At 50.6% G+C, this 136000-nt stretch overlaps 11 protein-coding genes and 3 long non-coding RNA genes across 30 annotated transcripts; 6 read left to right on the top strand and 8 right to left on the bottom strand.

The window, feature by feature from the left end:
- Positions 1-8588: 8588 nt before the first annotated feature.
- Positions 8589-9629, top strand: LOC133065501 (interferon-induced transmembrane protein 3-like). The gene is made up of 2 exons (XM_061156245.1): positions 8589-8916; positions 9345-9629. Exons 1-2 carry the CDS (start codon positions 8668-8670, stop codon positions 9534-9536), a joined length of 441 nt encoding a protein of 146 aa, XP_061012228.1. The 5' UTR covers positions 8589-8667; the 3' UTR covers positions 9537-9629.
- A 2624-nt stretch (positions 9630-12253) lies between these two features.
- LOC133069041 (interferon-induced transmembrane protein 3-like) lies at positions 12254-13434 on the bottom strand. The gene is made up of 2 exons (XM_061160101.1): positions 13189-13434; positions 12254-12593 (listed from the first exon to the last, which is right to left on the bottom strand). Exons 1-2 carry the CDS (start codon positions 13372-13374, stop codon positions 12405-12407), a joined length of 375 nt encoding a protein of 124 aa, XP_061016084.1. The 5' UTR covers positions 13375-13434; the 3' UTR covers positions 12254-12404.
- Positions 13435-16901: 3467 nt separating this feature from the next.
- On the bottom strand, positions 16902-20074 carry LOC133069039 (uncharacterized). Its single transcript, XR_009695760.1, has 3 exons — positions 19935-20074; positions 19503-19674; positions 16902-18332 (listed from the first exon to the last, which is right to left on the bottom strand). It is a non-coding gene; the product is annotated as an uncharacterized LOC133069039 (long non-coding RNA).
- On the top strand, positions 18228-20606 carry IFITM5 (interferon induced transmembrane protein 5). The gene is made up of 3 exons (XM_061160065.1): positions 18228-18874; positions 18988-19276; positions 19958-20606. The coding sequence occupies exons 2-3, from the start codon at positions 19085-19087 to the stop codon at positions 20168-20170; spliced, it is 405 nt and encodes a 134-aa protein (XP_061016048.1). The 5' UTR covers positions 18228-18874; positions 18988-19084; the 3' UTR covers positions 20171-20606.
- Positions 20607-22615: 2009 nt separating this feature from the next.
- PGGHG (protein-glucosylgalactosylhydroxylysine glucosidase) lies at positions 22616-28536 on the bottom strand. 5 transcript variants are annotated; one of them, XM_061160030.1, is made up of 14 exons: positions 28276-28536; positions 27737-28020; positions 27148-27358; positions 26637-27072; positions 25938-26057; positions 25429-25560; positions 25118-25229; positions 24868-24940; positions 24533-24669; positions 24262-24395; positions 24048-24143; positions 23877-23974; positions 23592-23803; positions 22616-23520 (listed from the first exon to the last, which is right to left on the bottom strand). In XM_061160030.1, exons 2-14 carry the CDS (start codon positions 27993-27995, stop codon positions 23465-23467), a joined length of 2076 nt encoding a protein of 691 aa, XP_061016013.1. In that variant the 5' UTR covers positions 27996-28020; positions 28276-28536; the 3' UTR covers positions 22616-23464. The 5 variants fall into 5 exon arrangements, with proteins under 5 accessions (XP_061016013.1, XP_061016020.1, XP_061016005.1 ...); XM_061160037.1 differs by having other exon boundaries at positions 28322-28536; XM_061160022.1 differs by having other exon boundaries at positions 28266-28535.
- A 1747-nt stretch (positions 28537-30283) lies between these two features.
- On the bottom strand, positions 30284-38005 carry NLRP6 (NLR family pyrin domain containing 6). Its single transcript, XM_061160011.1, has 8 exons — positions 37098-38005; positions 36079-36359; positions 35854-35892; positions 33885-35598; positions 32948-33040; positions 31741-31911; positions 31497-31664; positions 30284-31034 (listed from the first exon to the last, which is right to left on the bottom strand). The coding sequence occupies exons 2-8, from the start codon at positions 36356-36358 to the stop codon at positions 30896-30898; spliced, it is 2604 nt and encodes an 867-aa protein (XP_061015994.1). The 5' UTR covers position 36359; positions 37098-38005; the 3' UTR covers positions 30284-30895.
- On the top strand, positions 36607-40971 carry LOC133069034 (uncharacterized). 2 transcript variants are annotated; one of them, XR_009695758.1, is made up of 3 exons: positions 36607-36964; positions 38005-38199; positions 38481-40971. It is a non-coding gene; the product is annotated as an uncharacterized LOC133069034 (long non-coding RNA). The 2 variants fall into 2 exon arrangements; XR_009695759.1 differs by having other exon boundaries at positions 38005-38209.
- Positions 40972-52096: 11125 nt separating this feature from the next.
- Positions 52097-53698, top strand: LOC133068989 (uncharacterized). Its single transcript, XR_009695744.1, has 2 exons — positions 52097-52233; positions 53472-53698. It is a non-coding gene; the product is annotated as an uncharacterized LOC133068989 (long non-coding RNA).
- Positions 53699-54095: 397 nt separating this feature from the next.
- PSMD13 (proteasome 26S subunit, non-ATPase 13) lies at positions 54096-64829 on the bottom strand. Of its 2 annotated transcripts, XM_061159930.1 has the most exons (13): positions 64665-64828; positions 63204-63282; positions 59090-59124; positions 58953-59008; positions 58683-58726; positions 58412-58498; positions 57896-58067; positions 56844-56923; positions 56641-56766; positions 56138-56200; positions 55463-55543; positions 55147-55263; positions 54096-54584 (listed from the first exon to the last, which is right to left on the bottom strand). In XM_061159930.1, exons 1-13 carry the CDS (start codon positions 64757-64759, stop codon positions 54489-54491), a joined length of 1131 nt encoding a protein of 376 aa, XP_061015913.1. In that variant the 5' UTR covers positions 64760-64828; the 3' UTR covers positions 54096-54488. The 2 variants fall into 2 exon arrangements, with proteins under 2 accessions (XP_061015913.1, XP_061015923.1); XM_061159940.1 differs by lacking the exon at positions 55463-55543 and having other exon boundaries at positions 64665-64829.
- Positions 64830-65448: 619 nt separating this feature from the next.
- On the top strand, positions 65449-90792 carry SIRT3 (sirtuin 3). Of its 6 annotated transcripts, none has more exons than XM_061159952.1 (7): positions 65449-65605; positions 75649-75837; positions 75927-76159; positions 78795-78895; positions 87251-87412; positions 88579-88788; positions 90282-90792. In XM_061159952.1, exons 1-7 carry the CDS (start codon positions 65523-65525, stop codon positions 90303-90305), a joined length of 1002 nt encoding a protein of 333 aa, XP_061015935.1. In that variant the 5' UTR covers positions 65449-65522; the 3' UTR covers positions 90306-90792. The 6 variants fall into 6 exon arrangements, with proteins under 6 accessions (XP_061015935.1, XP_061015961.1, XP_061015944.1 ...); XM_061159961.1 differs by having other exon boundaries at positions 65473-65560; XM_061159996.1 differs by having other exon boundaries at positions 65495-65577.
- Positions 90793-91348: 556 nt separating this feature from the next.
- On the bottom strand, positions 91349-97107 carry RIC8A (RIC8 guanine nucleotide exchange factor A). Its single transcript, XM_061159923.1, has 10 exons — positions 96926-97107; positions 96584-96631; positions 95909-96499; positions 95134-95225; positions 94508-94658; positions 93596-93691; positions 93366-93510; positions 93143-93287; positions 92625-92744; positions 91349-92204 (listed from the first exon to the last, which is right to left on the bottom strand). The coding sequence occupies exons 1-10, from the start codon at positions 97007-97009 to the stop codon at positions 92084-92086; spliced, it is 1593 nt and encodes a 530-aa protein (XP_061015906.1). The 5' UTR covers positions 97010-97107; the 3' UTR covers positions 91349-92083.
- A 133-nt stretch (positions 97108-97240) lies between these two features.
- Positions 97241-103106, top strand: BET1L (Bet1 golgi vesicular membrane trafficking protein like). 5 transcript variants are annotated; one of them, XM_061159893.1, is made up of 4 exons: positions 97241-97822; positions 99977-100068; positions 100309-100365; positions 100496-103106. In XM_061159893.1, exons 1-4 carry the CDS (start codon positions 97816-97818, stop codon positions 100661-100663), a joined length of 324 nt encoding a protein of 107 aa, XP_061015876.1. In that variant the 5' UTR covers positions 97241-97815; the 3' UTR covers positions 100664-103106. The 5 variants fall into 5 exon arrangements, with proteins under 5 accessions (XP_061015876.1, XP_061015886.1, XP_061015858.1 ...); XM_061159875.1 differs by lacking the exon at positions 97241-97822 and adding an exon at positions 97887-98090; XM_061159884.1 differs by lacking the exon at positions 97241-97822 and adding an exon at positions 98123-98787.
- A 1355-nt stretch (positions 103107-104461) lies between these two features.
- On the bottom strand, positions 104462-107251 carry CIMAP1A (ciliary microtubule associated protein 1A). 2 transcript variants are annotated; one of them, XM_061156229.1, is made up of 6 exons: positions 107091-107251; positions 106711-106911; positions 106161-106262; positions 105862-105983; positions 104935-105075; positions 104462-104551 (listed from the first exon to the last, which is right to left on the bottom strand). In XM_061156229.1, the coding sequence occupies exons 1-6, from the start codon at positions 107197-107199 to the stop codon at positions 104462-104464; spliced, it is 765 nt and encodes a 254-aa protein (XP_061012212.1). In that variant the 5' UTR covers positions 107200-107251. The 2 variants fall into 2 exon arrangements, with proteins under 2 accessions (XP_061012212.1, XP_061012220.1); XM_061156237.1 differs by lacking the exon at positions 104935-105075.
- A 1454-nt stretch (positions 107252-108705) lies between these two features.
- On the bottom strand, positions 108706-110316 carry SCGB1C1 (secretoglobin family 1C member 1). Its single transcript, XM_061156222.1, has 3 exons — positions 110135-110316; positions 109301-109500; positions 108706-108855 (listed from the first exon to the last, which is right to left on the bottom strand). The coding sequence occupies exons 1-3, from the start codon at positions 110187-110189 to the stop codon at positions 108823-108825; spliced, it is 288 nt and encodes a 95-aa protein (XP_061012205.1). The 5' UTR covers positions 110190-110316; the 3' UTR covers positions 108706-108822.
- Positions 110317-136000: the final 25684 nt, after the last annotated feature.

Here is a 136000-nt window from a genome sequence, read left to right as displayed (position 1 = left end):
TAAAAACTCTTAGAGGAAAACATAGACAGAATATTCTGATATAAATCACAGCAAGCTTCTCCTTGAGCCACCTCCTAGAGTAACGGAAATAAAAGCAAAAAGCAACAAACAAATGGGACCAACAGTTAGAACTAGACATGAAACAACAGACTGGTTCAAAATTGGGTAAGGAGTACAATAAGGATGCATATTGTCACCCTCTTTATTTAACTCATATCCAGAGTACATCATGCAAAATGCTGAACTGCATAAATCACAAGCTGGAATCAAGATTGCCAGGAGAAATATCAACAACCTCAGATATGCGAGTGATACAACTCTAATGGCAGAAAGTGAAGAGGAACTGAGGAGCCTCTGGATGAAGGTGAAAGAGGAGAGTGAAAAAGCTAGCTTAAAACTCAGCAATAAAAAAACTAAGATCATGGCACCCAATCACATCACTTCATGGCAAATAGAAGGGGGAAAATTGGAAGCAGTGACAGATTTATTTTTCAGTTCAGTTCAGTTCAGTCGCTCAGTCATGTCTGACTCTTTTCAACCCCATGAACTGTAGCACGCCAGGCCCCCCTTTCCATCACCAACTCCCGGAGTTTACTCAAACTCATGCCCATCGAGTCGGTGATGCCATCCAGCCATCTCATCCTCTGTCATCCCCTTCTCCCCCTACCCCCAATCCCTCCCAGCATCAGGGTCTTTTCCAACGAGTCCTCTTCGCATGAGGTGGCCAAAGTATTGGAGTTTCAGCTTCAGCATCAGTCCTTCCAATGAACACCCAGGATTTATCTCCTTCAGGATGGACTGGTTGGATCTCCTTGCAGTCCAAGGGACTCTCAAGAGTCTTCTCCAACACTGTAGTTCAAAAGCATCAGTTTCTCGGCGCTCAGCTTTCTTCACAGTCCAACTCTCACATCCATACATGACCACTGGAAAAACCATAGCCTTGACCAGATGAACCTTTGTTTGCAAAGTAATGTCTCTGCTTTTTAATATGCTGTCTAGGTTGGTCATAACTTTCATTCCAAGGAGTAAGCATCTTTTAATTTCATGGCTGCAGTCACCATCTGCAGTGATTTTGGAGCCCCCCAAAATAAAGCCTGACACTGTTTCCACTGTCTCCCCATCTATTTCCCATGAGGTGATGGGACCAGATGCCATGATCTTAGTTTTCTGAATGTTGAGCTTTAAGCCAACTTTTTCACTCTCCCCTTTCACTTTCATCAAGAGGCTTTTTAGTTCCTCTTCACTTTCTGCCATAAGGGTGGTGTCATCTGCATATCTGAGGTTATTGATATTTCTCCCGGCAACCTTGATTCCAGCTTGTGCTTCTTCCAGCCCAGCGTTTCTCATGATGTACTCTGCATATAAGTTAAATAAGCAGGGTGACGATATACAGCCTTGATGTACGCCTTTTCCTATTTTGAACCAGTCTGTTGTTCCATGTCCAGTTCTAACTGTTGCTTCCTGACCTGCATACAGGTTTCTCAAGAGGCAGGTCAGGTGGTTTGGTATTCCTATCTCTTGAAGAATTTTCCACAGTTTATTGTGATCCACACAGTCAAAGGCTTTGGCATAGTCAATAAAGCAGAAGTAGATGTTTTTCTGGAACTCTCTTGCTTTTTCGATGATCCAGCAGATACTGGCAATTTGATCTCTGGTTCCTCTGTCTTTTCTAAAACCAGCTTGAACATCTGGAAGTTCTCAGTTCACGTATTGCTGAAGCCTGGCTTGGAGAATTTTGAGCATTACTTTACTAGCGTGTGAGATGAGTGCAATTGTGCGGTAGTTTGAGCATTCTTTGGGATTGCCTTTCTTAGGGATTGGAATGACAACTGACCTTTTCCAGTCCTGTGGCCACTGCTGAGTTTTCCAAATTTGCTGGCATATTGAGTGCAGCACTTTCACAGCATCATCTTTCAGGATTTGAAATAGCTCAACTGGAATTCCATCACCTCCACTAGCTTTGTTCGTAGTGATGCTTTCTAAGGCCCACTTGACTTCACATTCCAGGATGTCTAGCTCTAGGTGAGTGATCATACCACTGTGATTATCTGGGTTGTGAAGATCTTTTTTGTACAGTTCTTCTGTGTATTCTTGCCACCTCTTCTTAATATCTTCTGCTTCTGTTAGGTCCATACCATTTCTGTCCTTTATTGAGCCCAGTTTTGCATGAAATGTTCCCTTGGTATCTCTAATTTTCTTGAAGAGATCGCTAGTCTTTCCCATTCTGTTGCTTTCCTCTATTTCTTTGCATTGATTGCTGAGGAAGGCTTTCTTATCTCTCCTTGCTATTCTTTGGAACTCTGCATTCAAATGGGAATATCTTTCCTTTTCTCCTTTGCTTTTTGCTTCTGTTCATTTCACAGCTATTTGTAAGGCCTCCTCAGACAACCATTTTGCCTTTTTACATTTCTTTTCCATGGGGATGGTCTTGATCCCTGTCTCCTGTACAATGTCGCGAACTTCCATCCATAGTTCATCAGGCTCTCTGTCTATCAGATCTAGTCCCTTAAATCTATTTCTCACTTCCACTGTAGAGTCATAAGGGATTTGATGTAGGTCATACCTGAATGGTCTAGTGGTTATCCCTACTTTCTTCAGTTTAAGTCTGAATTTGGCCATAAGGAGTTCATGATCTGAGCCACAGTCAGCTCCCGGTCTTGTTTTTGCTGACTGTATAGAGCTTTTCCATCTTTGGCTGCAAAGAATATAATCAATCTGATTTCAGTGTTGACCATCTGGTGATGTCCATGTGTAGAGTCTTCTCTTGTAGATTTATTTTTAGGGGGCTCCAAAATCATTGCAGATGGGGACTGCAGCCATGAAATTAAAAGACACTTGCTCCTTGGAAAGAAAGTTATGACCAAACTAGACAGCATATTAAAAAGTAAAGACATTACTTTGCCAACAAAGGTCCATCTAGTCAAGGCTATGGTTTTTCCCGTAGTCATGTATGGATGTGAGAGTTGGACTATAAAGAAAGCTGAGCACTAAAGAATTGATTATTTTGAACTGTCATGTTGGGAGAAGACTCTTGAGAACCCCTTGGACTGCAAGGAGATCAACCAGTCAATCCTAGAGGAAATCAGTCCTGAATCTTCATTGGAATGACTGATGTTGAAGCTGAAACTCCAATATTTTGGCCACCTGATGCAAAGAGCTGACTCATTTGAGAAGACCATGATGCTGGGAAAGATTGAAGGCGAGAGGAGAAGGGGACAACAGAGGATGAGATGGTTGGATGGCATCACCGACTCAATGGACATGAGTTTGAGTAAACTCCAGGAGTTGGTGATGGACAGGGAAGCCTGGCGTGCTGCTGTCCATGGGGTCGCAAAGAGTCGGACACAACTGAGCAACTGAACTGAACCTTCTAACTAATCTTGTTATCTTGAAACTTGTATACTGTGGGAGCAGGTCTGGTAAGACCTTTCTGTTGTTAGTTCTAAACTTGTTAATTTAAGATGCATGTTGTGGGAATGGGTCTGATAAGAGTATATAAGGCCTTGCTAAGACTAGCAGGGGCACACTCTCCGCCCTCTTCTGATTATATGTCGGAAGGTTTCTCTGTCCCTTTTCAGGGCTTCCCTGGTGGCTCTGATGGTAAAGAATCTGCCTGCAATGCAGGAGACCCAGGTTCGATCCCTGGGTCAGGAAGATCCCTTAGAGAAGGAAACGGCAAACCATTCCAATATTCTGGCCTGGAAAATTCCATGGATGGAGGAGCCTGGTAGGCTACAGTCCATGGGGTTGCAAAGAGCTGGACATGACTGAGCGACTTCACTTTCGTTCACTTTCATAGTTTAATAAAACTCTGATACACAAAAGTTCTTGAGTTATCAAGCCTGGCCCCTGGTCCCGAAGCTAAATCAAGAATCCGACACCATTCACTACAAGCTATCACTACCACATGCAAAACAGGTAGCTAGTAAGAAATTGCTACATAACACAGGGAGCTCAGCCTGGTGCTCTGAGATGACCTAGAGCAGTGGGACGAGGGGGTGGGGGAGGTCCAAGAGGGAGGAGATACATGCGTACTGACAGCTGATTCACGTTGTTGTACAGTAGAAACCAATGTGACATTGTAAAGCAATTGTCCTCCAGTTAAAAATAGTAATAATAAAAAAGACTGAAAGCTTCCCCTGAGATCAGAAACAAGATGAAGCTGTCTGCTTAAATCCAACATCATTCTGAAGGTTCTATTCTTAGAACTGTCTTTCTAGACAGTGAGATGGAAAATGAAAAGGGAGTGGGGGCATACAGTTCAGAAATGAAGTGCCTTGGAAATATCTCTACATGCAGATGACATGATTTTGTGTGTAGAAAATCCTATGGAAACCACAAAAATCTATTAAAGAGATTAGCAAAGTTGCAGGTGACAAAATCAACATGCAAAAATCACTAGCAATGATTAACCCAATGATATAATTAAGAAAACAATTCCATTTGTAACAGTATTTTTAAACTACTTAGTAAAAAGTTTACCCAAGTAGATGTATGACTTGTATGCCAAAAACTACGGATCATCGCTGAAAGGAATTTAAAAAGTCAAAATAAATGAAAAGACATCTATGCTCACAGACCTGAGCTCTTAGGCAACACTCCACAAATGACCTTCAGTTTTAACACAATCAATATCAAAATTCCCACAGTTTTTACTCTTTTTTTCCATAAATGGATAGGCTGATCCTAAAATCCACATGGAATTGTCAGGCCAAAACAATCTTGAAAAAGAATAACAGAGTTAGGGGCTCATGGTTCCTGATTGAAAATTCACTACAAAGCTGCAGTCATTGAGGCATTGTGTTCCTGGCGTAAGATACACACATGGACTGTGGGACAGAAATTAGAGTCCATGATAAACTTACACGTGGATGGTCAAGTGAGGCAACCAGGTTGCCAGGACTGTTCACAGCTGGTGCAGATGTGATGTCCATATGGAGAGGGAAGAAGCTGGACCCTTGCCTCACAGTTCATACAAAATTAACTCAAAATGGATGCAGTGAGACAGGCCGTGACCTGGGGCCTTTTGCCACAGGGCTTATATCTGGATCAACATCTCCTAGAGCAACAAAGAAACTACAAGGGACTAATAGAAACTGCATGCATGGGCGGTTGGGGGCAAGGTATGGACAGCAAGACACAAAAAGGCCAAAACACAGCTGCCGACGCAAAAGTGAGCCCTGCCCACCGTCCCTGCACACAGCACCAGCAGCGGGTGGGCGGGCCATCGAAGCCGCCCTGCAGGCCAAGCCACCCGTCTGCCCACACCCTCACCCCGTTTAAGGGACCAGCTCGCCCCATTTGGGAGCGAACATGGGCCCCTGTTGCTTGTTTTTGTTCCCTCCTTCTGAAGCAGGGGCCCCAGTAAAGCTGTGCCTCAGTTCTTCATTTGGCCTCTTATCGATTTCTACAATTAAACAGTCCAGGAGCCTGGGTTGGTAACAGTAGGACCTAGTATAAAAGCTGAACTGCAAAACGGTTAGAAAGAAACACAGTGTGACTTTGGATCAGGCAATGGTTTCTTAACTACATTACAAGCAACTAAAGAAAACACAGATAAATTGTAGTTTGCCAAATTAAAAATGTTTGTGCCTCAAAGGACACTCCAGAAAGTGAAAAGACAATCTAAAGAATGGGAGAGAATTTGGAATTTGTGTATCTGACAAGGGACTAGTATTCAGAATATAAAAGAAGAACTGCAATTCAACAACAGCAAGACCCACAGACCAAGGAGTCAGTGGACAAAGGCCCGAGCAGACATTTTCCAAAGACACGTGAACAGCTGGTGAGCAGAAGCCATGCTTGGCACCATTGGTGGGCAAGGAAGTGCCCATAAACCACCACCAAGGGGACAGCTGCTGTGGTCTGTGAGGTGAAGACACCTATTGGTGAGGATACGGAATGGTTAATCTCTCCTCCGAAGCTGGCAGCAAGGGAAAATGATGCACTCACTATGGAAAACAGTTGTGGGGGGGGGGGGGGGGGGGCCTCAAACAGGTGAACATTGAGTTAGGTTATAAGACCCAATAGTTCCTCTCCAAGATGCATACCGAAGAGAGCTGAAAATGTATAGTTACAGAGAACCTTGACCACAAATGTTTCTAAGCATTGTTCATATAGCCAAAAACTGGAAACAGTCAAATGTCCATAGGTTGACGAAGAAAGAAAAAAATATGGTATCCTCTTACAGTACAACATTAACTGGCCATAAAGGAATGGAGTCTGACGCAGCCTACAGCATGGACGAACCTTCAGAACGTCATGCTCAGTGAAATACTACAGAAACAAAAGGCACATAATTCATACAAAATACCCCGAAAAGAAAAACCCATGCTGAGAGAGGAGACTGGTGTTTGAAGGAATGTGATGAGTTGAGGGGAAGGGATTAGGGAGGACCCCTGAATGGGAACGGGGTTCCCTTACCCTAAGGCGGGCGGGGAGAGTGGCTGTTGGAGCTGGACTGTGGCGGCTGTAACATCACACCAAAAATGTCCTAGAGAAGCTCACTTGTACACTTTCTGCGGGTAAAACAAAAAATGTTCTGCTCTGCAAATTTCAGGTGATTAAAAATCAAACCATATAACCAACAAATAAAAGCAGACTGAACCAAAGGCGTGACTGTCAGCTGGCAGCGACCTCCTACGTGTCACCGTCAGCGCTGCACAGCGGGTCACCCTGTCTACAGACCAGCCCCTGGGGAGAAGCTGTGGAGGCTGAGATGGGGGCCCCTCTCCGGCCAGGAGCAGGGGGCCTGCAGGGGGCCCCGAGGCCGCGGGGGAGCCTCACCCCGTGCAGGCGAGGACGCGAGCCTGCGCAGGCACGGCCACCGGCCTGTGGGTGTCCGTCCGCCCACGCCGACCCTGCCCTCTGATGGCCCGCTGTGCCCGTCAGCTCTGGCCAAAGGACGGCCTGCTGCGTCAGTGCCACCCAGCAGGAACGCAGAGCGCACGAGACACTCAACAAGGAGGGCTTCACAGGAGGGCTGGGGTACAGAGCACAGCTGTCCAAGGGAGACAGGAGGAGGCAGGTGCAGGCAGCAACTGACCCCCTCTGAGGGGAACCAGGGAGGAGGTGGAAATGGCCACAACCTGGAGACCTGGAGGAGGCCCAGGGTCAGAGAGCCAGGCCTCTGGGGGCACCCGGAGGCTGGCCTGGGAGCCTTGACCCAACAGGACCCAACTAGTGGGATGGCCTTGCTCCTAACAGGATGGTCCAGGCCATCACCGCCCACAGCCTCACGCACAGGTGAGGACAGAGACAGGAGAGCACGTGGCCCTGTGGTCTGAAGAGAGCGGAGGCCTGGCCAGAGGGCCGACCCGCCCTGTCCCTGAGCAGGGGGCACAGCCCTACGCCCAGAGCCGTCCTGCCGGCACGCCCGCTCCCCTGGAGCCACCCCAGGTCCCATGAGAAATGAGGGGGGCGGGGGAGGCAGGAAGGCCAGGCTGCACGGACACACAGGCCCAGGGCTCCCAGGGGCTGCCAGATGCCCGGCAGGCATCCTGCCTCCACACAGCCCGCCCGGGTCCAGCTCTTCCAGCCCGTGGGGGACCGCGGGCATCTCCTTCGGGGCAGGCCACACGGGCTGCTGGGTGCTGCCCTGCACCTGGGAAGGACTCAAACCCTGCCTGGAGCGGGGACTCAGGACTAGGGGGCCAGTGCCCCTCAGAGCGGGGTGGGGGGGCTGGCGGTGGGGGTGGGGCTCCTCTGGGCCTGGGGGTGAGGCTGAGTGGGGCCTGGCAGGGGCCCCAACTGGGGACAGTGGGCACTGCAGCAGGCTTGGGCCTGAGATCCCCGGGCTGGGGAAGGGTCCCAGCCCCAACCAACCCCTATATAGGGAGCAGCTGTTGCTCAGACAGAGCCTCACTCTGGTGAGACCCCTATGTGCCTCTTTGGCACATTGATTATTTTAAGCTGTGTGGATGAAAAGTGTCATCTGCCCCATCAGGAAGCAGAGGGCGCTGCGGACCTGCAGGCCTCACACTACAGCCCCCAGTGTGCATCCCGAGGGGACTCAGGGTGAAGGCAGGCTGCTGCCCCCAAACAGCTGAGAGGCTCATCAGAGGAGTGATTTCACAGGGCCCAGAATCTTGCATCTTATGGATGGAGGAGGCAAGGATTGACCTCTGCAGGAAATCACCTTTATTTCTATGCTTTTTGGGGTCATCTCCCAAAAGGGGCCTCTCCTACCCACCCCAGCACCTTTTGTCTCTAGCTCACAGTGGCATTTAAGGGGGTGGATTCAGCATTTCTGGGAAAAATTACTCAAAATTTTCTCATTAACAGACAACTGATTACTCAGTTTTCCTGAGTCTCTCCCATATACAGGAGGTATACATATTCTTAAACTGTTATTTGTATTTCTTCTATTAAAGTGTCTTTATTACAAAAGGAGGGGAGGGGTGCTCTCAGCCAAGAACTCGGGACAGGGGAAGGAAACTGGCCCATTCCAGGCTCGGGGACAGGAAATACCTCCAGCCCCTCAGCCTTCCTCCCACCCACCCTACCGTAACCTGACACTCAGTAGTTCTTCCCGCCTCCTAGGACCAACCCATCCCCAATACCCCCAAAGCCAGGAAACGGAAATTCAAGAGAAATCGAAACTCCTGGGTAAAGGAGGTCCACCCGAGCGTGTGCTGGCATCAAGACCGCAGTTGCTCCGTCCCCGCCATGAACCGCACATCCCAGCCCTTCTTCACTGGGGCCCACGGGGCGGTGCCCCCAGCCTACGAGGTGCTGAAGGAGGAGCACGAGGTGGCCGTGCTGGGGGCGCCCCAGAGCCAGGCGCCCGTGACGACCACGGTGATCAACATCCGCAGCGAGACCGCCGTGCCCGACCACATCGTGTGGTCTCTGTTCAACACCATCTTCATGAACTGCTGCTGCCTGGGCTTCGTGGCATTCGCCTACTCTGTGAAGGTGGGGGGGGGGGCACCTGGGGGCGTCTCCAAGGAAGTGTCTGGGAGCCTGGAGAGGGCCCTGCCCAGATGCCATGTTCTGTGTGTGTGTGTGTGTAAACATGTGCAGGTCATGATGAGGCTGCAGGGGGTGCGTGGGGATGACCAGGGTCAGCCTTTTGTCCCCTGGTGGGTGAGTGGCCGGTAAAGGGGCCTGAGAGGAAGGATGGGTGAGCCCCGGGCCTCCTGGAGAGGCCGACTACCTGTGGGAAAGCAGCTGGAGATCCCAGGAGGGTAGGAGGGCTCACCAGCTGCTGTCGTGCTCAGACTCCAGGGGACGCGCAGGCGTGGGTCCCCGCTGGGAAGAACGGGCACTGGGGGACCAGCAGGGGAGGGCCTGAGTCACAGGCCCGGCGGTCACCTGGACCCTCACCACCTCTCCCCCTGCAGTCTAGGGACCGGAAGATGGTCGGCGACATCACTGGGGCCCAGAGCTACGCCTCCACCGCCAAGTGCCTGAACATCTGCGCCCTGGTCCTGGGCCTCCTTCTGATTATCATCCTCATCATCATTGTGTCCACCGGCTCCCTGATGATTCTTCAAGCACTCTCGGAGCTCATACAGAACCATGGAGGCCACTAGTCCCTGCCCACAGCCCGAGGCAGTCACCCCTTTTTCCTGCAGCTTATACAGGCATCTGTCCACCATGAAATAAAAGGAAGCATTTGTACGTGAGGGCACTGTGTTTTGACCTGGGGAGGGGGCAATTGAGAGTCCCAGCCTGGACGTGAGCCCGAGCCCACCTCCTCCCACCCCGCACTCTCCCACGTGCTCTGCTGCTCTAGGCAGGGCCCGGCCTCTCTGGGGCCTTGGGCTGGGTCTGCAGTAACTGGTCAGGGGGTTGGGGTGTGGGTTCCTCAAGGGAAGGGCCACGCTGGGCACAGAACACCCTCGGCTCTGTCGACAAAACAGAGAACAAAACCGACAGAAAATACAAACAAAACCCTCAGAAGCCAGCAAAAAAAAAAAAAAAAAAGATTGGCGCGTTAGGATTTGCAATCGGAGAAATGCAGATTCGGGTGGCAAGTCAACTGTGCTCCAGGAAAGTCCAGATGGCGGGGTCACAACACAGCGAGGATGGTCCAGAGCAGTCTCGGGAGGTCCCACAAAGGGGGCGGCGCTAGCAGGCCAGGGTCCCGGCCGGCAGCTGGCTGGTGGCTAAACAGTTTCCAGGGAGCGAAGAGCAGGAGTTCGGGGGGTCCGAGGGCGGTCAGGCCAGGACGCTGGTCAGTTCCGGCTCTCCCGGCTCCCAGCTCCCTCTCACACCCTGTGGCACGTCCCTCTCGTCACTGTCCTTCACGGGGCCCCTCAGGCTCCTCCTGCCCGCAAGGTGACAGGAGCACAGCGTCCACCACTGCAGAGAGAGCCCCGTGCTGCTCAGATGGAGGAGTGGCCCCTGCCCTGCCCTGCCCTCGACCTCAGCCCCATCCCTGCTTCTGCCATGGCCTCCAGACGCGGGGGCGCTCGAGGGGCAGGGCAGACCCGCCCACCGCCAGCTGGGCTGGGGGTGTAGAGGGGCAGCAGAGCCACCCCCTCGTCCCCTGACTCCACACGCCGGTCCTCTCCCCCCAAATCTGTCCCTACCCCAGCCCCCTGACTTGGAGAGGCTGCGGGGAGGCTGGGATCCCAGGGTGGGCCAGGAGGGAGCCCCTCTCCCTGTGGGTCTGACACCCGTGAGCAGGGAGGGGCAGCACCAAGGAAGCCCTGGAGGAGGGACGGCTGGCAGGCACACCCCCAGGGTCGGGGAGGACTGCCTCTGAGGTGGGGAGGAGCCAGCAGCCCGCAATGCCCTGGAGTCGGCAGGGACGCTGCCCAGCGGCGCAGACCCTGCCAGGTGGGCTGCGGAGGCAGAATCTTCCCACACCAGCAGTGACAGGAAGAGAGCCAGGGGCGAGGCCGGGGCACCTCTGCCCACCCCCACCCGGGACTCATCTGCCCTGCTCTGCCCTCCCCCAGCTGGGACCAAACCTGGCGTCTTAACGAGCCCTGTCTTCTGAATTCCTCCGAGGCCCAGTCCAGGCAAAGCAGAGGCAGAGTCTTCTCCCCACGGGCTACTTGGAAAAGGGACCAGTGGCGCCTCCTGGCCGCGCTGCCGGCCCCCCCATCACCCTGGCCCAGGGCTCCAACCTTCCTGCTCTGTCCTGCCGCTCCCCCAACTCTTCCAGCCCCGTCCACGCACTGCTGACAGAGGACACGCGACCGTCCACTGGGAACCAGGCCGGGCTGTGACTCCAAGGACCACAGCTGCTCACGGCCCAGCAGTCAGCACCCAGGACCGTCGAGGGAAGGTCCCTCAGTTTCCCCTGCCTGATGCCTCGGGCCTCCTGTGAATTCTCAGAAGGTCCAGAACATGGGGCTTTGCGGCCTGCACCAAGGGGTCTCCCGCCTAGCAGGACCCTCACCCCAAATCGGTGAGGCTCAGGCGGGTTACACTCAGTGCCACCACCCCTCATGACTGCTGCCTGCCTGACAGAGGATGTGGGGACCCCTAGTCGGCCTGCCGGGGTTGGGGGTTCAGAGGTTGGGGTCAGGGTCACACGTCTGTCCCCCCGTCCCTGCCTGGGTGACAGTTCTTCCTGGACTCAGAGGCAGTCTGCCAGCCTCTCCTCCTGCAGGACTCAGCATCCCTGAGGTTGAGCCCCTGTGCTCACGCGTGGGACCCAAGAGAGAGTGGGCAACCTCATCTGAGTCACCGTCCTCCAGGGAGGATCCAGACCAGCCTGGCTCCCAGGTAGGGCCCAGTGGGGGTTGGGCGTCCATCCCCTCTGGGTGCCAGGAGGAGGGAAGCCCACCCTGAAGAGCTGCTGAATTCAGCGAGAGCTGGACAGGACTGGCCCTGCACTCCCTGAGTGAGCCCAGAAGAGCCTGGGTCCCCAGAGGGCGTGTGGAGCGGGGTCACTCCCCAGCAGCAGCCTGTGGCTGCCTGGACTCCTTCAGCCTCTCTGGGGTGACACCCAGGACACCCCGTGCAGGGCACAGTGGCTCCGCAGGTGGGGTGCGGCCCCCCACCCGCTCCCCTGGGGAGCGGTGTCCGGGTGTTTGTCCCCGCACTGGGCTAGGAGGGGCCCCATCTCCCTGTCTGCATCCCAGGCTCACAACAGTGTCTGCGAGACCCTTCCACCCAGCAGGGCCCGCCGGGTTTGAGGGCAGGAAGGGGTCTTTCCTCTGGGGGTTCCTGTTGACCCGGGTGGGGTCACCAGCTCTGCTCTGGCCCTCTCCGTCAGCCTGCAGCTGACTGCTCTGGGCTCCCCAGAGGCCGCCGGGGTCACAGCTCCCTCCTCAGGAGACATCACAGCAGCTTCACAGACAAGGGCGCTTTATTGATTCAGTGGTTGACAATCTGGGTCTATAAACTGCTGCATTTGTGTTAGGGGGGGGGTTGGGCCCGTGCCTCAGGTGCAAAACCATCCAAGGACAGTGGAGGCCCTGGACTGCCTCCAAGGACAGCGGCTAGTATCCTCTATTTTTCATCATCTCCAAACTCATCTGGTAGGCTCCCCGGTAGACAAAAACGAGAAGAACGATCGATCCAATGGTCAGAAAGATGCCCAGGACCAGGGCCCAGGTGTTCAGGCACTTGGCGGTGGAGGCGTAGCTCTGGGCCCCAGTGATGTCACCGACCATCTTCCGGTCCCTAGACTGGAGGAGGAGAGGTGGTGAGGGTCCAGGTGAGCGCTGGGCCTGTGACTCAGGCCCTCCCCTGCTGGTCCCAATCACCCCGATGGGTCCTCACACTCCCGTTCCCTGGAGTCTGAGCAGGACAGTGGCCGGTGAGATCCTCCCCTCTTGGCACCTTTGTCTGCGTCCTCGCACAGAGTCAGCCTCCCCAGGAGCCCCAGGGCTCACCCTCCCTTCCTCTCAGGCCCCTTCACCGGCCACTCACCCTCCAGGGGTCAGTGTCCTTTCAGCACCTCTCTCGTTTCTGAACCAGACTCGAGTTCTGAGGCTGAGTATGAAGGATGTGCCTTCCCTGATGAGGCTGGGAAGGAGGCCGTCTTGGGGAGCGAGAGACACAGACTCCCACCTCCACCCCATGTGCACCCAGGCAACCTCACCATGAGTCTCACTGGGAATGATCCCCCAAGCCACACTCACACACACACACCACACACACGCAAAGAACATGCACATAGACCCTTACATACAGAGGCTCCCCAGTGCATGCGCCATCCGGGCAGGGCCCCCTCCAGGCTCCCAGACACTTCCTTGGAGATGCCCCCAGGTGCCCACCCACCTTCACAGAGTAGGCGAATGCCACGAAGCCCAGGCAGCACGAGTTCATGAAGATGGTGTTGAACAGGGACCACACGATGTGGTCCGGCACAGTGGTCTCCCTGGGGATGCTGATCACCGTGGTTGTCACAGGCGCCTGGCTCTGGGGTGCCCCCAGCATGGCCACCTCGTGCTCCTCCTTGATCATGGCTTGTGCAGGGGGATAGATGTGCTGATGGTAAAGGGAAAGTTTGAGAAATGAATTTCCTGTTATATAGTCTGAGATGCCCGTGGATTTTTAGTGGGCGGTCCCATTCTGGGGTAGTTTCTATTTTTCAGTACTTTCTATTTCCTGTTATTGCTGAATTGGTTGGTTGTCTGGGACCTTGTTGGGTGCCTGAGGCCTCAATGTGATTTTATGGTCCCAATTCTCCCCGGGTGGCACTGATAGTCCCAAGGTCCTGCCAGCAGCCCTTCTGGCTAAACAGAGGCCTGGTTTCCAACCTGGGAAGAACACTTGAGCTAATCATTAATCAGATTATTGACACGAGACTTCGCCTTTTTCTTAATTTTGGTAAAACACACATCAAATTACCGTCTTAGCCATGTCTAAGAGTGCAGCTCACGGGCATTAAGCATATTCACACCGTGGTGCAACCACCAGCACCATCCCCCTCCAGGACTTGCCCGCCCTCCCAAAAGGACACTCCATCCCCAGAAACACTCACTCCCCTCCCCTGACCTCCTGCAGCCCCTGCCCCACCGTCTACTTCCTGTGTCAGTGAATCTGACCCCTCCAGGGTCCTTGTGTGAGTGGAGTCAGACAGGATATGCTGTTTGGTGACTGGCTTATTCCACTGAGCATCATGTCCTCAAAGTCCAGCCACACTGTAGCATGAATTCCCTTCCTTCCGTAGGGTGAATACTACTCATTTATCTTATTTTAAAGATCCCTGTAGGTAAGTTTGGTAACAGTTGATTTTTACACTGTTCCTTCTCATTCAGAATAAACAGTATTTTAGGCAGCTTTTGGTGTTTAATATGTTTTATAGCTATTACTCCAATTTCATTTGATGTGAAGAATTCTTTAGTCTGAATGTCAGCCCAAGGGTGTGTGGCCAATGAGGGAAGCTACATTTTGCCATAACTAAAGACTCACTTTCATCTTTCTGGCAGGGATGAAGCAAGAAAAAACATACTGCACACCATAATTCCATGTTTACAGTACTCTTTACAGACAGTGTTTTCCAGTTTTGTGTAGGTGCAGTTAATACATTACTTCACGGTTACATCCAGAATGAGATGGCATCGCTATGCCTAGACCCATTAGAGAAAATGTGGCAGAACAGTAAAACTTTCTTCTAGGACTTCAGAAAAGAGATTCTGACTATATCTAGATATTCTGTTATTTTCCGTCTCTTTGATACGATTTCATTGTCATTTTACTGTCTCCCATCTGTCTTTCAGTAGAGTTGACAAGTGTGCCAATTCCAACGCTGGATAGGATTAATTTGTGTTTGGAATATGAATATGATACATGGGAATAGGTTTAAATGTTTTGGGTCTTATAGTTAGCCATCAAAGCCAAAGTCTCAGTCACTCAGTCACGTCCGACTCTTTGTGACACCATGGGCTGTAGCCCACCAGGCTTCTCTGTCCATGGAATTCTCCAGGCAAGAATACTGCAGTGGGTTGCCATTATCTTCTTCAGGTGATCTTCCTGACCCAGGGATCGAACCCGGGTCTCCTTGAGCCATCTTGAGCCACCAGGGAAGCCCTATAATTAGCCATGTTGTGTATGAAAAATCCGATCCCTTTTGATAAGGTAGAGTTTTCAAAACAAATTTCAGATTTGCTACCATTCTGGGGCTTCCTCTGTGGCTTGGTGGTAAAGAATCTGCCTGCCAATGCAGGAGACGCGAGTTTGATCCCAGTCGGGAAGACTCCCTGGAGGATAAAATGGCAACCCACTTCAGTACTTTTGCCTGGAGCATCCCATGGACAGAGGAGCCTGGTGGGCTACAGTCCACGCAGTCATAGAGAGTTGGACACGACTGAGCCACTGAGCATAAAAGCCTTTCTCTCCTTGGCTGCTCTGCCAGCCCTCTGCACAGCTGAGGTTCCCAAGGGTGGAGCATTTGGCCAGCAGGATCCTGGGGGAAGGAGCCTCCTGTCTGCTCTAGGTAAAAAGAGAGCATTCCCAGGTGGTGCTCGGTCCATAGGGTTGCACAGAGTCAGACACAACTAAAGTGACTTAGCACGCGTGTTGAATTCAATTGTTGACAGGTATTTTTGTTTAGTTCCCAAGTCATGTCCACCTCTCTGGGACCCCATGAACTGCAGCATGCCAGACTTCCCTGTCCTTCACTATCTCCCTCAAACTCATGGCTATTGAGTCAGTGATGCCATCCAACCATCTCATCCTCTATTGCCCCCTTCTCCTCCTGCGCTCAATCTTTCACAGCATCTGGGTCTTTTTCAATGAATTGGCTCTTCACATTAGGTGGCCAAAGTATTAGAGCTTCAGCTTCAGCATCAGTCCTTCCAACGAATATTCAGGTATAAACTGATTTTTAAAAGGGTGGGGACAGGGGCAGGGCCATCGCCCCAGGTGCAGGACCAGCAGTGGACAAGGGAGCTCGTGGGGTGCCCACCATGGGCAATAGCCTCTGCTATCCTGCATAAACTATAAAGTCATCTGGTGGCGGTCAGGTCTGCACACACAAGAACAATCAGCCCGATGGTCAGAAGGAGGCCCAGGCCCAGGCCCAGACGTCCAGGCTTGGCAGTGGAGTGTGGCCCTGGCCCCATTGATGCTGCCCACCGTCTTCCAGTCCCTGGACTAAGGGAGAAGAGGTGGTGAGGGTCCAGGTGACATCCAGGGCCTGTGACTCTAGGGCCCCCCTGCTAGACCCCAGTGCCCATCCTTCCTGATGGTGACCCACCCCTGCCCATTCCCTGGGGCGTGAGCAGGCCAGTGCCTGGTTGGCCTCCCCGTCCTGGGGCCTCCCAGACTCTTCCTCCCAGACTCTCAGCCTCCCCAGGAGCCCTGGGGCTTACCCTCCCTCAGCTCTGGCCCCTTCGCTGGCCACTCACCCACCAGGGGGCAGTGTCCTTCCAGCACCTTTCTCTTTTCTGGACCAGACTCGAGATCTGAATTTATCTGAGTGTGAAGGATGTACCTTTTCTAATGACGCTGGGAAGGAGGACGTCTTGGGACAATGGAGACATAGACCCCCCCATGCCCACCCCTTGGGCACCCACAGCCTTGCCTTGATCTCTCACTGGGAGGGTCCCTCAAGCCGCAGTTTTCACAGTTCCCTATTTTGGATGTAAAACCCCAGTCCCCCAAATCTGTCTCAGCACCTATGTGGGAACTGTGAGTTCCCAATGCGCAGTTTCCAGTCGGTGTGGAGCCCCCGGCTGCACTCTTCATGTGTGGAGTTCTGCTGGTCCAATCCTCTCCCAGCCCTCAGACTCCACGTTAGGAACTGTTGGTGTTTACCATCCGGAGTCGGGCTGGGTCTCATTTAAAAACTGAACTGGATCTCAAAATGAGCTACTTCCAGCTTAAGCTGGATTGGGTCTAGTGCAAATCCTACTGGGAATGCAGAACTTGCAAGTTAGAAAAACAAGCAGCAAAAACTGGTAGTGCAGATTAAGCATTTAAGAACTGTTACACCACTTGCCTCCTGACCTAAGGACTCACACGTTAAGATAGGTTGATCATGGAATTGGTTGTATTGACTCCAGATTGCTCATCAAACCCAAGAAAATTGAGCAGCAAGGTACACCACGAATCACGCACAATCTGCATCGCAGAGGCAAGTCCCTTTGAGGTATTAGTTTGTCTCAGAGAGAACCCAAGGGTTAGATATAAGAAAGGAGCTCGCCACCTGCTGGCACAACTGTTCATTTTATATCTAAGAACCGCTGTCCCAGAAGCTGTATATATCACAAAAATGGCAAAGTCTTACTAAAACAATCTAGAATAGAATGGCCATTTATGAGGGATATTCCAAATAGATAAGATCACACAAGAGGTGGACCTGAAAGCAAAATTTCCTGAATCAAAGAAGTTGAATGGAACATGTGCTTTCTGCTGTAACAGGACCACTCTGGCTGCTGTAGAGAGAATGCAGAGGGGCTGCACTAATCCAGGAGAAGGAAGTTTGACTTGGTCTCAGTGGTGCTGAGAGTCTGCCCATTCTGGAATTGGGACCAAGTGGATTCGGTGTGAGGGGCAGAAGGGGCACGGGAATGGGTGGAGCTGGATGGATGGAGTGGCCAGTGGCCACCTCCTGTGCCGGGGGCGGGGACTGAGCAGAGGGTACAGTGGACTGAATGCTTGTGTTCCCCCAAATTCCTACTGAAATCCTAAAGTGATGGTATTAGGAGGTTAGTAGGTCATGAGGGTGGATCCCTACCCCAGCTCCTTCCACCAGTGAGGAGCAGGGAGAAATAGGCTGTCTTCAACGAGGGCCCATCCATTCTGGCACCCTCATCTCGGACCTTCAAGCCTTTAGAGAAGTGAGAGATACATTTCTATTATTTATGAGTCACTGGTCTGAGCACTAGCTATAGCAGTCCTAACTCAGACAGGAGGTTTGGGAGCCTGAGGTCTCCCTTAGAGGAGCAGGCTGGAGAGCCCAGGAGCCCTCTTCCACGGAGCGGGCACTCGGTTATTCGAATCTCAGTCAGTCAGTTTAGTCGCTCAGCCGTGTCCGACTCTGTGACCCCATGGACTGCATCACGCCAGGCTTTCCTGTCCATCATCAACTCCTGGAGCTTGCTCAAACTCACGTCCATCGAGTTGGTGATGCCATCCACCATCTCATCCTCTGTCGCCCCCTTCTCCTCCTGCCTTCAATCTTTCCCAGCATCGGGGTCTTTTCCAATGAGTCAGTTCCTCGCATCAGGTGGCCAAAGTATTGGAGTTTCAGCTTCAGCATCAGTCCTTCCAATGAATATTCAGGGATGATTTCCTTTAGGATGGACTGGCTGGATCTCCTTGCAGTGCAAGGGACTCTCAAGAGTCTTCTCCAACATCACAGTTCAAAAGTATCAATTCGCTGGTACTCAGCTTTCTTTATAGTCCAACTTTCACATCCAATCTGGCTCTTGACATACATGTGCTTCGCCGGCACACAGATGCTGCTGGGCCCTCTGGAGGGAGATGAGACCAGGCTTAAGACATAAAAAGCTCGGCACCACAAACAGCTCTGGACTGGGGAAGAAGCAGCAGCCCGCCTGAGCGGCAGCTGCCATCCATGAGAGAGGAGGGCTCACTGCAGCCTCCAACAGCAGGGCCTGGTCATGGCCAGTCCCCCACCGTGCGCACCCCCGGCTTTCTCTCTCCATACTGAGTTTTCTCCTTAGCACCCTCAAGTTCCACCTGGACATGGCCTGCTTCCTCCCCCTGGCACTCACGGGAACTGTCATACCCCTAAGGCTGGACACGGGTGATCAGACGGTGATCTGGGCAGTGCTGAGGACAGCAGAAGCCAAGGCAGCCACCCAGCCACAGCGGCCCTGACCCGGCGCCTCCACCTCCTTTGTCCGCGGGGGAGGGGGCTCTGGAGGGCAGACCGCAGCCACCGTGTGCCTCGGCCAGCCGCCTTGGATGGGGGCTTCCTAGCTGGACCCCAGGATAGGGGGGGCCCTGGCTGCTCCCCACCGCCCGCCAGCCTGTGGGGTAGCGTTTCCCGGTGAGGGGGTAGCTCTCTAAGGGGCGGGGCTCCCTGCGGGGCGGGCGGTGGGCTCGCGCGGGGGAGGCGGGCGGGGCGGCGCTCGGCGGGCTGTCATTTGTCGTTATATTTAGCGGCGGGCCGGTCAGCCGGGCGGCGGCGGGGGCTATTAAGCGGCGGGGCGCCCACCCTTGAAGCAGGAGTCCGAGCGAGGAGACGGCGCTGGAACCCATGGACACGTCGTACCCCCGCGAGGACCCCCGGGCCCCGACGCCCCGCAAGGCCGACGGCAACACCCACACGGCCCTGACGCTGGGGGCGCCCCGACCCCCACCTCGAGACCACTTGATCTGGTCTGTGTTCAGCACCCTCTACCTGAACCTGTGCTGCCTTGGCTTCCTGGCGCTGGCCTACTCCATCAAGGTGGGCCTGGGGAGCTTCGTGGGGCCCAGGAGCATCTCATGGGGGCTGCTTATCAAGAGGGGGGGTGCAGGAGGACTCTGCTGGTTGCCCTCCAGCCTGACAGTGACGCGGGGGGGGGGGGGGGGGGTGCCGCCTCCCAGAGGGCCTCTGAGTCTGACTGCTGTTCATAAAAATGAAGGGGGGTGTCTAATCTTTCCCAAAGGACCCAGGGTAGATGGGGCCTTACCCAAGAAGGTCTCTTCTTTCAAATGGGGCTTTTCACACGCGGGGGCTCCTGTTAGCACAGCTCCCTAGCTTCAGCTCCTGTGGTGACAGCCTCCCAGCACCAATGAGGACTCCCTACCCTCGGGGGTCCTGGAAGGTAGATGCTGGCTTGGGATGGCCACTGGGTCCATTAACTGGAGTGTTAGGGTGCAGAGGCTGCCTTCAGCCCCACCTTAGGCTGAACCTTTTACCACCCAAGACCCCCCAGGGAAGGTCAAGCCCATGTGTCCAGCTGGGGACAGTGAAGGGAGTGAGTCCAGCCCAGACAGTATCCCCTCAGGCCTCACCCCTCCATCCAGGGTTTGGGTCCAGCATGGGTCCCCCAAGGTGTGGACCCAGTGGCTGCCTGGGGTGGGAGTAGCGGGGCCCCCAGTCCCTGTGAACGTGTAGCGACCTGGCCCTGCTGCTGGTCCACAGGCCCGAGACCAGAAGGTGGCTGGAGATCTGGAGGCAGCCCGGCGTCTCGGCTCCAAAGCCAAGTGCTACAACATCCTGGCCACGATGTGGGCGCTGGTGCTGCCACTGCTGCTGCTGGCGCTGGTGGTGACCGGCGCCCTGCACCTGTCTCGGCTGGCCAAGGGCTCCGCCGCCTTCTTCAGCACCAAGTTCGATGACTCCGACTATGACTGACGGGCTGGGCCCTGTCCCTGTCCTGATCAGGGATCCCAACCCCGGGGCTCTACCCCAGCCCCCTGGAACCCTGACCATCTACAGGCTGAGGCCCACCCCCGCCCTAGCCCGGGCACCTAACACTGACTCTGAAGGTCTTCTGCTCGGGCCTCAGGGGCTTCCCCTCAGCTTGATGCCCCCAGTTCCCTAACCCCCGGCCCTCAGGCCAGCTCCTCCCTTCCCACTCACCAGGCTCAGCTATTCAATTAAAAGGACCTGGTTCCAGAAAGTGCCTTCTGGGACTGTTCCTGGCTGGGGCTGGGGAGGGTGTCTTCCTGAGGGGAGCTCCCCTGGGGACCACCACAGCCAAGTCCCCCTGGACTCCCCCAGCATCTGTGGTGGGCCACCCTGGCCCGCTGGCTTGGCCCTGCCCTGACTGTCCCCTTTGCTCAGGCACCAGGCAGCCTGCGGCTTCTGGGTGGAGGCGCCTGAGTATTTTAGAATGAAGTTGGGGAACTTGGGCTTTTGATCTCTGCCATGCTGTGGTTTAGTGGCCTCTCTTCCAGAACATGTGTGGTGAGTCCCGTGTCCACGTGTGTGCCCATCCCTGAGTCAGCGCATGTGCACGCGTGTTAAATGAGATCTCACTGGCCAGTGAGATCCGTCCTTGTCCTGCACATTCCTGTCTGTGGCTGGGCCTTTGCTGACCTCCTTCTTTGTGTCACTCTGTCCTCCTGACCTCACAGTCCTTTAATTCTGATTGATCTCCGTCCCAGCAGTGGGTTCCCTCCCTCCTGGATCAAGGGGGCTGGACACACAAGCAGACAGGCACGGTCACACCACCATCTCTGCACATGCCCGTCACACACATGCACAGGAGCACCCCCCCACACACACGATTGTACAGAGAGGGAGACACTTGGGGTGAGGACATTTCTAAGTGTCTTTGGCACATGTGCATGTTCTTGTATCATTTTACCTCCCCATGCAGCCCCCTACCAGACCCAGAGAAGGGGGCTGCTAAACACACATGCACACTCTGCGGCTGGGGCGAGGCCCTGGGGGCCGTGCTGTGGCCAGGCCAATGACAGGGCGGGCTAATTGCAGGGGCCTTAACCACAAGGCGGCTCAGGGCTTTGAGCACCCCACCCACGGTCCCCTCCCACCCGGCCTGGGCTGGGGGTGGAGGTCTCTGTGGAGCCGCTGGAGTGGCCGCCCTCCTGTGACAGCCGACAGTTGGCCGAGCTGTCTCCACCACGTGCCATCAGGGATGAGTCCCAGCTGCAGGCCGGCAGTGCCCCAGGCCTGTGCCGAGTGTGTGCTGCTCTGAGCCAGCCCGAGACAGAGGCTGTGCTGAGGGTCCTGGGGTGGAGGCGGAGTTCTGACCCTTCCTGGGCGCTGGTCCTACACTGGACCAAGAACAAGGCCAGTGCTCAGACTAGCACGGAGGCAGTGTTTCAACACTAAGCTCCAGGTCTGGCCCAGGAAGGGAACAGCCCATGCTGGACACAGGCTGGGAGCTGGGGTTACCCTATGTGTGGTCGAATACATATCTCTAAGCAGGGGGTGGTCTGCTGGTCCCATTTGGCGAGGGAAGCAGAGTGTCCAGCCCATACCCAGGTGTGAGGACAGAGAATGTGCAGTCAAGCCAGGCACAGATGAAGGTCACCAGCAATGCTTCCTGCCCCAGGAAGGGACCTGGTCAAGTTTAGACAGTGGGCTGCCACAGACTGGATCAGCCAGGCAGCATACACGTGTTGCCACCCTGTTAAGGCCCCTCAAAGGGTTGCCCCTTCCCCTGCACAGGTGGGTGTGCACGCGCGCACACACACGTATGGCACACACGCCTGGGGAAATGTCAGGTTATGTCAGTCCTGTGGACAAAGGGCCATCTACTACCCCCACCTAATGCCTGTGCCCACATCTGGGTCCAGGGCTGCAAAGGAAAGTGTCTGCTTCATGGGGACCATCTGTGGCCTAAATCCTTGGCTTCAGCAGACCTCCTGGGCCTTTGCTGCACTGCCAGCAGCTGGATGAGAGCCTGTGGGCACCTGGGGGAGCCCCATCAAGCGCTGACTCCATTCTGAGGCCACGTGCACTCAGGAAGCTGTTCTGCAGCTCGGCCATGCTCCCTGCAGCCGCACGCAGGCAGGCCCTGGTGACCCCAGCTCCTCTGCCCACCCCCGTCCTCTCTTCCTCAGGAGCTTCAGTCTATCACAGTTTACCTGCTGGTATCTGCTTTTGGGAGAACTCAGGCTAATTCTCCACTGAGAACGGAGAGCAGTAGTTTGCCAGACGAAGGTGGCGGGGGGTGGGGGGGGTGGGGGGGGAGTGGGGAGGGAGGCAGGTGCAGACGTGATGGGACCCACTTACTTGCTCCACATGAGCAAGGGAAGGGAAACCTGACCGTTGATGAGAGCCTCCCTTTCAGGAGGGTGCCCGTCGGCTCCTCAGCACAGACACAGCTTGCCCGGCACCAAGCTTTACTTCCCCAGCAGACACCGTCCCACCCTGGAAGACCCTAGAGCCCAAGTCAGCTGTGCCAGCTGGGGGGCTCAGGCCCAGAGCAGACAGCGGGCGGGGCCTTGGCCAAGGCTCTGTGCCCAGGCTGGGCAGGCCCAGCGCCACGGCCCCGTCCTTCCAGCTGGTTGGGGGGAGAGGGCCCTGCTCCACACCCCACACCCCTTCCTTCCTCGAGGAAGGCATGTGACAGAGACCATCAGATGTGACCAAAGTGGCCCAGCGGCAAGAGAAGCCAAGGACTGAGGGTGCTGGGCCCTCCAGAGAGTCCAGGAGCAGCTGGGCCCGCCGCACCTGGGCTCAGGCGTGTGACACACAGCTCTTTGTGGTGAAGCTGCGACCCAGGTCCTAAGTCCTCCCCACGCCCTGCACCCCGTGGTCCTCCCCAGCGAGGCCCACACCTGCCTCAGTCTTCTCTGCAGAACTGGCCCCTTGGGAAGGGCATGAAGGGGCTGAGCAGCAGGGAAGCAGCCTCTCCACGGGGGTCACTGGGGGCTCGGCTGGAGGCAGAGGCTTGAACTCAGGCCAGAGGGAGCCTGGCTGCCACATGGAGGCGGATGGGGGTCCAGGAGGGCATTGAGAAGGGACAGGTACAGCCACTTGGGGGCACCCACGGGGGGGCGTGGCTGGGGGGCAGCCCTGGCTGTCTGCGGGGAGGGGGCCTGGGGAGGGGCTCATGGAGCTTCAGGGCCCAAGGGTGTCTGACAGCAGGGCCTGTGGGCTCAGAGCAGCTGTTCAACATCTTCAGAAAGCCTCCCAGGAAGCTTGTGGGGCAGCGCTTGCGGCCTGTGCGGCCTACAGGCCTGACCTTTGTATCCGGCCCGCTGAGCAGGGAAAGCAGACTCTGTGTCCTGCAGAGAGAGGAGCATTGTGGGGCGAGGCACACACTGGGGCCACCTTGGGGGGGTCTGGGGGGGCCTACCTGGAGGCAGGGGCAGCCGAGTCCGCGACGGCCACAACTCGGCTTCCAGAGAGGGGGCCCAGCGCCCTGCCCGGGCCGTGACCTCGACTGTCACGAAGCCCGCAGAGAGGGAGAAGTTAAGCCTGCTCCCCTGGTAGGAGATGCCAGAGACACACACTCCAGAGACCCCCACCGGACACGTGGGGTCAAAGGTCAGACCAGCCGCGGTGATCCTTGGGGAAGGGAAGGCTCTGTGAGGAGGGCAGGGGGCAGCAGGCGATCACCCTCTGCTGCTGCTGCACTCACCTGAACCCTGTGACCCCAAAGAGCACTGCCTGCAGGAAGCCCCCCATGCCTGTCAGGAAGTTCACAGCACCTGATCCGTCTGCATTCTCCGTCCACACCTGCAGGGGGCAAGGTGGTCAGGGCAGGGCTGGGCGTGGTGAACATGGAGGTCCAGGCTGGGGCCAGGCTGACCTTGAAGGGCTCCGTGACGTTGGCGAAGCTCTTCTCCAGGAGGGCCCATGCCCGCCCTGGGTCCTTCAGCTCCATCCAGCCCACCGCAAACATGCTCTGGGGTTAGAGGACATGCTGGCATGAGGCCCACAGCAGGGGGAGGGGACACTGAGGCCAGTGGGACAGTGCCAAGGTGCTGTGAGGACCACCACCCCACGCCCCGAAGTCTCCTTACCCAGGTCATGGCGGGACCGTGGGGGGATGTCACAGCTTCATAAATCTCCAGGTTTTGCCTGCGAACGTGGGGACTCAGGGGGAAGGGGACAGGGTACCCTAGGAGCACAACATCTGCCTGCTTCACTTCCTCTCCTGGAGGGGAGAACGAGGTGCTGCTGAAGGGGTGGGGGCAGGGTGGGGACTGCTCTGTTGGGAAGGGGGCATCCAGGGTGGACACAAGGTCCTGCGGGAGGAGAGAAGGGCCTTGAAGGAGCTGCAAGTCCACTCACCAGGTTTGTACCCATCAAACTCAGGGTGAAAGTTCAGTTTCGAGTCAAAGGGCACCTTGATCTTATCAGCCACCACCAACCACTGGTTGGGGACAGGATGCCCCAGATCCTGGGCCAGAGCAGCAGCAAAGCGCAGGCTAGGAGCAGAGATGGCAGGGCAGGGGTGAGGCGGGGGAGGGGGCAGGGGTGAGGTGGGGGAGGGGGCGGGGTGAGGCGGGGGAGGGGGCAGGGGTGGGGGAGGGAGCAGGGGGAGGCTCGGGGGAGGGGGCAGGGGGAAGTGGGCTGCAGCCGCCACACTCCTTCTCCTTCGCGGTGGAGGCGGGGTGGGGTCTGACCTGTTCTGGACTAAGACGTTGGTGTACACAGAGTTGTTGACCCCTGGGTGGTACTCATCGGGTGGCATGACTCCTGGGCACAGAAGGGCAAGACAGTACTTCATGGACGGGCTTAGGGACCTGCCCTGGCCCAGTCACCACTGTGGGGCTGGCAGTCACACGCGTCTGCCTGCCCCTCCACTCATGACCGTCCACGATCCACGTCCCTTCCCCGTCACCCACACTCCTTCTGCAACGGCCATGCTCTCACCGTTCAGGTGGTACTTCTCCTCCTCAGGGCTCCACTCTACACGGCTGCACCAAAACTCAGCCACGGCCCTGACCACGTCCCAGCCACCAGCCTCTCGGAAGAGCTCCAAGTCCTGAGGGGCAGGAGGGGGTATGTCAGAGGCCACGGCACCTGTGATTCTAGCTCCCACTGGTCACTGCATTTCTCGTCAAGGCCCACCCTTCTGAGCGCCCAGCAATGAAGGCCGGGCTCCGAGATGCTCCACAGGACTGGCCCAGACAGGCAGTCATGCAGTGAGGAGGGTCGCCCCGGTGGGCACAGGGACTCCTCACCTGGGTGGTGTGGTAGTACTGCTGGAAGGCCAGCACCACGGCCCCGTTGACGTGGATCTCCTGGGTCCCGTAGATGGCTTCAGGGCAGACCTCCAGGCCAGAGCCCGCGCTCTCCCAGGCAAACTTGGCTCCCTGGGGGTTGGGGGATGGAGCAGATGACTCTGCTCCTGGGGGCCAGGGGGAGCCCGCCCCTTTCCCCTCGCTGCCAGCCTTCAGCCATGGAGGGCAGACAGAGGCAGGGGCCCTCGTGGGGCCCTGCTGGCTCTCAATGCCCACTGGGTCCCTGCGGTGGGCCAGCTTGCTTCTGCCCGGCATCTACTGTGTTCCTGCCCTGGGGCAGGGCAGCGAGGGGAGCCCTGCCGGGCCCATCGGGCTGTTGTTCCCACTTGCGCAGTACAGGCTGGGGGAGGAATCCAGGACGGCCGGGTCCCACCCACAGCGGGGGCCTGGGGTGAGGGGTGAAGGCCTGAGAGGGGTGTGAGGACTCAGGCCCTTTGGGGGCCCCTTACCTGGTAGCCCAGGCTCCGGGCGTTGTCCAGGGCCCCGCTGAGCGTCCGGATGCGGTACTGCAGGAGAGCCTTGGCGGCCTCCGGGTGGAGCAGCAGGAGACCGGGGAGCACCCAGAGGTCCTGGAGCGCAGCCACGGGAGAGCCCCTGGTCTCTCCCTGAAGCCACATCCAGCTTCCTCCTACAGTGTGCCCTCGGGTCTGTTCCCGACGATGCTCTGCCCGCCAACCCCACGGCCCCATCCCCCAAACCGAGACACTTCTCAGACCCAGTGGGCACTGCGTCTTCTGGGCTCAGGCTAGAGTCTGGGTGTGGGGAGTGGGTGGACAGCCCACAGTCACGGTCCTGGCTGCCTCACCTTCCTCCACCCTCCCTCTCCTCAGCAGCCCCAGGGGTCTTTCCAGACCACACTGCTGGCCATGTCCTTCCCCAGGTAGAGTCTCTGTGGCCTCCTCGGCCCTCTACAGTGACTCCTTCCCCAGAGGGGAGGGCAACCTTCGCCCCAGCCAGGAGTCCTGCAGTTGCATAGTTCTGGGCCTCTGCTCCTTCTGGTCTGATCCCTCCTCCTTCAGCTGCAACTCTGCTGCTCCCAGTAGGCCTCCCCGGCTGCGTCCCTGTGCCTCCCCAGCCGCAGACCCACCCCGGGCAGAGCAGAGGCCCACAGAGGCCTGCAGAGCTCGAGGACTGGGGATGGCACACACCTGGTCCCAGAAGACATGGCCCCAGTAGCATTCCCCACGGCTTCCATTGGAGAGGCCCCCGGGGCTGAGGCCATGGCAGACGTATCCTGGGGCCCCGGGCTGGGGCATGGCGCTGAGCAAGTAGTAGAGGGCACCACGCAGGGCCTGGCGCAGGGCCAGCGGCCCTTCCACATCCAGGCCACAGTCCGCCCAGAGCTGGGCCCAGGCCTGGGCGTGGGCCGTGTAGAGAGCGTTCCTGGCCTGCAGCTGCAGGGCCTCTGCGAGGCAGACCTGGGCCTCAGCCTGGCTGCCACCCACCACCGTCAGGAACTCCCATGTCGCATCCTCCTGCCCTCCTCCAAGGGTCAAGGCAGGGGGCACTGGGGTCCACAGCACATGCACCTCCTGCTGTGCGCCCCCCGGCTGCTCAGGGGTGAGTGTGCGCCCATACAGGTACCTGCAAGAGGGCAGCTGTGTCTCAGGGACCAGCCTCTCCTCCGGCCCACCCAGCTGGCCACCTGCCCCTCCTCACCGGGCTCCCTGGAAGTCAGGACCCAGATGCAGGTCCAGGTCCGGACTTTCTGGGGAGAAGGCTGACTGCAGCCGCACTGTGATGGGCCAGCTCCCCTTGGCCAGGCGGGTGATGGACACACTGAAGGCCAGGACATGAGGCAGTGTGCGGTGGGCATAGATGCGCTGGGAGGCGCGGAAGCTGGGGCCCTCCAGGGTGTGCAGGAAGGAGCCTGAGAAAGGGTGGAGAGGAAGATGGGGCAATTCTCATACCCGCCCTGGGGCCGCCCAGGACAGTTCCAAACCGCCGGCCTTTCTGGGCTGGGAATGAAGACCCCTCTCCCCTCAGTGAGGGAGCTACCTCCAAGCCCCAGCTGTCCTGTTAGGGAAGCAACAGCTACATGGGGGCCGCCGGGCTCCTGCTCGTTCAGGAGGCCCGGCCGGCTGAAGCCTCACAAAGCAGCCTCTCAGAGCCTCCTTTTACCAGGCGCCGGCATCCTGAGTGAGGAGGTGCCAGGATGGGACCTCTGTCTGGTCTTCTGCTTGCTTGGAACAATGGCAGGGGGGTGGGGGCTGGGGTAAGGGGTGGGCGGAGGGCAGGCAGTGGCTACCTGTGTTAGTGTCCAGAACATAGGTCTTGGTTAACTGCTTTCCTGTCCCTGCAGGGGCCTCCAGATGGACATTGAGGGGACTGGGCAGAATGGCCCGGTGGGTATCCCCCAAAGCCCCATTGTACACACCGCTCACATGCAGTGTCTCATGATACACGCGTGTGCCCAAGTATGCATTGGTCACGGTGGCCAAAAGCCGGGGGTCACTGGGCAGAGAATGGGCAGTGAATCTGGTGGCGTCCTTGCCAGCATCCTCCATGGAAAGGGTGACTCCGCGGAGGGGCCTGCAAAAGCGGGGGTCAGAGGTCCCACAATTGGCTGGGCCTCTGTTTTCTGTAACTCCCAAAGCTCTCCTTGGAACTTGACTGATGCCCCCAGAGGTGTAAGGAGGGGCCTGTGCCCACCTGGGTGGCCCCGATTTTCTCAGGACGTCCCAGGAAACGCCCTCCGCCTGAAGATGCTCACCCCCACCCCCCACTATTGATCCAGGGACCCAACGGAGGCTCCAGCTCCCACCTCAGGGCCGTACCCTCACAAACCGGTCCTGTAGGCAGGAAGGGCGGAGTCTCAGCCCGCGGGCCTCACCCTCTTGGAGGCCAGTCGGTACAGGGCGGGGTGCGGCCAGCAGCTGGGGAAGGGGACGGGCAGGCGGGCCAGAGGCCCCGTCTTTGGGTCCGCAGCCCTGCCGTGTTCCTCGGCTCCGGTGGGCGCTGCCCCTCAGGGGCCGGAGGAGAAACAGCCAGCGGCAACCCTGCCGCCGGAAGGCCCCGCGGTCCCCGCCCCAGGGCCGCGCGGGGCGGGCCGGACGCGCGTCCCCACCCCTGGGCGTGCGCGAGGAGGGGGCGAAGGACGGGCCGGGCCGCTTCCGGCTGCCCAGCCTGTGAGGCCGAGCGGAGAGAAGCCCAGCTCCAACTTTGCCCTGAGGCTTCTCCAGGGTGGATCTGCTGGGCTTTCGGCTTTCACCGGTCCCCTCTCCGGCCGGTTCCTTCCTCTCTCCCTGACCGCCCTCCCCCAGGAGAGGTGGGTCGGGTCGGGGTTCTCCTCTGGAGCCCCGCCCTCCTTTGTCCCCGCCCCACTTGCTGGCTCTGCACCCCCCTCCTCAGTCTCCATCTTCCGCTCCCCTGCCCACGGAAGCTCTGGGCCCTGGGCCTGTCTAGACCTTGTCTCTCTAACCCTGGCCTCACCCAAATGACTGTGCTGGGATCACTGGCCCAACCAGACACTCAGATTTAGCCTGTGCCTGAAACTTGGCCTTCCTACCCCTCCCCAGCACAAGCAATGGTGACCTCACTATCCCCCACCCAGGCCCCTCCATCCCCGCTCCCAGGGCCCCCACCATGCCTGCTCTGGCCTCACAGCTCTTGTGAACAGAGCCACAGCCACCCTGAGAGTGGTTAGGGTCTGCTCAAAGCCTGCAGCAGTGCCCACCTTACTGGCAGGAGGAGACACCCAGGCTCCTCCCCACTCAGCCCCAGCCCCCAGCTGCTACCTGACTTCCCTGCTGCTTCTGCACCATCCCAAGCATGCTCCCTATTATGGACTCAGTGTGTCCCCCCCACATCCATCGGTTGACTTCTGATCCCCACTGTGATGGTGTTTGTAGGTGGGGCCTTTGGTACATAGTAAGGTCAAGAGCAGTCAAGAGTAGGATTAGTTCCTTTATAAAGAAGAGATTTTGAGTAAACACCGGAAGTTGGCAATGGACAGGGAGGCCTGGCGTGTTGCAGTCCATGGGGTCTCAAAGAGTCGAACACAACTGAGCGCATGCACTGAACTGAAGAAGAGGCCTTAGAGCTCACTCCTTTTACCCTGGAGGACACTGCTGGAAGACAGCCATCTGCACCAAGAGGGTCCTCATCAGACACTGAATTGACTGGCACCTTGACCTTGGACATCCCAGCCTCCAGAACTGTGAGAAATACACTTCTGTTGTAGATCAGCTACCTGCTCTACAGTACTTTGTTAATAGCAGGCCGAGCCGCTGTGTGGCCTTTACACTTGCTGTCCCACTGCCTTTTCCTCAAGACATCCTTAGGTTGACCCCTCACTTCCTTCCATTTTCAAGTGCCGTGTCTTCCCTAGATTGTCCCAGACTCCTTACAGGTAAGAGAAAACCCTTGGCTCCATCCCCCGACCCACTTCTTTTCCTTCCTCCTCAGCATTTATCAGTTGCTTAGAATGCCAGCTCCAGGAGGGCAGGGATATTTTGTCTGCTTTGTGGAATGAATAACTGGATTTGAAAATGGGTTATAGAAGGAAGTTTGGGGGACATGAAGGGACCCAGAAGGCCCTTCTGACTAGGGCTGCAGAAGCTGGCGGAGTCCAGCTGTGTTGAGCAGAGAAGACGGAAGGATTCGGGCTGTCTGCTGCTGGCCCTGCCCGTCAAGGTCAAGCCTCGCATCAGAACTTCCTGAATCCAGCTGTTCCCACGAGCTCACTCAGGAAATGGGGGCTGCAGCTCTGCCCCATTCAGATGGGCTGGGGAGCAAAGGCAAGGGCATGAGCACCCGTGAGGATGCCCGGCTGTGCAGCAGAGAATGACAGACCTGAATCCCAAGGAGAATTTATTATCAGCACATGGGGCTCATACCACCTGTGCCATCACAGCCCTGCTCAGAGCTCCACCTCCACTCCCCTTGGTCACTTAAGTCCTCAGAGAGCAACTGGACACCTCTGGGCGCCTTGGCCCCTGCTTGATCCCCTGTGGCCAGAGCAGCGTGGTTGGGCTCTGGGTGCCTGTACTGAGTGGGGCAGGGTCCACAAATGGGTCATCTCACGCTGAGCTCAGCAGGTAGAGGCAACACATGGTCGGTGCTCAGTTCCTGGCGCTCTCAGCTTCACCCTGCAGTGGGAGGGCTGGAGGGTCCCAGGAGAGAAACCTGGGTGGGGCAGCGGTGAGGGTTAGGGGAGGGGGCCCTCTTCCCTGTAGGGAGGACAGAGACATAAGCTGTCCCCAGGGTGTGGGGGAAGGGACATGTCCTGGGCCTGCCCCCGGGGCAGGCGAGGGCCGTGTCTGTCTGAGTTTCCCACCTGCCTGTCCCGGGCCCCTCAGGCTCAAGGGTTGCCCAGAGCAGAGAGCACCATTCTCTCGTCCTTGAAATGGGGAGGTCTACTCTGTAGGGCTGACCAAATTCCTCCCTAGTTCTGGCCTTCAGGACCTCAAAGGGCACTAATGAACACTTTGGGGGGCTTGGGATGGATGTCCAGTGCTGAGTGTGTGATGAGTAGTCTCGGGTTTGCTGTCTCCACAGCTCGAAGCTCCTGCAGGGACTGCTCGTTCAGTTCCACAGAGGTCAGCCTGTAGCCGTGTGCAGAGAATGGCAGTGGGCTTGGTGAGGGAGGGGGCCTGAGGGTGCAGTGACCGGGGAGCAGTGGCGGGGCGGTGCTGGGGCTGCTGACCTGGGTTGTGCCAAAGGCACACAGTGACAGGAGGTGGCCAGTCGGGGATTGTCAGAGGGTGGGGAATGGGGCAGGGACTAGGGTCCAGAGCCTTCAGGGGACTAAAGGGGATTTGGGGTCACTGGTCCATATTCTGGGCATGGGCACCTGACAACGGACAATTGGTCTAGCGGATGGTCCAGGCCCAGGGCCGGGGCCAGGGATTTAGAGGGTGGGGCTCCAGGGCCCGAGTTACAGCGGGGTTGCCTCAGGAGGGCCCTGGGAGAGATTCCTCTTTAAGGTTCGGGGGAAGCCCCGGCACCCACCCCAGCCCAGGGCTGAGAGACTGCGTTCCCAGCACTGTTCCCAGCCCTGTCTCCACCTGAGGGTTTGCAGGCGGCATCCTGGGCACTTTAGGGTGGTGCACAAGCAGGTCACTGTAGGTCCTGACAGCTGGCAGCCGCTGAGATCCAGGGTGGTCAGTGCTGGGATCTGCTGGAGCTTGCCAACCATGTACTGGAGTGCTTCCTGCAGGCCAGGCTGCTGAACCCTAGGGGAGGGCTGACCTCAGGAGCTGCTGTGGGAGCCCCAGTCCCTCCCTTGGTCCCTCCCAGGCTGCTCCTCACCTGAGTGTCTGCACCCGGCACTGGGGCGAGGCCAGGCCCTCGCTCAGCACACGCAGGCCGGCCTCGCTGAGCCCGTTGTGGAAGAGGCCCAGCTCTGCCAGGGCCAGGGCCTCCCTCAGGGCCTCAGAGAGATCTCTGCAGACCGAGTCGGGGAGTTTGCAGTGGGACAACCTGTGGTCAAGAAGCACATGAGTCCCCAGTGTGCGAGCTGCCTGCTCCCAGGGGGCTGAGGTTCAGTCTGCAGACTTGTTGGCTCCACACCTGCCTCCCTGGGCCCCACGGAGCTTCTGCTGCATGTCACCACCTGTGTCCACACCTCGTGTGCACCCGCTGGACTACACTCCCCTTGTCTCTTAGGACATTCTCCACGAGCTTACTCTCAATGTGCCTAACTCCATATAACTATCCACCAAGTATAGGAGGACTGAGCTTATTTAGTTAGCTAGTCCTAACAGTTGGGCAATGCGTCACTTCTGCTTTTTTGCCATTATAAATAATGCTGTGATGAACATCTTTATGTAGTTAGTTTGGCAGCAGAATTGATGGGCTCCTGATGTTTATGCCAAGTTAAGTTACCATGTCGACATTGACACATGACTGTATCTAATTCACCATACCTAATCAGTACTAATTCCTATGTTTCTTACTCTCTGCTTACTTGGTGGTAGTGAAGAGTAATTGGAAAAGATTACATACTAAGTACTGCCTCAGTAATTCTCACATCAACCTTCTGAGGTAGAAGCTACAGGCTCCATTCCCCGGGAGAAGACTGAAGCTGAGACAGACTGGCCTGCCAAGGGCAAAGAGGCAGGCAGACTGGCCTCAGAGCCTGCGCCCTGAACACCTTCCACAACTACTTCTGAGACTCCAGAAGGACCACCCAGCAGTGCCCAGTAGCCCTTGGCAGCCTTCCTGGGGAAGGGAAATGACAATCTGGCCTTTATCCCTCTTCCAGAAGCTCAGCTGTACTCTGCTGCCCGCTCACACAGGGGCCAAAGCCTCTGTTCTAAGTAGCACCCAAGTGCTTCCCTCCTCTGTCCTGTGTGGGCAGAGCTGTTGATCCTGCCAAGGGACACCAGGGCCATAGGTTCTCAGCCTGTCTCAGCGCCCCCTCGGTCAGCCATCCCGACAGGGCTACACCTCTGCCCCTGCCCAGGGCATTCTGCTGTGTCCTTTCCAGGGGAAGGGCTGGGATTTGTTAACTCACGTCAGGCTGTTCAGACCACACTGTTTGTCGGTCATGGCCTCACAGAGTGGGCGCAGGGGGGAGCCTGGGGGTTTTCTCGTGGTGGCTCGAGAGCTACGAAGAGAGAAAGGAAGGTGAAGGTCCCTGCCCTTTCCAGTCCCTCACTCCTGAGAAGGACTCCTTCCTACGGTTCCGAGACATTGGAGCTGCTTCTGCCCTTACCCTCAAGCTGGGCCAGGACCCTCTCCCTCTTCATCCCAAACCCAGAGTGAAACCACTTATCTGTGACCTCATCCACGCCCCACTGAAGCTGTCTGTGTGAGTCCCATGGGACAGGTGGGCCTGTCTTGCACCTGCACTGGGTGTCCCCAGTCCCAGCCCGTCAGCACCCTGACACTCGTTCTCCCAACAGAAGCTGAGCAGCTGAGTCAGGTGCTGGGTTGGACTCAAGTGCACAGAAACAACTGCACGACCTTTGCCCAGGAGATGAAAGTCTGGTGGAGGAGATGGGTATGGGTAGATGTCATGGCCTACAGTAGTCAGTGGGGCACTTCTGAGGCCAAGATGGCTTCAGACTAGAGAGGAGAGTTTGGAGGGGCTTTGAGGACAGGCAGTGTTCTGGGCAGAAGGAGCAGCAGGAGCAAAGGCTCAGAGCACAGTGTGCATGGTTATTCCAGAAATCATTATGAGAAAGCCTCGTGTTGGTGGTGAGAAAGGGAGGTTTGCCTTGGACGTGGATGCTAGGGTGGGGAACATGGTGAAGGCACCTGGGGAAGATGGACATTGGGAACTGCCTTGAGGAGGTAAGAAAGACCAGCCATGAAGTCGTGCCTCTCCTCTGGGGAGCAGGTGTCAGGTCTGGACACGCTCCCCAGGCCCAGATGGACATAAGATGCTCTGGCACACATGCCTACACAGAGGGCCCACAGAAGAGGGCAGCCCTGCCCTGGAGACTCACGAGTTGCCACCCAGGCTGCCCTGTAGACGCTTCATCAGGCTCTTCTTTTTCTTCTCCTGTGCAGCGGCCAGTCTGCAGCTGACCAGCCGCAGCGCCTGCCCTTCTGGGCAGCACCGCACACAGTAGCTCAGGACGGCCAGGTCCATTCTGCTGAAGTGCACGCGCTCTAGCACCAGCTCAGGGAGGCCGCGGAGGGCCTGGTGCACAAATGTGTCCTCCTGCGTCTCGTACAGGCAGTAGAGCAGCTCCAGCGGGTAGTTGAGCTCCTCGCCCTCCTCCTCCTCTGACTCCTCAGTGCCCTGGGGCGCCAGGATCTCCTCTGTCCCCTCTGGCACCGCCCTAGGGCGGCCCTGTCCCTGTTCCTGCACCCACCTCAGGACATGCTGCTTGACGCGCTCTGAAACAGAGCAGCCGAAGTGGCGCTCGATCTCGCACATCCTCTCTGCGTTCAGTAGTCCAAAGAGGAAGCGTGTAGTGAGCTTGAGGTGGCTGCGCAGCTCCGGGTCCCCCTGCAGAAGTGCCTCTACACCGCCAGCAGCTGCCCTGGGAGCCCCTTCGTCCTCCAGCAGGTACGACAGAGCAGCTAAGAATTCCTGGAAGCTCTGGTCGATGAACTGGTAGGTGACCTCTGTTTCCAGCACGCCTGGCATCTCCTTCTTACTGAGAAACTGCGTCTGGACCTTGGAGCCGCAGAGCTGCAGCCGTTCCAGGTCCTCCTCTGAGAACTGCGCCCTGCCCCCAAGGACGCCGTCACAGGCCAGGCGGCACAGCTTGCGCAGCTCTCTCTGCAGCTGGGCCCCATCGGCCGCGGGCGCCGATCTCAGGACGCTGGCCACGAAGAGCAAGTACACGGACGTGGTGGTCTTGGAAGTGCGCCACAGGTCCTGGCCGTGCTGGAGCTGCTGGCGCAGAACGGTGCACACGATCCAGCACACGGCAGGCACGAAGCACAGGGAGAAGAGCATCTCGTTCTCCTTCACAGAGCGGTAGGCGTGCTCCGCCTTCCACTCGTCCTGGAAAAACTTGTAGAAGTACTTCTTCCTGTCCTTGTCTGAGAAGCCACACACCTCGGCGCATTGCGGTGAGCACAGGCGGGCCTGCAGCCTCCCGGGGGCGGCGGCTCGCCTGGTCACGAGCAGGCGTGCTGTGGGCAGCAGCTCCTTGCTCAGCAGGCTCCCCAGCACCCGCGCACCGCTCGTGGCCTCATGGGGGTCTGTGCAGGGCATGGCCTCGGCCGGCTCCGGCGCCAGCATTTCGTCCACGCCGTCCAGGATGAACAGCAGCCTCTCGGACTGCTCCAGCATCTGCTGCACCGGTGCCTTGCGGTCGGGGCACTGGTCTAGGATCAGGTCGGCCAGGCTGCACATGCTCGGTCGCTCCAGCAGCTCGCGGCAAGACAGGAAGAAGGCAAAGTCCACCTGACTGTGGTACAGCTTGCCCGCTGCCCAGTCATACAGGATTTTCCTGGCCGCCATGGTCTTGCCGATGCCCGCAGGGCCCTGCAGCGCCACGGTCAGCCGTCTCTCGCCGTCCTCGTCGCGGCCGAACAGGCGGTTGAAGGTGTGGGTGTCTGAGCGCCGGGCGCATTCGGCCTCCGGCTCCTCGGCGATGAGCAGCTTGGTGAAGCGCTTGTTGATCTTCACTGAGCGAGCGTCCCGCTCCTTCACCTTAGCGTGCTGCCGCAGCACGTGCTCCCGGTACTTCTTCTTGTACTCTGCGGGTCAGGGGGGCGCCGGACAGAGGGTAGGGGAACAGGGTTCGAGGAGCGCTATGTCAGTGCCGCTCTGGGGCCCGTTGCCCTCCCCGGGGGGGGGGGGGGGGTTTCCAGCCTCAGTTTCCCCTGTTGCCTCACAACCCCCTCTCTGCGCTCCTCCCCAGGGCCAGCTGTGCGGAACTTCTGAGTGACTCTGAGGACACCCGAAGTGTCCGGACAGCTCGGAGCCTGCGCTTCCCGCCGAGAGAGACCTACCTGAGACGGAGAGCAGCGCCGGGGAGCTGGGGCCGAGACCTGGAAGGGAGAGCTGCGCTGGGTCCCGCGGACTGGGCGGGGTGCGGAAGGGCGCGTCAGGGGTCGGGCCCCGGGGCGGGCGGGCGCTCTTTCGGGGAAGCCAAAGGAGGGAGGCCCGTGGCCAGGAAACTGCCCAGGCGGGAGAGGCCGAGGGGGGACCCAGGCGAAGCCCCACCTGGCACTCACTCTGCAGCCGACGCTCCTTGAGCTGCGCCGCCACGTCGCGCACGTCTGCCCTCTTCAGGGTTTTCTGGGCCACGTCCAGCGCGCGTTCTGGCCCGTAGAAATGGACCAGCAGCTTCACGAGGTCCAAGGTGTCCGCGCCCTCCAGCCGCCCCCACGGGATGCTGCGACCGTCCACCCGCTCGTCCCGCAGTTTGTGGCGGAAGCGCTTCAGCTGCTCTTGGCTCAGGTCTTCCAGTACGCCCAGGAGCAGCTCGCGGGCAGCGGTAGCGCGGGGCTCCATGCTGGGGGCGGGGACGCAGTCAGCAGGGTGCCGCGCCCCTCGTGACCCCGGCCTCTCGCCTTTGTGTCAACCCCAGCCCTCGGCTCCCACGAGCAGCAGGGGTTTTGACGCGCCCCCATCTATCCAGGTGACTCCAGGCCAACACTTGAAAGAGCGCTCTACTGGGAGGGTCGTCCTCTCCTCACAGGACCGTGACAGGGGACTTTCCTCCAAGGCTTTCACGCCGCCGACTGCATGGCGGTCTGGTGGCGAAATGGAGTTACTCCCAGGCCGGCACTGGCCACCGCTGACCCCAGCGTTAGGGGGCACCTTCCTACCCCGCAACACCCCCGCCCTCCAACCCCGTCCCCGTTCTGCTCGTTCCTTTTAGGCATCCATGTCAGATGTCCCAGCTAAGATGTGTCTGTGACGGCCTGTGTTCTCCCCTTCCTTGCTTCCCTCCCATTCTCTTCCCCAGGAGCCTGGAGCTGACTCACCACCTGGCCCTCATTGTGCTCCTGCATTCCCCAGGACACCGGTGGTCACTGCACCCTGTAGTGGGGACTAGCCTGAGAGCCTTGCACCAGTCGCTGAGACTGAGCTCCTGGTGGGGGACAGACTCTACAGGTACCCTCTGAGGGGATGGAGCCCCCAGCACCTGGAGCCTGGGGTGCAGTGGGGGAAGGATGTGTCTGCAGGGTGCCAGGCAGAGGACCCAGAGAGCTGAGGCCAAGTGACCTCTCAGAAAGCCGGCACTCACCTGGAGCAGGAGGCCTCTAGCTGGTTTGCAGAGTCGACCCCTAGGTCTAGCACTCAGGCGCAGAGATGGGGATCCGGGAGCCTATCTAGGGTCAAGTCCTAGGGGGATTTCCAGCCCCGTCCATACCCCAGACCAAAGTGTTCTGGCTCAACCAACTCTTCGATGTCCGTCCAACAGTCACCAAGCTCCCAAACTCAGGGACTGTGGCACATACTTACAATCAGCCTTTAAGAGCTCTGCTCGGTGACCTTTGATTTTCTACTGTTCAGTTCACATGCTCTGAGAACCTGCGGGGTGTGGCAGCAAGGCAGGCTATGAGCAGGAAATGGCAGAGCAAGGTGGGCTGCGTGGAGGAGGCAGCTAGCTCAGAACAAGACCTTAAACTTTAAGGCCTCAAGATAGGCTAATTTCTGAAGGTGGGGATGAGCCAAGACTTCCTAGGCAGAGGGGACAGAGGAGGGACTTACATGGTTTTTATGGGGAAAGGAAGGCTGTCACCTGGGACCTATGAAATAATGGGACTGGGAAGAGCTCTGTGGCCTCCCAGATCTGGCTTGAGGAGGTTGACGGCAAGAGGTTTGAATGAGTGTGTGACCATGTGGGACCCATGAATGTGGGTTTCTACTGACAGTGTCTGCTTGTGTGAAACATGGGCACTAGGATCTGGTATCTTTGGGGACTACTATCTAGCCCACCACAGATACATTCACACAAATACAGTATGAAGATGGTCACACAGACAGACCCAGACAAACACACACACCCATGTTTCACACAAGCAAGTGGACAGAATCTGGCCCTACATAACTGTTGGGCATCTCGGGGCGCCTGGCCACAGCCCCAGTCCTGAAGACCCTATGTGGCCCCAACCGGTCCCCTTCCTGACCCCCTCCTTGATTTCCTTTAGGAAGTCCATCCTAAAGGAAATCAGTCCTGAATATTCACTGGAAGGACTGATACTGAGGCTGAAGCTTCAATACTTTGGCCACCTGATGCGAAGAACTGACTCGTTGGAAAAGACCCTGATGCTGGAAGAGATGCAGGCAGGAGAAGTGGGCAGCCGAGGATGAGATGGCTGGATGGCATCACCGACCTGATAGATGTGAGTTTGAGTAAGTTCTGGGAGTTGGTGATGGACAGGGAGGCCTGGCGTGCTGCAGTCCATTGGGTCGCAAAGAGTCGGACACGACTGAGCGACTGAGCGGACCTGGGACTGACCCCCTCCTGGGATGCCTCATGAAGCTCTGAGCTGCTGCACAGACAGACGCCACACATGGGCCACGGCTGTTTCTTCTAACTGCACAGTCACTCTTTCCTCTTCACACTATGAATTCTCGAAAGCTAGTTCTCTGCGAATGAACCATCTCCCTTTCATTGTTTTAGACAGACTACCTGGGATCAAATCCTGGCCCCACAGTCCAGTAGCTGGATGACCTTGGACAAGTTACTTAACCTCTGGGCCTCCATCTCCTCTGCAGAATGGCATGGTGATGGCACTTCAGTATCGAGGGCTGAGAGGAGCCAAGCTGTAAGGGATGTGTCTGCCACATTCTAGGCATGTTATTATCATCACTTATGTTCTCTGGATGACCTCTCACCATGAAGTTATGTTTTCTGTGGTCATCAAGAATGTCCATATCTCTAAACTCCAGTTCTGATTCCTCTTCACCTCTCCCCAGCACTTAACACTTGAATATGAACTTTTCCTCAAAATGGCCTTTTCCTCTTGTCAAAGGCACAAAGATAGCCGTGGGGCCCAGGCAGCGTCTGTCTGGTGCGTTCTGCCACAGCCAGTCTGCGGGGGGCCCTGGGGCCTGTGCTGTGAGGGTGCCAAGGTCAGCCTATCTCCTGAGAGGGACTCTCCCTCAGTGGACTCTGTGCCCTCATAAACTCTCAGCACCTGCTGATAACAGCCCTGGAAAAGTGTTTGATAACAGGAACCAAGGTTTCCGGGAATCTTTGCCAGGATGTGAGATGTGGAAGGAGGGGTATGAGGAGGAGAAGAAGGGGAGGAGAAGGGGATGACAGAGGATGAGATGGTTGGATGGCATCACCGACTTGATGGATATGAGTTTGAGCAAGCTCTGGGAGTTGGTGATGGACAGCGAGGCCTGGCGTGCTGCAGTCCATGGGGTTGCAAAGAGTCAGACACAACTGAGTGACTGAACTGAACAGAGGGAGGTTGGGTATTGTCACCCTGCTTATTTAACTTACTTGCAGAGCACATCATGAGAAATGCCAGGCTGGATGAGTTATAAGCTGGAATCAAGTTTGCTGGGAGAAAGACCAATAACCTTAGATATGTGGATGATACCACTCTAATGGCAGAAAGTGAAGAGGAACTAAAGAACCTCTTGATGACAGTGAAGGAGGAGAGTGAAAAAGCTGGCTTAAAACTCAACATTCAAAAAACTAAGATCATGGCATCAGACCAGGCGTTACTCATGGGGCCACTCCCAGCTGGAGGAAATATGGGCCACATTTCCAGCCTAAAGTCCCATCACCAAAGATTGTTCTCCCAAGACCTGTGGTCTGACCACAGAAGTGCCCTGACCTTGAGAGTATTCCAGGGACCAGCGTGGCTCAAGTCTAGCGAATTTGCATCAAAATCCAGCAGCTGGTGGTGCTGGTGCTGCCGTTCCTGGCTCAGGAGAGGATGGTTTCAGTTCAAGGTGCAGCAGACAATTGGATTTAGGTCTGAAGTCCCTACAGATCCCAACAGAACCCTCCTGAAGCCTCACGGCTCAGGCTCACAGCCACATCCAGAATCATCAGGGTGGTGCTGGGGGCCTCCAAACACAGTGTCCCTCTGGGCTTCAGCTCCTCTGAGGGCCCCATCACAGCAGGATTTTCCCTGAAAAGACCTTTGGAGCCTCTCCCTCTGCCTGAAGTCCGGTGCTCAGGGCAGTGGCTGATGGTTCTGTCCCCCACCCGCCCCCCGTGTCCCCCACCCACTGTCCGCACGTATCACTCCCTCTCTCCTCCCGCCCCCTGTGGTCCCCTAGCACTGTAACAGCCATGTCATTCCAGGGGTCACAGACGGACCAGAGGTGGTAGGCCCTGCCAGCTGCGGACCCAAGACCCATGCTGCCCTTCTCCCGCAACCTCGTGATTAGTTCAGTGTTGCCCTATAAAGTCTGATTGCCTGAGACAACCATGGGACAGCGTCTCGGCCAACAAGAGGGAAGGGGAAACTGCCTGGTGAGCGACGGGGAGCCAAGTGCTGCTGGTGTGAGAGCAGGCGAGCTGGCCCAGCCTTCGGTCTTGCCCCCTCCCTGCCCCGTGTCCTGTGTGGCCGTGGGCACAGGGCCTGGAGGTCAGGAGTGATGCTCTTGTGAGGATGGAAACAGCTCTCTGAGAGCAGAGGACCAGGAGGAGCGAAGGAGCCTGGCTGGGGGATGCCCAGCTCCTAGGCTGCCTCCTGAGCCCTTGCCGGGTGGAAATCCCACCCCTGTGGGCCTCTGTCCCACGTGGCCACAGGCAGCGTTCTTGATGCTCAGAGACCCATCTCTGAGGCAGTTCCTGCTCAGACTCCTTTCTGACGCGTGTGTCCCTAGCAAGCCCTCCGCTGCTTTGTCCCCTGTAAAGAGCAGACCCAGCCTTGCACCCTGGTACAGTGCCTGGGAATGCTCTCTTTTTTCCCCTCGAACAGATGAGAGGCTCCTTCCCCCAGGATCCTACTGGCCAAATACTTCACCCTTGGGAACCTCAGCTATGCAGAGAAGCCAAGGAGAGAGGCTTACAGGGGTCTTTAAAATAAGGCAAATGAGTATTATTCACCCTTCAGAAGGGAGGGAATTCATGGTACAGTGTGGATAGACCTTGAGGACATGATGCTCAGTGGAATAAACCAGTCACCAAACAGTGTATCCTGTCTGATTCCACTCACACAAGGACCCTGGAGGGGTCAGATTCACTGACACAAGAAGTAGATGGTGGGGCAGGGGCTGCAAGAGGTCAGGGGAGGGGAGTGAGTGTTTCTGGGGATGGAGTGTCATTTTGGGAGGGTGAGCAAGTCCTGGAGGTGGATGGTGCTGGTGGTTGCACCATGGTGTGAATATGCTTAATGCCCGTGAGCTGCGCTCTTAGACATGGCTAAGACGGTAATTTGATGTGTGTTTTACCACAATTAAGAAAAAGACGAAGTCTCATGTCAATAATCTGATTAATGATTAGCTCAAGTGTTCTCCCCAGGTTGGAAACCAGGCCTCTGTTTAGCCGGAAGGGCTGCTGGCAGGACCTTGGGACTAGCAGTGCCACCCGGGGAGCACCAGGGCCATAAAGTCTGATCAGGCTTGGGGGGCTGCTGAGTGCCCGCCCCATGACCTCCTCCCTCTGAGAACCAGGCTTGTAAGATCACTGAGATCCCCTGGTTGTCTTGCTGCAGCTGTGAGGGCCTCCCACCATCACGGAGTCCAAGTCTTTGGCCACAGCCCCACTTGTGAGGAGGGAAGGGCAGCCCCTTCTCTGACAGACCCCCAGGTTCATGCTGGTCTCTGCTTGTGGGGGCGGGTGTCTTGCTCCTCAGCCCCTCCGTAGGTGGGGCTTGGTGGAGAGTCATGGATGAGGTTCTTCTTCCAAAGGTGGTCTGGATTCATCAGGGGGATGAAGGCACCATCCGGATCCTTGGGAGGCTCAGGGAGGACCAGATGGCTGGCAAGTGCCCTGAGCCAGGGGCCACAGAGACGGGCTGCCCTCTGCACGAAGCTTTTCTTTGGGAGGGAGTTGATGAGAGTCTCTGTCTTCTTGCAGGGCTGGGGGGCCCTCCTGGCCGCAGATACCATGGAGGGACGGGAACAGGGAAGCCCCCGGGGCCTTGCTGCTGCAGTGGGGAGCCCCTCGCAGGCCCCAGCTCCTCTCACAGATCAGCAAGGGGCCTTTGAGCCTGAAGCCCTGCCCCTGCCCGTGGCTCATGCTCTGCTGTGGCCTGTGGGCTCAGCCCCACCCGGCACACACCCCTGTGAGCGCCTCCTCTCCCTGGGCAGGGCCCGCAGCACAGCTCTCGTGTGTGCACAGAGTGGGCGCGGCGCATCCCTCACTTCCTCCATCTTCTGCTCAGACGTCCCTCCCCAGAGGCCTCCAGCCACCTGCCTAAACAGCCTCCCTCCACTCTCCTCCTCCCATCCTTGACCAGGTATCCACAGGCGGTGAAGTCTGGGGGCGGGGGGTGCGGCGGTGGGGTCCTGTGCACAGCCTAATTACTAGTTCTGCAACTCACTGGCCACTATGTGACCCTAGAAACGCTCTTGACATTCCTGGGGTCAAGTTCCTTCATCTGAACTTCTTGGGATTGTGAGCTTAAAGGGAGGAAATACAAGTAAAAATAGTTTAAAGCCCCTAGCTCACATCACATACAGTAACTGACTCAAAATGGACCAAACAGCTAAATTTAACAGTTAAAGTTATAGAACTCTTGGAAAAGCATAGGAGAAAATCTTCATGATCTTGAATTTGGCAATGAGTTCTTAGATAATGACAGCAAAAACATGAGCAATGAAAAAAATTTTTTTTTACTTCATCAAAATTAAAAACTTTTGTGCACCAAAGGACACTATCAAGAGTGAAAAGACAGCCACAGAATGGGAGAAAATATTTGCAAATCACATATCTGATAATAGATTAATACCTAGGATATATAAAGAGTTCCTATTGCTCTTTAAATGAAAAAACCCAAAAAAGTCCAGTTAAAAAATGGGCAAGGATTCGAATAAACATTTCTCCAAAGAAGGTGTATTAATGATCAATAATCACATAAAAGATGCCCCAAATCATTAGTCATTGGAAAAATGCAATTGAAAACCACAATTAGATATCACTTCACATCTACTAGGATGACTTCTAGTTTAAAAAAAAAAAAAGAAAATGGAAAAAACCTTAAGTGTTGTTGAAGATGTGAACAAAATTGAATCCTTGTGCATTGCTGGTGAGAATTTAAAATAGCACAGCCACTGTGGAAAATGGTTTGGTTGTTTCTCCAAAGACTCAAAAGAGTTGAAAACAAAGACTTGGATGGATACTTGTACACAAATGTTCTTAACAGCGTTATTCACAATTGCCAAAAGATAGAAACAAACCAAGTGCCCACCAATAGATGAATAGATATAAGTGTGATGTGTAATACAATGGAATCTTATTGAGCCACACAGTGGAATGAAATTCTGACACAGGCTATGACGAGGATAAACCTTGAAAACATGCTCAGTGCATTAAGCCAGACACAAGAGTACAAATATGGTATGATTCCACTTACATGAAGTAAACAGAATAGGTAAATTCATAGACACAGCAAATAGACTAGAGAAGTTACAGGGACTGGGTGGGGGTAGGGAATGGGGATGGGTGATGAACAGGTTTTGGAACAGTGGTGGCTGTAACACAATGTCGTGAATGTAATTAATGCCACTGAATCTTACACTTCACAGTGGTTAAAATGAAACATTTTGCATTAGGTATGTCTTACCACAATAAACAGAAGCACCTACCTGCGGGGAGCGGCTTGAAAGAACTGGCTCTGGGAGCTGCCTTGATTGATTATCAAGGGTCTGTTCGCAGACATAGCTCTCTGTCCCGCCACCCCTCTGGAATTTACTATCCAAGTTAACTCCTAACAGACCATTAGTGAGCCTTGAATGCACACAAGGTGCAGATAGATGGCTTTGCACGACTGCCCTTAAGATAAGTAGGATGCCTTTGGCGCCATGAGAGAGCTCTGGTGATTGTTATCTTAAAGATGATGTACATGGGGAAGAATTTTCTTTGGGATGCCTCTCTTCTTGGTTTAGTATATATGTAACCCTGAGAAATAAAGAATCATCGTTGACTGCAGCGATCCTCTCGACCCCATCTGTTCTGTCTCTTTATTTCTTAGCCTAAAGGAACGCGTAGTGTTGCTCGCTGAAATCTTCCGGCTGGCCCGGCACCTACCCCACAGCCCCTGAACATGTAGTGTGGAATGATGGGAACAAAATCTCCTGCCTGGAAGGAGCATGCACCCTTGTTGGGGAGACAGAAAATAAACAGGATAAATCAGTAAACTACACACGAATTAAACAGTGCCAAGCCAGAGGGGAGCAGAGAGAGGAGACAGGAAGTGGGTGCACAGGTGGACGTGGGGGACGTCACAGGGCAGTGCGGAGGAGTACCCTGCCCCGGGGACAGCTGTGCTGAGGTCTGGCGGGAGCCAGCCTGTTTCGGACACAGGCGGCTGTGCGGGGAGAGGAGGTCTGAGGCCTGCAGCCGGGGCTGGGGGCGAGGAAGGCAGGGGGCACTTTCTGCACAGCTGACAGAGCCGCAGGGGTAGCGCCAAGGCGAGGGGAGGGCGGAGGTGGGGAGGCCCCCTTAGCCCCCAGGAGGCCTCCCCTCCAGTTCACTCCCCTGGACTCCACCCACCAGGACTGCCGAGCCTCGAATCCCAGTCTTCCAGGGTCCCTTGTCCCTTGTGTCTCCTGGCTCATATGCCACGGCAGCCACAGTGGCCACTACGAACACCCTGGACCTCCTCTCTCCATGGTTCTCACTTGGATAAAGTCTAACCGATCCTGTCTGTTCTGTGCCACTGAGGGCAGCTGGAGGAAGACTGGAGCGGTCACTGTGCCCCTGCCAGCCCCGATGGCCAGACACTCACTGCCTCTCAGCTCCTGAAGCCACCCCTGGCTCTGCACCCACGGACCTGAACCCCCACCCCCGCCACGGGGTCCTACAGTGCTCCGGGCCCCATGCTCTCCCTGCCTCCTTTTCCTGTTGGCCATCTGTATGTCTCCTTACACTTAAAAAATTTTATTGGCGTGTAGTTGTTTTACAATGTTGTGTTAGCTTCTGCTGTGTGTGCTCAGTTACTCAGCCATGTCTGACTCTGCGACCACATGGACTGTAGGTAGCCCACCAGGCTCCTCTGTCCATGGGATTCTCCAGGCAAGAATACTGGAGCAGGTTGCCATTTTCTCCTCCAGGGGATCTTCCCAACCCAGGAATCGAACCTGAGTCTCTTGCATCTCCTACATTGGCAGGCGGATTCTTTATCAGTGCCACCTGGGAAGCACTGTACAGCTATGCATCAGCTATGCACAATCTGTATCTCTTCTTTGGGAGAATGTTTCTTCAGATCCTCTGACCATTTTTAATTGGATTATTTGTTTTTTCACTATTGAGTTGTATGAGTTCTTCATGTATTTTGGATATTAACCCCTTATTAGATGTATGATTTACGCATATTTTCTTTCATTCAGTAGGTTGCCTTTTCATTTTGTTGATGGTTTTCTTTGCTGTGCAAAAGCCCCCACTTGTTCATTTTTGCTTTTGTTGCCTTTGCTTTTGGTGTCAAATCCAAAAAAATCATCACCAGATGTCAAGGAGCTTACCGTGGTCTGTTTTTTCTTCTAGGAGTTTTATGGCTTCAAGTATTAACGTTCATGTCTTAAATACATTCTGGGTTAATTTTTGCAAATGGTGCAAGATAGTGGTTCAGTTTCACTTTTTTGCATGCATCTGTTCCGTTTTCCCAACACCTTTCATTGGAGAGACTGTCATCTTTCTTCATTGTATATTCTTGGCTCTTTTATCATAAATTAATTGACCATTTATGTGTGGGCTTTCTATTCTCATTGAAAATAGGCTGGATTTGACACACAGGCCACAGTTTGTCAATACCTGAGACTGCGTTGTTTTGAGCCTGAGTTCTGTCACTCAGAGCAATGCATGTGAGACACTTCCATGTGGCTGTGTGTCGTGGTAGTTTGTTCCTTTTCATTGCTGAGTAGTATCTCACGTGTGGATATTATAGGACACTTTTTAACTGAATTTGTTCATTTAATAACCGTTATGTTTTGGACGTCTTTTTATGTTAGTGTATGTAAATACATCTCATTCTTTGTACCTTCCTCATAGTTGCCTGCGGTAGTATAACCAGGGCCCTGTTAATAAACACTGGGTTAGTCCACTTCCCCTGCTATAGACTGCTGATGCATGACGTGCAGGTCAGGAAGTTGTGTACGTCTCTTCCACTCAGAACTCAATCCTGACAGCAGGCAAGGGTGGGAAATGCAGTCTCACCACGTGTCAGGAGGGCAGGAGCACGACTAGCAGTCTCAGCTGCGCTGCTCAGCCTTGAATTCTGCTGAGCTGTCTCTCTACTACCACCCGCAGGGGTTACATATAGATACATACACACACACACATATATATACATTCATATGTATACACTGCATATATAAATTATGTATGCATTTTGTACAGAATTACATAAACATATGTATATAAACACATATAACCATACACTCATGCAGTCCCCCATGGGAAACCACGTTATGACCTGGAGGACAGAGCTTACTTATTGGCAGTTTCTTTTGCTGTTATTCTTACAGACTCCACTCATTTCTGGAGTTACTTAGATCACAACTTTTCCCAGAGATTCTTTTTTAAAAAGTTGATTTATTTTTAATTGGAGAATAATTACTTTATTGTGTTGGTTTCTTCCATACATCAACATGAATCAGCCACAGGGATACATATATCCACTTCCTTAGGACCTCCCTCCCACCTGCCACTCCTTCCCCGAGATCCTTTCATACATCTGTGTTATGGTTAGAATCTTTTGTGACATACACTGTATTAGTCCTGGAATTCCCTGACATCTCGAGTGATACTTTTAATTTGCAGACATTAATGTTCACTCTTTGTGCTGTAAAGTTCTGTGAATTTTGACTGATGCGTAATATCACGTTCACCTGTTGCCCAGATCCTGGTTTCTAATGCCATTCACCAATAAAAGGATCAAGGTTCCTTAGTTTATTCTAGGACTGGGTCAGAACATATACAAGGTGAGGGTGGAGCATTTTATAGTGCAAGTAAGTAAGAAAATGTTCAAGACAAATTAAAATATATGAGAAAACTCCATAATGAAAATGGTTTGCCAAGGGGGCACAGGAGTCAAAAGAAAGAACTCCTGACACCAAACCTGGAAACATTCAAGCAACAAAATGAAGTACAATAGTATTGATTAAAACCCAAAGTATAAGACAAATATGCATGAGACCACACTGATATGGACTGTGCACTCGATATGGTATGATAAGAAGGGCACTTTACCTCTGCAGTCATGCTCCCAGACCTCATAACCCCAGATGATCCTGAGAGCAACAGGAGACAGATTCTAGTAGAGGGTTTCCCGAAGACATACCCGAACAGTTCTCAAAACCTGTCCATTTCATCAAAGACAAGGAAAGTCTGAGACTGGTCACAGCCCAGAGAAGACTACAGAGACGAGAGGACTGTCATGTCGGGTCTTGGATGGGGCCCTGGGACATCAGAGAGAAAGTGAAGAAATATGAAGAAACTATGGAATTTGCTTAATAATGGTGTATCAATACTGGGGCCTTGCAGGAGGCTCGTGGGTAAAGAGTCCACCTGCAGGCAGCACACTGGGTTTGATCCCTGGGTGGGAAGATCCCCTGGAGGGCACGGCAGCCCACTCCAGTCTTCCTGCCTGGAGAGTCCCATGGACAGAGGAGCCTGGCGGGCTACAGTCTATAGGGTCACAAAGAGTTTGACACGACTGAAACAATTGAGTACATGTCAATATTGGTTCATTGATTGCGACAAAACATAGCATACAATTGTATTGGCTGAAATTCTCCAGAGAAACAGAACTAACAGGATATAGATATTGATGATTTATTATGAGGATTGGCTCATGTGATCATAGAGGCTGAGAAGTCCCAAGACCTGTAGCTGGCGAGCTGGACTCAGGACACCTGACAGTCAGCTCCGTCCTGAGAAACGCAGGCTTGAAACCCTGCAAGAGGCAAGAGCTAATGTTTCAGCTGAGTCTGAAGGCAAGAAGAGACCATGTCCCAGATGAAGCAGTCAGGCAGGAGGAGTCCTCTCACTCGAGGTAGGGCCAACTTTTTGTTCTATTCAGTAGTCTGATTGGGCGAGGCCCACCCACATTTTGGAGGGCAAACTGCTTTACCTAGTCCCCCTCTCTGAGTGTTAATCTCCCCCAGGAACACCCTTACAGATGCACCCAGAACAAAGCTGGACCGAATATTGGGCCTCATAGCCCAGCTGAACTGAAACACAAGACTAACCATGAAACCAACAGAGCTGTGAAAGTGCCCCATCGCCGGGCACCAGCATTTGTCTGTGAGCACGTCCTGTGTGAAGACGGTAGAGGCTGAGCTTCAGAGGAGGGGTGTGCAAAGTGGCAGCTGGGGGCAGAAATCGGGCAGCAGGCCTCTCACAGAATCTCTGCCAGTGACCCTCAGTTTCAGTACATTTTGCTAACCATAAAAAATACTTAGTGGAGGTGCATATTTGTAGGTTAAGGGAGTGGGGGGTGAGTTTTGCAACCTGGGTGAGATTTTTAACCTCTCTGGAAGTGCTCATTTAGTTTTCAGTGGTTATGAAGCATAAATGGCAACCCACTCCAGTTGTTCTTTGCCTGGAGAATCCCTGGGACGGGGGAGCCTGGTGGGCTGCCGTCTATGTGGTCACACAGAGTCGGACACAACTGAAGTGACTTAGCAGCATGGAGCATAAAGCTTTCATATGACATGAACATAGCTCTCAAAGTTGATTATGCATCAGAAAACCTTGGGCGGGGGCTTCTTGTAACAGATGACTGGGACCATCCGGAGTGCCTGATAGTTCTGACAAGGTCCCAGGTGACACTCCTGCTGCTGGTCTAGAGAGCATACTTTGAGAAGCTATATTTTATGTGTTGAAAACAGATTCGCAATGCAATAAAAATAAGATGCAAATGTTTGCATCCGTGTGCATTTTGTCTGGGTCCTTGATGTCTAGAATGTCTGCTACAGAGTAGGGTTGTGCCCCACGGTCAGTGCCTCTCTTCAAGAGCTTCTGTGGTTCCGAGTGTGGACACAGGGTGGTGCCATGTGTCCGCAGAGTCTGCCCCAGACCTTCCGGGTGGGCCAGACCTTCCCGGTGGCCCTTGCGAAGGTCGGTGTGCATGGTGGCTGATCTCCCTGCACTGGGGGGCAGTAGGGACAGGTCTAGGGCCCAGATCCAGCTCAGACCCGGATCTACAGACATATGCTGAGGGTGAAGAAGGTGTATCTCTGTCCACAGAGCCCTGAGAGGCTTTCCTGACGCCACCCTGCCCCAGACAGGCCAGAATGGGTCTGGCTGGCCCCAGCCCTCGGCCGTGCTCCCTCTCTGTGGCTCAGTTTGTCCACTGTTGCAGGGGGTCCTTGTCCCCACCCTGCATCCCTCAGGACCCTTTACTTCCTTGTTCAAAGTGACTCCCCACTTGGCCGCCACTGCTTTCCCCACAGGGCACATTGTTTTCTTTCCAGAAAAGGCAGACTCCAGTGGAGAAAGGGAGTCGAGGACTTAGGGCTGCACTGTGTGTCGGGGGCAGGGGCAGCTTGACCTCGGGCAATGGAGAGAGAGGCTGTGCTGGGCTCCCCACCTCCGGCAGCCTCAGTGTGGGTGGGGGAGCAAGGATTGGCACAGTTTGGTTTGAATGACTGGTTCTGGGGGCTGAATCCTGGTTCGGGTGCAGCCTGAAGCTGAGCCCCAGAAGCTGCGTGAACAGAGTGAGGAGGGCCGGTTTATGCTTGGAAAGGTTGGGAAGGTCAAAGGGCTGGGGAAGGTGGACACGCAGGCCGGAGTGTCCATCCAGGCTTGAGCACAGCCTTGGAATCTCTTTCCCCTGGAGGGTGGCCTCCAGGTCCCCTGTCCCGCTCCTCAATTGGGCTCCACCCATTCACGCTGGGCTGGCCAGGGTCTTTCTTGGGAGCCTGGGGCTGATGCCCCAGAGCACAATGGGCACTCTACTGCTCCCCCCCCACCCCCCACCTACACCTCAAGCCCCTTCAAGCCAGGATGGGCAGAGAAGGAGGCCTCCCTCAGAGCCAGGCCTGCACGATGTGGGCAGGAGGTCTTATCTGTGAGAAAAGAAACACCACAGGCCGGGTGACTGACCCTCTGATCCACAGCTTTATCCCCAACTGGACCCCAAAGCTATAATTAAAGGTTCAGGCGGAAGGGATTATTCTAGAGGAGGGGCAGCGCCCCCCACAGCCTGAGGCTGGAGATAATGTTCAGAACACACTTCCTCCTCTGGCCTCCCAGGACTTGGCTCCTTCCTGGGAAACCAGGTTACAGGAGGACGGTCAAGACTGGGGCCTGGGAGGGCGGGGCTGGGTGCCCAGAAGCAAGTCCCACATTTAGAACAGGTGTAGCCTCCAGGGAAGAACAAGGTAAGCTGATGTTCCTTGTGGAATGCAGTCACATCATCAGTCACCATCGGGGTGTAATCGTTTGTGAGGATGGAGACCAATGCTAAGTCTGGGGCTTAGGACCAACGTGGTGAGATGTCCTGCTGCTGCTTGGCCCCTGGGCTCACACCTACACTGACCTGGTGGAAACAGCTAAGGAACACACTCTGGGCTGTGGCCTTGATCACTGTCACTAGTAACATTTTAGTCATTCTAATGGTGGGTTGTGACCCCGCAGTTTCCTAATCATCTCGGACTCTGCACTCCTCCAGCTTAACCCTCAGCGGTGCAGAACTGAGGCTCCGCCCAGGCTCCTAGCTGCCCAGTCATCCACCCATCCCTTCCTTCCCCACCCTCCATCCAACATTGACTGAAAACCTGCTCTAGGCTCCAAAGTCTCCGTGGTGAACGCACCAGACCCTGCCCTTGTGGGCCTGACCACCAGCTGCGTCTGAGGAGATGTCACTTGCTCAGGGCCTGTGTGTCCTCAAGACACATGAAAAGCTGAGGGGAAGGCCCCTAGACTGAGGCACCGGAGTGGGTCAGGGTGTGGCATGCCCAGGACAGACAGGAGGCCATTGCTGGGTGCAGGGGAGCAGCGAGGGCCAGGTGGCAGTGGTCAGACCACTCAGGCCTGGGGCCCCTGCTGGAGAGTTCTGGGCAGGGCTGTGCAGAGACCTGAGTATTCTGGAAGGCTCGTCCTGGCTGCTTTGGGGAGCACCTATGGAGGCTGGATGGGGAGGGCAGGCGTGGGTTCAGCGGGTTCAGCACTCAGAGCCCCAGGACAGAACAGATGACACCTTTGGCCTCTGGCAGAAGGGGATCTGAGGGCACAGGCTAACTGGGCCCCACAGATGGCTCTCTGCTCTCTGGAGGACACTGACGGGTCAGGCAGTGGTCTCCTCTGGCCACTTCCATTCTCTCAGGGAAATTGGCACAGGGTTTTCATTGCAGGGGGTGAGGGGTTGTTGCACAGAAGGAATGTGGAAGACTCTCAGTGTGAAAACAAGCTCACTAACCAGCGTTTGGTGTGGGAGGGAATGAACAGCTCATCACCTGCCTAAGTAAGAGAAAGAGGCTCGAGCTCACAGGCGGTGACCGGCAACGCTACAGCGACCTCCCGGGGCCCGCAGGTGGTGCTGACCCAGTGCATTCAGCCCTTGGTACCAGCCCTGCATGTGGGCCTGGAGGCAGATCCTCAAAGTGTCTTGTCTGCTGAACTTCCCCTCTGCTTCTCTGCAGCCCAGCCCCCGAGGAGCAGTGGCCTCTGGGCTAGCCCCGGGCTGTGCTCAGGGTGGAGCAGGATGCCCAGTACATTCAGGCAGAGAAAGCCTGACCATTCAGCCAGGAATTCCGGCGTCAGAGAACTTCACAGTAGCTCCACAGAGCTCTGCCTGCTGACTTCCCAGATATTTAGGGTTAACTCTTAAATTATGTCACTTTCCCCTCTTGCCGTCTCAAACCAACTTCTCTGGTCCTGCTCTTTTGTTGAGCTCCTTCCCCACAAAGAAGTGAATGTCCTTTTCAGAGAAGGCCAGTCCTCCCTGCAATGCAAGCAGCCTGAAGCCCCCTTGGGACCCATAGCAGGGGCTGGGCCTGGAGTTGCTGGTCTGAGGCCCTTTCTCTCCCAGTTCTAAGCAGGCTTCCTTCTGCCAAGCCCTGTGACAGGAGGGGACAGCTGCAGCTGCCTCCGTGAGCTATAAAAAGCTCCTGCAACCAAGTGAGCAGAGGGCATACGGCGTGCACACCCGGAACATCACTGGACTGAGGAGCTCAGCCCTACAGCTATGCTGAGGTTGGCCCCCACCATCAGGCTGCTGCAAGCCCCGCTGGGGGGTTGGGTGGTCCCTAAGGCACACATCACTGCCAAGCCAGCCAAAACACCCACTTCTCCAAAGGTAGGTCCCACCAAGGCAGTGGGGAGTAGGGGGTGAGGGGTGGGGGGCCCCTACCCCAGGTAGGGCGAGTGGGTAGTCCTGAGATGTTTTCAGGATGAGGTGGGTTTGGGGCAGGATGCAGAGGGGAGAGGGTTTCCTTCAGGCCTGCTTACAGAGGGGACCCTGGTGCTGAGTCTCAGACCCTGGGCTGGAAGTGTCCCAGGTTTCCAAACGGGGTCCCTGTAGCCATCACCCACAGGCCAGGCTCCCAAAGCTGCAGTCAGTCGGTGGGCGGGGGCCCTCTGTTCTCAGGCCCCACTTGTAAACAACAGTGGTGACGGCTGAGGTCGGGGTTGCCCAGGGCATCTTGCTTCACCACCCATTAAAAGGAAAGAGTGGGCTGCTTTGAGGGTCTGTGAGAGCCCAGGTGAAAATGCAAATCTGTGACCCTGGGGCTCCAGGACAGTCAACAACGTATCTCTATTTTAAGCATAAATAAGCCAAGGTCACTGCCCAAGGTCATAGGACTAGATCTGAACCCAGCCTTCAGTCCCTATTCTAGGCCAACGTTGCTTAAATCTCGGGGAGTGAAAAGTCAATAAGGAAGGACTGGTCTCCAACCTGGTGTCCTGATCCACTCTGGGGAGAGGTGGGGCAACTGGTCTGGGCTGTTTCAGGAGGAAACAATGAAGGTGAAATATAGCTGGTGCTTCGGAACTGGGCTCCTGGAACACAGGGTGCCAGGTGGCGTGGCCTCTACATGTGTCTGCATGCGTGTGCACGTGTGCACGCACACACACAATGGGTACAGCCACTGGGAACACAGGGTGCCAGGTGGCATGTGTCTGCATGTGTGCGCGCGCACACACACACACACACACACTCCCGCCCAGGCTTCGGAACAGGACCGCCACTCACAGAAAGGGCCCTGGACTTGTTCCAAGCAACCTGACACCACACCTGACATGCACAAGTCCGCAGGTAACCGGAAGGGGGGTGGCACATCCTGCTCGGTGGGAAGCAGTTCAAGGTCAAGGAACAGGCCCGCTCTCAGGCAGAGGGTGGGGCTGTGATAAAAGGCCCCACCCAGAGAATAGAGTCCAATAGGCTGTCCTCCCTTACAACGGCAGTGGTCACTGCTCACACCTTGCAGATAAGGCTATCTGGGGCAGATGGAGTGAACACTGCTGGGCCAAGGGTCCAGCGGGAGCCAAGGGGGCAGGGCTGTGCGTCTAGCTCTTCGCTCTCCTCTGGTTAAGTCCCAGGGACAGAGGCAGTCGGCCTGGGCTGAGGGGACCCATATGCATCTTCTCGCCCCAGGAGCAGGCCATCGGGCTCTCGGTGACGTTCCTCAGCTTCCTGCTTCCTGCCGGCTGGGTCCTGTACCACCTGGATAACTACAAGAAGAGCTCAGCAGCATGAAGGCTCTGCGGTCGCCACACCAGGCACAGACAGAAAGAAGGGATTAAAGCCCTCTTTCCTCACATCTCTGGTGATTCTCTGTATGTGCATCGTGCATCTCCCCCACGCCCCCTGGAGGCCCAGGACTGGGCTGTTGGAAAGTTGGTTCCTGTCAGCATCGGGGTACTCGGGCCACAGAAGCTGCTGGCTTGGTGGCAATGGGTGGATACATGTTAGAAGGAAACAAACACCACGTCTCCCGGAGCAACAACACAGGCAGGACTTGCTTCCTTGGCCGCTGTGCCCACCACCCTCTGCTCTGGCTCTGCCCTGTGGCTGGTGTGGTCAGGGATGGCTTCTCCTCAGAGTAGACGGTGAGAACCAAGGCCAAATTTCCACCAGGTCCCATCTCCTGCTTTTTAACCACTTCAGGCATAGGCTTAACCTGGGAGCTAAGCCTAAGGAAATAGAACCACAAAAAAGACAGAGCAAGGCATTTATTACAGAAACATCCTTAAGCTGCACTGGAGAAGCCATTCACACATGTGGGTGCAGTGAAGGCAAATGCTGGAATGGGTGCCCTCCACCTGTAAGGGGTTTTCTTCCCCATTCCTGGAGGTACCCACACATTCCTGCTGCCTCACCTGAGCCCCAGCAACCCCTCTCCACTGCAGGCTACAGCGGCATCCAGAAATGGGTCTTTTGCCTATGGCTGGCCCCCTCATTAATGACAGTCCTCTGTGACAATCTGCACAGTAAGAACAGTCCCTAATCCAAACTGAATCCCACTCCCACCCCGAATTAAACACAGGTCTTCTCAGCTGCCTGGACCATGAGCCACCAAACACCTCCGCAGACAGGCCGAGGCCAGGAGCCTAGGTGAGGATGTCATGGGCCTGGTGCTCCACCAGCATCTCCATGCTCTTCACGTCGGTGCACCAGAACTCCAGGCGGTCCTTCATCCCCTTGATCTGTGTGCAAGCCAGGACACACGTGTGTTAAGGCACTTGGGAATCACAGCAGCTGATGGGCCAGTCCTAAATGTCCAACTAATTCTCTAGGGCTGCATTATTAAAAAGGACATCAGAGTTGGGGGAGCTGGGTGTGTGAGATGGGATTGTCCCAGTCAATTCTTACCAGAAGGACATTAAGAAAAACTTGCATGAAAGAAAACAGGCAAGAATGGAGGAAATCCAGAGGATTAAATTTCCAGAAAATATAAGTAAGATAGATTTTGGCTCCAATCACAGATCCAGAAGAATATTTAATCAGAGTACCAATTTTAAGATTAAAAGCTATCATCAAGCACAACCAGCACTGTTATCACAATAAGCTTTAAATGCAGGGTTCAAATCTCAAGCCTGCATTAAATTAGGTTCTTTGAAAAGCCCTTAGTCCATACAGCAGTAATTCATTCTCTGAAATCTCTTGTCTAACAATGCTTTCTTCCTAAATGGCTTCCATCCAAATGAAACTAAGACAGCACAGATACAAACACCCAGAAAGGTGAACTCTGTATTTCAAGCACATTACCTGTTGCAAATCCAACACGCGGGGCTGCACCCAGGTCATGTGAACCCGCTTATCCACCTCGTCAATACTGCCTTTCACCAGCCCCACCGAGAGGGCCTTCATCACCAGCAACTCCACCTGTGCATAGAGGGGGCTTGTGTAAGGCACTCTGGCGCCAACACGCACATCCCTGTGGACCCTGCCAGCTGTGAAACATGAGGGGAGCAAGGCTCAGTGTCCTTGTGACCTGAGTCTAGGGGCGGTGAGCTCACAGAGGAGTCCGGAGCCTGGGAAGCAGCTCTGCTGCTGCAACATCCTGAGTCTAAGAACGACATACCTCGTTCACGGTGATTTTAGCACTTTTGGCAATTTCTTCAAAAGTGAGTTGCCTATGATTGGCAGGTCGTGTAAAAGTCATCTGAAAAAATTTTTTTTAAGTCAGAGAACTGATAAAGATATTTTTGTCAATACTTGCTCTGAAAACACAGACCTTATCAGTACCCTACATACTAAAATTTTCTTAGTATTAGTCACATATCTTACTCAGACTAAGCTTCCCATTCCTAGACAAGAAGGTGAAATAGACTTTGTGGTCGTTTTCTAGAACAGTCATTACTCATCTCCTGGATGAGTACTTGAGGCTGCCACGTGCCAGGGCTGTATGTGGAGCTGGCAGCACTGCGATGGAGCAGAAGCACAAAGTGCCTGTGGCCACGAAGCTCACGTTCCAGTGCAGGACAGAGGAGCAGGCAGATGAAGAGAGACAGGTGACGTTCTCTCACAGATGGACGGGGAAGCACTCCCTGAGGAGGGGGCACTGAAGCTAAGGCTCAAATACAAACTGAAAAAAGCAAGTGGTGGCAAAGGAAGAGCAGAGCTGGTTGGGGGTGGGGGGCAGGAGAACCACCACCACCACAGCTTAAGCTGCAACCCGAGGGCCTTCAGAGTTTGCAGGGCCCCATGGCTCTTGGCAGGGTCTTAGATCACCAAGTAGGTCCTGGGTCTTGCTTACCTCCATGAGGCACAATAACTGAATTTTCCTCAGAAGTTGGGCTTCGTTGGCTGCTAAATCAGGCTGTAAAGCAATACAACATCAGTTACCTAACCTGGGTTTTGAAATTCTTTCTACAATAGTCAATAGAACAAAAAGAAACTGGGCAGGTCCAAACATTTTCCACTCTAGATCACTGAGGCTCATTACTAGCTTCAAGTGATTCGAACTTCATTCTTCTCAGGAAATCATTAGAAGAGTGCTTAGCTGAAGACCTAGGATTTTCCAAGACAAAGAATTTACAAAGTAAGATTTGTGCCACTGTCACGAACACCAGGGGGCAGGACCACAAGGTGTATGTTGGGGTTTCAAGAGGACTCTTGGCACAGGGAAAGGCAGGAAGGGTTAGGGTTAGAGAGCAAAGTGACCCCAGGGCCTGGCATGTGTAAGGAAGGTGCTCAATAAACCAACAGACACATGGTGAACGAGCTCCACAGGCGCACAGCCAATCCCACGGGACTGACCTGCTGGCCCCAGGCGGTCTTCAGAGTCTGGAATCGCTCTACATTGCCACTGTTAAAGGCATAGAGGGTGTCAATCAGCCATTGCCGGTCCGTGTCCCTCAGCGACTCCAGCACAGGGTGCATGAGCTGTGAGGACAGACATGGTCAGCTGACAGAAGCTCAGCCTCCCCGGGCTCAGGAATCTGTGCCCCCAGTCCACTTACCAGCTCACCAAAGTTGAAAACTCCCTCGCCAAGAAGTCCTGCCAGTCCTAGTGTGAAAGCTCTCTCCTGCTGCTCAGACACTACGGCAACAACACACCCCCAGTTACACTCCAGGCACAAGAATCAGTTCTGTTTTGCTTTAGAAATTTCCAATAAAAAATAAACTGTTTTCTGTAATGGTTATATTACAAAGTCCTAACATCAGTTACCTCGTTTCAAGTACTGCATTGACTCAGACTGTACCTGGAACCATATATAGAGTTTTGGTAGGAAAGGCATTCATTGCTTATTTTTACCTAACTACGTGAATCTCCTGCCTGGTAGGGTGTGTTCCTCACACCCCTGCCTGCTGAGGGAAGCAGCACCATTTCTTATCCAGCTTAGAGCCACCACATTTAGCCTCTTTTGACTAGAATTAACCTACATTTTGTCCCTTTAGTCTCTTGACCATATTAGTTGCTTTTCCCAACATAGTTTTCTTGAAATGTAGCAATTAAAACTGCACTAACAATTTTAGGAGTTGCTGATCTCCTTAGCTTCAACAGTATACTGTGAAACATCTAAAATATGTTAAAATAGGGTAAAATTTCTTTTGTAAACACATATTTCTTGCACTATCCCCAAAAGTCACTGGTCACTTTTCTTCCACCCCCAAATCCTTGGAAGATTTTCGTAATTTACTGCCCTGGGTATAGCACTTCAGTTTCATGACAAGAGTCCCAGGTTCAGGGATGTCACGGTGCCTTGCAGGGGGTCAAGGCATTCACATCACTCTACCTCTCACTCTGACTCAGACCACAGAAAGTAGTAGTTCCGAAGCAGGAACAGTAAAGGGGCTATGAGGGTCAGCTTCACTTTCAATGACTTAAAAGCCGAAAACAAATACAATGCGAAAACTAAGGCTTAAACAACTCTTCCTACCACGTGGGCTTTCTTCTAAAAGAAATAAACACATTTGGGTAATTTCTGAGGTCAGGTGCCTCAGGCATGTCACAACTACTACGTCATGTGAGTGAGCACCTCATGTGACATAGATCTTTTGGTCATGTTACCTGGCAGATCCTTGATGTCAACACAGCCCAGAAATCGCAGAGCATCTTTGTAGTAGGATGCATGGTTTCCAATTGTTTGATAGTATTTACTGGAGAGGTCGTAGAAACGACTGTGAACGGATGTCACCCCAGGGAGGTTGTTGAGCATTTCTTCAACATCTTCGATAGTTTCCTATATACAGGAAGCAAGAATACTTTCTAACTTAAAATGTTTTTCAAGTAACATATGACAAGGTGAAAAGCATAAGCCACAAAGACTGATAAATTTGACTACTTTAAAATGGAAAACTTCAGTTCATTCTGTGTGGTCTCCTGCTGGATGTACGTGCTCACAAGGGAGAGAACTCTGTTTAAGGGGAACAGGCATCACATCAGGGAGAAATGGAGAGTTTTCTGTGCTATTTTTGCAACTTTCCTGTAATTTAAAATTATTTAACAGTAAACAAAGAGGAAAATTAGGATTTTTTTCCCCGTACAGTTTTAAACACTGTTAAGTCTGTACCATGGCGGTCTCACCTTCGTCACTTGCAGGTCACCGATATTCAGCTTCAGAGCGCCAATCGCGGTTTTGCACAAGATCACGGCCTCATCACTGCTTTTCACCTGAAGACATCAGAGATGAGGGGGCTCAGAAGTGTGGGCAATGCAGGAACGACGAAGGCATCTGTCACTGACTTAACCTGCATGACTACAGACACACTGGTCTCCAGAGTTGTGAACAGTGGGCACAGACACAAACTGTAATTCACATAGCTTTTAAAAGATCTGGCTCAAACTTCATGTTTACCTTCTCACGAGTCTTTTCCAGAAAACTAAGAGCCACATTAGGATCTAGAAAAGAAAGACCAAAGTCAGAAGCATCGCCAACAGAGTATCCTGTTGTACCTGTAAAGTATCCATCTTTACAGGTGGGATAATCTTTAGGCTTAGACCATAAAATACAAAACTTAGAATTTTATATTGTCTATTGAAATCCAAAAGCTCAATTAACTTACACTTTGACATCATTTTAATTACCATCAGGATCTGCTCCTTTATGAAAGAAAGTGACACTCACCAGTCATCTGTCTAACTACATGTAGAATGATTTCTACCAGGGACAAAGGATTCACCCTGAAATAAAAACCCAGTCTTTGAACATCAACAAATCAACGTATTCATTTTCAAAAACAAAAACAAACAAAAGAATTTTACCTGTGTTCAAATTCACTGATGAAGTTTTCATAAAGCTGTGGAACCAAAACACAGAGAGTAATTATAAGACATCTTTAATTCTGCAAAATCAAGACTTCAGACACTAGCATGATACCCATCAGACAGCAGGCACTGCATAAGTCTGTGCTGAATAATAGGGCCCAAATTGGGCCTTATTAAGCTCACATAAATGATCACCCCTAGGGACTGCCCTGGTGGTTGAGGCATTAAGAATCCACCTTGCGAGGCAGGGGTTACGGCTTCAACCTCTGGTTGGGGAGCTAAGATCCCATATGCAGAAGAGCAACGAAGCCCATGTGTTGCAATAACTGAGCTTGTGCCACAACTAGAGAGTCTGTGTTCCTCAACAGAGATTCTTCATGACTCTAGAAAGATTCTGAGTGCCACAACTAAGACCCAACGCAGCCAAACAGATAAATAATTTTAAAAACGATCACCAATAAACTATTGAAAAAAGCTAGAGTTGTTTTTTTTGTCTGCCTAACTTTTAGAATTAGAACCTTGTCCCATGAGACTCTACCAAGGACCAACTCATCTACCTGTTCTCCAAAGTACTCTGAATAAAACATACTATCTGTTTGAAAGGCTCACTAACTAAACAGAGGTCAGAAGGTTGCAGGCTAATTATGTCCCATTATCAAATATCACAGTTATTCAGCAAACACTTGAGCACTTACTGAGACTGTTTACTAAGTACTACAGCACAGAATGTGTAAGACAAAAACTGAACTTCTGAGGAGCTTCTGGCCTAGTGGAGAAGCCAGACTTGCAAACAAATAAACGACCACACTTTGAGTTAAAAAGCAAGGAAAAAAGCACACAGCTGGATTAGCCGATGAGAGAGATTGCAAACATTATCTCAGAAACTGATAGTTGAGCTTTAAGGAATGAAGAGCAGTAAGAGGTGGACAAATCTGATGTGGTAGAGGGGGCAGTTGGGAAACCATTCCAGACAGGAATAAACACACGCAAAAGTACCAAAGAAATAACTGCATTATGTTTTAGAAGTACTTCTGAAGGACACAGAGAATGGGCCTTGGTCTCTATCCTAAAGTTAAAGCTATACCAGTGGACATATACAGCCACATTTGTATTTTATACACATGGCTGGATGCAAAGAAGATGGAAAGGAAAAGGATTGAAGAAGACAGAACAGTTGAGGCCATGAGAGGTCATGAAAGAAGAGAGAGGAGCACAGGCAGTGAGGATGACAGTCTGAGAAATCTGCAAGTGAACGGAACCAGACCTGCTCAGTGTGGGCAGGTCCCACAGAGGGGAGGTGATGACAACCTCTGAGCTCACAGCTGGGCAACAGGGTGGTACAGGGAGTGCCCATATGGGCAGGGCTGGGAGAGGGACCCTTCAGACAAGTCAGCTTTGGATAAAGAGAGTTTAAAGTTCCTCTGGGTATGATGACTGAAAGATGGAAACGTCTCTGTGAAACAAAATGTGGTGAATATATATACACAGTGGGATATCACTCAGCCTAAAAAATGAAAATCCTGCCATCTGTGACAATGCAAATGAACTTTGAGGGCATTATGTGAAGTGAAATAAGTCAGAGAAAGACAAGTACTATTTAACCTCACTTATACGTGAAAACTAAAAAACTAACTCATACAGAGAATAGAATGGTGGCTGCCAGAAGCAGGGGTGAACGTGGTCAACAGGTCAGTGTACAAACTCCTATTTATAAGATAACTAAGTCCTGGGGAATGCAGTGTACAGCATGGTGACGACAGCTAACCACACCGCACAGTATAACTGAAAGTTGCTAGGAGAGTAGATCTTAAAAGTTTTCATCGTAAGAAAAACAAATCAGTAACAATGTGATGTGATATGCTAATTAGATTCACTGTGGTGATCATTTTGCATACATATGTACATCAGATCATTACACTGGACACCTTAAACTAAAACAATGTTAGATGTCAATTATTTCTCAATAAAACTTAGAGGGAAAAATGAACCTGTAGCAGCCAGTTAGATATTTATATCAGGCACGTGGCAAAGAGTCAACGTAATAAAATGGATTTTTCATTACAGACTATTTGAAAGATACCTTTATCATTAAGAGGGAGTGTTTCAACTTCTCTGATATGTTATGATTTATGAAATTACCTAAAAAAAAAAAAGCTCTCTAAGGCAAAAAGTTCACTAAGTCTAGAAAGTCAAAGCTATTTCTGGTGACTGAAAATTCATGAATACTATTGATAAAATAAATTTATATTAAACACTAAAATATATAAACTTAAAACTGAATAAAGTATATTAATACAAACAATTTATATTTTCAAGCAGGACAAGAAAAATTACACATGAATTTCTTTCTCTGAGCCTCCCCCCTCATCCCTCATCTGCTCTGTGCATCTGCATTAGGGCGCCTGCTCCACTGTAAACATCAATTTTTTCCTTTCTTTGGACAATGTAACTTCTTAAATGAGGGGCGTTTTTTTCCAACTCTGCAGTGGTCAAGGTGACTTGCTGCTCTCTTTGTATGACCTTACCTGGCCATGCATCCTTGATGGACTGTACGTAAAATATCAGTTTGTCATTCTGATGTACTACCCTCTGTCTCAAATATGTATGACTGTGTGTTTGACCGGGGCTTGGTTTCTATCCTAACATGTTGCATAGTTCTCTGAGCTTTCTGAGAGTCTGTCTCCCAGGTTATAATCCTCAATTTGGCTCAAATAAAATCTGCCCTATTCCTTTTTGATTATTAATTTGCATTTTTGTCAACACTATCTATCTGAGAATGATGAGGGCTGGGCCCCAACAATTTTTAAAGGATTATTTTGTCCAAGGAAATAGTAAACAAATCTACTGACCTAAATATGATGTCACTTTCCCAAGAGGCTGAGCAAATATTCTGCTATGAGGTGAAAGTGATTTGAAGACAAGAAACCAAAGAATAGAAATGAGCATTTATGAGTTATCCACCACTATGATATAGAACCTTAGGGAATAAATATCGAGACAGCTCTAATTTATCATGTTTTCACATAATCCAGAAGATAGCATGGCCAGCAAAATCTCCAGGCTTACAGAAGATTACAAGTTCCTTTGAGTAGTAAAATGCCAAACCGATAGATATAAACCGCAAGAAAACCTTAGAAGCCCAGATGATGGAATATCAAAGTGGTAAGCTTCACTATAAGCACAATTAAAGCAAATAACTGAAGCTGTCATTACAAACTAGCTTTCAGTTCCAATGCATTTATACACCTCTGATTCATTCAGAATCCAAGAGAAAGGCATCAAGGAGAAAGATATCAGGAAAGATTTCAAAGAGTAGTCTCAGATCAGTTCAGTCGGTCAGTCATGTCCAACTCTTTGTGACCCCATGGACTGCAGTAGGTCAGGCTTCCCTGTCCTTCACCAACTCCCGAAGTTTGCTCAAACTCATGTCCATCCAGACAATAGTCTACCAGTAAACAAATCTGGGCAGAGGGAGGGGTTTATGGGGTGGAAAGCAGGGGATCTGGGAAAGGCTTGGGCAGAGTATGTTTTTCTGTTGACAAAATTCTACAAGGCTCTATTAGAGGCAGCATGATACTAAGCAGCATTCCATGATACTAAGCCTCCCACTCCCAAGTGAAGCACATCTTCCATACTGCCCAGGACAAAGTGTTGGGGGAAACAAGCAGAGTCAGTGGGGGAGAGGGGAAGAGGAGAGACGGCAGTTATAACAACTGCTGACAAGTACAGGGTTGGGATTTTAGAAGAAGCTAGAATGTCTATGTTTGAATCCTCTTCTGTCACTTATCAGCTGGGATCTATGGCCAGTCACTTAAGCTCTTGCTGTCTGTCTCTACATAAGAAAAACAGAATAGCAGTAGTACTAATCTACCAATGTTGTTATGAGGAGTAGATGAATAAATGTGTAGAGCACTCAAAATGGTACCTGAGTAGGCGTATATATATATATATATATACACACATACATACATACATATATATATATATACACACACACACACACACACACATATATATATATATATATATGGGGGGGAGAAGTCCATCTTTTATTTTTAAAAAGTACTTGAGCATATTTAAATACTGTGACATAGCATGGCAAATCATTTACCTTAATGAGACCATCTCCTTGGGCAAAGCAGGGGTCCTGTACAAAATCAAGCACTTGAAGAGTCAGCTGATGCCACAACCTGAAAAACACAAGGCTCTTAAGACCTATAACCTAGCATCAGTCACAGACACCTTCACCTTTGATGGTCCTATCAAATAACAAACACTCATCAGTCTCTAATGTTTAACACAAGAATACTAAAGCAGATGCTTTTTAAAGGTTAGTTCTTTCCCTGTCTCTGCCACCCAATGGTTATGTCACCGAGAGATCACTCTAAGATTGTTTTCTCAGCTATAAATGGAGAACATCTTTCTAGACTACCTCATAGGGTTACTGCAAGGCTTGACTGGAAACTAGAATTTTGGAATCATATGTATGGAATTTGAAATTCTGGCTCTTCTACCCATTAGCTGACTACCTCAGGGAAGGAACTTAAACTAAGCTTCAGTTTCTTCATCTATGAACAGGATGAAGGACTGAATGAGCTAATACAGAAAACCTCTAGAACAATGACATAGAGCATTTGAAACCAAAGGCTAATTCTTAAGAATGCAAGTAAAATGCATGAAAAGTACAACGGGCTACACAAGCAATTATTTGCCAAACACTAATATTTTTTTTCCTCAAAATCTGCTAACAGCAGAAGGCTGCTATCATCAATGGCACCCCACTCCAGTACTCCTGCCTGGAAAACCCCATGGATGGAGGAGCCTGGTGGGCTGCAGTCCATGGGGTCGCACAGACTCGGACACGACTGAAGCGACTTAGCAGCAGCAGCAACTACCATCGAAACACATACTGAATATCCATGCAAAAGGCACAACGCTAAAGGCTAAGGTTGTTAACAGGGGAGTATTACAAGAGCTGTGTTTTCCTGTGAAAAATAACCCACTGCTAACACTTTATTCTATTCATTTAAAAAGAGGTTGTTGTTTAGCAACTGATAAACTTAATTATTCTGAAATTCATCCTGTTTCTAAAAAACCCATACACTAAGATCTTTCTAGGTGCACAAAGCCCAATATGAAATGCAATGGAAAGCAGGGGCCGTGGCACGCGGAGAAGTGGTTGCACGCCAGCAACCACTAGTAACTAGTGGCACAATCAACAGCGGAAAAAAATGTACTGGTCTCCGGTTTGTCTACTCCAGACTGCTGAGAAAAATAACTGTAGGTACAATCACACTATGACAAGGCTAAATATAAGACATCGGTATCTGTTCAGTCACAGTCCCTGGGTCCAGAAGGCAGTGAACGCTAGATCCCAAAACCCAGTCTGTGGCTCTCCTCCTCAGTCCTGTGGGATGTCACCCCTTTCCCTCCTCGGTCCTGCCTTCCGGGTCCCTCAACACACCTTCTCTGTCTAGCTTGTCCCCATTCACTCCACACGGGTCCGAGCGCCCCCGTCCCCCCGTCGCTCTCCTATCCCAGGAGGCCCACGGCCCTTCGGATCGGCGCTCACTTCTTGGTGTAGAGCTCCTCCAAACGGTGCCACACGGCGGCCTGGCCGGGCCCGGAGCTCTGACTCTGCTGTAAGAAGCCGGGTACGTCCTTCATGACGGCAGGAACAACCAGGGAAAGCAGTACCGCGGAGATGCCAGGAAGCGGGGGAGGCCGCCGGAAGTGCTCACTCACTTCCGGCGCTGCGTCACGCGGGGCAGGCTGGGAGCACTATGCTTAGCTTTAGGCGCCGGCTGGTTGTCATAGTAACCGCGCCTCTTGGCTTTGGACCCAGTTCTCTCCAGGGTTGGTTAACGGATTTCCCCTCGAAGCTGGCCGTGCTACTGAGGCTTTGAAGAGTACGGGCGCCTAGGTCGAGCTGGCTTTGTGACCTTTGTGACCCAATGTTCTCGATTCAAGTGGGGTTAACAATACCATCTTCCTAGTAGTGGCTTGCGAGGACTAAGTATAAATATGATGCCTGACCACAGAAAGCGCTCCCAAAAGTGTTAGTTATCATCTCCATCTCAACAGAAAAAAGGTGAGAGCGAGGGTAGGGAAATGCAGGTTCCAGGTTTGGTCTTGGGAACCAGAGGCGGGAACTCAACAGAATAGGAAACCGCCCCCACCTGACGTCCACCTCCACCTGGGATGCTGGGACGGGGAAAGAGAATGTGAGGCTAGGGTAAGGGCTCGCGAAGACCTGGCGAAGGTGCGCTTGGAGGGGCGGGACGAGCTGAGCTGGATGGCCAGGAAGGACGCGCAGGAAAGACGCGCAGGGGCGGGGAAAGAGCGTGAGGCTAAGGTTAAGGGCGCGCTGGCGGGGGGCGGGGCGCGCACGCGATCCCTGAACACCTGACACTGCGCGCTGCGGAGAAATATGGCGCTGTTTCCTTGTTCAGCTGTTCCAGCCCTCAGGTTCTGGGGCCTGCGAGGTGCGCGGGTGCGGACCCGCTGGCCTCGGTTCGTTCCGGGAGGGGGCGGCTGCGGTACCGGGCGGGGCCCAGAGGGGAGACCGACCCCCTCAGGCGAGCAGGGATGTCAGGCTTCCCCCTGCGTGGTCAGCGGGAGGATTGGAGAACCTGAAAATGGCAAGTCACTGCTCAGGCGGCTCTGAAGGGCGTTCTGGAGTCCCGGATGGCAACGGTTTCTCGTTTCTTCCCAAGGGTATTTTGGACGTGTGTAAACAACACTTAATGTTCATTCTTGACATCTGGCCCCCGTTTTAGTTAGATTATGTTCTGTACCTCTCCTTTTTTCCCCCCCACTTAACGTGTCTTGGAGTTACTTCCATTCTAAACTTAAATGCTTTCTCAGTCTTTTATGTTAATCTGTAGAATTCCATTCTTTGGACGTTTCATACTTAATTTAACCAGTCTTGTGTTGAAAATGTTTCTAATCTTTAATTATTACAAATAGTGCTGTGTTGAATAACCTTGTTCGTATTCCACCGTTTGGATAAATCTCTAGTAGTGGAACTCCTGTCTCTACATTTTATTGCCCCAGGTAAACGTCCTGCAATTAATACTCCCACCAGCGTGTGTTCATACCCTTAGTCAGGTTCATACACAGTAATTGCCCATTTTGAATCCTTGTCTAGAAATCGGACCTACAAGTGGAAGAATCTTAAGATCATAGTTGTTAATCACAGTTGTTAGGAAACTAACTTAATGCCCAATAATAGACAAATATTTAAATAAATAATGGTACATTCACTTAATGCCTTCTTACACAACAACCAAAAATACTGAAGAGTTTAATAAAGAGATACCAAGGAGGAGTCTTTCTTTCATCCAGGAGACTTTTGTTGGACTTACCATCTACCAGACTGTTCCAGGTGCAGTGATGGAGCAGGGGTCAAATTGTTGCCTTCATGGAGCTTATTTCAGTTTCAGAATATGCAGGCAGTTATGTGGGTGGGGTATGGCTAAATAGTGACCGTATCAATCAGTAAATCCTTGCTACCACTTCCTGCCCAAACTGGAGGCATGAAGGTACCTGTGAAGAGCAGTTTGCTTGCATAGGCTGTCTACAATTTGGAATTTCTGCCTTTCGAGCTTGTATCTTAGGGGCTCCTGTTTGAAAGTGTCCTTTGTCTCCATTTCCCAAGCAGCAGCTGTGCTTGCTCCTCAGCTTACCCCTACTCTCAGTAAATCTCATTCCATGTAGCATTTACTTTAAGTCATACACCTTCAGTATTTTCTAGATGTTCGGTAAAATTCAGTCTGTGTGTTTTTCAGTGACAGACATTTTACTTGTGTAAATGAGAAGTACATATTAAGTACCCTGAGTGATACCTTGCACTCGAGTAGGCACTCAACAATGGGTTTTATTTCAATACCAGTGAGCATCTTTTCAGTTTTCCACAGACACCAACTGGATGTCAAATATAAGTGACTTCTGACTGTGTCAGCCTGGAGACAGCACTAGATTCCGCAGGCTACGGGCTTAGTCCCGCAGGACTGACCTCACTTCAGCCACTGATCCCGGTCCACCTGTGCTTCTGAGCAACTGACCACAGAGCGGAGCTTCCCGTGACTCCCTCCTCTGATGTGATTAATTTACTAGAGCCGCTCACAGAGTTCAGGAAACCAGTTTACTTAGTAGATTGCTAGTTTATTATAAAGGATATTAAAAAGTATGAATGAACAACCAGATAAAGAGATACCCAGGGTGAGGTTTGGGAGAGTTCCAAATGCAGGAGCTTCTGTCCCTGTGCAGTTTGGGGCCTGGCATGTGGAAGCTTTCTGAACCTCTTGCTTTTGGGTGTTCATGGAGATTCCAACCCTCTAATTATGGTTGGTTTCCCTGGCAACCATACCCCATCTTTAGGGGATTTCCAATAATCACCTCACTAACATAAACTCAGTGTAGTTGTAAGAGGCTTGTTATGAATAACAGGACACCTATTTCACTTCATAGCTCTGAAGGGATTTCGGGACCTGAGGCCAAAAGACCAAATACTGTAGTAAAAGGTGTTCCCATTGCTCTTAGGAAATTCTAAGGGTTCTGGGACTAAGACCGAAATATATATAATTCAGTTCAGTTGCTCAGTCGTGTCTGACTCTTTGCGACCCCATGAATTGCAGCACGCCAGGCCTCCCTGTCCATCACCAACTCCCGGAGTTTACTCAAACTTATGTCCACCGAGTTGGTGATGCCATCCAATCATCTCATCCTCTGTCGTCCCCTTCTCCTTCTGCCCCTAATCCGTCCCAGCATCAGGGTCTTTTCCAATGAGTTAACTCTTTGCATGAGGTGGCCAAAGTATTGGAGTTTCAGCTTCAGCATCAGTCCTTCCAATGAACACTCAGGACTGATCTCTTTGCAGTCCAAGGGACTCTCAAGAGTCCTCTCCAACACCACAGTTCAAAAGCATCAATTCTTTGGCGCTCAGCTTTCTTCACAGTCCAACTCTCACATCCATACATGACCACTGGAAAAACCATAGCCTTGACAAGACGGACGTTTGTTGGCAAAGTAATGTCTCTGCTTTTTAAGATGCTATCTAGGTTGGTCATAACTTTCCTTCCAAGAAGTAAGCGTCTTTTAATTTCATGGCTGCAGTCACCATCTGCAGTGATTTTGGAGCCCCCCAAAATAAAGTCTGACACTGTTTCCACTGTCTCCCCATCTATTTCCCATGAGGTGATGGGACCAGATGCCATGATCTTAGTTTTCTGAATGTTGAGCTTTAAGCCAACTTTTTCACTCTCCCCTTTCACTTTCATCAAGAGGCTTTTTAGTTCCTCTTCACTTTCTGCCATAAGGGTGGTGTCATCTGCATATCTGAGGTTATTGATATTTCTCCCGGCAACCTTGATTCCAGCTTGTGCTTCTTCCAGCCCAGCATTTCTCATGTGCTCTGCAAGTAAGTTAAATAAGCAGGGTGACAATATACAGCCTAGATGTACTCCTTTTCCTATTTGGACCCAGTCTGTTGTTCCATGTCCAGTTCTAACTGTTGCTTCCTGACCTGCATACAGGTTTCTCAAGAGGCAGGTCAGGTGGTCTGGTATTCCCATCTCCTTCAGAATTTTCCACAGTTTATTGTGATCCACACAGTCACAGGCTTTGGCATAGTCAATAAAGCAGAAATAGATGTTTTTCTGGAACTCTCTTGCTTTTTCGATGATCCAGCAGATACTGGCAATTTGATCTCTGGTTCCTCTGCCTTTTCTAAAACCAGCTTGAACATCTGGAAGTTCACAGTTCATGTACTGTTGAAGCCTGGCTTGGAGAATTTTGAGCATTACTTTACTAGCATGTGAGATGAGTGCATTTGTGCAGTAGTTTGAGCGTTCTTTGGCATTGCCTTTCTTTGGGATTGGAATGAAAACTGGCCACTGCTGAGTTTTCCAAATTTGCTGGCATATTGAGTGCAGCACTTTCACAGCATCATCTTTCAGGATTTGAAATAGCTCAACTGGAATTCCATCACCTCCACTAGCTTTGTTTGTAGTGATGCTTTCTAAGACCCACTTGACTTCACATTCCGGGATGTCTAGCTCTAGGTGAGTGATCACACCATCGTGATTATCTGGGTTGTGAAGATCTTTTTTGTACAGTTCTTCTGTGTATTCTTGCCACCTCTTCTTAATATCTTCTGCTTCTGTTAGGTCCATGCCATTTCTGTCATTTATCGAACCCATCTTTGCCTGAAATGTTCCCTTGGTATCTCTAATTTTCTTGAAGAGATCTCTAGTCTTTCCCTTTCTGTTGTTTTCGTCTATTTCTTTGCATTGATCGCTGAGGAAGGCTTTCTTATCTCTCCTTGCTATTCTTTGGAACTCTGCATTCAAATGGGAATATCTTTCCTTTTCTCCTTTGCTTTTCGCTTCTCTTTTCACAGCTATTTGTAAGGCCTCCTCAGACAACCATTTTGCCTTTTTACATTTCTTTTCCATGGGGATGGTCTTGAACCCTGTCTCTTGTACAATGTCACGAACCTCCGTCCATAGTTCATCAGGCACTCTATCAGATCTAGTCCCTTAAATATATTTCTCACTTCCACTGTATAGTCATAAGGGATTTAATTTAGGTCATACCTGAATGGTCCAGTGGTTTCCCCTACTTCAATTTAAGTCTGAATTTGGCCATAAGGAGTTCATGATCTGAGCCACAGTCAGCTCCCAGTCTTGTTTTTGCTAACTGTATAGAGCTTCTCCAGTTTTGGCTGCAAAGAATATAATCAATCTGATTTTGGTGTTGACCATCTGGTGATGTCCATGTGTAGAGTCTTCTCTTGTGTTGTTGGAAGAGGGTGTTTGCTATGACCAGTGTATTCTCTTGGCAGAACTCTCTTAGCCTTTGCCCTGCTTCATTCTGTACTCCAAGGCCAAATTTGCCTGTTACTCCAGGTGTTTCTTGACTTCCTACTTTTGCATTCCAGTACCCTATAATGAGAAGGACGTCTTTTTTGGGTGTTAGTTCTAGAAGATCTTGTAGTTCTTCATAGCACCGTTCAACTTCAGCTTCTTCATCATTACTGGTTGGGGCATAGACTTGGATTACCATGATATTGAATGGTTTGCCTTGGAAATGAACAGAGATCATTCTGTCATTTTTAAGATTTCATCCAAGTACTGCATTTTGGACTCTCTTGTTGACCATAATGACTACTCCATTTCTTCTAAGGGATTCCTGCCCACAGTAGTAGATATAATGGTCACCTGAGTTAAATTCACCCATTCCAGCCCATTTTAGTTTGCTAATTCCTAGAATGTTGACATTCACTCTTGCCATCTCCTGTTTGACTGCTTCCAATTTGCCTTGATTCATGGCCCTAACATTCCAGGTTCCTATGCAATATTGCTCTTCCCAGCATCGGACCTTGCTTCTATCACCAGTCACATCCACAACTGGGTATTGTTTTTGCTTTGGCTCCATCCCTTCATTCTTTCTGGAGTTATTTCTCCAGTGATCTCCAGTAGCATATTGGGCACCTACTGACCTGGGGAGTTCCTCTTTCAGTATCCTATCATTTTGCCTTTTCATACTGTTCATGGGGTTCTCAAGGCAAGAATACTGAAGTGGTTTGCCATTCCCTTCTCCAGTGGACCACTTTCTGTCAGACGTCTCCACCATGACCCGACCGTCTTGCGTGGCCCCACACGGCATGGCTTAGTTTCATTGAGTTAAACAAGGCTGTGGTCCGTGTGATCAGATTGGCTAGTTTTCTGTGATTATGGTTTCAGTGTGTCTGCCCTTTGATGCCCTCTCGCAACACCTACCATCTTACTTGGGCTTTTCTTACCTTGGATGTGGGGTATCTCTTTATGGCTGCTCCAGCAAAGCGCAGCCACTGCTGCTTACCTTGGGGGAGGGGCATCTTCTCACGGCCGCCCCTCCTGACCTTGAACATGCAGTAGCTCTTCTTGGCCCTCCTGCACCCACGCAGCCACCGCTCCTTGGATGTGGGGTAGCTCCTGTAATATATTGTTAGATATAGTCAAAGCTATGGTTTTTCCAGTAGTCATATATGGATGTGAGAGTTGGACTATAAAGAAAGCTGAGCACCAAAGAATTGATGCTTTTGAACTGTTTTGGAGAAGATTCTTGAGTGTCCCTTGAACTGCAAGGAGATCCAAAGAGTCAATCCTGAAGGAAGTCAGTCCTGAATACTCATTGGAAGGACTGATGCTGAAGCTGAATCTCCAATACTTTGTCCATCTGATGCGAAGAACTGACTCACTGAAAAAGACTGATGCTGGGAAATATTGAAGGCAGGAGTAGAAGGGATAGACAGAGGATGAGATGGTTGGATGGCATCACTGACTGATGGACATGAGTTTAAGCAAGCCCTGGGAGTTGGTGATGAACAGGGAAGCCTGGTGTGCTGCAGTCCATGGGGTTGCAAAGAGTCAGACACGACTGAGCGACTGAACTGAACTGAATATATATATATAATTCTAAATCACAATATCACAACTCCCTCTCATTCCTTTTGTATTTCTCATAATTTGCATTTAGAAGGAGCACAGAAATGTTTGGTTGAGGACCTTAGGTGAACAGATGTTCTTGATGCTATGTGAAGTGGACATTTAATAGCTGTGTTTGTAGCCAGAGCCATCTTTTTCCTTCCTAACTGTATGGTTTTCACTGGAAAAGCCCCTTTGGAGATTTCATTGATGTGCACTCAGGAGAGCTGCCTTGTCTGGTGCTTTTATTGAAGACTTGGGTGGAGGAGAACTTTATTCGGAATCTGTAGGCATCTCTGGGAGAGCATGGGGAGGAGTGGAAAGCATTGTCTCCCTGCTGTATGTCCTGTACTTTCTGCTGGGTGGTTTACAGCTGTGGGTTTTTTCAAAAGACTGTTGGAATCATCTCTGGCTCCCTTGCTTTTGGCTTTGGCAGCCAAGGCTCAGGATGTTTGAGTGACTTAATGAGACAATGGTGACTATGGCTCTGACTCCCCTTTTGGTGCCCTCAGCCCTACCTTCCCTTGCCAGTTCCTCTTTCTCATTACATAGTTTTCTGAGGCCTGTTCTTTGGAAAACCAAGATGATGGTTTGTCAGGAGAGGCATCACAAGTGGACTGAGTGGCCAGTGAGCTCCTGAGTTGCACTGTCATTGACCTCAGCGTGGACTGTGAGAGGCAGCTGTGCAGTGTTAGGAGGGAAGGGGTGACAGGCCCCTGAAGTGAAGAATGGGAGCCAGGACTGTCACCCTTCAGAGGAGTGTGAAGGTGACTTCTTACTGGGTTGGGCAGTGGCTTCATGAAGGAGGTGGCCTTGACTCTGGGAGACTCTAGACATGCTGAGGGGTAAAAAGGTCTTTTCAGGTAAAGGAGCTGGGTTTAGAGTGAGTACAGGAACCAGGAAAGGAGAGGTCTATGAGAGGGAGTAATGGGCCTGAAACTCTCACTGGGGTGGGGTGTGTTGTGCTAAGATGCTCTGGTGCTATGGGGTCCGAGGGCATCAGGGAGAACCTCAGCAGCATGGTGTAAGCAGGTGTGTGTGCAGATTGTGCAGGAGCAAAAGGAAAACCAGAGACAATGGGCAAACAAAGTGAGCTAGGACCACACTTCTGAAAGATAAGCTCTGGATTGTCCTTACCTGTATCTGAAGATGTGCTTTTAGGGTGCTTATTTCTTACCTGTATCAGAAATTAGTGAAATAAATATTCTGTTTCCTCTTTTTGTGTCTGTATTCATTTTAGATTTATCAATCATTTGGGGTGGGTTTTCATTTCAGTTTGTTTAATTTCTTCCTGTTAGGGTGGAGGGGTCTATACTTAGGGGCCGAAGTCCTAGCTGTGGGTCATCGGGGCCTTCTGGAAGATGGGCGTGGTGGCTCCCAGCCTTGGGGTGAGAGGCAGATGCTCTGTGCAGTGGGGCTGGCCGTCTTGAACTCTGGACAGGTTGCCAACATGCTACCAGCAGGTGATGAAGTTATGTAGCTCACGTAGATGCCAGATGAGGCCCTGAGAGCAGATCAGGAAGTCCAGAGGCCTTCAGGTCCACACTCGGCTCTGCCTGTGTGCCCTGTGGCTGCAGACTTGCTTCAGGTGGACGTATTCAGGTGCTGCTCCTGTTGTGCAGTTTGTGTTGTCTTTGTCTTCTTTCTGGTGCTTCCTGGTTGTGGAGCCTCTTACTGAGTCCTGATGCCTCTCTGAAGCTTGTGGCATCTTTATTGTGTGTCTTACTCTTTTCTTCTTGTGGAAGACCATCTCTTACTCCAAACAGTTAGTATTGTGAATGTCTCAGCTCCTGGCTTCTGCAGATGACCTGAGACTCCTGGAGTTTTGCAGGGTGACCCCCAGCTCCAGTTGGCTCCTGCCTTGCCTGGGTTGTATCATATGTTTGGCTGCTATATAAAATGAGCAGCCTCCTGAATGGCTGCGAACATAGAAGATGGAGTCTCTGCAGCAGTTTGAATCCCTCGGTGTCAGGATATGAGTGTTTCTTTTTGGAATGGTCTCTTGAACCTACTTAATTAACATCCTGTTAATATTTGGTAAAGATGGGTACAATAAAGGACAGAAATGGTGTGGACCTAACAAACAGAAAATATTAAGAAGAGGTGGCAAGAATACACAGAAGAACTATACAAAAAAGATCTTCATGACCCAGATAACCATGATGGTATGATCACTCACCTAGACCCAGACATCCCAGAATGTGAAGTCAAGTGGGCCTTAGGAAGCATCACTACTAACAAAGCTAGTGGTAGGCGATGGAATTCCAGTTGAACTATTTCAAATCCTCAAAGATGATGCTGTGAAAGTGCTGCACTCAATATGCCAGCAAATTTGGCAAACTCAGCAGTGGCCACAGGACTGGAAAAGGTCAGTTTTCATTCCAATCCCAAAGAAAGGCAATGCCAAAGAATGTTCAAACTACTGCACAAATGCACTCATCTCACACGCTAGCAAAGGAATGCTCAAAATTCTCCAAGCCAGGCTTCAACAGTACATGAAATGTGAACTTCCAGATGTTCAAGCTGGATTTAGAAAAGGCAGAGGAACCAGAGATCAAATTGGTTTGATCATCATCGACAAAGCAAGAGAATTCCAGAAAAACATTTACTTCTACTTTATTGACTATGCCAAAGCCTTTGACTATGTGGATCACAACAAACTTGTAAAAATTCTGAAAGAGATGGAAGTACCAGACCACCTTACCTGCCTCCTGAGAAATCTGTATGCAGGTCAAAAAGCAACAGTTAGAACTGGACATGGAACAACAGACTGGTTCCAAATTGGGAAAGGAGTACAACAAGGCTGTATATTGTCACCGTGCTTATTTAACTTATGTGCAGAGTACATCATGTGAATTGCCAGGGCTGGATGAAGCACAAGCTGGAATCAAGATTGCCAGGAGAAATATTAATAACCTCAGATATGCAGATGATACCACCTTTATGGCAGAAAGGGAAGAAGAAATAAAGAGCCTCTTGATGAAAGTGAAAGGCGAGAGTGAAAAAGTTGACTTAAAGCTCAAGATTCAGAAAACTAAGATCATGGCATCTGGTCCCATCACCTCATCGGAAATAGATGGGGACACAATGGAAACAGAGACTTTATCATTTTTGGGTCTCCAAAATTACGTCAGATGGTGACCTCAGCCATGAAATTAAAAGACATTTGTTCCTTGGAAGAAAAGCTATGACCAACCTAGATAGCATATTAAAAAGCAGAGATGTTACTTTGCCGACAAAGGTCTGTCTAGTCAAAGCTATGGTTTTTCCCGTAGTCATGTTTGGATGTGAGAGTTGAAATATAAAGAAAGCTGAGTGCCAAAGAATTGATGCTTTTGAACTGTGGTGTTGGAGAAGACTCTTGAGAGTCCCTTGGACTGCACAGAGATCCAGCCAGCTCAATCCTAAAGGAAATCAGTCCTGAATATTCATTGGATGGACTGATGCTGTAGCTGAAACTCCAATACTTTGGCCACCTGATGCGAAGAACTGACTCACTTGAAAAGACCCTGATGCTGGGAAAGATTGAAGGTGGGAGGGGAAGAGGAGGATGAGATGGTTGAATGCCATCACCGACTCAATGGACATGAGTTTGAGCAAGCTCCAGGAGTTGGTGATGGACAGGGAAGCCTGGTGTGCTGCAGTCAATGGGGTTGCAAAAAGTCGGATGCAACTAAGCGACTAAACTGAAGTGAATATTTGGCATAAAGTCTGAGATGTTTAATTTGCTTTAGATATCACTGAGTATTTGTCACATGCTTTCTATGTTAGGGTGTATGGCTCTGCAGAGAGCATCCCCAGATGCTCTTGCCTCTAGCTTGAGCCTTCACTAGCTTTTGATAACAGGAATTGTGAAATGATACTTTCCTGAATTGCACAGTTCCCATTAACCTGAAATTTTTGCTCCCAAATACATCTTGATTTCAGAGTTTCTGTTTTATCCCATGATAAGAAAGATAGTCGTTTGTGGGGCGGGAAGGAAGTGTAGTCATTTTAGTGGTGGGATTGGTGGAAGGCAGACATCGCTTTCTTGCCGGCATCAGCTCGATTATCATCAGTTACTTGGCTGCTCTCCTTTTCTATCAGGATTACAGGTGGAGGATGGCCCATATCTTGTTCCGCTGGTGGTTCAAGTGACACTGGAGGTGGAGGCCACAGTGAGAAGAAGTTTCTCCTGCAGGACATCGCTGAGCTAATTAAGACCAGAGCCTGCCAGAGGGTGGTGGTCATGGTGGGGGCTGGCATCAGCACACCCAGCGGCATCCCAGACTTCAGGTGCCTTGCACTCCCAGAGCACCTCCCACAGCTCCCTCCACTCCCTGCTGTCTCTTGAAGGGCTCAGAGCCTCTTGCTTCTCTCTGCAGGTCTCCAGGGGTCGGCTACTACAGCATCCTCCAGCAGTACAAGCTCCCCTACCCTGAGGCCATTTTTGAGCTCTCATTTTTCTTTCATGACCCCAAGCCATTTTTTACTTTCGCCAAGAAGCTGTACCCTGGGAACTATAGGCCTAATGCCACTCACTACTTCCTCCGATTGCTACATGAGAAGGGGCTGCTTCTGCGGCTGTACACACAGAACATCGACGGGCTTGAGAGAGGTGAGCCTTAGTCCTGTTTCACACCTTTCCACTCATGCATGGAAGGCTCAGGTGCCTGTTAGCGCTGAGGCCTAGTGCTTATTCCCCATCCTTGTGGCTGATTTTGATCCGAGAAGTTTTGCCATCATCTCCAGCGAAAATGTCCTCTTTCTGTTTTAAGTATCACTGTTAGGACCTCATTGGTGGACCCATTTTCTAGGTTGTGAGTTTGGGATAGACCTAAAGTTGACATTGGGAGCTTCTGGTTTTGCTGATCTGATGGTTTTCTTTTTTCAAGTTTTCATTACAGAATTTTTTGAGCACATAGTGAGAGGAATGTGATGAACCCTCATGTCCTCATTATCTCATCATGGCCAGTCCTGTTTAACCTGTGTCTTACCCCCACCTTCTCTCACCCCTGAGTATTTTGAAGCAGATCCCTCTCATCATAAATTTAATCTATAAATCCAGCAATGGATATCTTTAGAAGGTAACGACTTCTAAAACACAACCGTGATATCATTATCACAGAAAGAAGTCACTAACAGTTCCTTAATATCAAATTCAGTGTGGTGATTTCTTGACTGTACCTAGATGGTGGCCATGTGCAGTGACTCGTGGGTCCTGCTGACCTCTGCCCGTGCACTCTGGAGAAGCAGTTGCTGGGCCTTTTCTCTTTTGCAGGTGCTGACAGGCAGCGCTCAGCAAGCCAGCAGCAGCTCAGCCAGGCTACAGATGTCTTGTGAATTGAAAAAAGCTGTCTCAACTCCAGGAAAATGTTTACTTGCTAGAAGGACTCTACAAGTTGGAGCCACATAGGCAGTAGTGAATGCCCCGTAGGGACGGTCTCTTTCCTGGGAGTGCGGCAGAGCAGCCGTGTGGGGAGTGGGGTGTGTGGCTGTGGCGTTTACATGTGTACAGTGAGGACGGCGGTGGGGGACAGGGCAGCAAGGACCGGGTCTTCATACCCGTGGCCTTCCAAAGCTCACGGTGGTAACGGAACTTACATGATAAGTAACCTTTTGTTTGTTTTTCCATAGGTTTTTGGAAATGTATTTATATTAGCAATGTTTTCTTACTCTTGGTGTCTGTAGCATAGAAAATGTTTTTCTTGGTATTGGGTATACTTTGATCTAGACTAATGTCAAATGTTTTTTCTACTGTGTGTTTTCACAGGCTTTGTTTTTTTTTTTTCTTTTGCTATTCTTTAATTAAAAAAATTTCCATACATTAACATGAATCAGTTCAGTTCAGATGCTCAGTCGTGTCTGACTCTTTGCGACCCCATGAATCGCAGCACACGAGGCCTCCCTGTCCATCACCAACTCCCGGAGTTTACTCAAACTCATGCCCATTGAGTTGGTGATGCCATCCAGCCATCTCATTCTCTGTCAGCTGTAGGTATATATGTGTCTCCTTCCTCTTGAACCTCCCTCCCACCTCCTACCCCTGTAGGTTGTCACAGCGAATTCTCGCTGGCTACCTATTTCACGTTAGTAGTGTATATGTGTCCCTGCTCCTCTCTCCATTCGTCCCATCCTCTCCTCCTCCTCACCCTGTGTCCATAACCCTGTTGTTTATGTCTGCATCTCCACTGCTGCCCTGCAAATAGGTTCATCAGTACCATCTTTCTGGATTCCATATACATGCATTAATATATGATATTTGTTTTTCTGATTTACTTCACTCTGTATAATAGGCTCTAGGTTCATCCACCTCATTAGCACTGACTCAAATGCATTCCTTTTTTATAGCTAATATTCCACTGTATTTATGTACCACAACTGCTTTATCCATTCATCTGTCAATGGACATCTGGGTTGCTTCCATGTCCTAGCTATTTGTAAATAGTGGTGCAGTGAACATTGAAGTACTTGTGTCTTTTTCAGTTATAGTTTTCTCAGAGTTTATGCCCAGTAGTGGAACTGTTGGGTCATATGGTAGTTTTAGTCATAGTTTTTTTTTTTTTTTTTTTTTTTTAAGGAATCTCCATATTGTTTTCCATAGTGGCTGTATCAATGTACATTTCCACCAACTGTGTAAGAGGGTTCCCTTTCCCTCACACCCTCTCCCGCATTTATTGTTTGTAGATTTTTTGATGATAGCCATTCTGACTGGTGTGAGGTGGTATCTTATTGTAGTTTTGGTTTGCATTTTTTTAGTAATGAGCAATGCTGAGTATCTTTTCATGGGTTTCCCTGGTGGCTCAGATGGTGAAGAATCTGCCTGCCATGCAGGAGACTGGGTTTGATCCTGGAGTCGGGACAGTCTGCTGGAGAAGGGAATAGCAACCCACTCCAGTATTCTTGCCTGGGAAATCCAATGGACAGAGGCGCCTGGTGGCCTGTAGTCCATAGGGTTGCAAAAAGTGCCAGACACAACTGAGCAACACACACACACACAATTATGAGCTATGCTGATAATTTTTTCCATGTGCTATTACACAGGCTTTGTTGTAACTGTGATTTGGCTCCTTGTCAGAGCCTCATCACTGAACTTATTCTGATCAGTGGGGTTTTGTCTGTGGGTTATAGAAGCAAGGCTTCCATGGAGGGCTGCAGCTCCTCCTGGGGGCCTGCCATGCCCAGAGGTAACACTGAGGGGCTTGTGTGCCCACCCCAGAGGCAGCAGCACTTAGCTTCGGTTTGAATTTCAGCATCTGGCATCCCTGCCTCAAAGCTTGTTGAAGCTCATGGATCCCTTGCCTCTGCCACCTGCACCATCTGCCGAAGACCCTATCCAGGGGAGGACTTCTGGGTAAGTTGTCACAGAGAGTTCTTTTCCTCTGCACTTCTCAGTGGGAGTAATCCGAAGAAGTGGTATTGTATAAGCATTGTGTTGGAAGGACAACAGAACAGTAATACTATGAAAATGATTTTCTTTAATTTTAAAATAAAAAATTAATATTTGCTTGTCAAAATTAAGGCAGTACAGACAACAAGGATCTACTGTACAGCACAGGGAACTATATTCAGTATCTTTAATAACCTATAAGGGAAAAGAATAAAAAAAGAATATACACACATATATACGTATAGCCGAATCACTTTGCTATACGCATGAAACTAACACAATATTGTAAATCAGCTGTACTTCAGTTTTTTTAAATGTGCAAGTCCTAACTCCCAGTATCTATAAATATAAACTTATTGGGCCATAGGATATTTGCAGATTAAAAAAAATTAAGGAAATATAAAATATGTAGGGAAAAATGAATCTGCCTTCTACCAGTTCCTATAGCCCATTTGATATGTGTATGTATATATAAACATACATGCACATTTCTATGTACCTACACCACACGCAATTAGTTTTTTCCATTAATGGGATAACTAATATTCACATTGCTTTGTCCATGAGCAAAATTTCATAGATATCTTGTGTCAGTAACTATAGCTCTGCTTACTGTTTTTAGGTAACTATAGAGCATTGCTATTGTTCATTTGCTATGTCGTGTCTGACTCTGTGAAACGGTGGACTGCAGCATGCCAGGATTCCCTGTCCTTCACTATCTCCCAGAGTTTGCTCAAACTCGTGTCCCTTGAGTCGGTGATGCCATCCAACCATCTCATCCTCTGTTGCCCCTTCTCCTGCCATCAATCTTTCCCAGCCTCAGGGTCTTTTCCAATGAATCAGTTCTTCGAATCAGGTGGCCAAAGTATTAGAGTTTCAGCTTAGCATCAGTCCTTCCAATGAGTATTCAGGGTTGAGTTCCTTTAGGATTGACTGGTTTGATCTCCTTGCTGTCCAAGGGATGCTCAAGAGTCTTCTCTAGCACCACAGTTTGAAAGCATCAGTTCCTCAGAACTCAGCCTTCTTTATATGGTCCAACTCTCACATCTGTACATGACTACTGGAAAAACCGTAGCTTTGACTATATGGACTTCTGTTGGCAAAGTGATGTCTCTGCTTTTTAATATGCTGTTTAGGTTTTTCGTAGCTTTTCTTCCAAGGGGCAAGTGTCTTTTAATTTCATGGCTGTAGTCACCATCCACAGTGATGTTTGAGCTCAAGGAAATAAAGTTTGTCACTGTTCCATTTTGTTCCCCATCTATTTGCCCTGAAGTAATGGGACTAGATGCTATGATCTTAGTTTTCTGAATGTTGAGTTTAAGCCAGCTTTTTCACAATACACAGCCTTGATGTACTCCTTTCCCAATTTTGAACCAGTCCATTGTTCCATGTATGGTTCAAACTGTTGCTTCTTGACCTGCATACAGGTTTCTCAGGAGGCAAGTAAGGTGGTCTGATATCCTCATCTCTGTAAGAATTTTCCACAGTTTGTTGTGATCCACACAGTCAAAGGCTTTAGTGTGGTCAATTAAACAGAAGTAGATGTTTTTCTGGAATTACCTTGATTTCTCTGTGATCCAACAGATGTTGGCAGTTTGATCTCTGGTTCCTTTGCCTTTTCTAAATCTAGCTTATACATCTGGAATTTCTCGGTTCACATGTTATTGCAGCCTAACTTGAAGGATTTTGAGCATTACTTTGCTGGCATGTGAAATGAGCGCAATTGTATGATAATTTGAGCATTCTTTGGCAAAGCATTTCTTTGGGATTGGAATGAAAACTTATCTTTTCCAGTCCTGTGGCCACTGCTGAATTTTCCAAATCTTCTGGCATACTGAGTCTGGCTAACGGTTTGTCAATTTTGTTTATCTTCTCAAAGAACCAGCTTTTAGTTTTATTAATCTTTACTATTTTTTCTTTCATTTCTTTTTCATCTATATGATTTATTTCCTTGTACTAATTTTTTTTGTTGTTCTTCTTTTTCCCGTTGTTTTCGGTGTAAAGTTAGGTTGTCTATTCAATGTTTTTCTTGTTTCTTAGAGGTAGGATTGTATCGCTATAAACTTTCCTCTTAGAACTGCTTTTGCTGCATCCCATAGGTTTTGAGTTGTTGTGTTTTCATTGTCATTTGTTTCCAGAAATTTTTTGATTTCCATTTTGATTTCTTCAGTAACCTGTTGGTTATTTAGAGACGTGTTGTTTAATCTCCATGTGTTTGTGTTTCTTACAGTTTTTTTCTTGTAATTGATATCTAGTCTCATAGCATTGTGGTCGGAGAAGATGCTTGATATGATTTCAATTTTCTTAAATTTACTGAGGTTTGATTTGTGACCCAAGATATGGTCTGTCCTGGGGAATGTTCCATGTGCATTTGAGAAGAAGGTTTATTCTTCTGCATTTGGATGGAGTGTTTTGAAGATATCAATGAGATCCATCTCATCTAATGTATCCTTTAAGACCTGTGTTTCCTTATTAATTTTCTGTTGTGATGATCTGTCCACTGGTGTGAGTGGGGTGTTAAAGTCTCCTACTATTATTCTGTTACTGTCAGTTTCTGCTTTTATGTCTGTTAGTGTTTGTCTTACGTATTGAGGTGCTCGTATGTTGGGTGCATAGATATTTACAATTGTTATGTCTCCCTCTTGGATTGATCCCTTGATCATTATGTAGTGTCTTTCCTTATCTCTTGTAATATTATTTTATGGCCTGTTTTGTCTAATAGGAGGATTGCTACTCCAGCTTTCTTTTGCTTCTCATTTGCATGGAATATATTTTTCCATCCTCTCACTTTCAGTCTGTATGTGTCTTTAGGTCTGAAGTGGGTTTCTTGTAGACAGCATATGTATGGGTCATGTTTTTGTACCCATTCAGCCAGTCTGTGTCTTTTGGTTGGAGCATTTAATCAATTTTCATTTATATATATGTTCCTATTGCCATTTTCTTAATTGTTTGGGGTTGATTTTGTAGATCTTTTTTCTTCTCTTATATTTCTTGACTATATAAATCCTTTTAACATTTGTTGTAAAGCTGGTTTGGTGGTACTGAATTCACTTAACTTTTGCTTGTCTGAAAAGCTTTTTATTTCTCCATCAATTTTGAATGAGAGCCTCGCCGGGTACAGTAATCTTGGTTGTTGATTTTTCCCTTTCAGTACTTTAAATATATCCTGCCATTCCCTTCTGGCCTGCAGAGTTTCTGCTGAAAGATCAGCTCTTAAATGTATGGGGTTTCCCTTGTATATTACTTGTTGCTTCTCCCTTGCTGCTTTTAATATTCTTTCTTTGTGTTTAGTCTTTGTGAGTTTGATTAGTATGTGTCTTGGTGTGTTTCTCCTTTTGTTTATCCTGTATGGGACTCTTTGTGCCTCTTGGACTTCATTGATTATTTCCTTTTCCATGTTGGGGAAGTTCTCAACTATAACCTCTTCAAAAATTTTCTCATATCCTTTCTTTTTCTCTTCTTCTTCTGGGACCCCTATTATTTGAATGTTGGTGCATTTGATATTGTCCCAGAGGTCTCTAAGACTATCCTCAGTTCTTTTCATTCTTTTTACTTTATTCTGCTCTTCAGAAGTTATTTCCACCATTTTATCTTCCAGCTCACTGATTCATTCTTCTGCCTCAGATATTCTGCTATTGATTCCTTCCAGAGTATGTTTAATTTCAGTAATTGTGTTGTTTGTTCCTGTATGTTTATTCTTTAATTCTTCTAGGTCTTTGTTAATTGATTCTTGCATTTTCTCCATTTTGTTTTCAAGGTTTTTGATCATCTTTACTATAATTATTCTGAATTCTTTTTCAGGTAGTTTGCCTATTTCCTCTTCATTTATTTGGACTTCTGTGTTTCTAATTTGTTCCTTCATCTGTGTAGTATTTCTCTGACTTTTCATTATTTTAACTTATCGTGTTTGAAGTCTCTTTTTCTCAGGCTTCAATGTTGAATTCTTTCTTCCTTTTGGTTTCTGCCCTCCTAAGGTTGGTCCAGTGGTTTCTGTAAGCTTCGTATAGGGTGAGATATGTGCTGAGTTTTTTTCTTTTTGTTTTTTTTTTTGTTTTTCCTCTGATGGGCAAGGCTGAGTGAGGTGGTAATCCTGTCTGCTGAAGATTTGGTTTGTATTTTTGTTTTGTTTGTTGTTTAGATGAGGCGTCCTGCATAGGGTGCTTGCTACTGGTGGTTGGGTGATGCCAGGTCTTATATTCAAGTGGTTTCCTTTGTGTGAGTTCTCACTATTTGAAACTCCCTAGGGTTAGTTCTCTGTTAGTCTAGGGTGTTGGAGTCAGTGTTCCCACTCCAAAGGCTCAGGGCTTGATCTTCAGTGCCATCTCAGAGATGGCCTGGATGGAGGAGGACTGGCAGGCCAAAGCCCAGGGACTTGTAACACACAATCTGGGGAGAGTTCCCACACGGATGCTGGAGGACCTCACACAGTGGCCTGGGCTAAAGGCAGGCAAACACCGTGTCTCCTCTCCTCTAGACAGTGGTTCATCCAAGTGTGATTGCCAGGCCTGCAGCCTTGGGCTCCTGTGAGCACGTGTTTTGGAAGTAACTTCTGGCATCCCTGTGTCGTATTTTAGATTCCACATACAAGTGATATCATATGGTATTTGTTTTTCTCTGTCTGACTTTGCTTAGTATTATAATCTCTAGGTCCATCCATGTTGCTGCAAATGGCATTATTTAATTCTTTTTAATGGCTGAGTAATATACCATCGTGTATATATATATATTATATGTATATATATATATATATACACACACCATATCTTTTTAATCTTAGAATGGCTTTTTTTTTTTTTAAGTAGAGTAAGGTAGAGTGGAAAATCTTAAATAAAGGTGAAACTGAAATAATAACATGGCACAGAATCCTGTATTTGTTAAATTGAGGTGAATTCACATAACATAAAATTAACCATTTTAAAGTGTACACTTTATTGGTATTTAGTATTTTTACTGTATTGTGCAACCACCACCTCTATCTAATTCCAGAGTATTTTCATCACCCCACAGGAAAACCCTGTATCCAGTAATCAGTCAACCTTAATTCCCTCCCTGACCCCAAACCCTTAGCAAACACAGATCTTTATTATTATTATTTTATTGAAGTATAGTCAAACCAGTCAATCTTAAAGGAAATCAACCCTAAATAGTCATTGGAAGTACGGATGCTGACGCTGCAACTGCAATACTTTGGCCACCTGATACATGAAGAGCCAACTCATTGGAAAAGACCCCGATGCTGGGAAAGATTGGGGGCAGGAGGACAAGGGGGTGCCAGGATGAGATGGTTGGATGGCATCACCAACTCAATGAACATGAGTTTGTGCAAATTCCAGGAGACAGCGAGGGACAGGGAAGCCTGGTGTGCTGTAGTCCATGGGGTTGCAAAGAGTTGGACACAACTTAGTGACTGAACATCAAACAACAATAGTTGATTTACAGTGTTGCATTAGTTTCAAGTGTACAGCAAAGTGATTCAGTTATACACATACATCCTTTTTCAGATTCTTTTCCCATATCGGTTATTACAGATTATTGAGTTGAGTTCCCTGTGCTATATAGTAGGTCCTTGTTGGTTATCTGTTTTATGTTTTATATTTAGTAGTGTGTATATGTTAAATTCCTGATTTATTCCTCCCTACCACAGTTCCCCTTTGGTAACCATAAATTTGTTTTTCAAATCTGTGAATCTTTTTTTGTTTTGTAAGTAAGTTCATTTGTATCTTATAAAAAATTAGATTCCATATATGAGTGATACTGTATGATATTTGTGTCTGACTTAGTGTGATATCTCTAGGTGCATCTGTGTTGCTGCAAATATCATTACTTTGTTTTTTAATGGCTGAGTTATATTCCATCTGTGTGCACGTACCACATCTTCTTTATCCATTCCTCTGTCCTTGGGTCAGTATTTCATTTAGGTTGGCAATCAGAATTTTGCCTTTTCCAGAGCATCATAGAGTTGGAATAATATAGTATGCAGCCTTTCTCATTGACTTCTTTCACTTAGTATTATGTATTTAAGGTTCCTCCATGTCTTTTCATGGCCTGATAGCCTTTTTTTTTTTTTTTGAGGCGGAGTAATATTCCATTGTTTGGATGTAACACAGTTTGTTTATCCATTCACCTACTAAAGGACACCTTGGTTGCTTCCAGGTTTTGGTAATTATGAGTAAAGTTGTTACAAACATCCATATGCAGGTTTTTATGTGGATATGTTTTCAACTCCTTTGGGTAAATACCAAGGAATGTGATGCTGATCAGTTTGTGTCTTCCAAAGTGGCTGCCCCATTTTGCATTTCTAGTCACAGTGAATGTGAGTTCCTGTTGCTCTGCATCAACAACACTTGGTGTTGATTTTGGCCGTTCTTGTACGTGGGTAGTGATATCTCATTGTTTTAATTTGCAGTTTTCTAGTGACATATAATGTGGAACTTGTTTCTTATACTCATTTGCCATCTGTATCTTCTTTGGTGAGGTCTTGGGCCCAATTTTAAATTGAGTTGCCTATTTTCTTATTGCTGAGCTTTAAGAATTCTTTGTATTATCAGATTTGTCTTTTGCAAGTATTCTCTCCTAGTCTGTGACTTCTCTCATCCTCTTGACATTGTCTTTCACAGAGGAGAAGTTTTTTGTTTTAATGAAGTCTGATTTACCATATTTTTCTTTCAGTGATCATCTTTTTCCATATCATATTGGCTAGTCTGAGTCTTTTGCTTTCTATATAAACTTTAGAATCACTTTTTTTTTTTTGCCATTTTCTGATAGTTTAAAAACTTCTCTTTGTCTTTAGAGTTTTGCACTTTACTGTGCTTTGTCTCCATATTGTTGTGGTTCAGTCCCTCAGTTGTGTCTGACTCTTTGTGACCCTATGGACTTTTGCAGAGCTTTCTGAATCTGTAGTTTGATATCTTTTTCATTTTTGCTAAAAAAAAAACCCCAAACCTTCAGTCATGGTAATTCCTCTGGACAGTGACTGCCCCAACCATGTGGACCTTGTAATTCTTCTTTGGACCTTGGGTTAAACACCTCTGATATTGGCTCACGCTCTGCCCAGAACCCTTGGCCACTCTTCTCTGCATCCTGTCTTGTTCCCCTGGGTGCTGCATTCTGAGTCTTCCTCCTGATCTACTTTCCAGTTTGTCGACACACTGTTCTTCCATAGAGGATAAAGCCCCTCCACTGGGCTTTAATTTTCAGTACTCTACTTTTTATTCAAGTCCTATCTGGTTCCTTTCCAAATCCACTGCAATACTTTGTATAGCTTTTTATCTCCAACAAGTATTTCAAACCTGTCCTTTAAAAAATTGAAGCATAATACAGTTTTTATCTGGATCTGCTAATATCTAAAGTCTTTGAATAGTCCATTTCTTTTGTCTGTTGTTTCTGCTGCTCTTTACTGGGTTCAGCCTGCAAAAACAAATTTGCATTAGCTGTAAAGATTTACCTTAGAAGGCAAGTGTTTTTTTCCTTAGTTTCCTCTTCTGATGTCCAGCCCAAGCATGAACAAGTGTGGCAGGATACGATGACTCACATCTGCTTCACCTTGGCCTGCAAGTAGGGGGTCTGTGGGTAGTGTTGTGAGTCATAACTCCAGCCAATGAGTTCAAACTGACCTGAATGTCTTCAGGGCTAAGGTCATGTCAGGATCGCTTCAGCTAAAATCAGGGACAAATTTATACTGTCATTTTCATTCAGTAACACCTATTGTAAGCCAGATGCCTACAGAGTACTGCTGAGGATTATCTAATTAGTACAGTTGACTTTGAACATGGGTTTGAACTGTGTGGGTCCACTCATAACATGGATTTTTAAGAAAATAACTGTGAATTCTGGGACTATATGATCCACAGCTGGTTGAATCACAGATGCAGAACCACAGATATGGAGGAACCATGTGTACAGAGGGCTTAGCCTGAATTTTGTGCAGATTTTCAATTGTGCAAAGGATTGCTGCGCCTGACCACCGTGTTGTTTGAGGGTCAGCTGGGCTTCCTCACCCCCTGAGTCTCTGAGAAGCACTCCTGGTGCAGAGCGCAGTGTTCAGTATGTCAGATGTCATGCAGTGTCCAAGATCTCCTTTCAAATACTGCAACCTCAAAAAAAAATATTGCCATCTCCCCAGATTCTGCGGGCTATACGAAATAAAGCTGGCAGAGTGTTAGTAGCTGCTGAAGCTGGGTTCCTCATACACAGGGGCTTCACTGTACTACTGTCTCCGCTGTTGGGAATGTTTGACACTTTCTCAGTAAGAAGTTGGTTTTGCCTTTTCAAGTGTGCCGTATGGCTTCCTTGGAGCACTTTCTCCCTGTGTCACCCCAGGCCGACGTGATGGTGGACAGGGTTCCCCGCTGCCCGGTCTGCTCTGGCGTCACGAAGCCTGACATCGTGTTCTTTGGGGAGCCGCTGCCCGAGAGGTTCCTGCTGCATCTGGCTGACTTCCCCATGGCAGACCTGCTGCTCATCCTTGGGACCTCCCTGGAGGTGTGTCAGCAGGCCTAGTGGTGCACAGATGTGTGGGGAGGCGGCCAGTGAGACAAGGCGGAGGAAGTGAGGGCTGGTGGGAACCCCCCCTGCCTCTAGACTATGAGTGGACTCAACATGTGAGGAAGCAGCGGCATTCCAGGCCGAGACAGCAGCAGTCTGCGTGAGAGGACAGGGGGAAGGAAGGTGTCTAGAGTGTGGGTGGGCACGACATGTGACGGCGAAGGAGATGTCGGGCAGGAGCAGGCTTCCAAGGTCGCATCTATCACAGAGACCGATTTTCTGTAGAAGCAGTGAAACCAGGGGTGTATCTGGTCATCCTTGAGATCAGAGAGATCTGGGAACAGGATGAATTGAGCACACATCCAGGAGGCTGAGCATAGTCAGACTTGGGGACTGTGAGAGATGGCAGAGGGGAGGAGGGCTGGACTTAAGAGCCTGGCATCTCTTCGAGGACTGAAGAGGGAGGTGTCTCTCTCTCCTGTGGGAGGTCAGGGCCTTTGCTTAGGAGTCTGGATTGGGGTTGCTGAATTCAGTTCTGCACACGTGTTTGAGGTGCTTGGGAGATGCATCTAGACCTGACGTTCGGGAAGCTTCTAAATGCTTTGATGAGACCCTGAAGGCACTGTGCCTGACTGGATTCAGGCACCACGGGGGCAGACGGGCCAGAAAGACCTGTGCCCAGGCCTCCAACCAGCCAGGGACCCAGAGCTGTGTGTGTTTTCCCCCAGTTTGCCAGGCCCTGTTGTAGCGGGTGCATCGGGAACCCCTCAGTGGTGGTCCCTCTGAGGGATCGGGCACTTGCCCTCAGGGAGCAGGAACAGATAGATGAGCGGTCACGTCACTGGTGAGCCGGGAGAAGACAGTGCGTGGATGGGGAGAGCAGGTGAGATGGTGTGGATGAACTTCAGCAGGGAGACTTGCAGGAGCCAGGAGAGGCAGAAGAGAAAGGGGCGTGGATGAGAGGGAGGCTCGGGGGAGGGGGACGCAGGGTATTTGAGACCAAGCAGCAGGAGCACTACCGCAGAACTGAAGCGGGTGCTGGGTTTTCTCCATATCCAAGGTCTCACCTTGGTCACCTCCAGGGCCTCAAGGGCTGTGGCACCAAGGTCCTGAGGGCCTGGGAAAGTGAGCACCCTGCTCCTCACATTTGGGCAATTTTTCAGGTGGAACCTTTTGCCAGCTTGTCCGATGCCGTGCGGAGCTCGGTTCCCCGACTGCTCATCAACCGGGACTTGGTGGGGTCCTTGGCTAGGAATCCTCGGGGCAGGGACGTGGTCCAGCTGGGGGATGTGGTCCATGGTGTGAAAAGGCTGGTGGAGCTTCTTGGCTGGACGGATGACATCCAGGACCTCATCCAGAGGGAAACTGGAAAGGTATGGCCTGCCGCACAGTCACAGGAGAGGTCTCTTCTGCTCCAGGGTCTGGTCGACCTGGAGCAGAGCCCTGTTTGGCTAACACTGTAACAGTAACAGATAATACTGCTGTTAACTCTGCACCAGGCACTGTCTGGGCCGTCTGTGTGCTTATTAATGGGGTGCTGTGATTCTTATTCCCTCCATTTAGACATGAAGAAACTGCCACCTTGTGCCTGCTCTGAGTGGCAGATGAGGGTCCAGGCACATGGGGCTGTCGTTCTACAATCACCACACTTCAGCTCTTTGTACCCTAAACTGAAGGAGCACCACACAGCTTCAGGCTAAGATGTGGTTCTCAAGTTCTCTGAACCAGTATGGGATGATGCTTTTAGGAGTGTGAGAGCCACTGACTTATCCACTGGCGGTAGAAAGCCAGAGCCTTCATTGCTCTAGATGTCAAACCTCCTACAAGTGAAGTTTCCCACAAGAATCAGTTAGCATGTATAGCCTTCATGAGAGGGGTTATTTTCTATAGGGGGCAGCATTAAATGTTTGAAGTCTGTCTCTCAAGAGGGTTGTTTATGATTACAGCCAGGTGTAACACTGCCCAAAGTGGACTTCACCAGAATGCTTATGTTCTTGTCTTGGGAAACCTCCCTACCTTTGGCTGTGCCTGCCTTAGGGATTTAGCACCATGGGTGAGCCCTTTCCTTTCATCTCCACTGGCAAAACCCCTAGCCTCTGGCTATAGGCTATTTTCTTACCAATTTGGACCAAAGTGAGAATATGAGGCTTTTTAAGGCTATGAGAACTTGCAGTTATATTGTTTTCATGGAGTTAGACATCAGTGCCCTTCAATCCAGAGTTTGGCTCTTAGGGATAAGCTAAAGGATGGTGTCATTTCTTAACTCATTGGAGGAAATGAAGACCATCAGGTGTGTCACGTTGCTGTATCACCTAATGGAAGGCCAGCTAACACGATGCTTTCACTTTGCATCTCCAGAGGAAGAGTAGCAGATGCCTCACTCATGGAGGAGTAGAGGTCTTGGTCATATCCACTTGGCAGCTTACACAGGAGCCTTTCTTTACCTAAGGACTGACTTCCTGCTTTCATATAATCACGTCAAGTAGCCACTATGGGCTTTTGGAATTAGTCCTACAGGATTTGACCTTAGCCATTTTCTAGTTCCAGAGAAATCTGTGTAGTGTGTTACGATTTTAGGGGTTTGTTTATTTTAAAAGAGTTGCCGCCCAAGAGTAAACACTAAGGGGTGAATGGAAGTGAAAGTTGGATCACTTTTCCAAATAGTGAATGTTCTTGTATGTCTATATTGGTTACTTAAGCAAAGCCCTTTTAGCCACCCAGTTTTGCCCAGCCCTGCTTGGCATCGTCTTAACTTGGTTGAATAGCATTTGCAGACAGAAAAGCTTCCATTTTATGAAAGTTTGATTCCAGGCCCTCACATGTGCCCAGTGTGTTTTCAGTAACCGATTTCCTCTTTGTGTTCCAGTTTGATGGCTGGGACAGATTGTGAGGGATGCCTCTCACACCAGAGGTTACTTGGGAGTCACTACCCATTTCTGATGAAGACCTGCCTGAAGAACAGCTGGGGCATGTTTACAAATTTTGGCTGAACCACAACACGCAACTTGAGGCTGCCCCTGGAGTGTCTTCCTGGGTTGTAAACCCTGTGCAGTCAGGGTCACTCGTCACAGATGTGAAGGCGCTGCCTGGGCTGACTTTGCTGTTTAACTCTTCACTCTGCTGAGGCTCTTAATGTCAAAAGCTTTCTTCGGACGGTGAATCTCTTGAACTCAGACTGCCTAGAACCCCAAGTTGGAGTCCATCTGAAGGGCAGGATCAACATCTGTCCACCTGGGGTGAGCAGCCCAAGCCACCTCCCAGGAGTGGGTCTGGGTCTCAGGTAATGCACTAGAGTCTTCTAGCACCCTGGCCTCTTTAGTAGGCTTATTTTTAGTCTGTTCTTCTTTTCTGGCATGAAATAAATTTTAATATAGGAACTGGGCATCCCTTCATTTTTGTCACCTAAAAGGGACAGGAATGTGGAAACTTGGGGGTGTGGGTGTTTCTCCTCTACTACTGAGGACTGAGAACATTTGTCCCTGAATTCATCCACAGGCCCTCAGAGCACCCAACACACCCTTGTCCCTGATGCCTTTCACATCAACCCCAGAAACTCATCTGTTTCAGACCATTCTAGCAGCCTCCCCCCACCCCCACCCCCCCCCCCAAACCAGGCCTTCTTCCATTAATGCTGCTTGAATTAACCTCTAAGACAGAAGGCACTGCTCCCTTGTTAACAGCCACACTGCTGTTTGGGCAGAACCTACTGTGATCTTCCTGCTTTGGTATAGGCCCTGTCTTGGGGCTGCCCCCAGGCCCAGCTCCTGCCCCTCAGCGCTCCCTCCTTCTTGGAGTCTTATCTCCCCATTGGATCCCTGGGCTAGAGCCCCCTGGAGCAGATTTTACTGACAAACTGCTCAGGAGACCTGGTGGCCTAATACATGAGTGGTCATCCAGGAAAAGTGCTGGATTTTAAGAAAGACATAATTCTACTTCTACTTAACGTGCCTTTACTTGATATTCTGCACATATATTCACACACACGCATGCGTGCGCACACATTCTTGCCTGGAACTCTATTTCAAAAAGATGTTTTCATGAAGCTCCGTGGTGCACAACCGAAATCTAGATTTACGGTTTCAGGAGAGACATTTTCCTTCATATATTTAATGATCAAAGCCAGCAGGAAGGATTGAGATTATCAGAGCCACTGATAACTTGGGCACTGAGCCAGGACCGAAAATAAAAGAGGCTACCAACTCTGCACTCAGTGGGGACAAAAGCAGCAGATAAGAAGTGTGTTTCTGGCATTAGCATATGAGTTCCAACAGGTTTCTCGCCCTGTGAAATGCGGCACCTGCTCAGCACCAGCTCCGGGCCAGCATGCCGGCTGTGCCCGTGCTGTCTGCCTGTTCCCACGCTCAGCCCCACCCTCCCAAACGCATGTACAGTTCTGCCTTCAGTCAAGCCCTGCCCTCAGGCACACACAAAAGAAACCACTTCATTTACAGAAACAAAGACTGGGTTCCCAGAGTTCTAGCAGGACGAGAGCCTCACAGTCCTACAGAGAAGAAAATGGACCAAAGGCAAATCATGAATAGAACTTTGGAAGTAAAGAGAAAGGGACTTCCAAGCTGGAGGGAGGGGCGTAGCTTCCCCACGTCCTGGCCCCAAGGACACCTCTGGAAGCAGCACCGGTTCTGAAGGGGAGCAGAAGAGCGGCCATTCTCAGTCAGGGTCTGAGTCAGGGTCCGAGGAAAGTTGCCCCTCCATGGTCTCACACATGGCGTCCTGCAGGGATGTGAGCTGACCCCGAGGACTCATCCCCATGGGCTGGATGACCCTGTGCCTGTGGGAAGAAGGCATGGTAGGGGATGGGAAAGGGGCCTGGCAGGTGGAGCAGGGGTCCTGCTCACCCCTCGCTGTGACCTGCTGCTCCACCAAGCTGCTCCTGTTTACTGGGGAAACCTGGATGGGAACTGTCTCAATCAGGCCTAAATCCTAACTGCTACCTAAACTTTGAGATGTTAAGCAGTCTCTTACTGTCTCTGGGCCTCAGTTTTCATCAGTTGAAAAATGGACATAATACTTACCTCAGCCCTAGCCTTTTGCTAGAGAACTTTCTCCAAGACAGAGGATTTCCAACATTAGTAACCCAGTCTTGCCAGAACCTAAATCCCACTCTGATCCCACCTCCTTGGCTTGCACGACGGGGCATGGGTCGTCCTCCTCTGTCCCAGCTCTGGGCCCTCCTTGCCATGCCACGTACCTGGAAAGCTTGTCAAACATGTTCACCAGCTTCATGGCCTCATGCTCCTTCTGCTCCTCTGTCATGCCTTCCATGGGGTTGGGTGGCTTTTCCTCTACCCTTCCAGTCACTGGGTTTATGCTGTTTCATGAAAGAGAGGTGTGGGGAATGCATTAGTGACTCCAGGACGGGAGGGATGCGTGGGTTGGGTGAAGTTCCCATCTTCCTGCCTGGGCCTGGAATGGCAAGAAATTCACTCTCTTGGGTGCAGGGAAGGCAAGGCAACTGCAGAAGGACTCCCTCCAGGAGCAGCAGGTAACCAGCTCCTGCTACCTGGCCTGCCTGGTCCCCCACATTGGTCAGATCCCTTCAGCCTGTGTTCTCAATGGAACACCGTGGTGTCAGAATACGTGTCCCTTAGAACAGAGGCCTGATTCTGTAAGGTTTTACCCATCTGTCACCCTTATCCCATCCACCCTGCAGGTTCAAATGGGTGTGGTAAAAGGGGTGGGGGGTTGAGTAAGAGTCTCAGCACACACCTGGCCTTGGCTTCCTTGTACTCGTCCGTGTCTGTGTCCTCGTCCTCCGAGTACTGGCCCTCAGGCCGGCCCCCTGCCATGAGGCCCCTAGCAGCCAGGAGGCCGGCGGCATTTCCATAGCCTGTGTACTTGATGAAGCGGGGCACTGAAGGGCAGGGCAGAAGTCAGTGTGGAAATGTGACCGGGGCGGGGCAGGCGGGGCAGGCCCCCACTCACCACTCACCGCTCTCAGAGCACAGCACAAACAGGAACTCGGCCGCCACCCTCTTCACATCAGTGTCCAGGTGCGTCATGAGGCGAACCAGTTTGTTCCGCAACAGCTCCCCCACCTCAGGCCGGGTCCTCACGTCCCGCAGTGGGGGCAGCACCTGAGGGGGCAGCTGTCTCTCAGCCTGGGCCTGGAAGGACCAGGGTCTCCAACCAGGGCCCGGCCATAGCCCATCTGCCCCATACCTGGGCCTTTAGGAACTTCCTGGCGGGGCGGTGCATGCGGGCACACTCCGTCAGCACGCTCAGCACAGGGGCCACGCTTTCCTTCAGCCTGTGTGTCTGCAGAGGAGCCTCGGTCATGGACTGGGCCCCCCCTTACTCAAGGCCAGGGGGCCAGGCACCTGCCCCAGATGATCCTGGCAGGAGGCACTTGGGAAGTGGCCCCAGCTGAGGGACCAAGAGCGAGCCGTGGGTGTCTGTATGAGCTTCAAAAAGAACAGGCACAGACCCTAACTCAGAAGGCCATTCGTATGTTGGGACAAATCATTTAACTACTTTCCCCATCTTTAAATGAGAGGGGGCAGAAAACTGTATGTTTAAAATCATTAGCACCAATAGCACATAAGACAGCTCACAAAGTGCTGAATCTTAAGTCTGTCACAGTCTAGCCTGCACGATGCCTGCAAACTCCCAGAGAAGCTGGTTAGAGGGCTGGCCAGTCAGTGTCCCGTGGTGCAGCTGTAGGAATCAGGGAGCCGCTGGCTCTTAAGGTCCTGTGGGTCCTCTTGAGGGAAGCCAAGGCACAGCTGATGCTCATCTCTGAGGGCTGCTCATGCACAGTGACACTCTGAGTCTAGGGTCACAAGGAAGGATGGGGAGCGTGGTGGTGCTTCAAGGGGGTAGGGATGGGGGGCTTCTCAGGACCCCTCAAGAGGATTCACAAAGAGATCTAAAAAACGAGTACTTTGCCAGATTCTGAAAAGTTGTTTCCACATACTTCCCAGGGAGGAAGGTCTGGCTTGACCATGAAGTTGGAGGCATTGCCTGAATCACACTGGGGAGTTGATCTCCCCTCACCAGTGTGGACAGCAAAAACACAGTGACCACAGTAGCTTGGAAAACCTGGGCCAGAGCCACAGCAGTCCCCCTGCCCACCTGATGAAGACGCTTCTCCATGAAGCTGAGGAGGACACGAATCACATCCATGTTCACTCCTAGGAACTCCAAGGAACCTTCGTGTGGCTCCAGGGTGAGAAGAACATCCAGACACTTGAGAGGCAAGTTCCCCAGGAGGTTCACTGCGTGGCTGGGGACAGATAAAAGGGGTACTTGGTAAATACAATCCCCTGCTGCCACCTGCTGGGGCCATAAATGCCATGAACCAGTGTCTGGGGGCCCAAACAGCAGAACCAGGTACCAGAGCTAAGGGTACTACTTCCTGCAAATGCCCAGCCTATCACATATCTAGGTTGAGGCAACACAGCTAAAACTGAGAACCCGCCTAGGCATAGGCCACCAAGAATGAAAGTGAAGAAGCATACTACCCTATCAATATACCACAGTGTCCGCTGCCCCTACCCAAGGCCCCCGGGCACCTTCCTGCCTTGGACTCACAGCTCCGATCTTAGACCGTTAAATGCTGGAGCTCCCCAGAAACACACTTTTGTCTGGTCCCACCCAGATGGGTGAAGACTCTCTAAGACTGGGAACCACCACAGAGACCTGTGAGCAGACCACCCCCATTCCTCCCCACCACCCCACATGACAGGCACCCCCCTCACCCGTGGAACTCCTCTGTGCGGTCTCCAGCAGCAGCAACCATCACACAGTGCCGCAGAAGGGTCCCCAAGTGCCGGTATAGGGCAGTGTCTTCCTGACCAAGCAGACATGAGTTCCTGTGAGAGAGAGCCCCACTGGCCCCCACTGCTGCCAACTGAGATTCTACCTTCTGGACGCCCCTGCAAGACCACATGCATTAACAATGCTTCTCTACTGTACATCCTGGTGCTTGTTCTCTCCCACAAGACCTCAAGAGAACTCTCTTGGTTAAGAATATCAATGGATCCCCTTGGGACACAGCTGCTCTATGCTTTAGCCCCACACTCAGTCTCACCGTGAAGAATCTCATAGCCTCCCCTGCACACCACACAGCCCTCCAGCCAGGCTGCATGAGCCAGTTATGCTCTCCAACTCAGAAAACTTCTGTGAGACCCTTCCAAGATGGGTGCTCCCTGCTTCTCTTGACTGGCTAAGCATGCCTAATCCAGAAACTTGAAGGAAAAAGGAAAGGAAAGGCAAGTTGCTCAGTCGTGTCCGACTCTTTGCGACCCCTGGGCTGGAGCCTACCAGGCTCCTCCATCCATGGAATTTTCCTAGCAAGAGTACTGGAGTGGGTTGCCATTTCCTTCTCCAGAGGATCTTCCCAACCCAGGGATCGAATCCAGATCTCCCGCATTGCAGGCAGACGCTTTACCGTCTGAGCCAACCCAGCAAAGAAGCACGTGCAGGAAATGTCCAAGCTGTTAAACTCCGCCCACAGTTGAGGTCAGCCCTCACCTCATCCACCTCCCTCTTGATGGAGTCGAAGGTGATGTTGAAGAGCACTTTGAGGATCTCCATGGCTCGCTCAGTCTCCTGGGGAGGCAGGAGCTCAGGGCGCCTCTCGCCCTCAGTCATTCCCAACGTCAGCTCCAGCGCCCTGGTCAGCAGGCGCACTCCCTGCAGCTCCTGAAACAGCTGCTGGCGCACGTCGGTGCGGAGTGCAGTTAGCAAGAAGAGAAGACGCAAGTCAAAGAACTGGACGTCGTGCGGGAAGCTGCTCTGGCGGTACAGTCCTACGCGCTCTGCAAGCCTCACCACTAGCCCCGCCTCTGCTGCCAGCACCTGTGCCACGGGGCTGCTTAACACGAGATTGCACAGGCACTTAAGGGACTCGAGTACAACATCCATGTTCAGCGGCTCAGGGACCGACCCCTGGGAGGCGGAGATGCCAGCATAGCAGGCAAGAGCCTGCAGGCTCCGGCGACTGGTGAAGGAGTCCAGGCAGCTGCGGTCCCTAGACAGGATGCGGATGCTCTGCAGCCAGATGACGCGGCGGGAGGGTGGCAGGCCCTGCTCCAGGACTGAGACAAGCAGCTTCGCCAGTCTCTGTGGGCAGGGAGAAGAGCCGTTCCACCAGGTCCTTCTACCTGGGCCACCCAATCATGCCCCTCTACCTCAGTGAGCACCCACCTTCCTATCCTCCTGTTGCGCATCATCAAACGTGAAACTCTGGGAGTTCTGCAAAGAAACCCAGATGCTCAGAAGGCACAGGCCCACCGCGGCAGAACCCGGGTTCCGCGGATGGGGGCCTGAGGCCGAAGGCACCTCTATGAACAAATGGCGCCCCAGCCCCACACACCAGCACCCTAGCGACTCCTCAAAGAGTCGGTGCTCCTCCCGATCGCTCTCCCTTCCACCCTCAGCCCCTTGCCACGCTCACCACTCTCGCCGCCCCTCCTGCCGGCCACGCGCGCGGGCCCCACCCGGCCCCACCTCCTCTCTGCACGTCCCAAATCTACAACTCCCGCTCACCTCCCGGTTGTACGCGCGCAAAGCCTCCATAACTATGTCCTCCTCCCCCGTCTCCACGGCATCCGCAACTGCCCGGGGCTCCATGGCACCTCCAGGACCCGATGCCAGGACAGCCACAGGCTCCTGGCTTCCCGATTCCGGGCCAGCGTCTGCCCGCCCCTCCCAGGCTCGGCGCGCGGGGGAGGCCGGGACGGGGCGTGCGCGGCGCCGAGGGGCGGGGCCTGGGCTGTGCGCAGGGGGAGGCCGGGACAGGGCGTGCGCGGCGCCACAGGTTGTGTCACGGGCTGAGCGCGGGGGAAGCCGGGACACGGCGGGCGCCAAGCTCTATGGGCTGTGCGGCGCGTTAAAGGGGCGAGGCCTGGAACAGCTGGATAGAACTTGAAGACATTGCTGCCGAGTCAGCTTTGGCCTTAGGCTCTGGGTCGGTGATCGTCCGACCTATGGGCCGGAATCGCTCTGAACCCAGCGGTGAGCCTCACTCCTTGGCCCAGGATTCCTGACCGGAGAGGGCCTCAGCCCCGCACCCCTCCATCACACGCACACCAACACCGCTCTTGATGCACAGAAAGAATGAAATACCCAAGGAAAAGTCGAGTTGGAAAGGACTTTACAACCTCTGGACCACTTGGTTTCTAAACAGACGTTGGAGTGCCTACTGCATGCGAGGAGCCGGGAGGGGGCTGAATAGAACCCACAGGTCCCTGCCTTCTTGGGGCTTATGTGCCAGATGTGAAGACTAAAACGGGCAAACAAGACGACGTTAGGCAGCTATCGTGCTGTGATTGAATAAGAAAAGGGCCTTGATGGGCTGCAAGGAGATCTGAAGAAGTGCCATTTTTGCTGAGACCGGAACCTAAGGAGTGAGCCAGGAAAGGCTCTGAAGGAAGGTTATGCAAGGCAGGAGTGGCCAGTGCAAGGGTGGGAATGGCCGTGGTGGGAGAGAGAAACATCATTGTTGGGGCTGAGAGAAAAGGGAGACTGGGGAGGAGAGGTCAGGATGAAGACAGAGTCTGATTGTGTGCGGTGACTTTCTTGCTGTGTAAGCAGGTACACCTGCTGGTCTGCTCGGACTGTTCCCTTTTTCGAAAAGCGGGGATGATAAAAGTTCCCATTTCAGTGGATTGTCAGGAGTAAATGACACACAGCAGTTGCTCCATTACGATGGGTGGGTAACTTATAATCCATCCACCGGGCAAGAAGGCTTTGTTGAGCATCTACTTTGTGTCAGACCCCTTGTCAGCACCGCGTGGAAGGTCAAAAAGCACTGGCTCCTACCATACCCACTTCGCTCACGCTCCCACCCCTCTTCCTGCTTTCTTGTTTTCTTCGGAGGGCTTCACTCCTGCGACTTCCGCACCGCTCTCTCGTTCCAGGCACTGATCTCCAGTTTGTCCTGCAGGCAGTAACTGGAACCGGGCTTCCCACCGAGTTCGTTCCTTAGCTGAACAGCAGCCGGGCGGGCCGGGCCTCAACCCCGGCGGGGTCGCGGCGAGGAGCCTCTTTGACCTGGGAAAGGCCCGTGTGCTCTTCCCAGTTAGGAGGCCGACTCCGCCTTAGGCGGGAATGGCTGCTGCAGTGTCTGTCCGCACCATAGTTGCCTCTAAAAACACAAACCATCCAGGGGTCCCGAGAGCAAACGCCAGCCCCATCCCCAAGTCAAATGACGGAAGAAACGTCAGATCCTTCCAGTTCTCACAGCCGAGTCTCTGTTGGCTAGATCTCGGCCGGAAGTGGGGGGCCTGAGGCGGAAGGGGTGGGGCTGGGAGCCCCTTCCGGCGACTGCGCCACGTCCGAGGAGGCTGTAGGCGAGCGGTGACAGATCGCGGGGTCGGAGCTGGACGCGATGGCGGACTGGGCTCGGGGTGAGCGCGGAAGGGCGGAGGCGGGTGGCTACAGGGCTCGACGGGGCCGACTCCGCTGCCCTTTGGAACCGCCTTCGCCTTTCTCCGCGCCACTAGGTGGCGTCGTTGGGAAGACCCTACGGGCGGGCGTAGTTTGGGCAGGGCGGGCAGGGTGCAGCCCGCCGCGCTGTGGATGAGTCGCTGGGTCCCTGTGGGCGCTCCTGCCCAGCTGCTGCGTGAAACTGCGGGGTCCGGATGCCCGCAGTCTCCACCCGTTCCGTCCCTGCGAGATGGCTCTGCACGGGACCTCGGCCGGGTCTCCTGGTCGACGGGTCCCGGAGGCTAGACCCCCTCGGAGTAGGAGCAGCGCGTGATAGGAGGGCCCAAGCATGCCTAGTACTCACTGGGGTCGGGGTACCCCACTTGCCCTCTGGGAGTCTCTCTTATCACCTGCCAAGTGGGATGCTGATGCTTGTTTCGCTGGGCTGTTGTGACTTTTAAGGAATTAATGTTACAATCGGTTGGTAGGACCCTAATACCTCTTATTTTGGGGTTTATAAACATCCATGGTTCCTAGGGCTGTGCCCCTTTTTGATGAGTCTCCTTGAGGCATCTGGCCCGAGGCAAATATGCACCCCTAATTTTGTGGGAAACAGTTTTCACCAGCCTGATAGATGGTAATTCTGAATCACCAGACCCAGCGCCAGTCACAGGCCAGGTCTCAGCAGGTACCAGGCTTTGGCTGACACACAAGACGCTGTGTGGGATCAGTCTCAATCCCTGTTAGTAAGTCTTTCGAAAGTCTTTACCAGAGCTCATTGGGGTTTTTTTTTGAGAACAGGTTCTGTGTACGTTGCTAGTGACATCTGCGGAGGGATGGTAAAAGTTCTGTCACAGAATGTCAGAAAGTACTGGTTGAACTGAGCCCTTTGGAGGTGTCCGCCCACCCATCCCAGCCTGGATACATGCACAAGACCTGTGTTCACACACACTGTTGTTTATACAGTCTTATCTCATGTGTGAAGTGTTGGATCCTGGGTGAGGGTAGGACCTGCTCAGCAGACACACAAAAGCCCAGTTCCCTTAGACACCTGACTGGGCCAGATGGGATTGGAGTCAGAGTCTGGAGGCCATAAAGGGCTGAGGTACAGGGGTAAAAGGGGATGTTCATGGGCGGATTTATGCCCTCAGCCTCTCTCTCTCCTCACAGCTCAGAGCCCTGGTGCTGTGGAAGAGATTCTAGACCGAGATAACAAGCGGATGGCTGACAGCTTGGCCTCCAAGGTCACCAGACTCAAATCGGTCAGTGGTGGTCCTCTCCTTTTGCCTCCACCTGGCACCCTGGAGGGGGGGTCAGAGGGCGGTAAAGACCTGGATGGGTTTCAGGTAGTTCCATTCTCTCTGTCCCATCCACGGCACACTCATCTGTGTGAGGCCCAGGTGGCATTTGGATCTCCTGATCTCTTGTTGATCTTGTTGGGGGTCAGGTACTGTTCATGTGTTTGTCCTGGTCTGACCCTACCCCCTCTGTGTCCTGACCAGCTGGCTCTGGACATTGATAGGGATGCGGAGGACCAGAACCGGTACCTGGACGGCATGGTAAGGGTCTGCGGTTTGCAAGTGTCACGGTCAGCTCAGCTCCCCACCACCTGCTTTGTGGCCCCCCATCTGTGTATGTTTGTTGTGGAGTCCCTATCCCTTTGTGACAATGTTCGAATTTCTCCCCCAGGACTCAGATTTCACAAGTATGACGGGCCTACTCACAGGGAGTGTGAAGCGGTTTTCCACAATGGCGCGATCTGGGCGAGACAACCGGAAGCTTCTTTGTGGTATGGCTGTGGGCCTGATTGTGGCCTTCTTCATCCTCTCCTACCTCCTGTCGAGGGCAAGGACGTGAGCCAGTGGGAGCTGGCTTCAGTGGCTGCCTGGGGAAACCAGGATCTTCCTCTGTCTGGTGTTTTGGGCTCCAGAGAACTTGTTTACAAAATACTGCTTTGAAATGATGATCATGGCTTAGGAATCTTCTTCCTGCGTGGTTGGGAGCCTCTAACCCAGTGAGCTCATGTTAGCTGGTTCTATGTGTGCAAGGGCCCTATCCCTGTGGGGTAGCCAAGGCCCAGCTCCCTCTGCCACCTTGGGCTCTAGAAGCCCCAGCAGTGTTGAGTCCAAGCAGAGCATCTGGGAATCCTGGACACGGCCACCTGTGAGCAGCAGTCCTTTCCTCGTCCCTCAAGGTTCTGAACATCTCAAGGCTCCTCTATGCTGTCTTGGTCTGGATGAGGCTGTGTCTGATATTTGAGTTGCCTGGAGCTGACACAGGAAGGGGGTGTGGCTGTGAAGCTCAAATCATTGCTGTCACCTCCAACTGAGTGTCCTCAGCCCGGAGATTGCAGTTTCTCTGGCCAGGGCTGCTGGTCATCCGTGACCCAGTGAGATTCAAAGGTCCTGCTGAATGTCCTCTTCCTGCCCTCCAATCCCACGACTGAAACCAGACCCTCAGGGATGGGCAGGGGGTTGTGGATGGAGGAAGGATCTGTAGCCTTGGCTGAAGACTTGGGATCCAGATCCTGGCAATTTCCCAGCCATGTATCTAGGAGCAGAAGCTAATGTTTTCATGGGATTCAGGATCTACCCAGCACCAGAGATCTGTTTCCAGGAGGCTAGATCTCTAGAAACAGGTCCATCTGATGCTTAAGTCAGGCAAGGTGTGAAGCGGGGCTTTTACGGGTGTAGGCAGGAGGTTTCTGGATAATGACTGTTTTTTAGGACCTATAGGTCACTTTTTGAGGGTTCGTGGGCAGTTTCCACTAAGCTAACCCTAACCCAGCAGTGTCTGCCCACCTCTCCTTGGGCCCTCAGTGTCCACTTGGTCAGTCCCCTGCTCATATGAACTGAACTAACAGGCCCAGCCAAACCAGTGGCTTCTTTGTACCTCACTGTGAGTCCCCAGTATCCTTGTCTTTCCATAAAAAACACTTGTAAGAAACAAGTCATTGGCTCTGTGTCTTTCCTGGTTCCTGCTCCCATCCTCTTAGTTACGCACCTGACTCTCTGAGGGCTGTTGGCTCACTGTGCAGCTGCCCGCACACTCAGGCCATGTGTGGTGCGTCAGCTCTGCTCGCCCACCTTGTTCTCTTCTCTGGCCATGTGGACCTCGCCTTCTGGCCCTGCCACTCCTGCTCCTTTTCCTCCTGCTCTCCCTTGTTCTCTGCCTAGCAGGTCTGGCCTCTCCTGACACTTGCCATGGAGCCCTTTTCTCCACTGCAGTTGGCTGGGCCGTTGGCTTCCTGAGTGGTCTGCTTGACTGTTCCCCTCCCTCCGGTGTGTGCTTCTCAGCCAGTAAGGTTGGCTCACTTGCCTCTGTGTCCCTGGGGCTTGGGTGTTTCTCTGTCCTCCTTGACATTCCTTCACAGGCCCCTGTGGTCATGCCTTGATCCCCATTCTTCTGTATACCACAGCTTTGGCTTTGCTCTCTGCCCGTCTCACAGTGAACCTAGTCATAGGGACATGTCCACTGGTCACCATGCTCAAAGCTGCTACCCATATATATCTGGTCACTGCAGGAGCAGCAGATACCCCCAGACCTGAACTCCGTGGCCCCTGCCTTTTCTGGGTCTGCTAGACTTGCTTCCTGAGAAAGTGGCTCAGCCAGGGCAGCCTTCCCCCCTCTGGCCTGCTCCAAAGCAGACCAGGAATTTGGAGTTCGTGTTTCAGGGTGGTGTTTTCTGAGGAAAGTGAAAGTTGCTCAGTTGTGTCTGACTCTTTGTGACTCCATGTACTGTAGTTCATGGAATTCTCCAAACAATACTGGAGTGGGTAGCCTTTCCCTTCTCCAGGGAATCTTCCCATCCCATCCCAGGACTCCTGCATTGCAGGCAGGTTCTTTACCAACTGAGCTGTCAGTGAAGTCCCTTCTGTGAGGAGGACTTGGCCATCTCTGAGACCTTCACTTGCTGTGTTTTTTTCCCTCAGGTTGCCCCCTGTGCCTCCCTGCTTTTCCATCTCTATGACTCTTTGTAGCCTTTCCAGCTATTTGGGGGTTTGGGTATTTGTTTCTCATTGTGTTAGATGAATTCCTGAAGTGGGCATGGAGCTCTGCTGTGCTGTCAGCAGGGTTTCCTGTGGGCCTTCACCCTCTCCTCCTCAGCCCTGTACACTGAGCACCTAATCCCGTGGATAAGTGGGGTTTGCTGACAGTGATCTCTGAGACTATGAAACAGAGACGGACTTGAGGACTTTCGGTGTCAGGTGTGGACAAACAGCCAGGTTCTATCCCTTAAGTCAAAGACAAGGCATTTAGCAATAAAAACTTGAAATAAACAGTATCGTGATAAAGTAAACATGGCCTTTGGTGTTTTCATTTCCGAGGGGGCTTCAGAAAGTTTTGTCTGGAACTGACCCTGGTCCCCAGACTGTCCACAGGCACTGGTGGTCTTGACTCTGATGCTATTTTTCTGGGCCCTGCTCTGCTCCTCAGTCATCCCCCTGGGCAGGCAGATGTGGGGTTGACAATTCCTGCTCCTGGACCTTTCTTTGCCCAGGTTTCTGTGACTGTGATGGGAAGATGATAGCATTACTGCTTCAGGTTTAAGGGAATATATGTGAGTACTTAGAACAAGTAGCCTGACATGGTCACAGCTCAGTGAGGGTCAGCAGTTGTCATGTGCTTTGTAAGCTGCAGACACAGGTGCAACAGCGCTACCTGCTCAGGACTGGGGTGAAGATTAGATTCATTCCTCAAGGTTGGCCTTGGACTCCAGGGTACCCTCTTGAAACACCCCTTTTCATTCCCAGCTCAGACACCCGCTTCCCTGTCCACATCCTCCTATGCTTCCTGTATTTGGTGTATAACAGATCACCTTCAGGTGTAGTTGCAGTGGTTTATGTCTCATGGGGACTATTTGTGTTTGAGACAGAGACGGTTCTCTCTGCTCTAGGATGTTAGTTACAGCCTTTTGGAGACACAGGCTGGCACTACCACCCCCTGAAAGCTCAACACAAATCTGCAGGTGGTCGCAGATGTGAGCTGAGGGCCCAACTGGCTTCACTGCCTTGCTGTGTGTTGAGCTTACTCACAACATGGTGGCTGATGGGAGGATGAGCAAAGAGAAGGAGGGTGTCCAGGCAGAAACCCTTTGTATATTGTGTGGCTTGGCTTCAGAAGTCAAGTAACAACAGCATGATTATTCAGGATGGTCACAGGGTCTATCCTAGATTCCAGGGAAGGGACACAGACTCCATATCTCAGCAGGGAAGAGTCAGTCTCACAGAGAGAAACTGTCTGGAGGATACAATAGAATGAGGAGGGCAGGGATGGAGGCGGAATGAGGCCTCCTCTCAGCTCAGACCCCAGGCCCTGGAACCCGACATGGGATGGCATGATCGCCTATGGGGGCCTCTTTCTGGAAAAGCTGGACCCTCCCCCACGAGAGACCATCGCTAGTAGAATCCATGATTTTATTATATATCTGGGCATAGCAAGAAACAAGGTTAGCAAATGGGAACGCATAGGAAAAATAACAATTTTTTCTATGTCCAAGCAATTGTCCAAACAAGCATGCTCTGCCCTCCAGGGCCAGGTTGGCTGCAGCCCAGCCGGAGGAGGAGGCGCCCACAGCCCTCAACTCAGGGAGTCTGTTAGTGGGGGGATGTGACATGCAGAGGCTTCCAGCGACAGGGGGTGGGCAGGGCTGGGCTACTCTACATCCACAACCAGGGGCGTCATGTAGTCAGAGTGTTTGATGCCAAAGGAGACGACAGGGGCGCAGGGCTTGGTCATCGTCACCTGGGGGAGGAGCGGCTGTGAGGAGCCAGCACTGCTGCCCCCATCCCGCAGGCTCTGCCCTCACGGGCCGGGGCTTCTGACGGCGGTTTTGCTGTGCCCCCGAAGCCCTGGGCCAAGGTGACCAGCAGGAAGTCCGCTCTGCCAGGCTTGACTGCAGAGCCTGGGTGTGGTGAGCGCTTGACAGCACTCACCATCCTGTGTCTGAGGGTCTGGGAACATAAAGCCCACCAGCGGGGGAGAGGGCTGGTGGTGGAACGCGTGTCCTGAGGGTACCTGGCCACCATGACCCTTGCAGGCTTGCAGGCCCTTCCCCGCGCCACCCCCTGGGCCATGTCACCCCTCCTGCCCCCACCCCACCCATCTGGGCTGCACTCTTGCCAGACCTTCTCAGGGCTGTGGGCTCCTGGTCCTGGCTTTAGGGTCTTGTCCCCTGGGGGCTCCACCCGGGCAGCCATGGTATACTGTGGAGCTTTGAACTTAGTCACCTGGACATCAGTCTGGCGGTAGGCCGCGGGACCTGGGGTCTGCAGGGTGAAAGAGGCTCAGACAGGCTCGGCCTGCCAGAGTGCGGGCCCTCCGAGGGCTGGCATCAGACAGTGTGTTTCAGGCCCCAAGTCACTGTGTGTCTGTGTGTCGGGGGCCTCTTCTGTCTCCAAACAATGGCCATACCGTGGGACAACACTCCAGTGCTGTGGACCCTTCTCTGTGTGGACGTCACCTTCTCTTCAGCCTCACCGTGGCAATGACACCCCAGTCTGTGCCAGCCCCAGATTTTCCATGAGTGTGTGTGAAAGAGGCCCCTTCCCAACTAGGGACTCAAGGGCCACGGGCTGGGCTGGTGAGATTGGCAGTGCTGTGATGCCAGCCTCGCCAGGCTCCCAGGCACACAAGCATCTCAGTGCCTTTGCGTTGGCTATTTCTGAAGCCAGAGCCCTCCTCCCCCAAATACGTCACAACCCATTTTTCTCCTCTGATCAGCATCTTCCTGCGTGCTGCGCTGTCTCAGACTCTCCTGGCCTCTCAGGCAGCACCCACACACCCGTCGCTTTCATCACTCCTCAGCACTGTCAGTCTCCTGGCCGAGTCTTAACCTCTTTCATCCTTGTCCACCGTCTGCCCCTCCTCACCTCTGGAATGTAGCCCAGTGAGGGTGGGGCCAGATAGGTGGCAGGCTCCCAGAGGAGGAAGAGCTTCGGAGCTTCGGGAGGATGGGGGTCAGGCTGGTAGGCCCTGGGGTCTGGGGGAAGGGACCAGATGGGCCATATCTCTAGGGGGTAAGCAGTGCTGTGCCCCAGCCAGGTGACCCTTGCCTTGTGCAGGTCGTCGCTGAAGCTGCCCAGCTTGCTGCGGCCCTTGATGGAGAAGGAGGGCTGGGAGGCCTTGCCGACCGTGTGGGGGCCCATCACCATGGGCAGCATGTAGGCTGCGGGGCCTGCAGGTGCACCAGCGTCGAGTCTCAGGCTGGACAGAGCCCTGTGCCCGAGTCTCCACTGGCTTCTTCCCTGGGCTCTCCACCTCCAGGAGACCAGCTACCAGGGTGGCCCCCCTCACCCACCCTACACAGGGTCCCCAGCCCAGTCAGCCACGGGTCATTGAGACTGCTGCGGACCTGGGGTGCTGTCCACTCGGAAGGTCTTGGTTCGGGCAGAAATGGAGTGGCTGGGCGCCGAGTCGAACACATGCTTGGTAGATTTCTCTGGAAAGTAGTCGCCTGGGATGGGTTGGGGGGAAGAATGTGGGTGCTGGAGGGTAAGAATGATCCTACAGATCAAAACAGATGCCTAGCCCTGGTCAACTCAAGGAGGACCCCCAACGTGGCAGGTGTGAGGCCTCTGGGCCCCAGTGAGAGGCAACCGTGGTTTTGTAAGGGGTGTCCGGGATGAAAACTCTGGTTGCAGGAGTTAGAGAGACAGGGGCCTGGAGAGCGAGTCTGATGTGGGCCTGGTTCGGTGATCAATCAGACAAGGAAGGCTCTCAATCAGAGTTGGACACCAGTCTCAGAGGCTGCACTGGGTCCCAGCTCCCCACCAGGCCCAACGTTGCCCTGTTGTGAGGAGAAGGTGGGTTGGGAGGGTGAGGATGGCTGTACCCTTCACATGCTCATGCCCCTAGGTTTGCAGAGGCTTGGGCAGGGCTGGGGCTGAGCCAGGGGCCCTCACCAGGGCCAGGGGTCAGTGTGGTCTTTGTGTGGTAGCGCCCCAGGATGGAGTAGGCGGGGCCAAGATCCTTGCCAGTCCTCAGTATCTTGGGGTTCACGCTGTAGCGGGGCCCTGGGGAGCAGTTCTCTGCCAGGAGCACGGGAGCCCCGCGGAAGCTGTAGGCCGGTGCACGCAGCTTGGTGGGTGTGTGCTTCACAAAGCCTGCGGGGCAGGGATTCTGAGCTGCCTGGAACCAGACCGTGCCCTTCCCCCCAACCCCCATTGACCCTAGAGGAGTTGATGGTCTGGGAGTGAGAGATGAGCCCAGGCCCACCCCAGGCCCACCCCAGACCTGGCTTCTGCTTCCCCTGCTCCGCCCTCCCAGAGTCTCAAGGGCTTACCTGTGGTGGGTGGAATCAGGTACTTGGGTCCAGGGCTGCTGTAGAGGGCCATGATGGGCCCCCGGGGACGATGGGGCCTCCAGGTGCCCACCCATACCTCCTCCGCCATGCCTGGTTCTGTCCATGGATGGGAGGGTGACCGAGTGCTGGAAGGCCTGGGCCCTCCACCCCCATCACTGCTCTTGCCCGCACTGACAGGCAGAACTGCAGGCACTGCGCCTCCTCAGTGGGGTGTCGACTTGGGGCCCAGACCAAGGATCACTGGGAGCCTCTGCTTAGAGCAGTGGGTTGGCTCTGCTGCACCCACCCCCAAGAGGAGGAGCATCAGAGCCTCACGGACAAGCCCATGAAGCTGTCTTAGTGCTTGTGGACCTGCCCACAGTGGCTCTGACGGGGTCTGGGCAGGTTCCTCGTGCTCAGAGGACTCTGAGTGTGACAGGGTAAGGAGCAGTGGACAAAGATGGGGAACTTCTTTGTGCCCTGGAGTGGGAAGGGGGCTGCTCTGGAGGGGCCCTCACCTCTTTGGTCTGGGAGCAGCACTCAGAGTGACCTATGGACTGAGCCTTCTCAGAGGTGGTCCCGTCACACCAGCCTTGGTGCCAGGGTGTTCCAGAAAAGGAGTATGGAGAGGAAGGCCTCTCCTCTCCCCCTGGGGGCGTCAAGAATTGGGGAGGTGTCCCCGCTTCTGAGCTCTAGAATGTGGCTCTGTGGGATGGTGGATTCTAGATCACTGTCTATGTGATGGAGACAATGGCCTCAGCGCGCGGGACCTCCACCCACACCATGCCTGGCTCAGGGCCGAGACTTTGCTTTGCTCCTCTTTGCAGGGATCAGGGTAGAGTGCAGAGGACAGGCAGGGACTGCTAGGGCTGGGACCAGCACAGTGAGGCAAGGAGTAAGGTCGTTAGGGGCAGAGCTGAACCTGCTCAATCCTGCCCCCAGTTAAGACTACTGAGCTGGGGAAACTGAGGCACAGGAAGGCTGTTGGGGGTCCTGGGATCCAGGAAAAGGCAGGCCTGCCCTGGTTTGGGGGCAGGTGTTGGTGTGGGGAGCTGCTGAGGCGCCTTCCTCTGACACTGCTCTCCTCCCACCATGCGAGCTGCGCCCACCGTTGGACCCTGAGTGTCCTCACTAGCAGAATCCTCCTGGGGCTCCAGCTGGGACTTTGTGTCTTTCCTTGAGGGACTTCTCAACCCCTGGACCCATGTCATGTGTACATTGTGCACATTTATTGTCTCAAAATGATAACCTTCAGACGTAGAGCCCCCCCACCCGGCCTGTACCCTCAGCCTGGGGTTGAGGCAGCCTGTACCCACTGCCTCTCTCTGGGGCTCTCTGCTGCTCCTAGCTCTGAGCCCCTGCCCCTGCCTCTGCTTCTGCCTCTGCAGACCTTTTTGTGTCCAGTGCCTCCCTGCATCTACATGTCTGCCTACACACTGTCTTGCTTTGTCTACTTCCTTACAAGGGTGTCTGCCTGGATTTTTGTTGGCGGGTCTGCCCTCTATGTGGAGTTACTTACACATGTGTGCACCACTCACATGACCCTGGGTATGAGAGTCTGTAGTGTCCCTGAGGGTGGGGAGAGACAGGAGCCAGAGCCTGAGCTACAGGAGGCTTTATTGATTGGATGACTTGAGGATAAATTCATGCATAGAGAAGTGGTAGGGGTGTTGTCATCATGGCTGCTTGTGTAGCTGGTCCTATGGCTGCTTGGAGCCACGTCTGGGGTCCACTAGGCATCGTCCTGACTGCCCAGCACCTGCACCTGGAAGGCAGACACGTGTGGGCCAAGGGGCCTGGCGGTTCCATGCCCATTGATCAGTAACTGGAGAGCCACAGCTCCATCAGGCAAACAGGCCCAAGCCAGCCTCTGCACATTGCAGCCAGTCACCTCCCAGCAGCTGGGGAAGCAGGGTGTGTTCATGTGTTTGCATGTGTGTGTATGCATGTGTGTGCAGAGGTGAGCATGTGCATATACATGTATGTGCATGTAGGGGGAGGCTGAAGGCTGCTGTGGGCAGTGAGGTCTGGGATGTCCACCTCTGCTGGCAGAGGTAGGTGAAGGTGTCTGTGGGAAGGTGCGGCATGGATTGTTATACTGGGTGGGCAATGAGGTGCTATGGCATTTAGTCAAGGGCCTAAGGAATAGGGCTGTGGGTCCCACCAGGGTTGCAGGCTGTTAGGGAATGGTTGCCCCCCGACCACAATACCAGCAGCTTGACCAGCTCCGCCTTGTGCATGGGCTGCAGGCTGTCTATGCAGGACTTGAGCTCGGCTATTGCTGCCCTGGCATCTGCATTGATGTTGTACTTGCTGAGGGGCCCTTCATAGAGGTCCTCTATGGACCCCACCAGCAGCGTTTGCAGGAAGTCCATGAAAAGCTCTTCGCTGTCCTCCCCTGTGGCCAGCCCTGTATTGTGGGGGTGAGATGATGCCAGGACAGGACTCTTTCCAACCCCAGCCCCAGACCTCCCACCTCCAGCCTCAGTGGTTCTCCAGACTCTCCCCATCAATGCCCACCCCACCTGCCCCATATTTTCCTCTGCAACATCCCCCAACTCCACTTGCCCTCAGACCCCTCCTGTCACCCTAACCTCAGCTGCCTCTTTTCACCCTAGGCTCCCTGGCATCACTGAGGAAGGAAAGCCAAGCCTCTGATGTAGTGGCACTTTCCCCTTCCTGTGAGGTTGGCTTACCTGGAGCTTGGACTGGGGTCAGGGTCAGCCTGAGTTGGGCTGAGTTGGTGACCTTGGGCTTGGTGTTGACACAGGGGCTGAGACAGAGGTTGAAGCTGGGCTGGGGTTGGGGCCATTTGGGCTTAGTCTATGATTGGGGTAGGGTTGCCTGGGGACTGGGGTCAGCAAGGGCACCAGGGTCATTGCCCATGTTCATGTTCTGTGATGGAAGTGGGTCGGGGTGCCTGGAAAGATGGGCATCAATCACTGCAGGGTCAGTGCCTGGATTTCTAGTTTCCGAGGTTCCCACCTGTTCCTCTGGCCCCAGCCTCCCGAATGTGCTGGAAGCCCCTGTCAGTGCAGACTCACCGCAGGTGCAGAGCACAGTGAGAGCCGCTAGCAGGAGGGCGCTGCTTCTCTTCATGGTGGACAGCGGCAGTGACTCATGAGCTGCCTCGCTGGCTTTATGCCTCACAGGCCAGTCTAGGGGGCGGGTCCAACCTGCTCATCAAGGCCTGGCCAGTGAGAGCACAAGAAGGGCAGCTGGGGGTGTGTCCTCACCCCTTGCCCTGAGTGGGTGCCAAGCAGCAAGGGGCCCAGGGTGCTCTGTGAGGGCTGGTTGGCAAGCTGTTTGGGGTGCATGGACATACATAAGGGGGCAAGGTGAGCCTGGTCACTGAGGAAGGAAGCGATGCTGAGGGCCTCTAGCCTTGCTTTGCTTGTGGTTGAGAGTGGCAGGCTCTTGGGCTGGGCCCAGGCCCAGGCCTTTCTTCTGGGGTGGAAAACCCCCTCCACTCAACGTGCTTCGTGGCCCAGTACTGAGCTCTGAGCCCTGAGATAGCCTGAAGGTCTCCACTGGGGCAGGGGTGGGTGAAGAGGGGTGGGGCACTTCCTGAGGGCTTCCTGGGTCCTGCAGATTGAGTGCTGGGAGATGGTCCCAGGGCCACAGGAAGCCTGAAGTGGGCAGCAGCCTCCAGGGAACAGAGGGTGGGCCTGAGAGTGACCGAGTGGCGAGGAGCTGGGCTGTCTCTGAGGCCTGGTGGGATGACCATATCGCTGCAGGAAGCAAGGAGGGGACTGCACTGACTTAGCTTCCTTCTGTGGTCCTCCAGCCTGGGGAAATCTAGGGTCTGGGGGAGACAGTCCAGTGCTGTGATGGAGACGCGGGGCTGGGCCGCCTGGGCTCCTGACCTGAACTCCCTCGAGCAGTGCTGCCGTCCTGGCCCTCCTGCCCTGGGCCCGGCCCTTCTTCTCCTGTCCCATGCTGCCACCTGGCGGCCCATGGCATCTGGCAGGACAGGCCCACTCTCCTGCAGGGTCCCTGCAAGGATCCAGGGCTTCTGCCCTGCCTGACGCCGGGGGACTCCTTGTTCAGCATCGACTCGCACCTTCAGCAAACCTCCGGAGCAGCTCCGTCCGGGTCGGCTACCCTGCCCTGTTTGACACCCTGCTTCTCACGTGCCTCTAGCTGCTCCGGAGTCTGTCACAGATCCCATACCTTTGTCCTGTGTCCTCTGAGCACTTAAGAGTTTCTCATCCATTTGGGCGTCTGTTTATCACAAGCAGTCTGTAATCCCCTTAGCAAGGGATGAAATGAAACCCATAGATGATATAACCTACTTGTACACATAGTTCCAAGAATTTAGGAGAAATAACCTGCAGTGAAGTCACCTGTAACAGAACAATGTGGCTGTTTGGGTGAGACTGCAGTCAGCAAATGTGAGCCCCGCCCTGTCCCCAAAGGCTCGAGGGGTTCTAGTCAGTGAGACAGCCCTTGCTCTGCGCTCCGCTGGACCCATCACCTTCTTTAACTTCATGGCCCTTGGGCTGCTTGCTAGGTCACCTGGAGGGATGTTTAAAAGTGCTGTCCCTAGGCTTCGACATGGTGCAGACCCATGGAAGCAGGGTCCCTGGGGTGGGGCTGGGATTCCTGTCCTTCTGCATCCCTCCGGCCCTAGCAGAGACCACCTCGCCCAGCATCATTCCCCTTCCTCCACTTCCTCCCAGTCTCCAGAGTGCTGTGTGTTGGTTTGATATGATTTCAAATGCACTTTTTATGATGGAAGTGAAGTTGTTTTAATCTACTTCTTTATGACAAAGGCCAAAAGAGGTTGTTTTGCAAGTAAAGTTGTTTTGATTTAATAATGAAGCGAGCTGTGTCAGGATCATTCCCTAGCAGCTCTTGGCTGGCTCCTGATTCTCTGGAGATCCTCTTAGAGAAGCTACACCTTAAGTGATAAATAACTTCAACTGAATTTGGACTTTATTCCTGTCATCTCCCCTTTTGTGGCACAAGAGTGTAATTAATTTATCATTTGTTTGGATTATGTTATTTCTTTATTGGTTTATTATAAGGAAACATTATCCTGCATGTTACTGGCTTATGCAATTATTATAATTCTGTGTTAAATAAACTATGGGCAAAGACAGTCTCAGTGTGTCTCTCCAGACTGTATGCTTTCACTGAGTGATATGCACGTGAGATTTAACCATGCTTTTCAAGGTTTGGTGATTCATTTCTTACTGCTGATGAGTAATACTCCATTGCCTTTGTATGGAAGGGAGAAAAATTTTCACTCTGCCCTTCCATAATAAAAGACAAATTACCAGGATTAAAAACAGAAGCATACCTCCTCTATGCTTCCCTGGTGGCTTTGTGGTAAAGAATCTGCCTGTAATACAGGAGACTTGGGTTTGACCCCTGGGTTGGGAAGATCCCCTGGAGAAGGAAATGGCAACCCACTCCAGTATCCTTGCCTGGGGAATCCCATGGACAGAGGAGCCTGGTGGGCTACAGTCCATGGGGTCATAAAGAGGCGAACACGACTCAGTGACTAAAACAACAAATAGCTTCTGTATACAGGGGAGCTGCCAAGGAAACTCCCTGAAATGTCCAAAGTCATCACCTTAAATACCATCTTCAGCTAAACACAGAAGACCCCGAAGAGTGGGAGAAGCCCGTTATGGAAGGTAATTACACAAAACACAGTAAGGAAGGGTATGATTGTTTATAGATTTAAGTCGGAACCTCTGCATTGATGTTACTTGAGTTTTAATTATCCTGTATTTCTGGTGCAAACAGGGACAACCCTCAAATGCAGAGATTTCTCTGTTGTAAATGTCAATCACAAAATGGCAGTTGCTGCATAGTTTCCGGAGAGCCCTCTTTTTTTTTTTTTCATGGAAGTGGACTTAAGCAATCCTCACAGCAGAGAGGCATATTATGGGGTGGCATGTTTTACTTGCTTTGAGATGGATATATCCCAATTTGATTATTCATTCATCTATTGAAAGATACCCTGATTACTTCAAGCTTTTAACTATTATGGATAGTGCTGCTGTGCCTAAGTTCTTTTTTGTTTGCACTTGGGCATGGGTTTTTCAAAGCAGTTTCCTAAATACTGGAAGTACGATTGTTGGATCCCAAGGTGAGGTTTGTTTAGCTTTGGAGAAAACTGCCCAACTGTGTTACAAGGTGTCTATGTGTGCATCCCACCAGCAGTGAGGGAGCGTTCCTGCTGTTCCTCAGCCTCCAGCAATTGGTATTGTCATATATTTAGAGTTTAGCAGCCCTAATATGTGTAGTGTGATAGCCTGTGACTTTAATTCGTAATTCCCCAATGGAGATCCAGCCAGTCCATCCTAAAGGAGATCAGTCCTGGGTGTTCACTGGAAGGACAGATGCTGAAGCTGAAACTCCAATACTTTGGCCACCTCATGCGAAGAATTGACTCATTGGAAAAGACCCTGATGCTGGGAGGGATTGGGGGCAGGAGGAGAAGGGGATGACAGAGGATGAGATGGCTGGATGGCATCACTGACTTGATGAACATGAATCTGAGTAAACTCTGGGAGTTGGTGATGGACAGGGAGGCCTGGCGTGCTGCGATTCATGGGGTCGCAAAGTGTCAGACACGACTGAGCGACTGAACTGAACTGAACTGAACTGAATGGTGTATGATGTTGAGCGTGTTTCTGTTTTGTACTATCTGTATAACTTTTTTTGGCTGGGTGTCTGTTCAGATCTTTACTTATTGTTTATAGGGTTGTTCAAGAGGTCTTTGTCTATTTTGTGTCTAAATCCTGTATCAGATATGAATTTTGAAAATATTTTTCTCCCAGTTTGTGGCTTGTATTTTGATTTTCTGAATGAGGTCTTTCAGAATAGACATCTTTATTTCTATAAAGTCCACAATATTTTTCTTTTGTGGACTGACAGCTTGTGTGTTAAAACTCAAAGCTCATGATATACAGGCCAAACCCAGGTTCATGTAGATTTTCTATGTTTATGTCCACAATTTTGATAGTTTCAAAATTTAAATGTCTGTTAACAAATTTGAGTGAATTTGGTGACTACATTTCATTCTATACAGTTTCAAGTTAATTATTCCTTAACTATTTTGGAGAAGTTTTGGATATTGGCAATATTTCAGCTTGAATTTCCACAGTTTAATGGACCTAGCAGAACTGCCCTGAGCGGCGGAGTCTCCGCCTAGCTGTGCCTGCGCGAGTGAGGGAGGCTCGACCTGCAGTTCCCATTGGCTGGCAGGGAGCGAGGAGCCCGCCTCCCTGACCCACCCCCACCCCAGGCGGAAATCCCGCTCTGACTGAGCACCTGCGTGTGGCTGCTGACAGGAGGCTGGTCTCCTCAGGACCCACTGGGGTTTCAGCTTTGGGACGTTGTGGGATTCAGTTCAGGAAGACAGGGCGTCTGGTCTCCTCAGGACCTGCTCAGGTTTTGGCTTTGGGACATTGTGGGGTTCACTTCAGGCTGTGCCGGGGTCCAGCCTCAGCAGGATCCAGGGGGTACCCTCGGGATGAATGGCGTCGGCGAGAGAAGACACGTGAGACCAGCTTGATAGGGTCAAGTCTGCAAGGGAGAGAGAGAGAGAGAGAGAGAGAGAGAGAGACCAGACGGGGGGTGCAGCAGAGTCTGGCAGGGTCTGGCAATGTTTTATTTTTTACCGTAGCTTTTATACTCTAAGTTAGTACATTTCTAAGGGGAAGATAGTTTAACATTACATCAGCTTGTTCTTCACGAAACCAGGGTGTTTTCTGCATACTTCTTTGTTTATGAGGGGCTTGTACATTATATTCTGGCCTTGGGGCCTATTAATATTTTATGCAAGTCAGGTGAATGTAAACCTATTTTCTGTTTCTATGGTGACCATAACTGAAAGCTAGCAGTCTCATAGGGCAACAGTACAGAGCAGAAGTATGACCTTGTTAACACAAAAATTAATCCTTCTGCAGAAGTTGTCAGTTGAGTTTATCTAAGAAGTTTACCCCACACTGACTCTGCGACTTTGGTGAGGCAGCCCCTGCCTAGCACTCCTGGCTGACAATTAACAACCATCTCATTGGTACCACACTAGGGCTAAGCTCTTATTTTTCTAGATCTATAACTCTATTAACAATGGTTTCTATAACACAACCTTAGCACATTAAAAGCAAAAACACAGCAAGCAAAACATAGCAAGCAAATGTCAACCCAATAACCACCTTTAGAATAATTTTTCTTATGATTTCTAATAGGACTCCTTCACCCCTCAAAAAGGCTCTATGTCTATTAGGGCTTTTATATAATCAGGTTCTCTATGCTATTTTATGATTAGGGTATTATAAGCAATCATGCATATTAGTATCAACGGCATAAACACATTTGCCAAACAAACTAAAATACCAGCAAAGGAGTTTAAATTTCTAGTTTGGGGGGATGCAATTGTACAGGGAATTGTTTTCTTAATTTCTTTCTGATAGTTCATTATTAGTGTATAGAATCACACATGATCTTGCAGTTCTACTGATTTATTTTTTGGCCATGCAACTCAGCATGTTGGATCTTAGTTCCCTGACTGAGGGCCAAACCCGGACCCCCTGCAGTGGATGTGCAGAATCTTCACCACTGGACTGCCAGGGAAGTCCCTGAATTCACTCTATAGTTCTGACAGTTGCTTTGGTGCAGTGTTACATGGAAGACTAGAATTCAGACATCTCACAGTTTCAGTTCCATCAGGGCCATCCTCAGCACCCAAGGCACGGTGGCTACTCTTCCTACGGTGACTTTTGATACCATGTGGACTACTACGAGGCAATTAGTATCACTACTTTAGTTGATTTGGTCTGGTTAAGTCTTGGACCCTATTGCAATGTTTGATGCCATCTCTGATTTTCTGGCATGTGAGTTACATGGTTGTACTGAAACTTTCTAGTAAAATTTCAAAAGCTTCAAGTTTAAATAGTGGTACAAAGTTTTCTATATTCACACCAAAAAATGCAATGTGTTTTTCCCACAACAGGGTCACTTTCCCAGGGAACCAGCCCATAACCCCCAAATGGGGGATAGTTATGGTGTCCACATTACAGTCCTATCCATAGGACCACCTCAACTTGCATTAGCTGCCCAAATTTTGTGCAAATGTCTTTCTCCATTCTAATGCAGTTTTCTTTTTCTGGGACCACCACTGGGGCTTTCCCTCATGTCAAAAACTTTTGTGGATTTAAAGTGACAAGATGACTATGATCTGCATGGCTTTTTCTGTGTGGCTTCTTTCACTGAGGATGTTTTCAGTGCCTTTCCATGTTGTAACCTGTATCATTTTTTAATTGTGATTACAAACATATAGTATTTATCATTTGAGTCATTTTAAGTATGCACTTCTATAGCATTAATTGCACCCATGTTGTAAAAATATCCTCACCATTTATCTCCAGAATCTTTTCCTTTTCCCGAAGTGACACTGTAACCATTAAACACTCACCACCCTCAATCCCTGGCTACCTTATTCTACTTGGAATTTGTCTTATATGGATATCTCGTATTGGTGGAATCATAGAACATTTTTCCATTTGTGTCCACCTTGTTTCACTTCACATAATGACTTGAAGGTTCATTCACATTAGAGCATGTGTGAGAGTTATCTTGTTTTTAAAGGTTGAATCATATTCCATTGTGCATATACTACACTGTGCTTATCCATTCATCTGTTGAACGCTTGTGCTGCTTCCACCTTTTGGCTACTGTGAATAATGCTGCTATGAATATGGGATATGAATGTCTGTTCCAGTTCTTAGTTTAAAATATTTTGGGTGTGTTTCCTGGACTGGAATTGATGGATTCTATGTTAACTCTGTGTTTGTTTTTGAGGAGCCCCCTACTGTTTTCTGCTCTATTTTACTATATTCCTTTATATGGCAGAGTAATGCATCTTATGGATGGATCTACCTTATTTTGCTTAGTCATTCACCTGTTGGTGGACATTTTCATTGATTTTACCTTAGGCTGTTGAGAACAGTGCCTCTATGAATATTGGTATACAACTTTATATTTGAACAACTGTTTTAAATTCTTTTTAAATTCTATGTATATCTAGGAGTGGAGCTTCCAAAACATATGATAATTATATTTCTATATTTTTGAGAAAATGCTGAAGTCTTACACACATTGATTGCACTGTTTTACATCTCCACAAATAAAGTTGGAGTTCCAATTTCTGTACATTTTTGCCAACATTTTTTATTTGTCTTTATTGTTGATTTTCCCCATGTCCATCCTGTATGCCTTATTAAGGAGGAAGTCAATGCAGGATCACACTTGAGGAGAGGGGAGTTAGCTTCACATACTTGATGGACAGCTGAGTGTCTGTATCAATTGTTTAGAGTCTTTCTGCATAGAGATTTTTTTTCAGCACTATTCATAAAACTTATGCTACTTTTTTTAAAACCAGTTTGGACACATGAGAATTATTTTAAACTTTAGGTTATAATCCAGCACTATGTTATTGGAGTGCTTAGTTTATTCTTGCTTTGGCTATTGAGAGCTTTTTCTGTGCTTTCCTGTTTTTATTTTACATAATTCAGCTTTCATGGGGTTTTTTCATACTTCTTTCTAATATTTTAAGATTATCTTGCTTTACATATTTACTGCCTGAGTCCTAGTATCAGTCACATATTTAAAGAACCCTTATTCCTTTTTATTAGAGAATGGTAATAAAAACCTGCATGTGGAAACTTACTATTCTCAGCAGACAATGCATGAAAATACATATGCATGTATCCCAGACTATGCACACACACAGTTATGAAGATTTTCACAGGGAGCTTGTGAGGCTATCACGGCTAATGCCATGGCAGGCAGCCTGGATTAGGAGTAGGCCTGGTTTCCCAGGGTAACATAATAATCAGGCCTCCTGGAACCAGCCAATCAACATATGCCTAGCCAGAGAAAAGGGAACCTATCAGGGGAAAGCTGAAAGCCCCACGTTGGGCCAACAAAAATTACCTTGCAACTGTGTAGCCAATCAGCTTGCACCAACTACCCACTGTGTAACCAATCTGATTGCGCCAACTACCTGCTGCTTATTTTGACCTAATAAATACCCGAGAGAACTGGGGCTCGGGGCCTTTTGTCCTCACACACCTGGTGAGGGCGGGAGGCCCTGGCTCGAGTCAGTAATAAATTCCCCTATTGCGAGTTGCATTGTTTCGAAGAGTCTTCTTTCCCGACTGGGGACTCGGACTACGGGCAGAACATTTGGGGGCTCATCCGGGATCCCTTGACCGGGGAAGAACGCTCTTTGGAACAAAGGGGAAAAAAAGATAGGTAATAGCACCGGTGCTCAGGCAGGTTTAGAAAAGACCAGAGTAAAGCCGAGGCCCTGCTGTGAAGCAGGATGGTGTCTGGCGCAGAGAAAGACCAGAGTAAAGCCGAGGCCCTGCTGTGAAGTGGGAAGGTGTCTGGCGCAGAAAAAGACCAGAGTAAAGCCGAGGCCCTGCTGTGAAGCGGGAAGGTGTCTGGCGCAGAAAAAGACCAGAGTAAAGCTGAGGCCCTGCTGTGAAGCGGGAAGGTGTCTGGTGCAGAAAAAGACCAGAGTAAAGCCGAGACCCTGCTGTGAAGCAGGAAGGTGTCTGGCTTTAGGGAAAGATTTCCATGAGGGAACGGACTGGCCGTTCCGGCTGGCGTGAGGCCGCGGCCAGCGAGCGTGCTGGGAGGCAGCCAGCTCTGCGGGAAGGAGACCTCCTCTCCTAAGCCCAAATCTGGGGAACAGTGGACGCCATACGGTAAGGTGACCCTTGTTCCAGAGGATTTGTGTCGTCGGCCGATGTATGTCTGTTTGTTTTTCTGTATAACTGCCGGCATTGTCTCCTGTCTCGTTGTTGTCTGGTGTGTCGTTGTCTACTTCTTCCTATAAAGCCTTGGAGCCTCATTCCTGTTTCTGGGAGTTTCAGTGAACAGGCAGACAGTTGTCAGGGCAACTGACGAGTCCCGGCCAGGGCTACTCCCTGGCGGATTCTGAAGGCCTCCCAACAAGTCAGCCCCAGTAACGGGAGCCCGAGAGGGTGAAACTCTTTTCTTTTTTCTCGTATTCTAAACCGAGAATCTGGCCAAATAAAAACCCATCTGTGTGGGCACGGGACAGGCACTTAAGAGCTGATAGGGCGCCTGCCACTGGAAGACTCCCGTGAAAGGATAAGAGGGTCACAGAACGGGCTAGAAACCCTTACGGTGCCTGCCCCCAGCAAAAAAACTTCCGTGCAACGACTAAGGCACTCAAATAATTCCACGAAGCATACCACAAGCCCAACCTCCTGGCCGCCACCACTCCCGATAAGATTTATTGGTGGTAATTCTCGGTGACTTTCTTCTGACTCTCGCTATGGGGCAAAGAAAATCTACCTCACTCTCTCATGACTGATCATTTCTCCGGATGTCAGGGCTAGAGCGTATGATCTGTTGCTACTGGTTACAAAGAGTAAATTAATAACCTTTTGTTCTGCAGAGTGGCCCGCCTTCCAGGTTAGATGGCCTCCAGAAGAAACTTTTCAACCTTCTATTATTCGGGCCGTGAAAAAAAAAGTTATGGCTCCTGATACCTGGGGCCACCCGAGCCAAGTCCCATATGTTATGGTCTGGCAAGATCTAGTAAAAGATCTGCCCGAATGGTTAAAACCTTTTGTTCACAAACTCCCTGATTCTCCTAATGTACAGGCCCTGGTTATGAAAACTCCCACTCCCCCAGAGGAAGCCAAAAAGAATAAGGGCCCAAAACCGGTCTTGCAGGAATCCTCGGACCGGAACCTGATTGACTTGGAGACAGAAATTAGGTCCCCGCCATATGCCCCTCCTCCGTTGCAGATGCCCCCGGGGGGAAGAGCCCCCCCCCCCCCCCCCCCCCGATGAATCAGAAGAGACAAGGGAATCCCAACCCCGGAGAAGGAATAAAGAAAATAGGGGTAAACAAGATCATGGAGACCCAGAGTTACCTTCATCTACTGTACAGGCACTCCCCGTCCGGATGGGACCAGCTAACCCGGACGGAGAGCGAACCTATCAATACTGGCCCTTTTCCCATTTTGTTCACTCATAACCCCACCTGGGATGATTGCCAGCTGCTGTTGCAGGTGCTCTTCACCATAGAAGAACGGGAGCGAATCCTGGCAGAGGCGCAGAAACGGGTCCCGGGGGTCGACGGGAGACCAACCGCCCAGCCTCATCTCGTGGACGAGGGGTTTCCTCTGTTGCGGCCTAACTGGGATTTTGAGCGAGTGGAAGGTAGGGAGCATCTCCGAGTGTACCGCCAGACTCTAATGGCTGGCCTGCGGGCCGCAGCTAAAAAGCCAACAAATTTGGCAAAAGTAAATTTAGTAAGACAAGAGCCCACTGAGAGCCCGTCAGCCTTCCTAGAGAGGCTAATAAAAGCCTTTAGGCAATATACACCCATGGACCCCCAGGCTAAGGAATCACGCGCTGCAGTTCTACTAGCGTTTGTGAATCAGGCAGCCCCAGATATTAGGAGGAAACTACAAAAGATGGAGGGGTTAAGAGAACAGACAATACAAGACTTACTGAAAGCAGCTGAAAAGGTATTTAATAATAGAGAGACCCCAGAAGAAAGAGAGGAACGACTTCGTCGAGAGAAAAGAGAACTAGCTGAAAAGATCAAGAAAAAAGATAGGGAACATAGGGCGAAGGAAAACCGGAACAACCAGAGAGAGCTAGCCAAGATTCTTTTTGTGGGGATGAAGGCTGGAACAGAATTGAGAGAGCCTCGAGGCCCCAGATGGGAGAAACAGAGAGACCAAAAAGGCAGGCCCTAAAAAAAGATCAGTGCGCTTACTGCAAAGAACGGGGGCACTAGAAAAATGAGTGCCCTAAGAGAGACCCGAAGAAAAGAACAACCCAGAGAGAAAATTTCCCCTGGAATTCGAGTTCTATATGCGGGGGAAGACAGTGACTAGAGGAGTCAAGACTCAACACCCCTCCCCGAGTCCTGGGTAACCATACATGTGGAGGGGAAACCCGTTGGCTTCATGGTGGACACTGGCGCCCAACACTCTGTTTTAAATCAAAAACTGGGACCAATGTCTAAGAAAACCAGCTTGGTGCAGGGAGCCACGGGGACAAAAAAAAATATTGTTAGAACACAGAACAGAAAGTAAATCTGGGGACCCATCAGGTGTCCCATTCGTTTTTGGTGATACCAGAATGCCCAGCCCCTCTACTTGGATGGGACTTGTTGACTAAAGTTAATGCTCAGATCCATTTTGACCCTGGGGGAATGTCAGTCACGGATGGACTTGGACAGCCGATACATGTCTTGTCTCTAGCTTTAAGAGATGAATACAGACTTTTTGTGCCTAAGCCCTCAGAGGTTATAGCACCAGATATACAACCGTGGGTCCACAAATACCCGTTGGCATGGGCAGAAACAGCAGGAATGGGACTGGCTAAACAGAGACATCCGGTTGTCATCAAACTAAAAGCCGAGGCGACTCCTGTGAGGGTGAAGCAATATCCTATGAGCCAGGAGGCTCGGCGGGAGATCACTCCCCACATTCGACGGCTCATGGATGCCAGAATTCTCAAGCGGTGCCAATCCCCTTGGAACACCCCCTTACTACTGGTAAAGAAGCCAGGGAGTAAGGATTACAGACCTGTCCAGGACCTATGAGAAGTCAAGAAGCGGGTGAGTGACATACACCCTACTGTCCCCAACCCGTATACCCTCCTGAGCAGTCTGCTGCCTGAGTACACTTGGTACACTGTGTTGAACTTAAAAGATGCTTTTTCAGCCTACCCCTGGTGGCCCAGAGCCAGGAAATATTTGCCTTTGAGTGGAGTAAAGGGAAAGGCCAACCGGTAGTACAACTAACTTGGACCCGCCTCCCACAAGGGTTCAAAAACTCCCCTACCTTGTTTAATGAGGCTTTGAGTGAGGACCTCTATAAATATCAGACTCGCCACCCAGAGGTCATCCTGCTGCAATATGTGGATGACCTTATGTTGGCTGGAACCACAGAGGAGGCATGCAGCCATGCCACCGGTGACCTCTTACAGACTCTAGGCACCTTGGGATATTGTGCTAGCGCAAAGAAGGCACAAATATCCCGGCAAGAGGTCACCTATTTGGGGTATAAGATCAGACAGGGGCAAAGGTGGTTAACTCAGGCCATGAAAAAAAAACAATATTGCAGATACCAGAGCCCAAGACCCCCGCCAGGTGAGAGAGCTTTTGGGGACTGTTAGATATCGTAGACTGTGGATCATGGGGTTTGCTGAGAAAGCCCGGCCCTTATATGAGGGAAGTAAAGAGACCCCAAACTGGACTTAGACTGAGCCAATGAAACAGGCTTTTCAGACACTCAGACACGCCCTACTAGAAGCGGCCAGCAGGGACTACGCCGCCCCCATATTAGCCGTGGGACTTCCACCTCCTGGTATGGGGTTTCTGCCGCCAGTCCTCGACTATTCCCTCCCTGACCTCGTTTGGATCAACGAGGATACCACCCTCCAGAAAGATGACAAAGATAGATGGTACCGCGATCAAAACAACAACCTGATATTGCCTGCCATCCTGGGTCATCACCTATGTGAACACCTGCACACAGCTACACACTTGGGAGAGAAAAAGACCTTGACTCTTCTCCAGACGGCCTGCCTGAGGTTCCCTCAACAAAATGCAACTGTACGAGAGATAATCCAGGCTTGCAAAGCGTGCCAGCTGATGAGGACAGGGAAAAGGCAGCACACTGGAACGAGGTACCGAGGGGAAGAGCCAGGGCAACACTGGGAGATAGATTTCACTGAGGTAAGACCAGGCAAGTATGGGTATCGCTATCTGTTGGTTCTGGTAGATACCTTCTCGGGGTGGGTAGAAGCCTTCCCCACTAAGGGAGAGACAGCAACAGTGGTTGCTAAAAAGATCTTAGAGGAGATGATGCCTAGGTACGGGTTGCCAGTGACTATGGGCTCTGATAACGGACCTGCCTTTGTGAGCCAGATTGTACAAGGGCTGGCCCAAGCTCTGGGGACAAAATGAAAGTTACATTGTAAATATAATCCCCAGAGCTCAGGACAGGTTGAGAGAATAAATCGGACCCTAAAAGAAACTCTAACAAAGTTGACAATGGAGACTGGCGGGGACTGGGTGACCCTCCTTCCCTTTGCGCTCTTTGGAGCGCATAACACCCCTTATAAGCTGAATCTTACCCCTTTTGAGATTCTGTATGAAAGACCCCCTCCTGTGTGTCCTAAAATGCCTACCACCCCCTACCTTGGGACAATTCCACCAAACACTGATGGCATTAAGTAACAAGCAAGGGGACAATCCCCTCACATAATATTGGCCCGGGTAATTGGGTTTGGGTAAAACGACACCAATCTAAAGCATTAGAACCTAGATAAAAAGGCCCTTATGTTGTTCTCCTTACCACTCCTACTGCTGTTAAGGTCGACGGGATCGGGCCCTAGGTTCACTGCAATCACTTGCGGCAAGCCACCCCGGAAGAACAGGAGAAGGCACAAGCAGAATGGGAGGCAAGACCTCACCCGTCAAATCCTTTGAAATTGAAACTCGTACGACGGGAGCCCTCCTAACTCTCCTGCTGATAACAGTTTTCATCGGCCCAGGAGCAACCAGCCACAACCCCCATCAGCCAGCTAACCTGACTTGAGTGATCTACAATCCTGAGACTAGAAAAGTGCTTAATTAGAGCTCCATCGTGGCCCCCAAAGAGACATGGTGGCCAGTACTGACCTTTGATTTGTGCGTGTTGGCGGCTGACGGTAGTGGGTTTGGTCCCCACCAACTGACCAAGTTCTTTGCCCACTGCTCTTTCGATCTGTTCACCCGTAACTGTGAGCGAAAAGGCCCACAGTACTACAAACAGGTGCCTGTCTATGTCTGCCTGCGGGGAAAAAGAGATAGAAACCAAATTGAAAAATGTGGGGGAATTGACTCTTTTTATTGCGCCGCTTGGGGTTGCGAAACCACGGGAACAGTCCATTTCGCACCTCCAAGAATCCTTGAGCTCCTTGGCTGAAGTAGTGTTACAGAATAAGAGAGGTTTAGATTTGTTGTTTCTGCAACAAAGAGGATTATGTGCAACACTGAGAGAAAAATGCTGTTTCTATATCGACCATTCAGGGGTGGTACAAAAATCTCTCCAAAAAGTAAGAGAGAGACTAGCCCAGTGAAAGAAAAAATGAAAAGCCCAACAAGGCTGGTTTAAATCTTGGTTTCAGCGCTCCCCCTGGTTGACCACTTTGATTTCCACCCTCCTGGGTCCACTTATAATATTAATATTGTTACTGACCTTTGGTCCATGCATTTTAAACCGTCTGGTCTCATTTATTAAAGAGCGCCTAAATACCATCCAAATTATGGTATTGAGACAACAATATCAGTCAATTTCACAGGGTAAAGAGGAAGATTCCTCTACTTGAACAACAGACAGGGGGGAAATGTGAGGCTATCATGGCTGATGCCATGGCAGGCAGCCTGGATTAGGAGTAGGCCTGGTTTCCCAGGGTAACATAATAATCAGGCCTCCTGGAGCCAGCCAATCAACATATGCCTAGCCAGAGAAAAGGGAACCTATCAGGGGAAAGCTGAAAGCCCCACGTTGGGCCAACAAAAATTACCTTGCAACTGTGTAGCCAATCAGCTTGCGCCAACTACCCACTGTGTAACCAATCTGATTGCGCCAACTACCTGCTGCTTATTTTGACCTAATAAATACCGGAGAGAACTGGGGCTCGGGGCCTTTCGTCCTCACACACCTGGTGAGGGCGGGAGGCCCTGGCTCGAGTCAGTAATAAATTCCCCTATTGCGAGTTGCATTGTTTCGAAGAGTCTTCTTTCCTGACCGGGGACTCAGACTACGGGCAGAACAGAGCTATGTGTTTCTGTATTAGGCTAAAGATAGTTTATAATTGTGACTCCAACCTGATCTGTTTTGACACAGGTATTGTAGCCTTCTCCCTTTGTCTGCCTGTAACTTCCCACTCCAGTAGTAAGAAATCTGGCTTCCATTACTTGTCATTTATCAAATTCAGTGCTTGTTCCATTCGATGACTGATATAGTAGTTTCAGTCCTCTTAGCTACAACCTCCCATAGGAAAGAACTTACAGAGTCCATTGTTTCTGCATGGTATATTTTGCCTTTGGCCTGCAGATTCCATTCATTTCCACAGTGAACTTAGGTCAGCTCATTTTGTCCTGCCACTAAGAGTGGGTTTTTTTCTTTCTCTTCTTTTAAAAGAAAATCTCTTGGCTGTGCTATATGGTATGTGGGATTTTAGGTCCCTGACCAGGAATTGAACCCACCTTTCCTGCATTGGCAACATGGAGTCTTAACCATTGGACCACCAGGGAAGTCCTGAAGTTTTTCATAGATTTCTCAATCAGTTAGATTCTTTGTTAAATTCTGCATTCCAGTCTTTGACTGGAATAAATAAATAAATGTGAATAGGTAATAATTTACTTGTTGGGTTCTAAAAACAAAAATTTATGTGCTTAGACAAATGCACAGTGGCAGGTATTCATCACTACAATACCATGTGAAATATTTCAGCCACATATTCCATAAACTGTTTGTCATGTCTGTTTTGCCTTTTCTAGAATGTCTTATAAGTTTGTACAGTGTGTAGCACTTGAGGCTGGATTCCTTCATCTAGTAATATAAGTGTTAGATTCATGCTTTTTTTTAAATAAATGGGTTGGTGGTTCATTCGTTTGTATCTCTGAATACTATTGTGTTGCCTTATATGAGAGGAAAGATAGTTTTCCCTCTACCCTTTGATATTCTTTATTGAGATCCTCATAATGAAAGGGAGATGAACTGGAGAAAAACAATCAGAGATTTAATATATGCCATGCATTCGTGTATACTTAAAAGATACCTGGGAAAACTGAGTCACTTCCTGAAATGGTGCAAGTTCAGTTCAGTTCAATCACTCAGTTGAGACCAACTGTTTACAACCCCATGGACTGCAGCACACAGGCTTCCCTGTCCATCACCAACTCCCAGAGCTGGCTCAAACTAATGTCCATTGAGTCAGTGATGCCATCCAACCATCTTATCCTCTGTCATCCCCTTCTCCTGCCATCAATCTTTCCCAGCATCAGGGTTTTTTCAAATGAGTCAGTTCTTCGTATCAGGTGGCCAATGTGTTGGAGTTTCAACTTTAGCATCTGTCCTTCCAATGAATACTCAGGACTGATTTCCTTTAAGATGGACTGGTTGGATCTCCTTGCAGTCCAAGGGACTCTCAAGAGTCTTCTCCCAACACCACAGTTCAAAAGAATCAATTCTTCAGCACTCAGCTTTCTTTATAGTTCAACTCTCACATCCATACATGACTACTGGAAAAACCATAGCTTTGACTGGATGGACCTTTGTTGGCAAAGTAATGTCTCTGCTTTTTAATATGCTGTCTAATTTGGTCATAGCTTTTCTTTCAAGGGGCAAGCATCTTTGAATTTCATGACTGCAGTCACCATGTGCAGTGATTTTGGACCCACCCCCCAAAATAAAATCTCTCACTGTTTCCATTGTTTCCCCATCTATTTGCCATGAAGAGATGGGACCAGATGACATAATCCTAGTTTTTTGAATGTTGAGTTTTAAGCCTACTTTTTCACTCTCCTCTTTCACTTTCATCAAGAGGCTCTTCAGTTCCTCTTCACTTTCTGCCATAGGGGTTGTGTCATCTGTGTATCTGAGGTTATTGATATTTCTCCCAGCAATCTTGATTCCAGCTTGTCTTTCATCCAGCCCAGTATTTCACATGATGTACTCTGCATATAAATTAAATAAACAGGGCAGCAATATACAGTCTTGATGTACTCCTTTCCCAATTTGGAACCAGTCCCTTGTTCCTTGTCTGATTCTAACTGTTGCTTCTTGACCTCCATACAGATTTCTCAGGAGGCAGGTCAGGTGGTCTGGTATTCCCATCTCTTTAAGAATTTCCCACAGTTTGTTGTGATCTACACAGTCAAAGGCTTTGGCATAATCAATAAAGCAGAAGTAGATGTTTTTCTGGAATTCCGTTATTTTTTCTATGATCCAGCAGATGTTGGCAATCTCTGGTTTCTCTTCCTTTTCTAAATCCAGCTTGAACATCTGGACATTCATGGTTCACATACTGTGTAAGCCTGGCTTAGAGAATTTTGAGCATTACTTTGCTAGTGTGTGAGATGAGTGCAATTGTGTGGTAGTTTGAATATTGTTTGGCATTGCCCTTCTTTGGGATTGGAATGAAAACTGACCTTTTTAAGTCCCGTGGCCATGCTGAGTTTTCCAAATTTGCTGGCATATTGAGTGCATCACTTTCACTGCATCATCTTTGAGGATCTGAAAAAGTTCAATTGGAATTGCATCACTTCCAGTAGGTTTGCTTGTAGTTATGCTTCCTAAGGCCCCCTTGACTTTGCATTCAAGGATGTCTGGCTCTAGGTGAGTGATCACAGCATCATGGTTATCTGGGTCATGAAGATCTTTTTATATAGTTCTTCTGTGTATTCTTGCCACCTCTTCTTAATATCTTCTGCTTCTGTTAGGTCCATACCATTTCTGTCCTTTACTGTGCCCATCTTTGCATGAAATGTTCCCTTGCTATCTCTTATTTTCTTGAAGAGATCTCTAGTCTTTCCCATTCTATTGTTTTCCTCTATTTCTTTGCATTGATCACTGAGGAAGGCTTTCTTATCTTTCTTGCTATTCTTTGGAACTCTGCATTCAAATGGGTATATCTTTCCTGTCTCCTTTGCCTTTAGCTTCTCTGCTTTCCTCAGCTATTTGTAAGACCTCCTCAGCAACCATTTTGCCTTTTTCTATTTCTTCTTCTTAGCGGTGGTCTTGATCACTGCCTCCTGTACAATGTCATGAACCTCCATTCATAGTTCTTCAGGCACTCTGTCTATCAGATTTAATGCCTTAAATCTATTTTTCACTTCCACTGGATAATCATAAGGGATTTGATGTAGGTCATGCCTGAATGGTCTAGTGATTTTCCCTACTTTCTTCAATTTAAGTCTGAATTTTGAAGTAAGGAGTTCATGATCTGTGTTCCCATTCTTGTTTTTGCTGACTGTATAGAGCTTCTCCATCTTTGGCTGCACAGAATATAATCAATCTGATTTTGGTGTTGACCATCTAGAGATGTCCATATTTAGAGTCTTCTCTTGTGTTGTTGGAAGAGGGTGTTTGCTATGACCAGTGTATTCTCTTGGCAGAACTCTCTTAGCCTTTGCCCTGCTTCATTTTGTACTCCAAGGACAAGTTTGCCTCTTACTCCTGGTATCTCTTGACTTTTGCATTCTTAGACTGGTCCAAGAAATGGTCCAAGACTTTACCTTAAACACCATCATCAACTGTGGATGAAAGAAGGAGGTTAGGGAATGGAAGAAGACATTTAAGGGAATTTATTAGGTGAATCACAGTAAATAAGTGTATGGTGGTTTTGCAGACTAACATCCAACTTAGACAAGCTTTTCTTGATATTTAGTCATCATCCAATTCCTGTCCCAGAGAGGGACACACCCTTACAGATGGAGATATCCTTAATAAATGTAAATCTGCTTCATAAAATGTCATTTTTACTTGGTTTTCCAAGATTCTCCTGGTGCTGCTGTTTTTTAAAATTAATCAGTCCAAAATAATCCTTTTGTCAAATGTGCATATTTTGGGTGTGCTGTATTGTGCTCCCCTTGACATGTCTGTGTCCTAATTTACTTATGAATGCATCTATGGAAGGACTTCCTGATGTCTTTAAGTTTTTAACTATTATGAATAGAGCTCTCGTATATTACTTGATGCTAGTTTTTATTTCACAGTTTTGCAAAGCAGTTGTCTAAATACAAGAGATACACTTCTTGGATCCTGAGGTGAGACTTTTTAGATTTGGAGAAAAGTGCCAAACTGTCTTCCAAAGTTGACTGTACATGCATTCCACCAGCATCTTGAGTGTACTCTTGTATGCTTATTTACTATCTATCTTCTTTGGCCAGGTGTGTATTTCAAATTTACCAAATTTTAAAGAGGTCGTTTGGTATAATTTGAGTCAGATCCTTTTTCAGTTATGTGTTTTGGAAACGGCACTAGTGGTAAAGAACCCACTTGCAAATATAGGAGACATAGGAGATGCAGGTTTGACCTCTTGGCTGGGAGGATCCCCTGGAGGAGGGTGTGGCAACCCACTCCAGTATTCTTGCCTGGAGAATCCCATGGACAGAGGAGCCTGGCAGGTTACATCCATAGGGTCACAAAGAGTCAGACATGACTGAAGTAACTGAGCACACATATAGTATGTGCTTTGTCTTTTGGTTTTCTGAATAAGGTCTTCCATAGAGTAGAAATTTTTAATTTTATAAAGTCCACATTATTTTTTCTTTTGTTGATAGACTTTTATTAAAAGTTATTGTTTTGTACATCTGTGTCTCTTTTTCTGTCTTGCATATAGGTTTATCATTACCATCTTTCTAAATTCCATATATATGTGTTAGTATACTGTATTGGTCTTTATCTTTCTGGCTTACTTCACTCTGTATAATGGGCTCCAGTTTTATCCATCTCATTAGAACTGATTCAAATGTATTCTTTTTAATGGCTGACAGACTTTTGGACTCTATGGGAGAAGGCGAGGGTGGGATGATCTGAGAGAACACATCAAAACATGTATATTATCAATTGTGAAACAGATCACCAGTCCAGGCTGGATGCATGAGACAAGTGCTTGGGGCTGGTGCACTGGGATGACCCAGAGGGATGGGATGGGGAGGGAGGCGGGAGGGGGTTCAGGATGGGGAACACATGTAGATTCATGGCTGATTCATGTCAGTGTATGGCAAAAACCACTACAATATTGTAATTAGCCTCCAACTAATAAAATTAAATGGAAAAAAAAGTTATTGTTTTTTTATTTTTGGCTGCACTGGGTCTTTGTTGTGCATGGACTTTTTCTAGTTGTGGTCGTGAGGCTACTGCTAGTTACAGTATGTGGGCTTCCCTTGGAAGTGGCCTCTCTTGCTGTGGAGCATGGGCTTCTAGGCTCTTGGGCTCAGTAGAAAATATTTTAAAAATATTTTTTCTGATGCATGAGTGTAGGATATATATTTTTTTCCTGTTTTCAATTTATTAATGCCCTATAGTTTTCTGATTATAGGTCTTTTATGTCTTTGGTTAAATTTATTCCTAGTTTTTTTTCCTTGAATTATGAATGGGATTGTTTTCTTATTCTTTTGGATGGTTTGTTATTCACGTATAGAAACAGAATTGATTTGTGTGTATTCCAGTTTTTTTTTTTTGCTGAATTTATCTTTTAATGTATTTTTTGAAATAATGTAAAAGATTGTGAAGCTAAAATCTCACTGTTTCTCCTGCAATCCAGATCATCTATAGGACCCACGACTTAGTGGGTACTAACACCTTCTTCCCACCATGCCTCTTAATACTAATAATGTATGGACTCCTACAAGGGAAATAAGTGTCACAACTTTGGTTGAACTTGGTCTGGTAAATCTTGGTTTCTATAGCAAAGTCTGATGCCTGTCTTATCTGATTTCTTGGTATTGTCATGGTTGTTTTGAAAAGTAACTTACTTTCCACTAATTTAAAATGTACAGAAAGCTTTTAATAATGGTAAAAAGTACTCATATTTGCCAATTCACACAAAATGTTCAGTGTGTTTTACCCAAAACAGTGACACTCTCCTGAGGAACCAACACCTAGCCCCCATGAGGAAATCATGACTTCTGTGTCATAGTTTAATACACAGGCCCACTTCCACTTTCACCTGCTGCCCCAACTGTGTGAAGATACCTTTTTCCATCCTGATCCGGTTTTCTTCTCCCGGAGTCATTCCTGAGTTTCCCCTCACTTGGACGGCCTTGAAGGATTTAAAGCAGACAAGATAAATATGGGATTTGGGTGACCTTTTATGGTATGGCTTTTCTCACTAAGGGTGTTTTTAATATTCATTTATGTTGTAACAATTATGACCACTACACTTTTTTCTCATTGTCATTAAAAATACAAAATGTGGCATTAACCATTTAATTCATTTTAAGCATGCAGTTTTGTGATATTAGTTACTTTCACATAGTTGCACAAATAAGTTAAATAATGTGTGTACCTCATGTGTGCATGGCAGATACTCATATATATATATATATATGAAGTGAAGTGAAGTGAAGTCACCCAGTCACGTCCAACTCTTTGCAACCCCATGGACTGTGTGTGTATACACACACACACACACACACACACACACACCACAGCCACACACATGCGTCTTTATCCATTCATCAGTTGTTGGACAGGTAGGTTGCTTTCACATCTTTGCTGTTGTGAATAGTGCTGCTATGAACTTAGGTGAATGTATCTTTTCGAATTATAGCTTTGTCTGGATATATGCCCAGGAGTGGGATTGCTAATCCATATGGCAACTTTTTAGTTTTTTGAGGATCCTCCATACTGTTTTCCACAGTGGCTGCATCAATTCCCACCAACAGTGTATGAGATTTCATTTTCTCCACCCCCTCACCAGCATTTGTTATTTGTAGACATTTTATCAATGCCATTCTGATGACTATGAGGTGATACCTCATTGTGGTTTTGATCTGCATTGTTTTAATAATTAGCACTTTTTATGTGCCTGTTGATCATCTGTATGTCTTCTTTGGAGAAATGTCTATTTAGACCTCCCCATTTTTTATTTATTTATTTTTTTGAGATGCATGTGCTGTTTGTGTATTTTGGAAAATAGACATTTTTGGTGGCATCATTTGCAAATATTTTCCCCAACAATTAGTACAGGTGCTGAGACAGCCAGATCCCACATGCCAAAGAACAATGTTGGACCCCTACTTCCCTCACTATTCAAATATCAACTCAAAATGGATCAAAGGCCTAGATGTAAGAACCAAAATTATACACCCCATAGAAGAAAACATGAGAGAAAAACTTCATGACTTTGGATTTGGCCATGATTTCTTAGATCTGCTACCAAAACCACAAACAACAAAAGACCAAAGAGATGAATTAGACTTCTTCAAAACAAAACTTGTTGTGCACAAAAGGAATAAGGAAAAAGATTCGCCATCCAAAATGGCACAAGATGTTTGCAGATCATGTACCTGATAAAGGTCTGCAGCCTACAAGCCAAGACCCCGCTGGCCCAGTGGGTTGCCTGTGGGGTCCCTCTCGTCCCAGACGATAAGGGGGTTTCAAGCCCACACACGCTTGGGCTGGACACTGGTCATCCTCAGCACTCTCAAGGAGTGAGTGCTGGATGGTTTTGAGCACAGTTCCTTCTCATCACTGCCCTCAAAGATGGGAGGCTTCAACATGTCTCCAGAACAACACAGAATCTTTGTATATCTTTGAGAACCAAGGGATCATCCTTCACTTTCTTGAAAAGTGCATCTTACTTCATAGCACTGACCTTTTCCAATATGGCTCCCGTGGTGTTCTCCCACCTTCTTTATTTCTCTGAAAGTGGCCAGGGCACTTTGGGTGTCTCCAGTCCCTACAGCAGGTGACAAGGCCAGTGGGGCCAGGTCGTGGTGGCCCTTCCCTTCACTGGATACTAATTCAGACTCTCAGGTTGATATTGAACATGGCTGCCCCTGCTTCTCCATCAAGAATTCTCATCTCCTCACCTTCTCTTTTCCTCTTGCTTTTCAGTCTCAGATTTACCTGACATCGCCACTCACAGTTCCTGAAGAGCCCAGAGATTTCTCCTGACAGAAACGTTCTGAAAGATTCAGAGGGATAAATAAAGAATGCAGATGATTCCTATCTCGTGCTGATGCCTAGAGGGTGATGAGAGAGTGTTTTCTCATGAGAATTGTAAAATCCTCCCAAGTAATAGATCATTTGGGGACATCCTTTGTCTTCCTGCTCATTCTAATAATGTTGTTCCTATATTTTAATTCAGTAAAAATTTATCTTATAAATATGCCAAGGGGGAGATCCATTTAAAAATGTTACTGAAGTAACTTCAAGGGTTTTACAACAAATAGTGACACAGAACCTGAGGTCAGACACTTGCTGAGAGATTCCCACCCTGAGCCACTGTTTCTTGGAGGGTGGAATGGCCATGACCATCCTCCAGTAGGTAAGCCTCCTCAGGCACACCCTGTGTGGGACCACCGCATCACAGACTCTCAGAATGGCTGTGACCATCCTCCGGCAGGTAAGCCTCCTCAGGCACACCCTGTGTGGGACCGCCACATTACAGAATCTCAGAATGGCCGTGACCATCCTCCAGCAGGTAAGCCTCCTCAGGCACACTCATGGGGGACCACCACATCACAGAATCTCAGAATGGCCATGACCGTCCTCTGGCAGGTAAGCCTCCTCAGGCACACCCTGTGTGGGACCACCGCATCACAGAATCTCAGAATGGCCATGACCGTCCTCTGGCAGGTAAGCCTCCTCAGGCACACCCTGTGTGGGACCACTGCATCACAGAATCTCAGAATGGCCGTGACTGTCCTCCGGCAGGTAAGCCTCCTCAGGCACACCCTATGTGGGACCACCGCATCACAGAATCTCAGAATGGCTGTGACCATCCTCTGGCAGGTAAGCCTCCTCAGGCACACCCTGTGTGGGACCACTGCATCACAGAATCTCAGAATGGCCGTGACTGTCCTCCGGCAGGTAAGCCTCCTCAGGCACACCCTATGTGGGACCACCGCATCACAGAATCTTAGAATGGCTAATGGCTGGTAGCTGGCTAGAGATGAGGAAAACAGAAAACTGCCCAGCAGCCTGGGACAACTCATGGGCTAGGACTTAGTAAGGGTCAGCATCAGGTCATTAGTTACAGCCAGCATTAGGGTCTTAGAGACAGTGTCAGGACCTCAGAGATAACTTGATGGCCTTAGCAAAAGTCAGTTAAGGCTGTTCATTAGGGACACTTAGGAGACTTTATTAGGGACATATTCAGGGCCTTGGTTATGGACAGAATCAGAAGGATATTTAGTGACAGCATAGACTATAAGGGACAGCATCAAGGCCTAAGCTAGGGACAGTGTCAAGGCTTCAGGTAAGGCTGTTCCTTAGGGATATCTCAGGGCTTTCAATAGGACCAGCATCAGGGCAGTAGTTAGAACCAGTGTCAAGGCATTAGTTAGTGGCAAAATCAGGGTGTTACTTAGGGAAAAAGTCAGGTCATTATTATTGACAGTGTCAGGGCCTTTGTGAGGAGGAGGCTCTTGACCTTACCAAGGAACAGGATCAGAGAAATACGACCATTGTCAGGTCATGAGTTAGGGCCACAATTAGGGTGTTACATAGGGAAAGAGTTAGGTTATTAATGACAGTATCTGGGACTTAGGTAGAGTCATCATCAAGATCTTAGTTAGGAAGAGCTTCAGTTCAGTTCAGCCTCTCAGTCATGTCCAATACTTTGTGACCCCATGGACTGCAGCGTGCCAGGTTTCCCTGTCCATCACCAACTCCCAGAGCTTGCTCAAACTCATGTCCACTGAGTCAGTGATGTCATCCAACCATCTCATCCTCTATCATCCCCTTCTCCTCCTGCCTTCAATCTTTCCCAGCATTAGGGTCTTTTCAAATGAGTCAGTTCTTTGCAATAGGTGGCCAAAGTATTGGAACTTCAGCTTCAGCATCTGTCCTTCCAATGACTATTCAGGACTGATTTCCTTTAGGATGGACTGGTTGGATCTCCTTGCAGTCCCAGGGACTCTTAAGAGTCCTCTGCAACACCAACACCACAGTTCAAAAGCATCAATTTTTCAGTGCTCAGTTTTGTTTATAGTCTAACTCTCACATCCATAAATGACCACTGGAAAAACCATAGCTTTGATTAGATGGACCTTGGTCAGCAAAGTAATGTCTCTGCTTTTTAATATGCTGTCTAGTTTGGTCATAGCTTTTCTTCCAAGGAGCAAGCATCTTTGAATTTCATGGCTGCAGTCACCATGTGCAGTGATTTTGGAGCCCAAGAAAATAAAGTCTCTCACTGTTTCCTTTGTTTCCCAATCTATTTACGATAAAGTGATGGTACTGGATGCCATGATCTTATTTTTCTGAATGTTGAGTTTTAAGCCAACTATTTCACTCTGCTCTTTCACATTCATCAAGAGGCTCTTTAGTTCTTTGATTTCTGCCATAAGGTTGGTGTTGTTGTGTATCTGAGGTCATTGTTATTTCTCCCAGCCATCTTGATTCCAGCTTGTGCTTCATCCAGCCCAGTGTTTCTCATGATGTACTCTGCATATTAAGTTAAATAAGCTGGGTGATGGTATGCAGCCTTGACATACTCCTTCCCTGATTTGGAACCAGTCTGTTGTTCCATGTCCAGTTCTAACTGTTGATTGTTGACCTGCATACAGATTTCTCAGGAGGCAGGTCAGGTGGTCTGGTATTCCCATCTGTTTAAGAATTTTCCACAGTTTGTTGTGATCCACACAGTCAAAGGCTTTGGTGTAGTCAATAAAGCAGAAGTAGATACTTTTCTGGAACTCTGTTGCTTTTTTGATGATCCAACAGATGTTGGCAATTTGATCTCTGGTTCCTCTACCTTTTCCAAATTCAACTTGAACATCTGGACATTCTTGGGTCATGTACTGTTGAAGCCTGGCTTAGAGAATTTTGAGCATTACTTTGCTAGCATGTGAAATGAGTGAAATTGTGATGGGATTGCAGCTGAGCTATTTCAAATCCTAAAAGATGATGCTTGAAAGTGCTGCACTCAATATGTCAGCAAATTTGGAAAACTCAGCAGGGGCCACAGGACTAGAAAAGGTCAGCTTTGTTTTCAGTCCCAAAGAAAGGCAATGCCGAAGAATGCTTAAACTACCGCAAAGAGTTGGACATGACTGAGCACTGCACTGAACTGAACTGAACTTGAACATTCTTTGGCATTTCCTAACACCCTGGGCGCCTACCTGGAGCCCGGGCCTAGGGACCCCAACTGGC

This window comes from Dama dama, chromosome 2 (genome assembly GCF_033118175.1).
Source record: "Dama dama isolate Ldn47 chromosome 2, ASM3311817v1, whole genome shotgun sequence".
NCBI classification, from domain to species: Eukaryota; Metazoa; Chordata; class Mammalia; order Artiodactyla; family Cervidae; genus Dama; species Dama dama.
Note: the sequence above shows the minus strand (reverse complement) of the source record. Positions and strands in the feature narration are given on the sequence as shown.

What these genes read in the sequence shown, in the direction of transcription:
- BET1L (XM_061159875.1), top strand. Translation starts at nt 98,060, where the DNA reads ATGACACACAGCAGTTGCTCCATTACGATGG. An exon ending in CAGTTGCTCCATTACGATGG is followed by an intron (nt 98,091 to 99,976) that starts GTGGGTAACTTA and finishes CTCTCCTCACAG; the next exon opens with CTCAGAGCCCTGGTGCTGTG. An exon ending in AGGTCACCAGACTCAAATCG is followed by an intron (nt 100,069 to 100,308) that starts GTCAGTGGTGGT and finishes TGTCCTGACCAG; the next exon opens with CTGGCTCTGGACATTGATAG.
- IFITM5 (XM_061160065.1), top strand. Translation starts at nt 19,085, where the DNA reads ATGGACACGTCGTACCCCCGCGAGGACCCCCGGGCCCCGACGCCCCGC. An exon ending in CGCTGGCCTACTCCATCAAG is followed by an intron (nt 19,277 to 19,957) that starts GTGGGCCTGGGG and finishes GCTGGTCCACAG; the next exon opens with GCCCGAGACCAGAAGGTGGC.
- CIMAP1A (XM_061156229.1), bottom strand. Translation starts at nt 107,199, where the DNA reads ATGGCGGAGGAGGTATGGGTGGGCACCTGGAGGCCCCATCGTCCCCGG. An exon ending in CACACTGACCCCTGGCCCTG is followed by an intron (nt 106,263 to 106,710) that starts GTGAGGGCCCCT and finishes AACCCATCCCAG; the next exon opens with GCGACTACTTTCCAGAGAAA. An exon ending in TCAGCGACGACCTGCACAAG is followed by an intron (nt 105,076 to 105,861) that starts GCAAGGGTCACC and finishes TTCACCCTGCAG; the next exon opens with ACCCCAGGTCCCGCGGCCTA.
- NLRP6 (XM_061160011.1), bottom strand. Translation starts at nt 36,358, where the DNA reads ATGGAGCCCCGCGCTACCGCTGCCCGCGAGCTGCTCCTGGGCGTACTG. An exon ending in TGTGGTCTGAACAGCCTGAC is followed by an intron (nt 31,912 to 32,947) that starts GTGAGTTAACAA and finishes TCTTGACCACAG; the next exon opens with GTTGTCCCACTGCAAACTCC. An exon ending in TGCCGGGTGCAGACACTCAG is followed by an intron (nt 31,665 to 31,740) that starts GTGAGGAGCAGC and finishes GCCCTCCCCTAG; the next exon opens with GGTTCAGCAGCCTGGCCTGC.
- LOC133065501 (XM_061156245.1), top strand. Translation starts at nt 8,668, where the DNA reads ATGAACCGCACATCCCAGCCCTTCTTCACTGGGGCCCACGGGGCGGTG. An exon ending in CATTCGCCTACTCTGTGAAG is followed by an intron (nt 8,917 to 9,344) that starts GTGGGGGGGGGG and finishes CTCCCCCTGCAG; the next exon opens with TCTAGGGACCGGAAGATGGT.
- PSMD13 (XM_061159930.1), bottom strand. Translation starts at nt 64,759, where the DNA reads ATGAAGGACGTACCCGGCTTCTTACAGCAGAGTCAGAGCTCCGGGCCC. An exon ending in GAGGAGCTCTACACCAAGAA is followed by an intron (nt 63,283 to 64,664) that starts GTGAGCGCCGAT and finishes TGTGTTTTTCAG; the next exon opens with GTTGTGGCATCAGCTGACTC. An exon ending in GTGACCTGCAAGTGACGAAG is followed by an intron (nt 58,068 to 58,411) that starts GTGAGACCGCCA and finishes TCCTGTATATAG; the next exon opens with GAAACTATCGAAGATGTTGA.
- PGGHG (XM_061160030.1), bottom strand. Translation starts at nt 27,995, where the DNA reads ATGGAGGATGCTGGCAAGGACGCCACCAGATTCACTGCCCATTCTCTG. An exon ending in TGTTCTGGACACTAACACAG is followed by an intron (nt 27,359 to 27,736) that starts GTAGCCACTGCC and finishes ACCCTTTCTCAG; the next exon opens with GCTCCTTCCTGCACACCCTG. An exon ending in ACGTCACGGAGCCCTTCAAG is followed by an intron (nt 23,975 to 24,047) that starts GTCAGCCTGGCC and finishes TGCCCCCTGCAG; the next exon opens with GTGTGGACGGAGAATGCAGA.
- RIC8A (XM_061159923.1), bottom strand. Translation starts at nt 97,009, where the DNA reads ATGGAGCCCCGGGCAGTTGCGGATGCCGTGGAGACGGGGGAGGAGGAC. An exon ending in CGCAACAGGAGGATAGGAAG is followed by an intron (nt 96,500 to 96,583) that starts GTGGGTGCTCAC and finishes CCCTGCCCACAG; the next exon opens with AGACTGGCGAAGCTGCTTGT. An exon ending in TACAAGGAAGCCAAGGCCAG is followed by an intron (nt 92,745 to 93,142) that starts GTGTGTGCTGAG and finishes TTCATGAAACAG; the next exon opens with CATAAACCCAGTGACTGGAA.
- SIRT3 (XM_061159952.1), top strand. Translation starts at nt 65,523, where the DNA reads ATGGCGCTGTTTCCTTGTTCAGCTGTTCCAGCCCTCAGGTTCTGGGGC. An exon ending in GTGCGGACCCGCTGGCCTCG is followed by an intron (nt 65,606 to 75,648) that starts GTTCGTTCCGGG and finishes CTTTTCTATCAG; the next exon opens with GATTACAGGTGGAGGATGGC. An exon ending in CATCGACGGGCTTGAGAGAG is followed by an intron (nt 76,160 to 78,794) that starts GTGAGCCTTAGT and finishes TTTGAATTTCAG; the next exon opens with CATCTGGCATCCCTGCCTCA.
- LOC133069041 (XM_061160101.1), bottom strand. Translation starts at nt 13,374, where the DNA reads ATGATCAAGGAGGAGCACGAGGTGGCCATGCTGGGGGCACCCCAGAGC. An exon ending in CATTCGCCTACTCTGTGAAG is followed by an intron (nt 12,594 to 13,188) that starts GTGGGTGGGCAC and finishes CTCCTCCTCCAG; the next exon opens with TCTAGGGACCGGAAGATGGT.
- SCGB1C1 (XM_061156222.1), bottom strand. Translation starts at nt 110,189, where the DNA reads ATGAAGAGAAGCAGCGCCCTCCTGCTAGCGGCTCTCACTGTGCTCTGC. An exon ending in CACTGTGCTCTGCACCTGCG is followed by an intron (nt 109,501 to 110,134) that starts GTGAGTCTGCAC and finishes CCCACAATACAG; the next exon opens with GGCTGGCCACAGGGGAGGAC. An exon ending in CGGAGCTGGTCAAGCTGCTG is followed by an intron (nt 108,856 to 109,300) that starts GTATTGTGGTCG and finishes TCTGCCTTCCAG; the next exon opens with GTGCAGGTGCTGGGCAGTCA.